A 144,179-nucleotide genomic window follows, 5' to 3' on the forward strand; every position below is an offset into this window, starting at 1 on the left:
AGTATACCGTCAGGTGAGCACTTCTTACACAGTGCGGGGACTTCAGTCTCTACAGATTTCCCAGAGGCCAATTTTTTTCAAGGAGTGAGTTCAACTGCTCAGGTTCATGCTGAGTATTATTGAGGATTTGGCACAGTTGGATTCACTGCAGGAGATAAAGATAGCTGAAATGAACACTTCATCTCAATGTCAGATAAAGTTTAGAGCTGAAGTGTCTGGATACTTGGAAAGGGTCAGGTTTACTGGAATCCTCAGAGTACAGTGCTCACACCAAAAGCTAATAAACTGGTTGCAAGTTAATTGTGTAAAATAAAAGGGTATGTTTAGTGAGGTTGATTGCAGGTGCACAGAAACAGAAATTTGACAGTATATTGGCAATAAATCAGCACAGGATCTCACTCACTGCAATTGATCCCCTTGATCTTCTGCACTGGTCAAAACTAGTCTTGGTTATTTTTCTATTGAGTACATCAGTATCAAATATTTCAGTTTTTAACAAACAATGAACACTCTCAGCAACAATTTGCTGAAGGAACTCAACAGGTTGAACAGCTTCTGTGGGGTGTGGTAAGAAATTTTCTGATTGCGTACACAGAGTTTTACTTTTGATTTCCAGCAGCTAGTTACATTTCATTGGAAAGTTCATATTATTCTTCACTTGCTCCTCTTCTTGACTGTCCTGCCCTTACTTTGCAGAATCATCCCTTTTGACATTTTTCCCTCTGTTTTTCAATTCCCTCTTCCTGGGCCTTTTCTGTAGATAAATCTTGATAGCTTTCTATAAGAACCATAAGTAAAGGTCAGATATGTTCATTGGGCTAGATGATTCCAAGATCTCAGGTTGCATCACTTCCAGCATTTTGCAGTCTACTGTTGGAAGGCCATCTCCAATTGGATCAGAGATGTCCAAAGTAGCTATTTGTTACCTCTCATTTCATATAGACCATTGTACTTTGGAACTTCATCAGAATAACGTGATCCAAATTTCACAGGATAAACTGCAGGTCTATATTTATTGGACTCCATGAACATCCACCAATGTAGTGAAAGTGTTCTGGGCCCGAGGGTGCTGCTTTTTCAACCGATGGGGGGGGGGTGTTCTCTACAAATTACCCCATTTACCGACCATTTGTGGCACTTTCCGTCTGTATTCCATGTACTAGAGTATTTAATGAAGGAAAAAAAAACATATAACCATATAAGAATTACAGCACCGAAACAGGCCATCTCAGCCCTTCTAGTCCATGCTGAACTCTTACTCTCACCTAGTCCCACCGACCTGCACTCAGCCCATAACCCTCCATTCCTTTCCTGTCCATATAGTATTCAATCTCAACATCGAACCTGCCTCAACCACTTCTGCTGAAGCTCGTTCCACACAGCTACCACTCTCTGAGTAAAGAAGTTCCCCCTCATGTTACCTCTAAACTTCTGCCCCTTAACTCTCAACTCAGGTCCTCGTCTTTAAATCTCCCCCACTCTCAATGGAAAAGGCCTATCCACGTCAACTCTATCTATCCCCCTCATAATTTTAAATACCTCTATCAAGTTCCCCCTCAACCTTCTACGCTCCAAGGAATAAAGACCCAACTTGTTCAACCTTTCTCTTTAACTTAGGTCATTGTTAAAGTGTAAGGAAATTAATCAAAAATATTTCTGTTCTATTTCCGGAAGAATAAGTTACGTGGATGAAAGTTGCAACAGCCAAAGTTTTTTTCTTAGTGCACTTTCCTCATCTCAACGTGCAGATAGGACCACCAAATGTTTGAGATAAGCATAAAGAGTGTGCAGTCACTCGCGCCAGAGCTCCACGTCTTGAATATTATGCATTGTGGGCGGGACCTTGACCGGTTCCCATCGAATCACGTCAGGACTTGCGAAGCGCTCCCTGCTTGTCCAATCAGAGCAAACCACGATTGATCCAGCGAAATTTCGCGTCGAAGTTAAGGTTCCGAGGCAGGTTCTTGCCTCACATTTGAGATCAGTAAGGGAATTATGTCAGGTGGATGTTGAAGCTCTGCTGAACGACTGGATGCATTAGGGGTACCGTGGGCACGAACCTGGCACCTGGCAGGAATTGGTAGCGGCGCTGCGGGAGGGAAGCTGCAGTACGAGCGAGCTGAGAGCAGGATTGGGTGGAGAGTCAAAGCTGGTCGTCGGAGGCTCTAGGCCGTCACTGTCGGGCAGGATGGTGGCACCGCGGGCGTGCTTGACTAAAGTGTTGTCCTATTTCCCCTTCCTGTTGGTGCTTCTTGATCTCCAGTGTGAAGGTAAGGAGGATGAGGAAATGTTATTTGTGCGGAGGGCGAAGGGTGGGCCTTTACCGAGCTCTCGAGATAATTTGCGTTATTTACTCAAACTTTGTCATTCGTGGTCGGTCTCACACTATTTGCTCTCCAGTTCACCAAGTTTATTGTACACTTGATCTAAAATTGAACGTGTGTCATAAATGTTGTACACCCGACATTACACGAAACGGGGGGAGGGCCATTTTGCTGAGAAGTATTAACATATTTTCATGCCTTCAGGCAACTATGTTCTAATATCGGGATTGTGGTAACTGAGTTTTAACTGGCCATTTACTGTCATACTCTTGCAACACGTAAATACTTACTGTCATACTCTTGCAACACGTAAATACGATTGTTAATTGTTTTGATCCTAATATGTAGATTCCACAGCTGAAAGCAGACAATTGATTTGTTCTCTTAACTGTCCCTCCTATTCTCGGATAAGTGCGTGGAGGAGTTTTTACACAGCTATGGGTATTACAGTGAAATGGGATGAATTGGAGAGTTCTGTGTTACCATTTGGTAATCATTCTATTGTATATTATTGCTCCCAACTTTGAGGTCTCTACTCAAAGTGTGAATAGTCATAGTGATAGCTATAGAACAATACACCATGACCTTTGGCCCAAGGAGTCCATATTGAACATGTTATGCACCCAGCTAGTCCCAATTTCCTGCTTTAAGCCTGTATCCTCAAGGGTCCACTCCTCTGGCAGAGCAAACTCGATAGGATGAATGGTCTAATTCTACTCCTGTGTCTTATGCCTGTAAAACGTTAGGATTTGAGAAGACTGGATGCTATGGAGAATGGGGTTGAGAGGGATAATAAATCATTCATAATGGAATGGTAGAGCAGACTTGATGGGCTGAATGGCCTAATTCTGCTCTTGTGATCCATGTGCCTATGCAAGTTATCCTTAAATGATACGTGTCTCAACCAGTTCCTCTGGCAGCTCATTCTGTATTCTTGACACTCTCTGCTTGCGGGGGAAAGTTGCCCTTCAAGTCTCTTTGAAATCTTTCCCTAAATCTCTGTGCCTTAGTTTTGGATTCCCCTACCCTAGGGAAAGGACTCTTGTTATTCACCTTTATGCCCCTCATAATTTTACAAGTTTCTATAAGGTCTCCCCTCATTGTATATTCCAAGAATTAAAGACTTAGCCTGGCCAGCTTAGCCCTATAACTTGGGCCCTTTGATCCTGGCAACAGTCTTGTAAATCTCTTCTGCACTCTTTCCAGTTTAACAGGCTGAGCTTGGTTGTCAGGGGCTATTTGAGATGCAGGTCAATAGGAGCATTTGAAGGGTGGAGGGAGGTTGTCCCCATTCCCCCCAACCCAGCATCAACTAGGACAAGCTTAAGGAATTTTAATGGAATCCAAAATGAAGACTGATGTGATTGAAATCTGCAGAAATATAATGTTTTAATGTGAAAATTGAAGCAATTGACTGCTATCTGTCAATGCACTAAAAATGAAGTTTGTGGTGCTGTGAAAACGAAGAATAATTCAAAATTTCAAGGTGGAACTATATCATGAAAAATGCTTGCAGATACCTTTTGAAATTAAAATGCATCTGTGGGTTTTTGTGCCTATCCTAACAGTTGAAGTGCCAACATACACAATCACCACATACACTGGAGCTGCAAAGCGTAGGTGCAAGTCTGGGTAGTGATCTCAGGAGCATTGTTGCTGCTGGAGAAGATTTCATGGCCAAAATATTGAAAAGAAGCTACATTTGTTCATATATTCAGTTAATAAATTAAATGCAGTGTGATTACTTTGCATGCTTTTTTTAAGACTGACCAGATTATCACCCAATAATTTACTCAGTTTCCCAAATTCTTGATTAAATGTTTATCAGCCTGAAACATTAAATGCTTCTCTCTTCATGATGCTGCCTGACATGATGTTTCTATTACTTTCAGTTTTAGTTTAACATTTGTATCGATTGCAGTTTTTTTTGGTTGCCTAGATTTTCTCTCAATCTTGATCACTCCTTAAACAAAATGGTCTTTTTTTTTTGTAGTTTTTTTTTATTGAAGTTCATCATCAAACAAAACTTTCCATAAGATGTATTTCAGATACTGTACATATACATCATATAATCATTTGTCACAAATCTCCACATAATATTTATCTGAGGTATACACTTATAGAAAGGAGAGGAAATAAAGAACAATCAAAAGAAGAAAACTATGTACAAAGTAGGGAGTGATTTTTTTTTACAACATATTTATCGACTTGTGAGAATAAAATCGGGCCTATGAGGTGTTATGTAGTTAAACTATTTTTCCCAGTATGAATCAAATTGTTCCAACTTATCATTAACTGATGTTATCTTCTCCATTTTGTAAATGTCCATTGTAATTTCCATCCATACATTTTAAAGTTGGGCTCTGCTGTGATAACCATTTCCTGGTAAGGGTCTTTTTACCAGCCACCAGCAGTATATTCATTGAATATTTATCTCTTTTCAACTATTCTTGAAGTATATACCCAAAATATATGGTCTTAACTTTCTAAGGGTATTTCACATTTAAAGATGTCTTGCAGGGCATTGTGTATCCCACTCCAATAGTCTTTGATAACGGGGCATTCCCAGAAAATATGATAATGGTTTGCATTTTGACTTCCACAATTTCTCCAGCAAACAGGGAGGTTACTATCATAATGGGATTTCTGAGAGGGTGTAATAAAATATCTTATCAAGTTTTTCCACCCGAACTCCCTCCATTTCTGTGAACTGGTACACTTCCATTAATACCTCTATATTATTGCCCATTCTTCCTCATATTATTGTCCCTCCTTTCTTCTCCCATTTTGTTTTAATGTATGAAGTCGAACGTGTTGTAAGATTTGACAAACCCTTATACACGCTTGAAATTATTCCACTACCGTTGCCTGAATTATATGCTTTTCTAAATAGCTCTATCAAACGTGTACTTGCCTTGGTTACATTTTTAACCGTCCTATTAACATACTGTTGTATCTGTAAATATCGATAAAAGTCTTGTTTTTCTAATAAGTGTTTCTCTTTGAGCATTTCAAAACTGAACAGTGTTCCTTCTTTCAATATATTGCAAATATCTGTTATTCCTTTAGCTGTCCGGCCCTTAAATCTAGCATCCAGTTTATTTGGTGTAAAATCTGAGTGATATGCACACCATTTAAGAATTGCAATGTCTCTCTCTAGTTTATATTCTTTTATAATAGTTTTCCGTATTTTAAGAGTCCATTTCACCTGTGGGTTATCAATAGTATTTATATAACTTTGTAGGCTGTTATCAGCCAAAATTGCCTGTATGGGGACAGAAAGTATCCTCTCCTCAATGTTTTTCCATTGAGCGGCATATGATGGGTTGCACCTGCATATCACAGCTCTCAACTGTGCTGCAAAATAGTAATCTCTAAGAGAAGGATGGCCCCATTCCCCGCCATTTCCTTGGCTAATTGCTAAGTTTTGAGACGAATTCTAGACCTTTTACCTTGCCATATATATCTTGATAGCATCTTGTTCCATTCATTGAATTGATTTTGGTTAATCTCTATTGGTAGGGTCTGAAAGAGATATAGTAGTCTGGGCAGTATATTCATTTGATTAGATTCAATCCTTGAACTGAGACCAGATTTCCTTCCATCCATCCATCCATCCATCCCATTTCTCGAGTTCGATCCAGTGACAAATCGCTCCTGAGCGCGCTCTCCATCCGTGCCGGGTTGATGTGGAGGATCAAAAACCCAAAGCCCAATAATTAAACCACTGCGTTGCTTAGTAATAATTGCAGCTTTAATCGGGCAGGGCCTTTCTCACTTTATCCTTTAAAATTGTTCCGATCGTTGACCGACTGTAGTCTAACGCTTTTCCAATGACCAATGGCATTTCACCTTTTTCTGATCGCTTTATTATTTCCACTTTATTTCCACAGTGTGGGTAGAAACTCTTCTAATCGTTTGGCCATGATGGAGGTAAATCTATAATCCATATTGGTCTAAATGACCCACATTCCATTTTATCCTTGCCGCCTTTTGGTATAGCTGAGATTATCGCCTCCTTCCAGCTGGGTGGCATTTGCAGCTTTCTTAGAGCCCAGTTCAGTGTGGGGAGCAAAACAGGAATTAACTCATTTCTAAATTCCTTGTACCACTCTGCCGTATATCCATCTGATCCTGGTGACTTGCTTAATTTAAGCCTACTAATTGTAGTTTTTAGTTCAGCTTCAGTTATATCAGCAGTCATCGTTCTATTTTGTTCTTTGCTTAAAGTGAGTAACTCCAAAGAATTCAGGAAGGTGTCAATCTGGGCTATGCTTCCTCCTGGAGCTTTGGAATATAGCGTTTTGTAAAACATTTCAAAAGCTTCTTGAATTTCACTTAGCTTTTTTTTTATCACTTTGTTCTTGAATCCCTAATTCTATGAATCGTATTTTCTGTTATCTTTTTTTCAGTTTCCACGCCAGCATTTTCATAGATTTAGATCCACTTTCATAGTGTCTCTGTTTCAGAAACATTACATTTTTTCAATTTCTTGTGTAGCCAAACTATTAATTTCATTCCTAATTTTTTAAATTTCCTGTAGTGTATCCTGTGCTAATCTCAATTTGTGTTTTTTTTTTCTAGTTCCTTCAGCTTATTTTGTAGTTCCTCTAATGTTTTATTCCTTTTTTTTTCTTATGAAGATGTCGCTATAATTTTGCCTCAAGACAGCCTTCATAGTATCCCATAGAATGGGAGGTGAAACCTCTCTATTATCATTGAAGTCTAAGTAAAGACCAATTTCTTTTTTAATTTGTTTCCTTAAAATAGGAATTATTGAGTAGACTTGAATTTAGTTTCCAAATAGTATTCTTTGGTTGTAAGTCAAAATCAACAGATAAATATATAGGTGCATGGTCACTTACATCTATTGTCCCAATTCCACAGGTGTTTATTTTGTCTTTATCTTTTCCAAATGTTATGAAATAGTCTATTCTTATATATACGGAATGGGGGGCAGAATAATGAGTGTAATCCCTTCTATTGGGGAAAAGATCCCTCCATATATCAATTAGACCAACATCCTCAAAAAGAATGTTAACTTTCTTATGTAAGGACTTGTTTCATAAATTTTCCTATTGGAAGAGTCTAACTTTGGTTGTAAATTTAAGTCTCCCCCACATATCAAGAGACCTTCTGTTTCCGTTACCATAATATTAATAACTTTCTGGAAGAAACTAATATCACTTCCTGGGGGTGCGTATATATTCGATAAAGTAACTGGATTTCCGTCTATATTCCCCCTTACCAGAATATATCTGCCCTCCTTATCTCCCATTTCGAATACTTTTTCAAAATTTAGTTTGCTTGAGATGAGAATAGCAACTCCTCTTCTATGCCCTGATTTATGAGGAGAAAAACAAATTAGTGAGGCCCATTCTCTAATTTTCCATGCTCATTATCACTTGTGAGTTTCCTGTAAATATACTACATGGGCTTGTTCTTTTTTCATTTTTGATAGAATTTTACTTCATTTGATTGGATTCAACAGCCCATTGACATTAAAAGAAATGAATTTTACTTTGTCCTTAACCATGTGCATTTATCAGTTAGTATATCATTGAAATTGCAGAATATAACTTAATCGATCTACTCCCTGAACAAATAAGAACCAAGAAATGTGAATAATTTTAAAAAAAGTTAACGAAGATGTGATTCCAAGGCTGGGGTCTCTAGATGACCCTGGGTTGAGCTAGAAGAAACGTCTAGCGGTGGGGGATAGCCCCTCCTACCTGTGAGTTGAGGGCCCTGCTGCAGTACCTATAAAAGTAAGTAAAAAAAAATCTATGCAACACACATCAAAGTTGCTGGTGAACGCAGCAGGCCAGGCAGCATCTATAGGAAGAGGCGCAGTCGACATTTCAGGCCGAGACCCTTCGTCAGGACTAACTGAAGGAAGAGTGAGTAAGGGATTTGAAAGCTGGAGGGGGAGGGGGAGATGCAAAATGATAGGAGAAGACAGGAGGGGGAGGGATGGAGCCGAGAGCTGGACAGGTGATAGGCAAAAGGGGATACGAGAGGATCATGGGACAGGAGGTCCGGGAAGAAAGACGGGGGGGGGGTGACTCAGAGGATGGGCAAGAGGTATATTCAGAGGGACAGAGGGAGAAAAAGGAGAGAGAGAAAGAATGTGTGCATAAAAATGAGTAACAGCTGGGGTACGAGGGGGAGGTGGGGCCTAGCGGAAGTTAGAGAAGTCAATGTTCATGCCAACAGGTTGGAGGCTACCCAGACGGAATATAAGGTGTTGTTCCTCCAACCTGAGTGTGGCTTCATCTTTACAGTAGAGGAGGCCGTGGATAGACATGTCAGAATGGGAATGGGAAGTGGAATTAAAATGTGTGGCCACTGGGAGATCCTGCTTTCTCTGGCGGACAGAGCGTAGATGTTCAGCAAAGCGGTCTCCCAGTCTGCGTCGGGTCTCACCAATATATAAAAGGCCACATCGGGAGCACCGGACGCAGTATATCACCCCAGTCGACTCACAGGTGAAGTGATGCCTCACCTGGGAGGACTGTTTGGGGCCCTGAATGGTGGTAAGGGAGGAAGTGTAAGGGCATGTGTAGCACTTGTTCCGCTTACATGGATAAGTGCCAGGAGGGAGATCAGTGGGGAGGGATGGGGGGGACGAATGGACAAGGGAGTTGTGTAGGGAGCGATCCCTGCGGAATGCAGAGAGAGGTGGGGAGGGAAAGATGTGCTTAGTGGTGGGATCCCGTTGGAGGTGGCGGAAGTTACGGAGAATAATATGTTGGACCTGGAGGCTGGTGGGGTTGTAGGTGAGGACCAGGGGAACCCTATTCCTAGTGGGGTGGTGGGAGGATGGAGTGAGAGCAGATGTATGTGAAATGGGGGAGATGCGTTTAAGAGCAGAGTTGATAGTGGAGGAAGGGAAGCCCCTTTCTTTAAAAAATGAAGACATCTCCCTCGTCCTAGAATGAAAAGCCTCATCCTGAGAGCAGATGCGGCGGAGACGGAGGAATTGCGAGAAGGGGATGGCATTTTTGCAAGAGACAGGGTGAGAAGAGGAATAGTCCAGATAGCTGTGAGAGTCAGTAGGCTTATAGTAGAAAGATGAAGCCACACTCAGGTTGGAGGAACAACACCTTATATTCCGTCTGGGTAGCCTCCAACCTGTTGGCATGAACATTGACTTCTCTAACTTCCGCTAGGCCCCACCTCCCCCTCGTACCCCAGCTGTTACTCATTTTTATGCACACATTCTTTCTCTCACTCTCCTTTTTCTCCCTCTGTCCCTCTGAATATACCTCTTGCCCATCCTCTGGGTCACCCCCCCCCCACCGTCTTTCTTCCCGGACCTCCTGTCCCATGATCCTCTCGTATCCCCTTTTGCCTATCACCTGTCCAGCTCTCGGCTCTATCCCTCCCCCTCCTGTCTTCTCCTATCATTTTGCATCTCCCCCTCCCCCTCCAGCTTTCAAATCCCTTACTCACTCTTCCTTCAGTTAGTCCTGACGAAGGGTCTCGGCCTCTTCCTATAGATGCTGCCTGGCCTGCTGCGTTCACCAGCAACTTTGATGTGTGTTGCTTGAATTTCCAGCATCTGCAGAATTCCTGTTGTTTGCGAAAAAAAAATCTATGTCCATTATACAGAAATGATTTCCCTGTGTATGCCTCCTATATATATTCATATTCTCATTTAGGTGGGGAAATAGGAGTGAGTGAATGAATAAAAAAAAATTGAGTAATGTAAAATCCACATTATAATATGTATTTCTTGAGATGGGTATATCACCGTCTATTTTTGTTTCCGTTTAGTTTATCAGCACTTTTAAAGTTAGCCAAACCGTATGGCTCTTCTGGAGGAGGTGATGGCTGTCTTCGGAGAACTCTGTCTCTTTCTAATATCCTTCACTCATCCTCCTCCCGTCCCCTGCTTTCTCGGTTCTCTTACCATTTCCCAAGCAGATCAGGATAACTGCTCAGCCAGACTTTCCCTTGGTTTGACCACACTAACGGGCAGTCCTCTGTTGTTCATGGCTGTAGTCACCTCTTCCACTGTCTGAAATAGCTGTATCTCTCCTTCGTAAAGTACTCTCAGTTTAGCAGGGTATGGAGTTTGGAATTTAATCTTTTCTTACTTTAATATTCATTTCGCTTTGGAATATTCCTTTCATTTCTGTAGGACCACCGGGTGGTAATCATGATCGAAGTATATTAACTTCCCGTTCCAAAACACCCTCCTCTTACCCCAGGCCCTTTGTAGAATCTCCGCTTTGCTCTTGAATTGAAGTACTATTGAGCGGGGCTTACTTCCTCTGTCTCCGGGAGGCCTTGGGACGAGCACACGATGCACCCTCTTAATTTAAATCTCCATAGTCGAGGGAATCTCTGGCACTTCCTGCAGCAACTTTTCTACAAACTCCGTCATCGACAATCCCTCCGCTCCTTCGGGAACATTATAAATCCTGATATTTTTCCATCGCGATCTTCCCTCCTGGTCAAGCAATTTACTTTCCTGTTGATATAATATTTGTATCATCTTACTTAGTATCTGTTCCACGTGTTGCATGCGATCTTCCACCTTCTCAGTTCGAATCTCTGCTGTCACTATTTTCTGATTGACGTTGGTGAGCTCGGACTTGATATCATTGAGTTGCTGTTTTATATCTTTTTGGACTTCCCTTATCTCTTCCAAAATCCTTGTATTTGCCACTTCGCCTGAACGAGGCCCCGCGTCAGCTTTGCCACCATGCGCACGTGTAGGAAAGCCGTGCGTTGCACCTCTCCCTTCCATAGGCTCCGCAGTGGTGCTTTTTTTTTAATCTCCATTCTTTTTCCCCTTTCTTGCCCCCCTTATCAATTCAGATATTTTCAGAAGATCTTATACTTGATGGATTAACGGGGCAAAATATACGTTTTTCCAGAGGAGCTGTTGACTTAAGTTGCCATTCTGGACGATGATGTCACTGGAACCTCAAATAAAATAGTCTTAACTATCTCTGTGGCAGTATATTTTGTTCCAGTATTAATTTTAGATTTTTCTCCATTAGTGGTGTGTTGAAATAATTTTAAATTAACAGGGAAATTTATGCACAAGCTGGTAGAAAATTGAACAGCTTGGATCATGCTTTTTACATTTGGTCAAGAAATTTTAAAAATTTGGATAAAGTGGACGGTTATTGCTCTTGAGGAAATGGTGAGCCACTCCTGGTGGCAGATGTGGGTTCAGTTATGCAACATTATCATTATCCTTAAAATTTGACCCTTTTAAAATTTGGAATAATTGATTTGTCAATATTTGCAGGAGATTTTCATACAAAATGAATTGGAAATGAGTGCAGGTCAACATGGTCTCTTCAACATGCCATTTAGATCATAATTGATTTTGTCCTCAACAATATGTTACTAACCGATCCCAAATCCCTTAATTTCATTGGAATCTAAACGGCCATTGCCTGGAGATTTGAGTAAACACAGCAGCAGGAATCCACAGCATTCTTCAAGAATTTCAAAGATTCACAATGCTCTGAATAAAGGAATTTCTCCATATTTCAGCCCTAAAAAGGACTACCTCATTAAATTAAGATTGTGTCTCCCATAATCAAGGAAAACTAAATGCGAGCATGAACCATGTTGTACTTTCCAATATTAAATATTTTATTGAGACAATAGTGGCAGGCTTATGTGATGAAATATCAACAACTAAAACCCAGATAAGAAGACATGATTTGAGTAAAAATTGAAATTTGCAGCAGCATGGTTGCTTATTTGTTCTTCAAAAAATATTCTTAAAACTGAATTAATACACCCACATCTGTGTTTAAGTTTTGTTGGAATGTGGATTTAATAATGATTAATTATGTTGTTATAGATTTCCCTAGGTAGTAAAGTAAAATAGGAAATCAAAGGGAATGATATGGGTGATTCAGAAACCTGTGACACTCAAGTGCAACGTAGATTTATTGTCAAAGTTCACGTACGTCACCAGATACAACCCTGAGATTCATTTTCCTGCCGGCATATTCAGTAAATCCAAGAACCAGCATAGAATCAATGAAAGACTGCACCCAACAGGATGGACAAACAACCAGTGTGCAAAAGACTGTGCAAATACAACAATAAATAATAATAAGTAAGCAACAAATACTGAGAGCATGAGATGAAGAGTCCTAGAAAGTGAGTCCATAGGTTGTGGGAACAGGTCACATTCCCTACCTAGCTGCCATTTTGAGTATTGACTTCTGTATTCCACATTACACTTTCTGGTGAGTGCATTTTCCCATATTACTTCCAATTGCATTTTATTTTCAACTAATGTTTAAATCTGTACCCTTTAACAATTGACTTCATTGTTGAGGGAAATGTTGATCTCAAATTGCTTAATTTAGACACCTACAATTAAATTTTCTTTGTTACAAGGAAAACAACATCAAATATTCAGCAATGTCTCAAGTTCTGCTTGGGGTAATTTCATATTTCCGGCAGTGTGCAGATAGATCAGCTGTAGTTTAACACAATATACAGTTTGATATGACCTCTCTGGTTTTGTGTATTGCATCCTGCCCAATAATAGGAAGCATTCTGTATGTTAACTTTGTATGTTACATTCAATATCCTATGTTCCTTCTTGCTCTTATGAATTCAGACTTGTCCAAGTGCCCATTAATATTTTACTTGATCAGCATTTCTAAACCTTTCTGAGATGCCTTACCTGAACAGCCCCCTTCAGGTCGTGCCACAGCATCTCAATTGTGTTAAGATCTGGACTCTGACTTGGCCATTCTAAAACACAAATTTTTTAAAAACATTCTGTTGTTGACTTACTCTTGTGTTTTGGGTCATTATCTTGTTGAATCATCCAACTTTTATTAAGCTTCAGGTGATGTATCGCTACCCTAACATTTTCCTGTAAAACTATCTTGACACAATTTTAAATTAATTGTTCCTTCAACGATTGCAAGCTCTCCAGGTACTGAGGCAGCTAATCAACCCCACAGTACAATGCTCTTCAACTATTTTTCACATTTGATTGAGGTTTTGGTGCTAGTGTGCAGTGCCACTTTTCCTCCAAAGATTGCAGTGTGCATTTCTGCCAAGAATTTCAACTTTTGTCTTCATCTGTCCACAGAACATTGTCCCAGAAGCATTGTGTGACAGCCAGGTGACCTTTTACAAATTTGAGACGTGTATCAATGTTTTTTTGGAGAGCAATGGTTTCCTCCCTGGTGTCCTTCCATGAACACCATTCTTGTTCAGTGTTTTTCTTATAGTGAATAGACGAACAGAGACTTTAGCAAATTGTAGAGATTTCTGCAGGTCTTTTGCAGTTATCTTTTGATTCTTTTTCACCTCTGTCAGCATTGCAGACATCCCACCCTGCAAAAACTCATTTCAGGGAGGTAGCACCATCAGTTTGCGGGAGACTCCCGGAACTTCCGGGAGAGGTGGGATGTCTGCAATAGAGTAGCTCCTTAGCAGCTGGCCAGCTAGTTTAAATAATGTTAGCTATGCTAATGAACAAATGACACCTGTTAAACTCACCTCAACATGTCTTTTATGGTCTTAACTCACCATGGGCAATAGAAAAGTCACTGTTGCAAACAGTGCAGCGAGCAACACTGTCATTATTTTGACCCCTATTAGGCAGGGGTACACTTTAGTGTAGTCTGGGGTGACGTATGTTTTATTTTTTTGGAACACTCTGCCATGGCTTGCTCGCGCGTGCTCTCTCTGGTCGCTCGCGCATGCTCTCTCGTGGTCGCTCTCACGCTCTCTCTTACTTTTCTCTCGCTTGCTCTCAAAAAAAATTGATTTCCGTGATATTGTATATAATTTGCGGGAATCAGGGAGCCACTATTAATATGCGGGAGACTCCCGGAAGTTCCGGGAGAGGTGGGATGTCTGGCATTGCACTTTGTGCTTTTGATGTGATATTTGCAGGACGCCTGCTCTTGGGGAGAGTAGCAACAGTACTGAATTTCTTCCGCTTGTAGACAATTTCTTTTTCTGTGGACTGATAAACATTCAGGCCTTTAGAAATACTTTCATAGCCCTTTCCAGCTTCATGCATCTACAATTCTTCTTCTAAGGTCCTCTGAAAGCTGTTTTGATTGAGGAATGGTGCACATGAACAGATCTTTCTTGAGAAGAGCAGGCTCTGTTTGTAACCTGACTTTGTGCATCTTTTTTTTTATATAGGGCAAGGCACCTCTGCAGTCTACACCTAAAACCTCATCTCATGGATTGTAACACCTGACTACAAATAGCTTTTGCAGAAGGCATTACCCCAGAGGTTCACATTTTTTTGAACCTAGACTGTGGTTGTTTAAATGGTTACTCAGTATAGACAAGAGATACAATTGTTTGTGTTAATAGTTTAAGCAGATTGTGTTTGTTTATTGTTGTGACTTGGATGAAAATCAGACCACATTTTATGAGTAATTAATGCAGAACACCAGGTAATTGGAAAGGGTTCACAAACTATTTTTTTCTTGCAACTCTACCTCCTGATTCAGGGAGCATCCTGGTAAAGCTTTTCTGCACCCTTTTCACAGGCTCCACACCCTCCCATAGTGGAGCAGAAATTTCCACAATACTCCAAGTATGGTCAGATTGAAGTTTTATATATATCTGCAGCATGACTTTCCTTATCAATGTATTCAGCATGCCTACCAATGACAATGAACATGCCAGGAGCCACCTTTATCATTTCATCAACCTGCGTAGCCACATTCTGCGAACTGTGGATTTGGACCACAAGATTCCTCTGCATTTCAATGCTGTTAAGGTGTTTATCATTCACTTCATCCTTTCTCCTTCATTTGAACTCCCAAAGAGCAACATCTGACAGTTGCCTGGATTAAACTCCCATCTGCCTTTTCTCTGCCCATAGCTACACTCAGTGACCACTTTATTAGGTATAGAGCAGAACCTGGTGTGGTCTTTTGCTGCTATAGCCCATCCACTTCAAGGTTCAACATGTGCATACAGAGGTTTTCTTCTGTATACCGTTGTTGTAATCCGTGGTTATTTGAGTTACTGTCTCCTTCCTGTCTGCTTGAACCAGTCTAGCCATATATGGGGTGTGCAAAATTGAGGAGTATAGACAGCAAATGAAGCAGGCTTTTCCCACTAGGGCTAGGTGAGACTAGAATTAGAGGTCAAAAATTGACCGTGTCATGTAGAGTATTTCAGGGGAACCTGAGGGAAAAACCTCTTCACTGAGGTGGTAAGATTGTGGAACAAGTTCCCACTGGAATGATAGATGCAGGTTCAATTTCAACATTAAATAGAAGTTTGGATAGCTACATGGATGGGAGGTATCTGGGGGGGTTGTGATCCAGGTGTGAGTCGAGACAGAACAATAGTTTGGCATGGACTAGGCGGGCGTTTCTGTGCTGTAGTACTGACTCTATCCTTCTTTGTCATTAGTACAACCCCTCCCCTCTTTTACTCCCCTCTCTTTCATGTTAACCCAGGAACATTGAGCCAGTCCAATTACACATATAATCAGGTCTCTGTAATGGCAACAACATTATAATTCCATGTACAGTTCCAGGCTCTAAATTGAGCATCCTTACCCAAGTTAATTTAAACTTGAAATAAATACATTTTTGACCATAGGATCCACCATGTTTACTAGCCTGTCCTTGCTATCCTTTCAGTTTTATTTATCATACCATCTTTCTTGCCCTCAACTTTATTACCATCTTTTCCCCTTGGTTGGTATTCGCATCCTCTTACCCCTCTAGTCAAAATGTCCTGAGGACAGAATTCTCAATATAATGAGTGCAAGGCAATTTGACAATGTCCACGTGGCAAATTAACCCTCCAAAAAAAAATCTGAAATCCATGTGATCATATGGAGTGTAGGAAATAGACCAAAAGTAATATAAAAGATTCAACAATATTGCAAATTTTCTACAATTCTATAACTGCTCTCTCAATTTCAACAGCAGACCATAGATTGTTATGTGGAGGAAGTAACCAACTAAATTGAACTAGGAGCATCTTCACTATTAACAAACTAGAGATCAGGATTGATTAAGGATGCAGATCTGAAATGTTGACCTCTATAGATACTGCTCAACTTGCTTGGTTCTTCCAGAATTTTTTTTCCGAGGTTGCAGCTACTGCAGTTGCTTGTGTCTCGTAACTAAGAATCAAACCCTGTCTGTGGGCCTGCTATCATGTAACCCAGACTATGATGGGTTACTTTCTTGAAGGGCATTAGTCAACCATGAAAATCTGATTCGGAATTCAGAAACTATCTATTCTGACTCAATTTAAGAAGCTCTAATACACAGAGACATTGAACATACCAAGAAACACCAGAGAATTTAAATCTGATATTTCTAAAATTACAGATTGTACATTGCATCAAATTTTTAAGGTAATTCTTTTACTGCTTTATAATCTTGTCTGCATTTTTTAAATTGGATGTGAAGTGTGGTGCTGTACACCAGCAGTCTAGATGATGATTCATCATTCCTCCCATACACTACAGTCCTAAACTGCAGCAGGGCTAATTTTGAGGAAATTAGGCAGGATCTGGCAGAGGTCGACTGGGAGAGAAAGGAATGAAGAGTACATGAAAAGCTATTGAAGTCCAGGAACAGCATGCCCCATTAAACTACAGACACAAGACAAAAGTATAATACCCAGTATTATACTTATCCAGTGGTTGCAACCCGGTGTATTATTGTGGTCCACCAGTTTTCCGGTGCCCCAAATGGCTACCAGCTTCACTCTGAAGTGTAATAGGTATGGAAATGATTCATAATTCATAATTTTATTCTATTTAATGTGGTCAGCCAAATGAGTGATGTTGCTCCACTCATCAGGAATGTAGGTGCAGTATTCTTGACCAATAACAGCATGAGCACCACCTTTCTCTGTGACCGTGTAATCTAAAACCATCCAGTTCTGTAAGGCAACCATTCGAATAGCTACTACTTCAGCCAAAACCCAGGTTAACATTTCCTCAGTATGGTAGTCTCATTAGCCAGCGTTTCCATTACAGAGGCCATATGTATAATTTCTCAGGACAACCTTGCAGTACCGTACATGGGAAAGGCTATCATCCAAAAACCGTTCTGTCTGCGTAATAGCCCTCTTATTACACCGGCCGTAAGCAGGGTACTCATTCAGACCATTGAGATGGTGTACGAACAACATGGCATATCCCGGATAGCAGCAACTGTACCACCCCATCGAAAGCCATGGGAAGGGCTGAGAGCCACATACCCAGTAAATGCCATGTAGCCTATAAGGAGCACCCACCTCTTACTGGACTATTCGGCATAGAGCTAGCCATCGCAGGGTACCTTTCCCGCTCACACTAGATGTATCTCACCAACCAGTTTGACCTGTGCTCATTATACAGTCTGGAGCAACATTCCTTCCCCTTCCCTGTTGGGTGGGAAATTACTTTCAGAGTTGAAACCTTGGAATTAAACAAATCCTATATAGGGAAGTACTAGCCACTAAAACATTTATTCCACCAGGGTTTAGGCTCATGTTCTTTAAAACCACGGTCATAATATGGGGTGAGGTTGGCTGGAATAGACCACTTCCAGCCTTCCCTAAAACAGGATGCCAAAACCCAAGAAGCTGGATAACCAGACTTGCTGTTTTTCTTCAGGGGTCAAATCATCATATGGCTTAACCCCACTGTGTGGGTGGGGGGTCAATTGTAGGGACCTCTTCGAGAGTTTAATGGTGATTATCGGGCTAAGTCATAACCTGTTCATGGAGCCGGCTCACCCCATCTGGACTTTCCTCAGCCCTGTCTGTGACATACCATTTCCATTTGACAATCGAAGACCGTTGGGCATGGCCCTCTGTGACTTGCATTGTTGGATTTTACCCACTGCATGATATGAAGATACGGTTGCAGCACAACTTCCTCGAAGGCTGCTTGATGTTCAGTGGCCTGCTGGCCAATAACTGCCTCTCAAAGGGGGTGTATTGGGTCAATAGACAATAGGTGCAGGAGTAGGCCATTTGCCCCTTCGAGCCAGTACCGCCATTCACTGTGATCATGGCTGATCATCTACAGTCAGTATCCAATTCCTGCCTTATCCCCATAACCTTTGATTCCGCTATCTTTAAGAGCTCTATCTATCTCTTTCTTGAAAACATCCAGAGACTTGGCCTCCACTGCCTTCAGGGGCAGAGCCACATATCCACCACTCTCTGGGTGAAAAAGTTGTTCCTCAACTCCGTTCTAAATGGGCTACCCCTTATTCTTAAACTGTGGCCTCTGGTTCTAGACTTACCCATCAGCGGGAACATGCTTCCTGCCTCCAGCGTGTCCAATCCCTTAATAATCTTACATGTTTCAATCAGATCCCCTCTCATCCTTCTAAATTCCAGTGTATACAAGCCCAGTCGCTCCAATCTTTCAAAATATGACAGTCCCGCCATCCCGGGAATTAACCTTGTGAACCTACGCTGCACTCCCTCCATAGCAAGAATGTCCTTCCTCAAATTTGGAGACTAAAACTGCACACAGTACTCCAGGTGTGGTCTCACCAGGGCCCTGTACAGCTGCAGAAGGACCTCTTTGCTCCTATACTCAATTCCCCTTGTTATGAAGGCCAGCATGCCATTAGCTTTCTTCACTGCCTGCTGTACCTGCATGCTTGCTTTCAGTGACTGATGTACGAGAACACCCAGATCTCGTTGTACTTCCCCTTTTCCTAACTTGGCTCCATTTAGATAATAGTCTGCCTTCCTGTTCTTACCACCAAAGTGGATAACCTCACATTTATCCACATTAAACTGCATCTGCCCACTCACCCAGCCTGTCCAAGTCACCCTGCATTCGTATAACATCCTCGTCATATTTCACACTGCCACCCAGCTTTGTGTCATCTGCAAATTTGCTAATGTTGCTTTTAATCCCTTCACCTAAATCATTAATGTATATTGTAAAGAGCTGCGGTCCCAGCACTGAACCCTGCGGTACCCCACTGGTCACTGCCTGCCATTCCGAAAGAGACCCATTAATCCCTACTCTGTTTCTTGTCAGCCAGCCAATTTTCAATCCATGTCAGTACTCTGCCCCCAATACTATGTGTCCTAATTTTGCCCACTAATCTCCTATGTGGGACTTTCTGAAAGTCCAGGTACACTACATGCACTGGCTCTCCCTTGTCCATTTTCATAGTTATATCCTTAAAAAATTCCAGAAGATTAGTCAAGCACGATTTCCCCTTCGTAAATCCATGCTGAGTTGGACCTATCCTGTTACTGCCATCCAAATGTGTCGTAATTTCATCTTTTATAATTGACTCCAGCATCTTTCCCACCACTGATGTCAGGCTAACTGGTCTATAATTCCTTGTTTTCTCTCTCCCTCCCTTCTTGAAAAGTGGGACAACATTAGCCACCCTCCAATCCACAGGAACTGATCCTGAATCTATAGAACATTGGAAAATGATTACCAATGCATCCACAGTTTCTAAAGCCACCTCCTTAAGTACCCTGAGATGCAGACCATCAGGTCCCAGGGACTTATCAGCCTTCAGACCCAACAGTCTATCCAACACCATTTCCTGCCTAATATAAATTTCCTTCAGTTCATCCATTACCCTAGGTCCTTTGGCCACTATTAGATCTGGGAGATCGTTGTGTCTTCCCTAGTGAAGACAGATCCAAAGTACCTGTTCAACTCATCTGCCATTTCCTTGTTCTCCATAATAAATTCACCATTTTCTGTCTTCAAAGGCCCAACTTTGGTCTTAACTTTTTTCCTTTTCACATACCTAAAGAAGCTTTTACTATACTCCTTTATATATTCTGGGCTAGTTTACCTTCGTACCTCATTTTTTTTCTCCGTGTATTACCTTTTTAGTTATCTTCTGTTGCTCTTTAAAAGTTTTCCAATCCTCTGGCTTCCCACTCATCTTTGCTATGTTATACTTCTCTTTTCTTGATACTGATCTTTACTTCCCTTGTCAGCCACGGCCTCCCCTTACTCCCCTTAGGATCTTTCTTCCTCTTTGGAATGAACTGACCATGCACCTTCTGCATTATTCCCAGAAATACCTGCCATTGTTGTTCCACCATCATCCCTGCTAGGGTGGGCTGGACATGTGGTCAGAATGCCAGACAGCCGATTGCCTAAGCAGCTGCTGTACGGAGAACTGTGTCAGGGCAAGCGCTCAGTCGGGGGGCAGAAGAAATGTTACAAAGACTGCCTGAAAGCGTCCCTCAAAGACCTGGGTGTCGACATCAAGACGTGGGAGACGCTTGCCCTCGACCGTCCAGCTTGGCGCAGCAAGATCACCACAGGAGCCCGTGCAGCTGAAGTCAGGCGCATCATCGAGGCGCAATGAAAGCGTGCTGTGCGCAAGGCCCGAGCAGCATCCACTGCCACGACAGCACCCACCCACTTGTGTCCCACATGTGGGCGAGCCTTCAGGGCCCGGATTGGCCTCATCAGTCACCTCCGGACCCACAGCCACCAATCTCCCATTTGACTTTGAAGCCATGGTCATCTTCGACTACGAAGGACGAACAGCAACAACATTGTTCCATTGAGCTTTGGCCAGCTCCTCCCTCATAGCTCCATAGTTCCCTTTGTTCAACTGTAATACTGACACTTCTGATTTTCCCTGCTCCTTCTCAATTTGTAGATTAAAACTTAACATATTATGGTCACTACCTCCTAATGGCTCCTTTACCTCAAGGTCCCTGATCAAATCCGGTTCATTGCACAACATTAAATCTAGAAATGCCTTCTCTCTGGTAGGCTCCAGTACAAGCTGTTCTAAGAATCCATCTCGTAGGCACTCCACAAACTCCCTTTCTTGGGGTCTAGTCCCATCCTGATTCTTCCAGTCTACCTGCATGTTGAAATCCCCCATAACAACTGTAGCATTACCCTTGCTGCATGCCAATTTTAGATAGATAGATAGATATACTTTATTAATCCCGAGGGAAATTTGGTTTCGTTACAGCCGCACCAACCAAGAACAGAGCGTAAGTATAGCAATACAAAAAACCCCAACAGTCAAACAACAAAATGCAAAACTATGCCAGATGGAAAATAAGTCCAGGACCAGTCTATTGGCTCAGGGTGTCTGACCCTCCATGGGAGGAGCTGCACGTTCGATGGCCACAGGCAGGAACGACCTCCCGTGCCGCCGAGTGTTGTATCACGGTGGAATGTGGCCGAAGTCCAACAGTAAAAAGTTCAATATCCAGTCTGCAAACATGGGGGGGTGGGCGGGGGGGGGGAGGGTTTGGTTCCTTCTTCTTGCCAAATGTAAGGATTATTGAGAGTGATTATATGCTTGACAACGGTATCTACCAGTGCCATCCATTACTACATATTCCCCTTTCCCCTGTGCATCGCAATAGATGTGTAAGGCCTCGGGTCACCCAGCGGGGCAAGGGCCACCAAGCATATTTGCCTGAAGCCCTGACCACTCTCCTATGGGAGCACACCACCCATTAGTGGACACCTGCTGCCTCTGGAGGTCAGCTTCTGTCCTTCGTAATGACTCCAATGCGGGATGGCTGGAATCCTGACCTTGAGATGTGGAAAATGGCGCGGGATCAAGCAAGCTTCTGTCCAAGGAGGGGTTTGAAGATAATGCCCCTCTCTTGGCTTTACCCTTGCCTGACTTCCCCTCACAGTGTTCCCTCCATATCTCATATGTGGTAGAAGTAGCAATGCCATTGATCCCCTCCTTCGGTATCCTGCCTTGAGTACTAAAACCACGATCATAAGGGATCCCGCATTTTCCACCTCCCCCCCCCCACCCACCGTCTGCCTGTCAATCTTCTGCACCTGACTACATACACTTTAGTCTATATACTCCAATCCTTGTAAAAGTTGTATTGCTATACTTATGGGACGACCCATTGCTGGCCCCATTAAAGACAGCTACTCCTACTCCTTTTGGATGGGTGGCCACTACCATAACCAGATGTTCCATCAGAGCAGAGGTTAATTCCACGTCCTCTAGTGGGTTTTCATACCGTTGTGTAATTCTGTATTGAGAACCCACTGGTGAAGGGCCTTGCTGCCTCCCTCTACAGTGCTCCACTCTACCTGAGGCTTTAAATTCCATTCAAGGAGGGAAGATACCTGACCCTAGCTGCCACTCTTTCCCATAGCATTAAATTAGCCTTCTAGGAAGTGGGTGATGACCTTAGAGCTCTATTAATCACATGCTGAGATGATGAGTCCCCTAAAGTACCTATCTCTGCTTTAGATAGGGTTACTCCAGTAAACACAAAATAATCTGCGGATGCTGGGGTCAAAGCAACACTCACAACACATTGGAGGAACTAAGCAGGTCGGGTAGCATCAAAGCAACGCTCTCTTCTGTTCCAATCTCACTCCCTGTCTTCAACCCTCCTCCTGGACATCCCGTCTGGCCTTCTACCTGCACTCGATCTTTTTATCTCCAGCTGTCGCTGAGACATCAACCATCTCAACTTCACCACTCCTCTCTCCTGTTCCAACCTCAATCGGTCCTGACGAAGGGTTCCGGCCCGAAACGTTGACCGATCTTTTCCATGGATGCTGCCCGACCTGCTGAGTTCCTCCAACATGTTGTGAGTGTCACTCCAGTACCTCCCTCATCCCATATCCTCAACAGTGATGTGTCAAAGATTCCCCAGACCTCTGTCTGTATCGATCTCCTCATTCTGTCCATTCCTTAGTGGAGAACTCCCTGGTCACTGTTGTCATATTTGTGACCAAACTTCCCTGCCTCTGGGATGAAAGAGTCTGCTTGCTCAATAAGGATCACCAGCATGGCTTGTAAGGTCTCAGGTATATAGGGGGTGGGTGATCTTTTTGAGAAGGAATCCAGAACTCCACTCTATCCCCCCTCCCCATCCTCACCTTCTAGCCGGACATCCCATTCCATATCCACACGTTGAGATCATTGCCCCTCCTCGTCATACCTCGAACCTTAACAGGATCTGGTTGTCAATTATCCCTTCGAACTGTATCTTAAATTCTGCACCTTCATTAGCTGATAGGCAAACTCTGTACCCTTATCTTCTAGCGCTGTGGCCCAGGTCTGTGCCGTTACGGCAGCTTCCTGCATGGCAATATAGCACTTGCTCAACTCTGTATTCTCATGCTTAAGACCTATGATCTGTTGTGTTGGTGCTTTACCACGGCTGCAAGCAGCCAGAAGGCATCCCTTCAGCTCCCCTTTCTTCTGGGACATCTGAACAGGTTTCAACCCCGGGAGAATCTAACTGACCTCATCAATCCACAGGTGGTCCGTAACCCTGCAGGAGATTAGCGAGGCTACCAAATCCTGCACTATTATCTACCCACCCAAGGACTCAGCATCTCTCGTGGGGGTATGCTGTCTTACCATCTGTCTTAAAAATACCCATCTTCTGTCCCAAACACTGGTTTGTGCCACAAATACACCAAATGTAATGCAGGAGAGCAGATTCAAGGAACCAATGAGTGAAACAGGAGACACAGATTTTAAAATGAGTATGTGAGTCATTTATTTAAGAAATGAACAGTGAATCATTAAATTGGGCATCTAACTAAAGAAGTATTCATCTAAACTACCCAAAACCACTACATTGTACATTCAGTTACCCTTTAAATGAACGGAGACTCTGCAGAAACTCCAATTCACAAAACCCAAGAAATAAGCATGCTACCAGTGGATATTTAACTAAACAAACATGGGTTGGTGGGGGGGATGGTGTCCGTCTATGTCTGCAATGCTCTTTCTCCGTGTCCTTCAGGACTGGTCACAAATTCAGCCTGAAGTTGGGCCCCTTGGGTGGCAGGAAAGAGAACGGTAAACCCTCTGCACGCAGTATCCTCCAAACAGAGCGGTGCGCATTTCTGCCGAAAAATTCAACTTTTGTCTCACCTATCCACTGAGCATTATCCCAGAAGCATTTTGGGACAGCCAGGTGGTCTTCTGCAAACTTGAAACATGTACTGATTTTTTTTTTGGAGAGCAGTGATTTCCTTCATGGTGTCCTTCCATGAACACCATTCTTGTTCAGTGTTTTTCTTATAGTGGACACAAACAGGGACTTTTAGCAAGTTCTAGAGATTTCTGCAGGTCTTTTGCTGTTACCAGTGGATTCTTTTTCACTTCCTTCAGCATTCATTGATTGAAACACTTGACTCCAAATAGCTTTTGTAGACAGCATTACCATAGAGCAGGGGTGTCAAACTACCGGCCCGTGAAGGGATCCAATCCAGCCCGCAGGGTGATTTGAGGGGGGAAAAAAAGTATATTCATGACCAGTTATTATGTATCTGCAGGGCAGCCACTCCCTCTCCCACTGCTGTCTGTGCCGCCTGCTGCGCCGACAGCTTGTTGTGTATACTCAGAAAACAATAGGCGGCAGTTAACTACCCGCTGTGCATAAGCACCTACCACCCTGCACTGAAGACCACTAGGGCCCCACTTACATCGTCACACACAGTATAAACACACAGAGTACTCGGGTAAGTAACACCTGTAGCAAGGCTGAGACCGTTTGCTACTGTGGTTCAAAATGCTTTACAAGAAAAGAAAAATTGACATCGAAGGTCGGATATTGAAAGATAATTAGAAAGATCATTTATTTTCTTCTGTGAGGTCAACGGCAAACTGTGTCAGATATGCTTGCAACAAGTGGCTGTGGCAAAAGAGTACAATATTAAACGACACTGAGACGTCACACGGAGAAAAATATGACAAGTATATAGGACGACTCAGAACGCAGAAGGTAAACAAGCTTGAAGCAGCTCTGAAAAAACAGCAATCAGTGTTCACCAAAAGTTGAGAGACTCATGATGGAGCTGTCAAGGCCAGCTATATTATTGCCAACAAAATAGCTACTGCGTCGAAGCCATACTCAGAGGGGGATTTCATCAAAGCATGCATGCTGATGGCAGCTGAGCTGGTGTGCCCTAGAAGTGACAGGCTTTTGATAATATTGGCTTGTCAAGAAATACTGTGGCAGAGAGAAACGGGGACCTTGCAGGAGATTTGAACAGTCAACTAAAAGACAAAGTGAAGTCATTTATTGCCTTCTCTATTGCAATTGATGACAGTACCGACGTGACTGATGTAGCTCAATTGGGAATATTTATTCATGGTGTTGATGCATCTTTGACCGTCACCGAGGAGTTTGTGGAGATGGTGCCCATGACAAACACCACAATGGCGAACGACGTTTTCTCCAGCTTCGTCGAGGCCTTGGACAGACTGGGGGTTGACTGGAGTCGCGCTGTCAGTGTGGCAACAGATGGTGCACCGTCCATGGTCGGGAAAAAGGCAGGTGTTGTTGTGAAACTCAGAGAGAAAGTTCAGACAGAGAATCCGGAGCAGGAATTCCGGAATTTTCATTGTATTGTACACCAAGGGGCGTTATATAGCAGGAGCCTGAAAATGGACAATGTCATGGATGTAGTAATCAAAATGGTTAATTTTATTAGAGCAGAGGGACTCAACCATCGGCAATTTGACACTCCTTTGTCGGAAAGTAATATTGGACATGACCTACCCTACCACACTGAAGTCCGCTGGTTGAGCAGAGGGGTTGTGCGCAAACGTTTTTTCAATTACACGTGGAAATTGGACTATTCATGAACGAGAAAGGGAAGCCAGTGGCAGAGTTGGATGACCCAGACTGGCTTCATGATCTTGCATTTTTGGTGGATATAACAGAGCAATTAAATGTGCTTAATGTTAACATGCAAGGCCGCAACAAACTTGTTACGGAATACTAGGACAGCATTCGTGCCTTTCACATTAAATTAGGCCTGTGGGAGATTCAACTATCCCGGAGCAACCCAGCTCATTTCCCCTCTTTGCAGTCTGTGTGTGTCGCTCATGGGAATAATGACAACATGGACAGGTACAAGGACAAAATATCATGGTTGAAATGTGAATATCAGAATCGTTTCCAAGTTTTCACTCAACTCGAGAAGGAATTCTCACTATTTTGCTTGCCATTTGCCGTCAACGCAGCATCAGAAGTGCTGGAGGAACTCCGAATGGACCTAATTGAAATTCTGTGTAACTCGGCTTTGAAATATAAATTTGAGACTATGGGCCTGGACTCATTCTATCAATACCTGGGACCGATGTACCGCAAGATGACAGACTTTGCCTAAAAGATCCTTTGCATGTTTGGGACAACATATCTCTGTGAGCAGGTGTTCTCCATAATGAACATTAACAAATCCAAACTGCGCTCACAGCGGACACACAGATGTCTAAATGACTTTATGAAAATCACAACTGCCCAGAAACTGGTCCCTGATGTTGACAGGCTGGTTAAAGCAAAGTGATGTCAGGTGTCTGGAAGCAGCAAGTGAAAAATGACTGACACTGTTCGATGCAATGTGACATGTAAGCAAAATGCATTATGAAATATTGAGTGTCACAATATTGTGATAAATTCATTTTCTGAGTATTATTGTAAATGTGATCACTTCAGTAAAAATTTTGAGGCTAGTGTTCATTGAGTTTGATTGCTGGAAGCAGGCTAATAAAAATTAGGTGCAGTTGTATAGCCTACATTTACAATTTGTTTCATTAGGTCTACATTTGTGTCTGCTAAGGTTCGATTTCAAATGGTTTATTAATGGAAAGGGTGTGGTTCCCAAAACAATCTTAGCCATAATAGCATCGTTTTTTCTCTCTCTCATCACAACTTTCTTGTAGCCTACGACTGTAAGTTAATACCAATCATAAAAATAATGCTTGCTAGGCAATCTTCTTCATAAGAAACGAAATTCATAAAGTGAAACACTTTGTAGTTATAGCAGAGACTGAGACACATGAGAACAGGTTGAAAAAACGAAGGCAATGAAAGCTGTGGGAGCACGCGCGTGTACAACGGATCTGGCCCGCATGAAGTTGCATTTTGCCCAATCCGGCCCGTGACCTAAAATGAGTTTGATACCCCTGCCCTAGAGGTTCAAATACTTTTTTTTAAAACCTACCTTTTTTAAGTGATGTGCTCAGTATTGACGAGAAGTACAATTGTTTGTGTTGTTAGTTTAAGCAGATTGTGTTTGTCTATTATTGTGATTTAGATCAAACTGCAATTTTTGTGTAATTAATGCAGAAAACAAGCTAATTGCAAATGGATTACATCTACATATTTTCTTGCAACTGTATGCATTTGATAATTTTGACTTTAATTTATGCAAATGTTGCCAGGGCTTGAAGTACTAAGTTAGAGGCAGCATAGGAGACTGAAGGAAACCGTTATCGAGATATACAAATCAAGAGGGACATAAATAGCGTCTCCCCAAGGAAAAGGGAATAGAGACCTTGGGGACATAAATTTAACACAAGGGAAAGATTTAAAAGTGAGCTGAGGGCAACCACAGTGGATGGTACTTATATGGAACAAACTGTTAGACAAAGTGGTTGAAGCGGGTACAATGACATTGAAAATATACTTGAACAGGTAGATAGGAAAGGTTCAGAGAGATATGGGCCAAATGGAGGCAAATGTCTAGTAATTTCCTACCTAGAAGGGCTGGTCTTTCAATGCTCCATAATAGCATCACCAACCAATCTGCTTTTAAGTTTTGCTTGTCTTCCTTCAAAATTTAGTTCCTTGCAATGCTTCCAAGTCTTAATTACCCTGGAAATATTCTTCTATAATGGTAATAGGATTATTTAGGATTACTTGCACCCTCAGCTGCAAATGTGGTATTTGTCTAGATAAAGTATATTCTAATTTGCCTTTTTTGTTTTTTAGTACACGATCCTATTTGCCCCTTGCCTTTTTTCCTCACTGTCAGTTCTATCAGCATGAGCAGAATTTTAGCTTGGTTTGACAAAATTATTGATATACAATTACTTGACTCCAAGAAAAATTTGATGATGACAATATCCATTGATTAGAAACTTAACTGGACTAACTGTAAATACTTACAGTGAGGCACTGTAATAATGGGAGTTAAAATCATTACTGAAACCTGAGGTCAAATGAGTGAAAAATCAATCTAGATGCACGTGTCTGTGAGTAAATTTTGGCTATTTGTTTATTGTGAGGTGAATCTTTGTTTCTCCAAAGGCTGCTTCGATCTTGGAAGTATAGACTAAGATACAATGGGAAAACTCTGCTGGGTGAATGCAGGTCTAACTATATTTGAGTAGCATGCCAGCTAGGAAAAAGCAGCTAGCATCTTGGTACCTTTAAAATTATAATTGCCCTAGCAGTAGTTTTTTTAAAGTATCGTGCTGTTGAGTGTTCTGCTCCTTGTTTCTTAAAGCCCATTTCTACTGTAAAGCTCAACTGCTTTGAAAATGAATGCTGAGTTTTAAATCCTCTTTTACTGTGTATTTTTTACAGGAATAGAAGGTGGTATAAATGCTGAAGTTGAAAAACACCTTGAAATGGGGAAGAAACTTCTAGCTGCAGGGCAGTTAGCGGATGCATTGTCACACTTCCATGCTGCTGTAGGTAAGTGTGTTTGTAGTTTAATTTTAAAATCTTTGGCACAGTATTTAGCAGTCCAAAAACAATGACTGTTTTAGTAATTTTATGGGCATTTTATTACTGCCAAGTTTAATTGTGGCACATTTGTTCAGTTCCTTACTGTAATAAGGCAATAGTATTAAAGATTTGTATGCACTTTATTCTACTTATTCAGTAAGTTCACTGGACCAAATAGTCTAATTCTTCTCCTATATCTTATGGTCTAAGTTAACTTATTGTGGTATAAAAATTGCCATTAAAAATCAGCTTTCCTCCATTAGCTTTGTAAGTGGTAATCTGACCATTGTAGTTGACTTAATACCATTTGTAATAAAATTGTGTGTTGACTTGAAACAAAGATGTGAATACTGGAATCTGGAGCAACAAACAAGGTGCGGAAGGGAGGAAAATGGATTGCCAGTGGATGGTTGTAATCCTTGACTGTCTGTTTGATTAACATGATAAAACCAAAGCTTGAAAGTAGTTTTGGATATTAACTAGTCAGGAAGTAACACAGCTAACCTTGTACATTGAAATGTAAACAGCTGAAGTAGTGCTACAGAATTGGCTGCGGGGGCAAAGTCAAAGGATGCCATGCTCTTTGATAAGCAACTTCAGGGTCATAGAGATGCAAAAAAGAAATGGCTCCTTCGGCCTAACTGACCATGCAAAATTCTGAGCTAGTCCCCTTTGCCTGTTTGGTCCATATCGTTCCAACACTCCATGGGGTATTAAAGCACCAACTCTCAATATAACTCAAGCCCTTCACTCCTGATAACTTCCACATGAAGATTTCCTGCACCCTCTTCAGCTTAATTATATCTTTCTGGGTGACCGGAATTGCCCACAATACTTGATGGTCTCTTTATTGACTTGCATAGTTACAAAAACTGGTTCCAATTCGTGTACAATGGACAAAACGAGCAGCAGCATGGCAAAGAATAAGGGGTGGCTGTTAGTTTAAATTGCATTTATTTCAAAACAAGAGGTCTAATGGGTAAGGCAGGTGTTCTCTGGGCATTGGATAGCTATGCTAGATTGGGGTATTGTAGCCTCAAAATAAGGTGTATGGGGTGTCAGGGAGGGGTAGCACCTCTGGTGGGGTAACATGTCGCGTCCTTTTCAAGGCGGTTAGTCCACCTTTGGTCCCCACCTGGCACTCAGCTCTCACCTGTGGCTCCCCGTAGCTGTTTGCATGCGACAGCGGCCACACCCCGGGCAACGGCTTCGACAAGCCGGCTAAATCAGGTGAGGGTAGCTGACGGGTCTCAAACCCTCGGTGAGATAGGGAGTTGTCTATCCCAGCATGTGAAGACAGACTCCGGTGGATTGAGCGGACGAGACCCATGGAAGGTCCAACGGTCAAGAAGGCGGTCTCTGCAAGCGTCATGGAACGTGTAGAGCAGGACAAGACACAGAAGACGTCCTGGTCATCCACTGCACCTAGTCCCATCTCCAGCCGTCTAGACTCTGTCTTGCCACTGGATCCAGATGGGAATTGAGAAGAGAGAGTGAGGCTGACGCTGTGCAACTCTCCCTCACTTAAATCCAAGTGACGCGCTAGTCTCGACACCATTAATAATGGTGTCGAGGTCCTCATCGACGTACGATGGACGAATAACAACAACAGCCTCAAAAGAAACATGGCTAAAGGAAGAATGGGACTGGCAGCCAAATGTGGGATAGAAGTAGAGGAAGGAAATTTGGATTTTTAGTCATCATGGTAGTAGTCAGGGATGAAATTACTGAGGGATTGTACAGAGAGACTATATGAGTGGAGCTGAGAAATAAGGGGATGATTACCTAGTTAGGACTTGCCTGTGGGCTCCTTAATAGTCGAAGGGAAGTAGAGGAGCAGATATGTAAGAAGATTGCAGAAAATTTCAAGAATAATAGGGTTGTCATAGAAGGAGATTTTAACTTTACAAATGTAAATGGGGCTACCATAGTACTAGGAGCTTAAATGGGGTGGAGTTTGTTCTGGAATGATTTCTCAAGCAATATGCGTCTACTAGGCAAAGGGCAATCTTGGCCTTTCTTGGGAAATGAGGTAGGGCAAGTGAGTGAGGTGTCAGCAGGGGAAGACTTTGGGATCAGAGACTATAGTTCTTTCAGTTTTAAAATTAGTTATGTAAAAGGAATGGCTGTGGTCCACATTCCAGTTCTAATATGGGACAAGGTATCACAGTCTGGTACGGAAACGCCAATGCCCTTGAATTGAAAATTCTGCAAAAAGTAACGGGTACAGCCCAGTGCATCATGGGTAAAACCTTCCCAACCATTGCGCACTTCTACATGAAATGTTGTCACAGGAATGCAGCATCTATCATCAGAGACCTCCACCACCCAGGACAATGTCCTCCTTGCCTTTTTCCCTGGTAAATACTGAAGCAAAATATTCATTAAGTACCTCACTCCATTCTCTGCATCTAAGCAAACGCTTCCCTCTTTATACATGAGTGGTCCTACCTGCTACCTATTTATCCTCTTGCTCTTGATTATATGTATAGAATGCCTTGAGATTCACCTTAATCCTACTAGCCAAGGACTTTTCATGGCCCCTCCTGGCTTTCCTAATGCCCTTCTTTAGTTATTTTATGGCTTCTTTATACGAGGGGTGATTAATAAGTTTGTGGCCTAAGGTAGAAGGAGATGAGTTATTAACTTCAAACTTTCTGCATAATCACTGAAAGAGTTGAACTGCATGTGCATGCAACGAGAGCTGTATAACGCATCTCCTTCTGCCTTAGGCCACGAACTTATCAATCACCTTTGCTGCGGATGCTTTCTGGAGGTCGAAGATCCGTATGCTCCACGACTGCTGGACTAAGTGCGTAAATGTAGGAAGGGACTATGTTGAAAAATAAATGTGCTAGGTTTTCTAAAATTGACTCCTTCTTTAGGCCACAAACTTATCAATCACCCCTCATAATCTTTGTGTTCTGTTTGATCCTAATTTCTGAAGCTTTACAGACTCTCCCTTTTTCATTAAATTCATCACCTCTCTGGACATCTAAGATTCTCTCTTTCCTTTCTTGACTTTCTTTCTGAGAGGAACTTACCTTTTCTGTAGTCTGTAAACACTCTGCACATTTCTGATGTAGACTTACCAGAAAAAGTTGTTCTAGATTAACTTTCTTCCTAGTTTCTGCGTAATGCCCTTGTGATTTGCCCTATTCCAATTTAAGATCCTCCCTCAAGGACCACACCTATCCTCATCTATAACTATCCTGAGAGTTAAGAAGCTGTGGTCACTACTCCCCACTGAGAGTTCAGTCACCTGGCTAGGCTCATTATCCAATACCAGGCCCAGTACAGCCTCTCCTCTCATTGGACTATCTGCATATTGATGTATTAAACCTTCCTGGTTAGACTTAACAAATTCTGCACCATCTAAGCTCCTTGCGCTGAGAGTTTCCAGTTTATATTCGGAAAGTAGAAATCCCCCATGACAACCTTTTTTATACCTTTCCTTAATCTGTTTATCTGTCTGTTTCTCAATGTCCCAGTGGCCAAGGGGAGCTGTAGTACAATCCCATCAGTATGATCACAGCCTTCCTGTTCCTGAGTTCTACCCAAATGGACTTGGTGTCTGAACCCTCCATTATGTCTCCCTAAGTGCAGGTGTGATATTGCCCTTGATTAGTAGTGTAACTTTGCCTCCTCTTTTATCTCCTCCTCTCTTTTCTAAAACTTTGAAAACACGGTATTTTAATCCCCATTCCTGCCCCTCTCAACCAAGGTTCTACAATGGTAACAACATAGTAGTTCCATGTACTGATCCATGCTCCAAGTTCATCACCTTTACCTGTCAACTCCTAGCAATAAAATGCACACATCTCAAACTATCCAACCCTTTGTTCAAGTTATTTCAATTTTACTTTCAATACTTTCCCTGATACCTACTTGCCTTTCTGATCCTTCACTTACTGACTAGGTGCTCTGGTTCCTGAGTAACTTTGTAAACCTCCCAGCCAGGATATTGGAACATAGAACAGTACAGCACAGGAACAGGCCATTTGCTCACTATGTTGTGTCGAACTAGCTAAAAGCAAACTAAAAACCCCCTAACACAATTCTACCTACCTGCACAATGTCCATATCCCTCCATCTTCTTTACATCTCTGTGCCTTTCCGAATGCCTCTAATGTATTTGCCTCTACCACCATACCAGGCAGTGCATTCCTGGCATCCACCAGTCTCTGAGTAAAAAAAAAAAAAAAAAAATCTTGCCCCTCACATGTACCCTAACCCTGGAATCAGATGCTTTCTGTCTACTCATTTATACCTTTCATAATATTGTAAACCTGTATCTGATGTCCTCCCAGCCTCTGCTGTTCCAGAGAAAACAATCCAAGTTTATCCAGCTTCACATGCTCTCTGAACCAGGCAGCTTCCTGTTAAATCTCTTCTGCACCCCCTTCAAAGCCTACTGGGGCGACCAGATATTGGTTCCCCTCTAATTCAGGTGAAACCTGTCCCTCTTGTACAGATTACCCCTTCCCCAGAACAGGTTTCAATGATCCAAGAACTTGAAACCCTGTCCTCTGCACCATCTCCTCAGCCACTCATTCATCTGTGTTATTTCATTCCTACCCATGCTAGCCTGTGGCACTGGGTGTAATCTGGAGATCACTACCTTGGAGGTCTTCCTCTTCAGCTTCTTTCCTAATTCTATATACTCACTGCATTGTACCTCTTCCCCTTTTCTGCCTATGTCATTGGTGCCAAAATGCACTGCAACCACTGGCTGTTTTTCCCCCTCCTCCTTCAATATCCTGCATCCACTATGATACATCCTGGACCCCAGCACACAGGAGGCAACACACCATCTTGGTGTCTTTTTTGTGGCTACAGAATCTCCTGTCTCCCTAACTATCGAAGCCCCTGTAACTACTGCACTGCCTGACTTTACCCTTCCTTCCTGAGCCCCAGAGCCAGTCATAGTGCCACCAGCCTGGCTGTTGGTGCTATCCCCTGATGAGTCATTCCACCCTACAGCAGTATCCAAAGAAGTATACTTGTTGCTGAGAGGAATGGCCACAGGAGAATCTTGCACTGACTTCTTAACCACTTTATTTCTGGGGATTGCTCATCTATTTAAGCCTGTAGTCTGGGTGTGGTCACCTTTTCAAAAGTCTCATCCATGTCTTCAGCCTCAATGATCCTGAGTACGTCCAACTCCAGCTCCAACTCCTTGACTTGGTCAGTCAGGATCTGAAGTTGGGTACACTTCCGGCAGATGCAGTCATCAGGGAAACCATCAGGTATCCTAAATTCCCACGCCTGACAGGAGAAGCCTGCCTTCTCTCTAATCTTTAATGCCCTTATTAATTAAGAACCTATCAACCACTTTAAATATACCCAATGGCTTGGCCTCCACAGCTGTCTGTGGCAATTAATTCCACAGATTCAACACCCTCTGGCTAAAGAAATGCCTTCCCGTTTCTGTTCTAAAGGGATGCCCTTCTATTCTGAGCTGTGCCTCCGATCCTAGACTCCCCCACTATAGGAAGCATCTCCATTTTATCTAGGCCTATCATTATTTATAGGTTTCATTGAGATCACCTATATTTTTCTAAGTCCAGTGAGTACAGCCCAAAACCATCAAATGCTTCTCGTGCATTAATCCTTTCATTCCTAGGATCATCTTCATGAACCATCTCTGGGCCCTCTCCAGTGCCACCATATCCTTTCTTAGATGAGGGCCCAGAACTGCTCAGAATACTCCAAATACAGTCTGATAAATATATTATAAATCCTCAGCATTTTGCACATTTTAATACTTTAATTTGTTTATTTTCTATCTATATTATTATGTTTTACATTGTACTGCTGCTGCTAAGTTAACAAATTTCATGACACATGCTAATGATAAATCTGATTCTGATTTTATTGTAATTTAGGTGTAACACTCACTGTAGGCTCGTAATGAGTTAGCTGTTACTGTAAATAAAAACTGACAGTAACATAACTCTACAATGCATGGCAATAACGTTGAAAAGACAGTAAATAAACAGGTACTCGTGGTACTGAAACAGTTCTGCACCGAAGAACCAGTGCAAGTAAAACATAAATGTCCAGGCAACATCTAAGGAAAAAGGCGTTGAACTTTCTCCAATGTTGTGTGCTAGCTAAAAGTTATCTGCATATTCTCCATGAGACTGTGGTCTGCACGAGGACTTTGTGACATCTGTGACTGTCCTTCCAAATGAGGTTCTGTGAGCATTTCATCATGTTCTTCTGCTATTTTCATTGTCCATTTCCATTCTCCATCTTTTTCTTTCTTTCTTCAAACTCCTTACTCTCTGGAAAATGAGTACCCGTTCTTTTCGCAGGCGTGTTATTGGCCAGAATGTTAATGAGAAAAATCCTATTGGCTAATTACAACAAGCCAAACTTATTAATGAACTGAATTTTTATTTTAAATAGTAAAAAAATTAAATATTCAGTTGTATAATGTAATTAAAGGAACACTTTTTAATAAAAACAACAGGAATTCTGCAGATGCTGGAAATTCTCGGCCTGAAACGTCGACTGCGCCTCTTCCTATAGATGCTGCTTGGCCTGCTGCGTTCACCAGCAACTTTGATGTGTGTTACTTTTTAATAAATTTGCATTTTGAGGAGATCTGCAGAAAATAAAATGGCCAACAGCATGACTATTAAGAAAATGAAACACAGACTTGAACCAGGGAATTATATATGTAAACATTTGCAAAAGGAATGCTTAGGTTTGTGAATAATACTAAAATGGCTGATTTATAGATGGTGACAAAAGTTATCAAAATTATAGGTGGATCCTCATCAGCTATAATGGCTTTCAGTTCATATAAGCATGAACTGCTGCAGTTTGGGAAGTCAAATTAGTGTAGGACCAGATCTTTTAAGCCTTCTGATGGTGAATTCAGTTGGTGATTTAGCAAATGTTCTTGGTGAAATTTATACTGGCTAAAATGTATAGAAATTTAAATAATGTGTATGTAACAGTTTTAAAGTCTGTAGAATTATACCTAGTATTGTTATTCCTAATTGATTGGATAATAACCATGATAATCTATATTTACAGATGGAGATCCTGATAACTATATTGCTTATTATAGACGTGCTACAGTCTATCTCGCTATGGGCAAATCAAAATCTGCTCTCCCAGACCTAAGTAAAGTCATTCAGCTGAAACCAGATTTCACATCTGTAAGTAACATTGATTGTGTAGATTTAATTTTTGTGTTTTTGATTGCATACCGGGGCGGGGGGGGGGCTTGCATTGGATTTTATCAATTTTTTTAAACTATTTGGTGTGTGATCAGTTAAAATGGTCATGATTATTTTCAGGCGAGATTACAGAGAGGAAACTTGCTACTAAAACAAGGGAAGTTGGGTGAAGCAGAGGAAGACTTTAAGAAAGTGGTAAGTGTGTAAGTTGTGAGATAAATATATTTTGGGTTTGTCCTTTATGTCACAGATATTTTCATAGTTTTATTTCAGTTTGGAAGTTTTTCTCAGTGGAGAATTTTCTTGCCTTTAAAGTATTTGGCTATTCTTGTAGCTTAGTTAAGAATTCACTTGTACAATTTTCAATAATTATTCTATCAGAAATGGGGAGGGGGGTGTAAAAGCAACATTCTGATATCAGACTAGTACCTGAAAGAAAAATTATGCAGATGTGTAAAAATTGTTTTGCTTAGCTGCTAATGTGGAGCATTGAAATTATGTGTGCACACTGCCCCTGTAATAAACAGGCTTTGTTGATCACCAGTACAATTTTGGACGGAAGTAATTGTACAATTGCATTTTAATATAGTGGCTTTACCTGGTAAGAAAAGGTCTTGATGCCTGCTTGTTGAATTTCTAGTAATAAGCAGTAATGGCAGAGCTGTGAACCTTGTTAGGACAATGGAGGATATAGAAGGGGGAAAGGTAGGAAAGGAAAAGCAACTCCTATTCATGAAACCTCTGAAACTTTATTTCTCATGTTGATTTCAAAAACTAGTTTACCACCGTACTTTGGTTTGGGAGGGAGTGTGACATGGTGTGGAAAATGCAGTAGACCTATGGGCAGCAACCTAAAGAGGACCACAAACATCCTGATTTCCTGGAATGACACTTGTAACAGCAATGCAGGGAAGATGTACTGCTTAATTTTTTTAAAAATGTATATCTCAATCTCATTGGGAGCTAAAGCACTTTATATTCCTCAAATACTGTCACATACGTGCTTGCAGTTGCCCACGTTCTCAAACCCTTGTGCAGCTATAATTTAGGAGTTTTTGTTAGTTGACTGGGGGAAGAAAAATGCTTTCTCTCTGTGTTTCAGGCATGGGTGACAAATAATTGGGCAGTGGTCAGCAGGGTGTGTTGGCAGACTATTGTAGGTCCTCCTCCCTCATGCCCAAACTGGGGCCAGAGCTGAGGAGGCAGTAATGCCATGGTAAGCACTGATGCCCGCTCTTTAATCCATCCTATTTTGAACTCTGCATGTGTACTGGTCCATTCCTTCAGATGTGCCATGAACATAACTCATTTGTGAATCTCTGTGACTATCCTTTGTGGCTCACAAGGGAGGAAATTCACACGTGGATGATGTTGCAGATGTATTCTAAAGTAGCTAGCTGTTGTTGAGCTGCCTGACAGATTGAAGGAGCTGCCAGGAATGGAAAACTAGTGCTGGATACAGCCCAGTCCATCACATTTGCAAGAAGTGCTGCCACAAAAAAGCAGCATCCATCATAAAGGACTCTACCATCCAGGCCATGCTCTCTTCTTGCTGTTGCCATTGGGCAGAAGGTACAGGACCCTTTGGTCCCACATCACCAGGTTAGGAACAGTTACTACCATCAGGCTCCTGAACCAGTGTGGATTACTTGCCTCAACTTGGAACCAATTCCACAACTTACAGATTTGCTTTTAAAGATGCTACAACTTGCGTTCTCAATTTTTTTTTTCTGGAGTAATTTGCTGTCCATGAATGATGTTTGTCAGTCTTTATTTTTGTATAATTTTTCATTCATTAATTTTATTGTATTTCTACTGTGAAGGCCTGCAAGAAAGTAAATCTCAAGATAGTAGTAGTAGATAGATCAATTTATTCTAGTAGAATGTTTTCCTAAGGGCTTGTCTATTGGTAAGTCTTCAGGTACCTGTAGAGGCCACATCTTTCTACCTTAGTCCAAGAGCCCAGTGATTGAATCAAACACCTGCCGTCCAGTGTGTGAACTAGGGGCTTTCAGACCTCAATCCTGCCCCCTTTGCCACGTGCTGATCACCACAGGACTTAATCTTGGATGTTCAGCTGGATTCCCTTAGTGGAGACTGCCTGTGTGTTGCTTTGTTTAACATGGGGAGGCTGATGCACGGGCAGCCAATACATGCTCCTTGACAGGTTGGGGTCAGGGTCCAGTGGCATGAAATGCAAGACGACTGCAAGCCTTTCTCTGTTTTCAATCCCATTGTGATGTGTCATCCACCAGCTCCACTGTTGAGATCTTGGTTGGAACCTCTTTGGAGGCTGTTTGGAATCTCCTTGATCGTACTGCCATAGTGGCCCCACCAGGAGCCGAGCGCCTCATGGCTAAACTCCAGATTGTATTGCTCTCAGGAACTCGGACTACTCTCCATGACAATAAGGTGACAATCATCAGTGAGGTTTATGGTAGTATATGGTGACATATATACTTTGACAAATTTACTTTGACTGATTTTTGAATAAGCATCTCTTCCACTTTGGATGTGGTGCATACTTTCTTTGCAGGATCCTGCTAGTGAAATGCAACTGTCCCAAAACCATGAAAGACCATCCTCATTGAAATTTTGGCCTCTGTGCTGACTTGGGCTGAGCCAGTTATAGTCTATGATGTCTGGGTGAAGGTGGTCTATGTTTTTGAGGAGGTGTTATACTTGAACTCTTCCACCTTGGAATAAAGGCAGCTAGGATCGAGTGAATTGCTCAAAGATTAAAAGGAGGAGAGTAATGAAATTATACTAAAGACTTGCATACTATGTTAATCTGGGTAATAAATTTGCTGATGACAAATATTGGTGTGCAGTAGACAGAGAAGCCTATGAGATTACAATAGAGTGCAGAGGAACTGGAGAAATAAGCCAAAGAATGGCATGTGAAATTTAACTTTGACAAATTTGAGGTGTTGCATTCTGGCAAGTTAATCCAGGGCAGGACTTAATAAATGGTACAGTCCTAGAGAATGCTATAGAACAGACTGAGCAGTATAGATGTATAGTTCTCTGAAAATATGCTGACACGGGCATTGAGAACAGGAATTGGCATATATTGCAACTGGACAACAAAGATTCTATTCCTGAATTCTTTTGGGTGTACCTTATGGATTTTGCATTGTTGAAAATCACCTTGGAATTTCCCTATCATGCACCTTTTTTTAAAATCACCTATATTTATTATTTCAATTCATAATTCATGTGAAAATAACTGATGCCAAGATTAAGGAAGGTATTTTTGTTGGTCCACAAACCAATCAGGTCATCAATGACAGGCAATTCAAAGAACTCCTAGTAGGACCAGAGAAAATCACAAGGAATGCATTCAAGGATGTTGTTGAAAATTTTCTTGGCAACTACAGTGCATACAGTGCACCAGACTACACGCAGTTGCTTGACAACATGCTTCAAGCATATGAAAACCATGAAGTGCAACGTGTCACTAAAGATTCATTTTCTGCATTCCCATTTAGACTTCTTCCCCGCAAGTCTTGGTGCTGCAGTGACAAGCATGGTGAAAGGTTTCACCAGGACATTGCAGTCATGGAGCACTGTATCAGGGCAACTGGAATCCATCAATGCTGGCTGATAATTGTTGGATACTTAAGCAAGAAGCCATAGGCACGGAGTGCAAATGAAAATAATCAACAAAACATTTTTAGCTTAGTTGAACTATTGCAAAGCATCACCACTGTTATGCAATTAAACACATTATATTAAATAAAAGTTAATTTCTTGTATCTCTGAATTTCTATGTGATACAAGAAGTCTGAAATTATATTTGTATTCGGGTTCAAGTGAACTATCATAAACAAAATTTCTGAGGAAGCAATGCTTTTGTTTATCTAAAAAAAATAAATAATTGTTGTCTAGTGTTATTGGTGAGACCACTTGGACCATTGTGTGCAGTTCTAGTTGCCCAACAATAGGAAGGATGTTACAAAGGTAGAAAGGGTGCAGAAAAGATTCCTGAGGAATTTGATTAATACTTGTTGAGTTAGATTTCAGCTGCCATTTTCTTTGCCCTCTTTCCATTGATCTAAATCCTGTTGTTACCTTGGATAATCCTTTTCACCACCCACTACACCACCAGTTTTGTCATCTATGACTTGGTACTCGTGCTTCATCAAAATCATTAAAATAGTGACAGTGCTTTGTAGTTTAAAAATAAGTGTTGGTAAGGCCTTAACTAGAGTGCAGTTTTAATCCCTTTACTGAAAAGTCAATGTATGTAGTAGCACTGGAGATAGTCCAAAAGAGATGCATCAAGCTAAATCCTGTGATGAAAAGGTTCAATCAACAGCTTGCACATGAATTCCTTTGGGGTTCAAAGAATGAGAAAGAACTTTGTTGAACCAAGATCCAGAGCATTCTTGACAGGACAGATTTTGAGATGTTTTCACGAATGGGAGAGTCTTGAAAGAAAGGACCAGTGAAGATAGATTTAGAAATTTCTTTTCAGGACGCAGTAAGTTTCTCGAATTCTCTACTGCAGAGGGTTATGAAGGTCAAATTGTTATAGGTATTGAAAATGGTCATCGATGCACTTATGAAAGAACTGGAAATTTGTTGACAGTGAATGGTATTAGATGAACGAAGACTGCAGCTTTGAGGTCAACATAGATGAGCTATGAGCATAATGGTGGGGGAGAGTTGGTTACTGTCATGGAGTCATATAGTAAGGAAATAGACTGTTCAGCTCAACTCACCAATGCTGACTAAGGTGCCCATCTTAGCTAGTCCTATTGGGCCATAGTCTTATAAACATTTCCTAAGCATCTTTTAAATGTTGCTATTAGACTGTTGCATCCACTTTCTTTAGCTTATTCCATGTGCACACCAGCTTTTGTATGAAGTTGCCCTCTGGTCCTTTTTAAGGTGGCTAACTCTTTATTTGTTTCTGTAAAATGAAGGGGAGACGATAAGACTTGGATAATTAAGGGAATTGTCTTAGTAAAAGACCTTTTGACTCTTTGACTGGTTTGTTTCTGTACCTCCATTGATCATTAGGCATCCATTACACATCCTACACTAATTGTCAAGATATGGAAGGAAATCGGTGTAGTCTGACAAATTTCTACAGTGGAATCTACAACCCTACTGGGACGCACGAGAAAACAGAATCAAAGATTCTGGATTGGGCAAGGTTTGAAGGGATATGGGGAGAAGGCAGGAGATTGGGGCTGAAGAAAATTGGATCAGCCATGATGAAATGGCGGAGCAGACGCGATGGGTCAAATGACCTAATTCTGCTCCTATATCTTATGGTCTGGTGGTCAAAGCTGGGTTACTGGAACGGACCTGCCCAATGCCACAGTACAGCTGTCTCTCACATCCAGAAATATCAGTTGATAGTTATGTACAGTTAATGAAATGTTTCTAGTCAATGGCTGTCTAAGACACCTGCAATTGTAGGTTTGCATGTTATTGATTTTATGTGATCTGAAAGCAAAGTATGAAGAATTTAGCTGCTGTATTGACTTGCTGATGTTTTATAGTACTGTTACCTTGGGAGAAGGAAGCCAGGGTTAATTTGGAAACTTCTAGGCATTACTGAGCATTTTTCCCTCTTAAAGTAAACATGTAGTACTTGAAATACATTTGGGAAATAGCAAGTTTTTTTACTGCCAGTTTGTGTTATAATGTACTACAGTACTTCTAATTCAGACTTTAACCAGTAATGCATATTTTCAATTCTAGGTATGATGTGTTGATTATGAGTCAGACAGAGACACTGGTAAAGAGTTCTGTTCTACTCCTCAATGTTTTATGCAAAGGAGTTTGGAAAGATTCGAGTTACCATGTTTGTTCTGAATCTACCCAGACATCCATGTTGGTCAGCCATTAGGATTCATGTCCGGTTGTCCTGTGACCACATTTAGACGTTCCTCTTGTTAAAGACAGGGCATGTAATAGAATGTGCCAAATAGAGGGCATATTTTTGCTCTATTATTAGTGGGAAGTTAGAGGATTGAGATGCTTTTAAAAACCAACAAAAGGTAACTTTGTTTTTTAAAAAAAAAGTAATCAGGAAGGTAAAGATGGAATAAGAAAGTAAGCTAACCAATAATATTAAAACAGAATACCAGAAGTTTCTTCAGATACATGAAGTGTAGAAGAGAGGTGAGAGTGGATATTGGACTGCTCTTAGAGGTAGTAATGGGAACAAGGTGAACAAACTGAATAAGTATTTTGAGTCAGTCTTCACTGTGGAGGACACTAGCAGTATGGTGGAAGTTCCAGGTCTCGGGGGTCATGGAGTGTGTGAACTTACCATGACTAGGGAGAAGGTTCCTAGGAAACTGAAAGAACAAGTCACCCGGACCAGCTGGTCTACACCCCAGTGTTCTGAAGGAGGTGGCTGAAGAGATTGCGGAGACATTAGTAATGACCTTTCAAGAATCACTAGATTCTGGAATGGTTCTGGAAGACCGGAAAATTACAAATATCACTTCACCCTTCAAGAAAGAAGACAGACAGAAACAGGAAATATAGGCCAGTTAGTCTGACCGCAGTGGTTAGGAAGATGTTGGTGTTGGCTATTAAGGATGAGGTCTCAGGGTTCTTGGAGACACATGATAAAATAGACTATAGTCAACTTTGCTTCTTTAAGGGAAATCTCGCCTGATAAATGCTACAGTGAAGTGACCACTTTTACCACTCTAAGCTACCTTATTATCCTCAGATTCCCAGTGACTCTTATTCTACCTACTCTGCCTCCAGAGTCTGTTTGTTCGTATGCAGTTCGTTTTGTACAAATATCGCTTCCTGTTCGTAAGCTGTCTTTTTACATTTCCTCTGCGAGTTAATTTGGATTTTGAGTTGAAGCACAAGTGGTAGAAAGGTACCCATCTCCATCCACTCTTTATTTGCCCTTGAAACAGCAATATCTGTGTCTTGTGCTTAATATTGGTAAATATTTAGTACTTTGAAGGAAGTATAATGTTTATTGTTCTTCACTATTAAGCTATTCTTGCACCATGAGTTCGCTTTAGTCCACGACATAGCCATAGAATGTTGCATGTGTAAACATTTGAGAATAATCAGTAATCGTATATTCAAGCATACAACAATTCTGTAGTGAATCTACAAACCCCATTTCCAGAAAAGTTGGGATATTTTCCAAAATGCAATAAAACCAAAGATCTGTTATATGTTAATTCACGTGAACCTTTATTTAACTGACAAAAGTACCAAGAAAAGATTTTCAATAGTTTTACTGACCAACTTAATTGTATTTTGTAAATATACACAAATTTAGAATTTGATGGCTGCAACACACTCAACAAAAATTGGGACAGAGTTAAAATAAGATTGAAAAATGCACAGAATATTCAAGTAACACCGGTTTGGAAGACTCCACATTAAGCAGGCTAATTGGTAGCAGGTGAGGTATCATGACTGGGTATAAAAGTAGCGTCCATCAAAGGCTCAGTCTTTGCAAGGAAGGATGGGTCGTTGCTCACTCCTTTGTGCCAAAATTCGTGAGAGAATTGTTAGTCAGTTCAAAAGGAACATTTCTCAACGCAAGATTGCAGAGAATTTAGGTCTTCAACATCCACAGTACATAATATTGTGAAAAGATTCAGAGAACTCAGAGACATCTCGGTGCGTAAAGGGCAAGGTCGGAAACCACTGTTGAATGCACGTGATCTTCGAGCCCTCAGGCGGCACTGCCAAAGAAACCGTCATGCTACTGTGACAATTATAGCCACCTGGGCTCCGGAGTACTTCGGAAAACCATTGTCACTCAACATAGTCCGTCGCTGCATCCAGAAATGCAATTTGAAACTGTATTACGCAAGGAGGAAGCCATACATCAACTCTGTGCAGAAACGCTGGCGAGTTCTCTGGACCTGAGCTCATCTCAGATGGACCGAAAGACTGTGGAACCGTGTACTGTGGTCAGATGAGTCCACATTTCAGCTAGTTTTCGGAAAAAATGGGCGTCGAGTTCTCCGTGCCAAAAATGAAAACGACCATCCAGATTGTTATCAGCATAAGGTGCAAAAAACAGCATCTGTGATGGTATGGGGGTGCATCAGTGCCCACAGCATGGGTGAGTTGCATGTATGTGAAGGTATCATTGACTCTGAGGCGTATATTAGGATTTTAGAGAGACATATGTTGCCATCAAGGCGACGTCTCTTCCCGGGACATCCATGCTTATTTCAGCAGGACAATGCCAGACCACATTCTGCACGGGCTACAACAGCATGGCTTTGTAGACACAGAATGTGTGTGCTTGACTGGCCTGCTGCCAGTCCAGATCTATCTCCTATTGAAAATGCATGGCGCGTCATGAAGAGGAGAATCAGACAACGGAGACCACGGACTGTTGAGCAGCTGAAGTCTTATATCAAGCAAGAATGGACAAAATTTCCAATTGCAAATCTACTACAATTAGTATCCTCAGTTCCAAAATGATTAAAAAGTGTTATTAAAAGGAAAGGTGATGTAACACAATGGTAAACATGCCTCTGTCCCAACTTTTGTTGAGTGTGTTGCAGCCATCAAATTCTAAATTTGTGTATGTTTACAAAATACAATTAAGTTGGTCAGTAAAACTATTGAAAATCTTTTCTTTGTACTTTTGTCAGTTAAATAAAGGCTCACGTGAATTAACATATCACAGATTTTTGTTTTTATTGCATTTTGGAAAATATCCCAACTTTTCTGGAAATGGGGTTTGTAACACGTGTTTTACTTTCTGCAGTTTCACCAAGTTTGCTCATTTAAAAAAAAAGCCCTTAAGAAAGCTTCGATGTTGGGTGATTTTTGATAAAATGTTTAATTTCCAGTCTAGCGAGGGCAGTAGACTGTCCTTTGCCACCAGTGAGGGCAGTTTGCACAGTAGTCATTTTAAATGGCCTGTACATTTTTTTTGGGGATGTGAGAGGAAACATGCAGCATCCACTTAGAGAAGATCCGTAGATGCTGGAGATCAAAGTAATACACACAAAATGCTGGAGGAACTCAGCAAGCCAGGCAGCTTCTGTGGAAAAGAGTAAGCAGTTGACATTTCAAGCCGAAACCCTTCAGTCCACGTTTTGAGTAATTAATGCAGAAGATCAGGTAATTGCAAAAGGTTCACAAATTTTTTCTTTTAGCTGTAGTTAGGGAAAAGAAAAAGACTGGTCCATACATTAAAGTACTAATTTGCAGTAAGTCCAATGGTATTAGAAACTTGCAAAGAGCCTCGTTTGATTAATTTTGAAATATGAGGTCATCTGGCATGTGGGAAGCTTTTAAAGTAAGAGAGCAAGAGTGTAGGGCGGCATGTTCCTGTGAGAATGGAGGGCAAGCCTGGTGTGAGCAAGAAACCCTGGGTGACAAGATGTTGAGGCTCTGATGAAGAGAAATAGAGGCCTTTATATCTGATATAGGCCGATGAGATCCAATAAATCCCTTGGGGTGTGCGAAACACTTGAGTGAAATCAGTAAGGCAAAAAGTGGACATGAGATGGCTTTGGCAGATAGGTAACAGAGAATCCAAAATATCTACAAATATATCAAGGACAAAATAAGGGAGACAATATAGCCCCTTAGATATTAACAAGGACATTTATATGTTGACTCGCAGGAGATGAATGAGGTCCTCAATGAATATTTCTCATTTATATTTACTGTGAAGGAGGACATGGATGCTAGGGAACTCAGAAGTTAATGTCTTGAAGAGTATTTGCATTGCAGAAGAGGTAACACTGAAGGTCTTAAAGAATAAAAGTAGATAGATTTGTGGGACTTGACTACGTGTATCCTAAAACAGTGGAAAGCTGCATTAGGTCCTCACAAGGAGAGGCTTTTTCCCTGGAATATAGGATGCTGAGTGATAATTGAGAATTTGTTAAATCAAGGGGCATAGACAGATAAGTTAACCATCTTTTTTCTCTAGGGGAGGAGACTCCAAAGCAAGGGGACATAATTTAAGCAACACACATCAAAGTTGCTGGTGAACGCAGCAGGCCAGGCAGCATCTCTAGGAAGAGGTACAGTTAACGTTTCGGGCGGAGACCCTTCATTAGTCCTGATGAAGGGTCTCGGCCTGAAACGTCAACTGTACCTCTTCCTAGAGATGCTGCCTGGCCTGCTGCGTTCACCAGCAACTTTTTGTGTGTTGCTTGAATTTCCAGCATCTGCAGAATTCCTCGTGTTTGCGGGCATAATTTAAAGTAGAGGACAAAAGGAACTCCTTCCTCACGAAGGGTGGTATTATTAGACTTGAGATTTTGCAGCAACAAACTCAAAAGTGCTGAAGGAATATTTTGGGCTGAGACCCTTCATTGGGAAAATAAAGCAAATTGTACATTAGTTTATTATTGGCACATGTTCTGGAGTACAGTGGCAAAAGTTTGTCATCCATACAGAGTATTTGATTGCATCAGTACATTGAAGTAGTACAGAGCAAAAGCAACAACAGAAAATAGTGTTACAGTTGCAGAGAACTTGCAGACAGACAATAAGGTGGCAGTGTTTGCTCAAGAGTCCATCTGATCACCTGAAATCCTTTCAATAGTCTTAATACAGTGGTCCTTGAGCCTGGTGTTATATTCTTTCAAGCTTTCGTGTCCTCGGCCCGATTGGGGCGAGTGGCAGAGAAGAGAGAATGTCCAGGGTGCACGGAATTTTTGATTTGTGCAGGCTGCTTACTGAGTCAGGGAGAAGAGTGAAGCACCTTCAATAACTCCAAAAGACTGAGGTTTGGTAAAATACTGAAAGCCTTTTATTCGCTGTACAATACGACCTCCATGGTGAGTGTCTGCCCCCGGACTGTGGGAGAGGGGTAAGGCGAAACACCTTTATACAGGATTCTGTGGGAGGAGCCACAGGGGGAGTCAGCAGAGGGGCGTGTCCAGACAGTTAACCCAGTTACAACATATTTTACCACATTCACCCCTCTTTTTTTTTAAAAAGAATCCCACGGGGTGAAGTGACTGACAATATTTACAACAAGTATATTTACAGGTTAAGTCTATCAGGCGGTCGAGTCCGTCACTGATCTACGTAGCACCAGTGGTGATTGCGTCGGCGATGGTTGTGCTGGCTCCGGCCTGACTTGAGGTGCCAGCACGTTATGCGTCGGTAATCCCTCGTGCGTGTGCGTCGTGCCCGGTATGGGAGAGTCGTGTGGTGTCTGTGTAGGGTTTGGGTCTGTGCGCGGTGTCTCGTGGGTACATACATTGGTGGGTACGGGATCAATCGTCACCATGGAGTGTTCAGGGTAGGGGCTCGGTGCTCCTGCGGGCGCCAGGTCGCGGATGGAGACTGTGTCCTCCTGCCCATCAGGTAAAACCACGTAGGCATACTGGGGGTTCGCATGAAGTAAGTGAACCTTCTCGACTATCGGGGAGTATTTATTGCTCCTCGCATGTTTCCGGAGCAGCACTGGCCCCGGGGACGTCAGCCAAGATGGTAGGGTGGTTCCAGTGGTTGATTTTCTGGGAAAAGAAAAGAGCCGCTCATGAGGGGTGGCATTGGTGGCTGTGCATAACAGGGAGCGGATGGAGTGGAGTGCCTCAGGAAGGACCTTCTGCCAGCGGGAGACCGGCAGTCCCTTTGACCTGAGGGCTAAGAGTGTGGCTTTCCACACTGTGCCATTCTCCTTCTCTACCTGTCCATTCCCCCAGGGATCACAGCGACGGACTCGACCGCCTGATAGACTTAACCTGTAAACATACTTGTAAATATTGTCAGTCACTTCACCCTGTGGGACTTTTTTTTTAAAAAAGGAGAGGTGGTAAACCATATATATATGTTGTAACTGGGTTACACCGTGGAGGTCGTATTGGACAGCGAATAAAATTGAAGCACCTTCAATAACTCCAAAAGTCTGAGGTTTGGTAAAATACTGAAAGGTTTTTATTCGCCGTACAATACGACCCCCACGGTGAGTGTCTGCCCCCGGACTGAGGGAGAGGGGCAAGGCGAAATCACCTTTATACAGGATTCTGTGGGAGGAGCCACAGGGGCAGTCAGCAGAGGGGCATGTCCAGACAGTTAACCCAGTTACAACATACATATTTCTCTGATATGCTGAGCTGTGTTCACCACTCTGATTTTTTTTTTTTTTTGCAGTCCCAGGCAGCACAGTTGGCATAGTAAATGGTTGCACTTGGATAGGATGCAGGTTATCATGCATCTATTGAAACTGTTCAGAGTGATCAGAGAGATGCTGATTTATTTTTTAAAAGCCTGCTGAAGAAATGAAGCTGGGTTCCAATGAGATTTTATGTTCTTTGCCATGAGCATCTACATCATCGGATCTGGACAGAAACTTTAAGTTCTAAGCCACCTGCTATTAGGGAATGAGACAGGCCAGAGAAAGAAATTTATGTTGGAGCACACTTTGCATCCATTGACCACAATGCCATTAGTTTCAAAGTAAATATGCAAAGAGATGCGTCTGGTTCACGGGTGGAGATTCTAAATTGGAGAAAGGCCAATTTTGATGGTATTAGAAATGATCTGACAAGTGTGGATTGGGATAGACTGTTTTCTGGCAAAGGTGTACTTGGTAGGTGGGAAGCCTTCAAAAATTGAATTTTGAGAGTACAAAACTTGTATGTGTCTGTGAGAAAAGGTAAAGATGAGTGCTGGGAACTTTGATTTTCAAGAGATATTGAGGCTCTGGTTAAGGTGGGGGGCGTGGGAGAGAAGAGCTGCATATCATGTGTAGGTAGGAACAAATGAGGTGCTTAATAATTACAAGGAATGCAAGAGAACACTTGAGAAAGAAATCAGGAAGGCTAGAAGAAGGCATGAAGTTGCTCCAGCGGACAAGGTGAAAGAGAATCCTAAGGGATTATACAGGTATGTTAAGAGCAAAACAATTGCGAGAGACAAAATTAGTCGTCTGGAAGACCAGAATGGGAATTCTTGTGTGGAGCCGAAACAGATGGGGAAATCTTAAATGCATTTTTTTTGCATCTGTATTTACTCAGGAGATGGATACAGAGTCAGTCGAAGTGAGGCAAAGTGACATCAACTTCGTGGACCCTGTTCAGATTACAGAGGAAGAGGTGTTTGCTATCCTGAGGCAAATCAGAGTGCATAAATCGCTTATCAAGCAAGGTGTTCCCTCAGACCCTAAGGGAGTCAAGTGCAGAAATTGCCGGAGCCGTAGCAGGGATATTTAAAACATCCTCAGTGACAGGAGAGGTACCACAGGATTGGAGGAGAGCCAATGTTGTTCTGTTTTTTTTAAATTTGCAGATGGCACCAAGATTGGGGGTGTAGTCAGTGGTGAGGAAGGCTACCATGGCTTGCAGGGGGATCTGCATAAGCTGGAGAAATATGTTGTAAGATGGCAGATGGAATTTTAATGCAGACAAGTGTGAGCTTTTACACTTTGGTAGGACCACCCAGGGTAGGTATTACAGTGAATAGTATGACACTGAAGAGTGTGGTAGAACAAAGGGATCTGGGAATACAGATACATAGCTTGTTGAAAGTGGCAGGGTTGTAATGAAACTTCTGGCACATTAGCCTTCATAAATTAATGTATTGAGTATAGAAGATAGGATGTTATGTTGAAGTTATACAAGATGTTGGTAAGGCCTAATTTGGAATAGTTCTGATCATCTGTCTGCAGGAAAGATGTAAACAAAGTTGAAGAGTGCAGAGAAAATTTACAAGGATGTTGCTGGTCTTGGAGAACCCGAGTTATAAGGGAAGGGTGACTAGCTTAGGACTGTTTTCTTAAGAATGTAGAAATTGAGAGGAAATTTGATAGAGGTATACAAAATTGAAGGTTATAGATAGGGTAAATGCAAGCAGGCTTTTTCTATTGAGGTTGGTGGGATAACAACCGGAGGTCATGTCTTGAGGGTGAAAGGTGAGAAGTTTAAGGAGAACATGAGGGCAAACCTTTTCAGTCAGAGGGTAGTGAGAATGTAGAATAAGCTTCCAGCACAAGCTTGATTTCAATGTTTAAGAGAAGTTTGGATAGGTACATGGATAGTAAAGATATGGAGGGCTGTGGTCTGGGTTCATGTCATTGGGATTGGGCAGTTTTCATAGTTTTGGCATGGACTAGATGGGCTGAAGGGCCTGTTTCTGTGCTGTACTTCTCTATGATCTTCACCTCAGGGCCGTTGATGTAAACTGGAGCGTGTGCACCACCCTGCTTCCTAAAGTCAATGACTGGCTCTTTTGTTTTGCTGTCATTGAGGGAAAGATCGCTGTCATTACACTCTCTATCTCCTCCTTGTACTCATCTGCAAACTCGTAAATGAAGAGTTGGAACAGAGTATTTAGAATAAAGGTGGCAGAGGTGTTGCTGCCTTAATGATTGGTCAGAAAATCTAGAATCTATTTGTGAAGGCAGGTGTCTAGGTCTAGGGATTTGGTGAGGTGTTTGGTTGGAATTATGACATTGAAGGCATAGCTGCAGTCAGTAACTAGTAGTTTATTGTAGATTTCTTTATTAATACAGATGCTCCAAAGGTGAATGTACAAACATTTGTAGGTATGAGTAGGTGAAACGAGCTGCCAGAAAGAATGGTAGAGGTAGGTACAATTGTGACATTTAACAGTATTTGGACAGTTACTGATTAAGGGGGATTATGGCTAAAATGCACACAAATGAGACTGACTGAATCAGGCACCTGATGAATTGGGATGAAGATGCTCCTTTCTATGCTGTATGACTCGATGGCCCACATTTCTGTATACTTACGAGGGAACTAGTGTGAAGGAAATATTTGATAAGCCATTGTTTTACACCAAATGTTGCCTCTGTGTTGGATTCAATCCTCTTTATTAATTTCTTAAGACAAATGCCATTCATCAGGCACATTCAACACTTACTATGTCAAAATTATTTTACTTGTTTTTTTCATCAGAACTAGCATCTGTTCCAGTGTGGGGAATTGAATGGTAGTTGAAGCAGGCTGATGCTGGGGACTCATCACCTGCTTTCGGTTTGCATTTCTTACTCTTGAAAAGTTTCAAGTGAATGCCAGATTCAGTGACAATAATTGATGGGCATTGATCTGTTCTTATTAACTCCAAAATGAGATTCATTTAATTACATGCTTCCTCTTCTGTTCATGGGGATATAATCCAAAATTTGAAAAACCTCTTCAGTAGTTCGTTTCTAACTCCAATAATTTCATAAACCATATGTGGTGATATTCAGCAATAATGTTTACCAAACTTAAAAGCTATTGAGTATCATCCATCTGGACTGGTCAATTTTATTGTACCTGAAATGCTGAACTGTACAGTATTTGCTAGCTAAATTCATAAACACTTGAAATGTTCAGAAGTATAGGCAGTATCCTGATGTGAGTATTTCCAGTGTTTTATCAGAAAAATTGCATCTGCAGTGTTTTGTGTACCAATCAATATTTTATAATCTTGCTTTGAATTGTGATTTTGGAAATAAAATATTTTTACCCACTGCTTTTAGTAACACCATGCATAAAAGTTTTTAATTAGACAGTAATTCATACATGGAGTCAATATTAATAACCTTTCATTCATTTCTCAGGTACAGTCTAACCCCAGTGAGAAAGAGGAAAATGAAGCCAAGACCCAGTTAACTAAAGCAGATGAAATACAAAGGATAATTGTGCAAGCACGAGCTGCTTTTGAAAACCAGGATTACACAACTGCTATTGATTTACTAAATATTATTCTGGAGGCAAGTCTTAACTGTAGTTTTTCATGGGGAGCAATGGCAATGTTAAAGTGAATGGTCTCTTCTGTAGTAATTTCCTGTACAGTAAGAATGTTTAAAAGTTCATAAGTGTACATTCTATTCCTATTCTTGACTATGGACAGAAATGCCATTTCATTTGCTTTTGAAATTTAGATAGAAAACGTTTTTGGATTTGACTTCTGTTCTGCTGCGAGGGTGCAGAAGTGCACCATGTTTGCATTGAATATTTTTGCCTTCTCACTCCCTAATTAGCTCAGTTTTACACCTTTGACAAACCACAGCAGGATGCTGTTTCAGTTAATATTGTCAACCCAATGCTCAAAGTCAACAGATATTTGTATTTGGTTCATGAACATGCTCCAGATTGCATCATTGTTACATAATTGAGTAAAGTTTAAAACCAAGTTAAGAACAGATCTGGCAGATATGAAACAGCACCTTGAAATTGGTGGAGAACTTTGGTTCAGGGAACCAATTTATAATTTAGGATAAAAGCAACTGAAGACATGGCTTAACAAAAGGCAGGGCTAGCAGTTTAATATTCCAGAGTGTACTAGTTTCAGATGTGATTTGGTGGTGATGTAAAAAAAGTGGTGTGTTATTGGTCAATGTGACCATCACTGCACTGATGAGGGAGGAAATATGAGGAAGCTCTTCAAATAAGGCTAGGTGATCGCTTTGCTCAGATTACATTGCCTCCTGACAGTCAGCAGGAGATAAAGCAGATATTTGGGCGAATCTCGAAAGTGGAAGAGGGATACAGTTATAGCAGTAGCATATTTCAATTTCTCAAATATTAAGTGGGATCACCTTAGTATAAAAGGATTAGATTAGGTGGAACTTTTAAAGTGCATTGAGAGCTTTTAATGTCTGTAGAGTTGTACTAAGGGTTGTACAGTGCTAGACCTATGCATAATCCTGAGGAATGAAGTCAGCTACGTAGTGAATGAGTACTTTAGGGACAGTAACCTGAACCTATTAAGTTTCATAGTAATTATTTAAAGGGTTAAAGATAGTCTAGGCACTAAATATCTGAATTGAAGGTAAACCATCTCCCTGTCTTTAAACAGGACCCTGTAAGCTGATTGGGAGTACTGAAGTACAGAATTGACATTTGAGAAATGGAAGTCTTTAAAAGTGGAAATAATTAGAAATTGGTGCCAATGTTTTCTTGTAAGGATGAATCATAAGGACAGCAAGTATAGGGAACACAGAATTTCAAGGGATGTTGTCCTTTTGATAAGGAAAAGGGAATGGTAGGTTTATTGAAAATGGAGGAAGCCCTACAGAAATAGTGTTGAGGGGTACGTAGAAAAGAAATTTGACGGGCAAAGAAAGACTACAAAATATCCTTGCCATACAAGTTTAAGGAAAATCCCAGTTATTTTACAAGCATTGTGTAAAAAGGTAATCAGGGAAAGAATGAACTCAACAGCAATAAAGAGACACTCCAAATGGAGCAAGAAGATGTGGGTAACCTGTTAATAGACATTTGCATAGAATGTAGAACAGCACAGGAACAGGTTCTTTAGCCCACGATGTCTGCGCTGAACGCAATACTGAATAAACCATTGCAAATCTTTTCTCCCTCTGTGCAATCTGTATCCTCCCCGTGCCCTGCCTATTCTTGTTTCTATCTAAAACCCTTTTAAATACACTATTGTATCGGCTTCCACCATTACCTCTGACAGTCTGTTCCAGGCACCTACCAAAAATTAAAAAAATTATCTTGTTACAATATGACATCCCAACTTGTGCTAAATGTCTCAGCCTACAAAGCAATTATACTAATTCCATCTTCACCACCCTATCCACTTGTGTCACCATTTTCAGGGCCATGAACTTGCACCCCATGTTGACTTCAAATTAGTCCCTTGCATTCTAGAGGAACATACTATTAATAGTAAGAAGATTAAGAACTTAAATAATTAAGCAAAGAAATGGTACAAGACTTTCGTCACGGCAGAACCTTTGTAAGAAAAGACACAGGTTTGAGTTGAGGAATAATGGGTTTTGAGAAGACTTGAGGAAGAAATTATTGTTCTCACCCGAAAGGTTGGTTGAAGTCAGAAACATGGTGGAACTGCTCAAGCACCCAAATCATCAATTTAAAAATAGGTAAGATTTGTAAAACCAGAGTAAGATGTAATACTGAAGCTGAAACCAGGGAAGAGTTTTTAAATTGGCTCTAGCTTAAGCAATAGCACAGTAAAAATACAGGAGAATAGATGTGACTTAATACAGATCAGAATCTGGACGATGAAGTTTCAGAAAACCTCAGGTTTATTGAGGGTGGGGAAAAATTGCAGACAGGAGGGCTGGAAATGGTTAAAGCAATCAGGAAAAGTGTGGGTATGTTGGTTCAACTCTAACATTCAAATTCAGCCCCCTTCATGGCACACCTATTTCATTACCATAGACATGCTTGTGTTCCAGAAGCTTAACCAAAGTGTCACCCTGTGGGTTTTCCATATGAGATCTGTGGTTCTTACGATGGCTGGAGGTTGAGAATTGTGGAAATGGTGGCATGCAATGTGTTGACATTAGATTAGAGAGCTGAGGAGGTAATTTGGGAATTTGATCTGGCTGTGGAAGGAATGATAGCTGTTTGTGAGTGTGTGAGAGAGGGTGTGGGTGGGGGGAGAGAGACTATGTGGGATGTCGAACTGTAAGAATTACAGGTTGTTTACTGTATACATTCTCTGATATGAAATGGAACAATTGAACCATTGAAAAATCAATTGACATCCTGTTTCTCTTTTGGAATACCCTTTTGTTGTCACTTTTACTCAGCCAGAAACATTAACTCTTCTCGTGCTCACTCCCTCGCAGGCAATCTACTCTTATTAACCCAAACTCAAATCTTACTTAGCATTTACTTTAAAATTCCAACCTCTTGTCCTTGTTATTACATCTCTTTTTAAAGCTTTTCCGCATAATATCTTTGAGATATAATCCAGTCTTTTAACTGTAATATCCAGTTCAAAGTTCCTATAATTCTCATCTCATGTAATTGTATAAGGGCTAAGAGAGTTGTAAAAGAGTGCCTGAAGGCTTTGTGTGTCAATGCAAGGAGCATTCGTAATAAGGTGGATGAATTGAAAGTGCAGATTGTTATTAATGATTATGATATAGTTGGGATCACAGAGACATGGCTCCAGGGTGACCAGGGATGGGAGCTCAACGTTCAGGGATATTCAATATTCAGGAGGGATAGACATGAAGGAAGGGGAGGTGGGGTGGCGTTGCTGGTTAAAGAAGAGATTAACGCAATAGAAAGGAAGGACATAAGCCGGGAAGATGTGGAATCGGTATGGGTAGAGCTGCGTAACACTAAGGGGCAGAAGACGCTGGTGGGAGTTGTGTACAGACCACCTAACAGTAGTAGTGAGGTCGGAGATGGTATTAAACAGGAAATTAGAAATGTGTGCAATAGAGGAACAGCAGTTATAATGGGTGACTTCAATCTACATGTCGATTGGGTGAACCAAATTGGTAAAGGTGCTGAGGAAGAGGATTTCTTGGAATGTATGCGGGATGGTTTTTTGAATCAACATGTCGAGGAACCAACTAGAGAGCAGGCTATTCCAGACTGGGTATTAAGCAATGAGGAAGGGTTAATTAGCGATCTTGTCGTGAGAGGCCCCTTGGGTAATAGTGACCATAATATGGTGGAATTCTTCATTAAGATGGAGAGTGACATAGTTAATTCAGAAACAAAGGTTCTGAACTTAAAGAGGGGTAACTTTGAAGGTATGAGACGTGAATTAGCTAAGATAGACTGGCAAATGACACTTAAAGGATTGACGGTGGATATGCAATGGCAAGCATTTAAAGGTTGCATGGATGAACTACAACAATTGTTCATCCCAGTTTGGCAAAAGAATAAATCAAGGAAGGTAGTGCACCCGTGGCTGACAAGAGAAATTGGGGATAGTATCAATTCCAAAGAAGAAGCATACAAATTAGCCAGAGAAAGTGGCTCACCTGAGGACTGGGAGAAATTCAGAGTTCAGCAGAGGAGGACAAAGGGCTTAATTAGGAAGGGGAAAAAAGATTGAGAGAAAACTGGCAGGGAACATAAAAACGGACTGTAAAAGCTTTTATAGATATGTAAAAAGTAAAAGACTGGTAAAGACAAATGTAGTTCCCCTGCAGACAGAAACAGGTGAATTGATTATGGGGAGCAAGGACATGGCAGACCAATTGAATAATTACTTTGGTTCTGTCTTCACTAAGGAGGACATAACTAATCTTCCAGAAATAGTAGGGGACAGAGGGTCCAGTGAGATGGAGGAACTGAGCGAAATACATGTTAGTAGGGAAGTGGTGTTAGGTAAATTGAAGGGATTGAAGGCAGATAAATCCCCAGGGCCAGATGGTCTGCATCCTAGAGTGCTTAAGGAAGTAGCCCAAGAAATAGTGGATGCATTAGTGATAATTTTTCAAAACTCATTAGATTCTGGACTAGTTCCTGAGGATTGGAGGGTAGCTAATGTAACCCCACTTTTTAAAAAAGGAGGGAGAGAGAAACCAGGGAATTATAGACCGGTTAGCCTAATGTTGGTGGTGGGGAAACTGCTGGAGTCAGTTATCAAGGATGTGATAACAGCACATTTGGAAAGCGGTGAAATCATTGGACAAAGTCAGCATGGATTTGTGAAAGGAAAATCATGTCTGACGAATCTCATAGAATTTTTTGAGGATGTAACTAGTAGAGTGGATAGGGGAGAACCAGTGGATGTGGTATATTTGGATTTTCAAAAGGCTTTTGACAAGGTCCCACACAGGAGATTAGTGTGCAAACTTAAAGCACACGGTATTGGGGGTAAGGTATTGGTGTGGGTGGAGAATTGGTTAGCAGACAGGAAGCAAAGAGTGGGAATAAATGGGACCTTTTCAGAATGACAGGCGGTGACTAGTGGGACCCCAGTTGTTTACAATATATATTAATGACTTGGATGAGGGAATTAAATGCAGCATCTCCAAGTTTGCGGATGACACGAAGCTGGGTGGCAGTGCTAGCTTTGAGGAGGATGCTAAGAGGATGCAGGGTGACTTGGATAGGTTGGATGAGTGGGCAAATTCATGGCAGATGCAATTTAGTGTGGATAAATGTGAAGTTGTCCACTTTGGTGCAAAAATAGGAAAACAGATTATTATCTGAATGGTGGCCGATTAGGAAAAAGGGAGGTGCAGCGAGACCTGGGTGTCATTATGCACCAGTCATTGAAAGTGGGCATGCAGGTACAGCAGGTGGTGAAAAAGGCGAATGGCATGCTGGCATTTATAGCGAGAGGATTCGAGTACAGGAGCAGGGAGGTACTACTGCAGTTGTACAAGGCCTTGGTGAGACCACACCTGGAGTATTGTGTGCAGTTTTGGTCCCCTAATCTGAGGAAAGACATCCTTGCCATAGAGGGAGTACAAAGAAGGTTCACCAGATTGATTCCTGGGATGGCAGGACTTTCATATGAAGAAAGACTGGATGAACTGGGCTTGTACTTGTTGGAATTTAGAAGATTGAGGGGGGATCTGATTGAAATGTATAAAGTCCTAAAGGGATTGGACAGGCTAGATGCAGGAAGATTGTTCCCGATGTTGGGGAAGTCCAGAATGAGGGGCCACGGATAGAGGGGAAGCCTTTTAGGACCGAGATTAGGAAAAACTTCTTCACACAGAGAGTGGTGAATCTGTGGAATTCTCTGCCACAGGAAACAGTTGAGGCCAGTTCATTGGCTGTGTTTAAGAGGGAGTTAGATATGGCCCTTGTGGCTACGGGGGTCGGGGGTGTGGAGGGAAGGCTGGGGCGGGGTTCTGAGTTGGATGATTAGCCATGATCATAATAAATGGCGGTGCAGGATCGAAGGGCCGAATGGCCTACTCCTGCACCTATTTTCTATGTTTCTATGTATTTCACCACTCCATGAGTAGAAATTCCTTCTGGAATCTGCTTTAGCACACTCATACTCACCATCTGTCTCCACAGATGGTTGTGGAGGTCAATTCATAGAGTATATTTGAAGCAGAGGTTGTTAGGTTCTTAATTAGATAGGGCATCAAAGATTAGGGGGAGATGGCAGGAAAATGGGGTGGAGAGGGATAACAGCCATGATGGAATGGCAGAACAGACTTAATGGGCCAAATGGCCTGATTCTGCTCCTATTTATGGTCTTGTGGTTTTACTTTTCACTGGCACGTACTGTATTTGCAAGTTGTCAGAAGTTTTCTATTTAGTACTGAAAGTTTATTTGTCTCTACATCAGACTTGTGTTTGGGATTCCGACTTAAGGGAACTCCGGGCAGAGTGCTACATACAGATTGATGAAAGTGGAAAAGCAATAAGTGATTTGAAAGCTACATCAAAACTTAAAAATGACAACACTGAAGCTTTTTATAAAATTAGTATTATCTATTATAAGCTTGGAGATCATGAAATGTCTCTTGGGTAAGTATCCTCTTATTTTTATCAAATTATACTATCTATTAATTTGGTCAGTGTTGTACCTTTTGTTAGCTGTTATATTTTTGGTGGCATTTTATTGATGCAAAGGATTGTAGGATTAATTTTTATCCATTTAAAAACCTAGAATTTTAGTTACTACCATTTTGATATGGCATAAATAACTTCTAATATATACCTTTGCCCAAATTTGAGCTGTTAATTTGACACTACCTTGCAAAGCAGAATATTGTTAAGAATATGATTTAGTTCTTGCTGTCACTGAATTTGGCCTAAAATTTAAAAAAAATACATCACAGCAATGAAGTTGCACTCAAATTTCTTTTTTAAAAGATGCTGGAAATCTGAAACAGAGCAGCACCAATTGAAAGAGTAAAGATCATGTTTCTTAGTAAAGGCTGATTTATACTTGTGTGTCAAATGCATGCCGTAGCCTATGCAAGTGGCCTACGTGCTTTGTGAGCATTTATACTTGTGCGTTGGTGTGTCTGCGTCGCTCTGCAATCCGGGCGCGTCATGCATGCGCACACACCTGCCCGTGCAAGGCTTCATGGTCTTGGTAGTCTTTCTCAGGGTAAACAAGTTTAAAGCGAGTGTCTTTTTTCGTAAAAGCGAAATGTGTCCTCCATAATTCCAGAGGCCTGTAAAGCTTTATGGAAAGCATTGCAGCCAGAGCTCCTTCCCTGCCCTTCATTCGCCCAATGGAAAGCTATTGCAGCATTGGAGGAAATGGGATTCTGCCAAGCGGACCAGTCACAGTTGTTCGGTCTCTGCTGCCGCGACGCGTAGTTACATTTTGGGAGGGGTGCGCGTAGGCTCTGCGTAGGGTTTGCGGCAACACCGTACTTATGGCATCGAAATGATGCAGAAGTATATATCAGCCTTTAGTCCCTTCTCAGTAGAAGAGAAGGTGTGGCAGAGGTGTATAGTACAAAGTGAGTGTCCTTGATGGAATGAATTAAAATGGCTTAAGGTACAAAGGGTGTATCATTTATTGCTGATGTACTTCACCAGTGTTGTATTTTTAATATGAATCCCTATTTTTTTCCAATTCAATATTTTTCATGTATTGAAGTTAAAAATGCTGTCACAAGACAAGAAATCAACCATAAACATTTCATTTGAACCTATTCCCATTTCATGTTCGTCCATTTCATTTGTCAGCCCAGTTGCTTCAGAGAAGTAGTTTAGTATTAAGGATTCACAGCATATGTAACATTTTGTTATGATTTGCACACAGTGAAATTCGGGAATGCCTTAAATTGGACCCGGATCACAAACACTGTTTTGCCCATTATAAGCAAGTGAAAAAGCTTAACAAGCAGTTAGCAACAGGAGAAGATCTTATAAGACAAGAAAAGTAAGTGCATCTTACAATCTTTCCAGGATTGATAATTCAACTAGAAATGTATCCATTGGATGTTTTAGCCATTAATCAAAGTAACTTCATGGTGATGCTCTTTAATCCCAGAAAATGAGCCACTGTGTTTATTACACACAAAAAAAATTTCTTACGATGTATTATTATTTTTTTCTGATTTATAGATACTCTGATGCTATTAATAAATATGAGTCTGCGATGAAAACAGAGCCAAATGTTTTTCAATACACTTTGTATGCAAAGGAGCGTATTTGCCATTGTTTATCAAAGGTAAGTTTAATAAATTAACTATTTGCTGTTTTATTTTCTGTAAATATGCTCAAAACAAATCCAGTTAGATGATTAGAATAATTTTGGCAGAGGTCAATAACCAGTGGAAAAATGTGGGAAGAGGGGCAGAACTTTGCATTCAGCCAAATGTAGTCTGAAAGGCAGAAACCATATCACTTTTTAAAAAAAAACAAACTCTGTCCTGCAAAAATATCCATTTTCCTATGTTTTATAACGATAGTTTCAGCTATCCATCCACAATGTTTTATTTCTGAGATTTTTTAACATTGTTATTCCGGATGTAACGTAGAGGTATTTTGTAGACCTGAAATAGCTGGCAGTCTTTAAGAATGATATAAAATTTACATAGAGCATGAAACTCTCCAGCACAGGAACAGGCCGTTCAGCCCATGATGCTGTCAGAGTTGATTATATTGTCATATACGGAAGTATATGTATGGGTACAATGAAAAACATGCTTTCAGCAGTATCATATGCACATATCATACAAGCAACATTCAAAGAAAAAACTAAATTAAGCATAAATTATACACATTTTTACAAGATAGAATATGATCGTAACAAACCGAAGTCCATTTTAGTGCAAAGTGTTCAGTGTTTCTAACTGCGGGATTAGGGTTTTGCTGGTTGTTTCTAGACCCAGTTGGGGAACCAATATCTTGGCTGGGTGGTTTGCTAATGCTACTCGGGAGGTTTTAAACTAGTTTGGCAGGGGAGGCGAACTGGAGCATCAGGTCAGAAAGTGAAAAGATGGTGAAGAAGGTAGATGTCAGGACACTGAAAACAGGTAGGAGCAAAGTAATAGAAACAATGAGATGGATAGTTTGAAGGGTGTGTATTTTAATGCTAGGAGTATTCTGGGTGAGGGTGGTGAGGTTAGGGCATGGATCAATACATGGAATTATGATGTTGTGGCCATTACAGAGACTCGGTTGAGAGAAGGTCAGGAATATCTGCTGTATATCTAGGGGTTCTATGTTTTAGAACAAATTAAGGGGGGGTAAGTGGTGGGGAAGATGCACAACTAATCAGAGCTGCACTTGGAGAGAACATAATGGAGGGTTTCCACTGAGTCTGTATGGGTAGAACTCAAAGCAGGAAGGGTGCAAACACTTTGAGATTGTACTACAGACCAACCTTAATAGCCACTGAGAAATTGAGGAATGGGTATGCAGGCAGATTAAATAAAGGTGTGAAAACAACAGGGTTGTTGTCATGGGAGACTAACTTCCCTAATATAAAATGGAACCTTCTGAGTACAAGAGGTTTACATAGGGCAGAGTTTGTAAGGTGCCTCCAGGAGGGTTTCTTAAATCAATATGGAGATGGTCCAACAAATGGAGGGGCTGTACTGAACCAAGGGGTTGGGTACTGAGCCTGGCCAGGTGACTAAATTAGTGCAGGGGGAATGATGAGAAAATTAGGCAGGAACTAGGCGGAGTTAATTGGAAAAAGCTGTTTTTGGACAAGTCCACATCTGAGATGTGGAAAGTCTTTAAAGACTAATTACACTGAATACAGTACAGTTCAGGTATATTCTGGTCAGAAGGAAAGACAAGGTGGCAAAGTAAAAGAACTTTGATGTCAACAGTGGATTAGTCTAGAAGAAAAATGAAAAGTATTCAAAGCTTCGGAATCTACAATTATATAAAGCCTTTTAGGATTATAAATAAGCCAGGAAAAGAAAATTTATGAAGGGAATTATGAAAGCTAGGAGTGGCCATGAAAAGTCTTTGGCAAGTAGGATTAAAGAGAATTCCAAGGCATTCTAAACATGCATCAAGAAGAAGAGGATAACTAGGGAGAGGGTAGGACCACTCAAGGATAAAGGGAGGAACATTTGCTTGGATGCAGAGGATGTGGGTGAGGTCCTTAATGAGTACTTCACAACAGTATTTACCAAGGAGAAGGATAAAGAGATCAGGTGCTGAGCATATTGATATGCTTAGGATATTTCGAAGTGAAGGAGGAGGTAGTGTTAAATCTCCTTACGAACATTAAGGTGGGTAAGTCCCCAGGGCCTGATGAAATGTACCCCAGGCAAGAAAAGAGCTTGCTGGGGCCTTGACCAATATCTTTGTGTCCCATCTGGCCACAACCAAAATACTGGAGGACTGCAATTAGCTAGTGTTGTTCAAGAAGGTGAGTCTCACGTCAGCAGTAGGAATGTTACTGGACAGAGATGTTGAGGATGGGTTTATGAGCATTTGGAAAGCCAAATTAGGGAGAGCCAGCATAGCTTTGTCTTACTGGCTTGATTGAATTTTTTGATGAGGTAATGAGGAGGTAATGAGGGTGATTGATGAAGGTAGAGCTGTGGATGTTGATTACGTGAATTTTAGTCAGGCATTTGACGAAGTTCCTCATGGGAGGCTCATCCTGAAGATTAAGACACATGGGCTTCCTGATAAATTGGCCATTTTAGATACAGAACTGGCTTGCCCATACAAGACAAAGGGATGTATTCTAGCTGGAGATCTGTGATTAGTGATGTTCTGCAGGGATTTGTAATGAGACCTCTGCTGTTTGTGATGTATATAAATGACCTGAATGAATATGTAGATGGGTGGGTTAGTAAGTTTGCAGATGATAATGAAGATTGATGGTGTTGTGACTAGCATAGGTGACTAGCAAAGAATTCAGTGGGGTACAGAGCAATTATGACAGATGAAATTTAACCCAGTGAAATGTGAAGTATTGTACCTTAGTGGTCAAACGTGAAGAGACAGCAAGACTGTCAACAGTGTTGATGAGAGGGGGATCGTGAAGTCCCAGTCCATAGCTGCCTGAAGGTGTCTACACAGGTTGATAAGGTGGTTAAGAAAGCATATGGTGCTTGCCTTTACTAGTCAAGGCATTGAGTTTAAAAGTCAGTAAGTTGTGTTGCAGCTTTATAAAACTCATTACTCCACATCTGGAGTATTGTATATCGTTCTGGTTGCCTTATTATAAGCTTGGCAAGGGTGCAGAAGAGGTTTACCAGGATGTTACTCGGATTAGAGGGCACGTGCTATAATGAAAGGTTGGACAAACTTGGCTTATTTTTCTGTAATGGCAGAGGCTGAGGGGAGATCTGATAGAGGTTTTAAAGATTGAGAGGCATAGACAGTATCTTTTACCCAAGGTTGAAATGTCTGATATAAAGGACATGTATTTAACGTGGAGTTAATGTCAAAGGAGTGAGGGGGGAGTTTTATTACACTGATTGGTGAGTGCTTGGAATGCACTACCTGGGGTGATGATAGAGGCAGAAACATTAGAGGTGTTAAAGAGACTTTTATATAGACACCTGAATGTGAGGAATATGGGATGATTTGGACATTGTGTAGGCAAAAGAAGTTAGTTTGGTTGACCATTTGATTACTAATTTAATTGGTTTGGCACAACATTGTGGGCCGAAGGGCGTATTCCTGTGCTGTACTGTTCTATGTTCCAAATGCTTGAAGAGAAGTAGCTGCTGTTCAATCTGGTGATGTGGGACTTGAGGCTTCTGTACCTTCTGCCCAATGGTAGTTGTAAGAAAATGGCATGGCATGGGTGGTGGAAATCTTTGAATGTTGCCTCCTTGAGCTAGCACTTTCTGAAAATACTAATGGTGAGGAATTGTGCTGTACTAATTAAGCTCATAACTAAATACCTAATTAGACTGATAACTTCTGCATACCAATGTGTACATTCTTTCATTCTCCGCCCATGATATGTCCATTTAAAAATCTCTTGCACATCTCTATTGTATTTGTCTCCAACTACCACCCCTGACAGCGTATTCCAGGAACCCACCAATCTGTTTTTAAATAAAACTTGCTTCGCATATTTCCTTTTAAACTTGCCCCCTCTCACTTTAAATGCATGCCTTTTCAAGTGAGACATTTTGATCCTGGGAAATGTACCAGTTGCAACATTCAAAATGCTGGAGGAACTCAAAATCAGACAGCACTTATAGAGGGGAATAAACTGTTGAAGTTTTGAGCTCAGACCCTTCATCAGGACTAGTAAACCTCTTCTGCAACCCTCAGCCATTTACATTCCCCCTATAATGCGGTGATCAGAGCTCAACACAATATTTCAGATGCAGCTTTATGAAGCCACAACATAGCTATCTGACTCTTGAACTTAATCCCTCAACTAATAAAGTCAATATGCCTTTAACATCATTTCACCTGCTTCAGCCACTATGGATCTATGGATTTGGACTCCGAGATCCCTCTGTACTTTAACGTTGTTAAAGATCTTGCCATTAACAATATACTGTACCTTCATTTTAGGTCTCTTGTTTGGCCAAATTAAACTCCATGTGCCATTTCTCCACATATCTGCAGCTGATCTGTATCCCACTGTATCCTTTAGCAATCATCTATGCTGTTCACAGCACTGCCAATCTTTGTATCATCTGCAAGCTTGCTAACCTACCCATTCATGATTTTATCCTGATCATTTATAAATACAGTAGATTCTGGTGAATTGGTACACATGAGGGCCAGTACATTTGGTCCAATTGAGCAGCTGCCCAATTAGCCAAAGTTTCATAGAAATGGTTTTAAAAGGTATTAAAAAAAAGACAAACTATTGTTTCACTGAGTATCAAAATGTCTATTTAAATTTAATACAGAATGAACTAGAACACTACCAATATTACTACAGTACCATAAAACTATTAGTTCCTAATAGTTACCAATGGAGGAATTCATCGCATGTACAGTGCTTGATTGTCTCTGAAAGTCAGTGCAGTTACTTACTGCAGATAATAGACTACCTTCATTGCCTTCCTGCATGAAGTTGTGTTGGAATCCAAGATCCAAGTTATCAAAAATTTGACTGCTTTTTGAATTGGCATCCTGAATCCACTGTGTATCACAAACAGCATGGGTGCCAGTATGGATCCTTGCAGAGCATCATTAGTCACAGAATTCCAACCAGAATAAATCCTGCCAACCACTGCCGCCTTTGGGCCAGCTCATTCTGAGCCCAAATGATCAGATACCATGTATTGCATGCATCTTTATCTTGAATGAGCATGCCATGAGGGTTTTTGTTAAAACACCGTGCTAAAATTCATGCAGGCAACATCCATTACAGTACCTTCATCACTTCCCCAAAACTCAGGTTAGTAAAATGTGACTTGCCCTGCACAAAACCATGCTGACTGAATGTAATTAGGCTTTGGTTTTCCAAATTCTCCTAAGTTCCATCCCCAAGTACCTTCACCAATAGCTTCTTAAACTCTGGTTTAAGACTGCTCTACAATTTCTGGGATTGTCTATATCTCCTTTCTTGGATAGCAGGACAAAATTAGCTTCATGCATGTCCTCTGGGACCTTGACTGTCAAGGACCCAGCAATCTCATCTCCTGCCTCTCCCGATAATCTACGGAAAATACCATCAGGCCCTGGGGGCTTATTCACCTTAGTGTTCTGTAAGAGAGTGAACACTACATCTTTCTTTATATCTATGTCCAGCACATTAGCACACTCCAAACTGATCCTCTACACCCTTCTGCAGATGCAAAATACTGTCTCCCTCTACTGATTGAGCAGGATCTCTTTTTCCCCTTTCTACATATGTTATTGGTACCAATCTTCATCATGACCTCTGGCTATGCACCCTCCACCTTGAGAACGTTCTGCAGCTGCTCCTTGACATCCCTGACACTGGCAGCTGTCTGTCCACTTAACTATTGACTCCAATTATGTTGCATATGTTAATCAAAAAATGAGTATTTCACCTGACTCCACAGTCTAATCTTGAAGATCAATAATCTTCATATACATCTCAAAGTTCTTTTAAAATGTGGTCATGGTTATGACTTCTACAGTCCATGCAGGTAATGATTTCTAGCTCCCTATGAGCCTCTGGATCAAGTACTTTCAGGCACTAAATCTGTAATCTGTATATAGTTCTAGCATGATCTCCCTACTATAATATTTAATGTTTCAGCAAATAAAAGAAAAAAGCCAGTCTCTTACAACTTTGTTGAGCAAGTAGTCACTGTGTAACTCAAATGCTTAACAGCTGTGCAGTCATACAAACATCAGTTAAATATACCCATTGCTTACAACCATTGTTCCTCTCAGTTTCAATTTGTCACTCTTCCTGGATTCCCAGTGTTTTCCTTTTTTGACGAGTCTCAATCGTCAAAATTATTATCTCAATTATTATCTATTATTATCTCAAATCATTGGAGAAAAAGAAAACAAAATGCTGGTCAGACTGCATTTGAGGAAAGAGAAATAGATTTAATGTTTCCAGTGTGGGACATCAGAACTGGCCAGAGCATTTTGATGGAAGGGGGTTGGGAGCATATGGGACAATTATGTAGCACTTTTTTTTCAGGAGATCGAGTAATTCTTGAATAAAGTGTTCATTTAAAGTTTTTTTTTAATATTGTAATATCTTACATAGAACCAACAAGCAAAAGAAGCCATCAGAACTTGTACGCAAGTATTGGAACAAGATGCAAGCAATGTCAATGCATTGAAAGACAGGGCAGAAGCTTATATTTTAGAGGAACAGTATGAAGAAGGTACGGTCTGCTAGTGTTACACTCTATAGCATAATGTATATAGTTTAGGTAAATGCATTTTAGCTGCAGAGCTCAGTTTTCTAAGCCTCTGTTTTGGTTAAATTGAGCATTTAGCAGCTCAGCATTAACTTGGGATAGTCTAAGATGCTTAGTAGATGCAGGAAAGAATTGTCTCCTACATTGCTTTTTTGTGAAACAACATGGTGTCGTGTCAGACACAGTTGATTTTAGATGAATTGTATCATCTGCAAAATCTACATTATTTGCAACTAAGCATTAGTAGTTAAGTGAGACTATATGACAGCATTCATTGTTTGAGAGTTTCACCTACTCATGCTAACTTGCACTGCACCAAACCCATTGTAATGTGAGAGTAGACAGCAATTTGTGAGCGTGGTATTCTAATGGGTGGTCTAATCAGTACAACAGTCAGTGCTGCCTTGTCTCCATTTCTAGACATGCACCCAGAGGCAGAAGTTCACAATTTACTTCCATTTCCTCTGTCATACTTTTCAACGAATAAGGCCAGTAATTACAATTGTGCTATCACCTTAACTGATGTTAGACTTTAACTCCAGACTGGTGCAGTGCTTGCATGCGTGAATTGCATTTACAAACTAAGCTCTTGGCAACAGCAGTGAAAATTCCTAATAAACATTAGAGGTGGAGAAGCTTAGCGTGGTCATCTACGCATGAGCTGAAAGAGATAGGGGAGATCTTAAATCAGTTTTTGCATCTGTATTTACTCAGGAGACAGGGTAGAGTCTATAGAACTGAAGCAAAACAACGTTGAGGTCGTGAACTGCATAAAAGAGAATGTGCTTGCTGTCTTAAGGCAAATTAGGGTGGATAACTCCCTAGGATTTAACAAAATGTTCACTTGGACCTCGTGGGAGGCTAGTGCAGAAATTTCAGGAGCCTAAGCAGAGGTACTTAAAGCATCCTTAGCCACAGGTGAGGTGCTGGAGGATGGGAAGGAAAATTAATGTTCCATTGCTTAAGAAGGGCCCTGAGAATAATCCAGGAAATTATAGCACGACGAGCCTAGCATCAGTAGTGGGTAAGTTATTGGAATGTATTCAAAGGGTCTAGGCATACAAATGTTTGCATGGATGGGGACTGATTAGGGACAATAAACATTGCTTTGTACGTAGTAGGTCATATCTAACCAATCTTAGAGATTTTTGAGGCAGTTACCAGGAAAGTTTTTTAAGGAAAGACTATGGACTTCAGCAAACCCTTTGACAAAGTCCCACATGGGAGGTTGGTCAAGAAAATTCAGTCCCTTGACATTCAGGATAAGATAGTAAATTGGATTTGACATTGCTTTGCAAAAGAAGCCAGAAACTGGTAGCGAATGGTTGCCTCTGTGACTGGTGGCCTGTGACTAGTGGTGTGCTGCGGGGATCAGTGCTGGGTCCATTATTGTTTGTCATCTTTATCAACGATGTGGATGATAATGTGATAAACTGGATCAGCAAATTTGTGGAAGACACCAAGATTAGGACATAGTGGACAGCACAAAAAACCTGTCAAAACTTGCAGTGAGATCTGGACCATCTGGAAAAATGGGCTGAAAGTGTCAGTTTGAATTTAATGTGGACAAGTGTGAGGTGTTGCACTTTGGGAGGACAAACCAAAATGGGACTTGCATGGTGAATGGTAGGAGTCTAGTAGAACAAAGAGATCTGGGAATACTAATCCATAATTCCTTGAAAGTGGCATCACCTGCTGACAGGGTTGTGAAGAGAACTTTTGACACATTGGCCTTCATATATCTAAGTATAGGAGTTGGGATGTTATGTGAAGTTGTATAAGATGTTTGTGAGGCCTAACTTGGTGTATTGTGTATAGTTCTGGTCACTTATTTACAGGAAAGATGTAAAAAAAATTGAAAGAGTACAGAGAAACTTCACTACAAGAATGTTGCTGGGTCTTGAGGACTTAAGTTATAGGGAAAGATTAAATAGGTCAGGACTTTATTCCCTGGAGTGTAGGAGAATAGTGCTACAGTAGCACAGTGGTTAGGACAATGCTTTTGTAGCTCGGTGAGTCACAGTTTGGAGTTCCATTCCAATGTCGTCTATAAGTGGTCTGTCCGTCCTCCCCATGAAATGCGTCACTTTTCTCTGGGTGCTCCAGTTTCCTCCCCCAGTCCAAAGATGTAGGCTGGTAGGTTAATTGGTCATTGTAAGTTGTCCCTTGATGAGGCTAGGGTTGAATCAGGTTGCTGGGGCAGTGCAGTTTTGAAAGGTCGGAAGGGCCTACTTTACATTGTATCTAAATAAATAACAATTAATGAAGGGAGATTTGAAAGTTATACAAATTACGAGGGGTATAGATAGGGTATGTGCATACAGGCTTTTTCCACTGAGGTTGGGTGGGACTAGAACAAGATGTTAAGGGCGAACAATGAAATATTTAAAGGGAATATAAGGGAGAATTTCTTCACTCAGAAGGTGACGAAAATGTAGAATGAGCTACCAGCAGAAGTGGAAATTGAACAGCATTCACAGCATTTAAAAGAAATTGGACAACTACATGGATAGGAAGGGTTTGAAGGATCCAGGTGCGGACTAGATGGGTTAAAGAGTCTGTGTCTGTGCTGTACTACTCTGACTAAGTGGGGATATGTGAAGACATGAAGACTTGAAACTTGAGATAGTTAATGTCTTGGGGATAATACACATCACAGCATAGGCGTACTGGTTGTCTTACAACGAATCAAGGTAGATAAATTTCCAGGCCTTGGTCAGGAATGTCGGAGAGCACTGGTAAAGCTAGAGAAGAAATTGCAGGTGGTTTGGCTGTGACATCATTGATTGCAAAGGGCGAGGTGCCAACAGACCTAGGATGGCTAATATTGTGCCTTTATTTAAGAAGGACTGCAAAGAAAAACCTGGGAATTATGGACTAATAGTTGAATATCTGTGGCAGCTAAGTTGCTGGAGAAGATTCTGAGGGATGTACAAGCCCTCTGATTAGGGAGAGTCAGAACAATTGTGTACAGGAGAAATTGTATCTCTTGAATTTGATTGAGTTTGTTGAAAAAATGAACTAAGGTCAATGAGGATAGGGTGTTACACATGGTCTGTATGGACTTTAAGGTTTTTTCAGGTTCTACATGGTAGGCTATAAAAAGTTAGATTGCATGGGATCCAGGGTGAGCTAGCTAATTGGATACATAATTGACTTGATTGTAGGAAGCAGAGGATTATGGTAGATAGTTGTGTTTTGCTCTGGAGGCCTGTGATTAGTGGTGTTCCCAGGATTTGTGCTAGACACATTGCTATTTGTCATTTATATCAGTAGATTGGATGAGAATGTAAAAGGCATGGTTAGCAAGCTTGCAGATGGTACTAAAATACATGGTGTTGACAATGAAGATAGTTTTCAGGATAATCAGGTGACTGAGCCAAGGAGTGGCAAATGGAGTTTGATTCAGATAAGTGTCATGTGTTATATTGGAAAGCAAATCAGTGTAAGGCATTCACAGTCAATGGGAGGGTCCTGAATGTTGTACATGGTTCCCTGAAAGTGGTATTGCAGATTGATGGGATGGTAACAAAGGCTTTTGGTATGCTACCCTTCATCAGTCGAGGCATTATTATAGAAGTTGGGAAGTTATGTTGCAGTTGTACAAGACATTAGCGGGGCCACATTTGGAATATTGTGTTGAGCTCTGGTTAACCTGCTACAGGAAAATGCCATTAAACCGGAAAGCGTACAGAAGATATTTGAGGATGCTGCTAGGACTCTTAAGACTAAATCTTCATCCGCCAGTCGTACCAGAATAATTCCCTTTTATTGAGAAATTTATGAATTAGTGATTTACAAGTTAGTTTTAATAATCAAACTCATTCAGTCTAGTCATTAACCAAGTATCGTGCAACATGCACACACAAACAAGGGGACATTATACAAGGTAAGAACAGTTATTTTAAGGTCTGTTGGAATTTCTTATGGTTGATGGTAAACCTCTGAAATTCACGAGTTATGGAACACTGTAAGACACAAGCAGAACTGAGGCCATTCAGCCCATTGAGTCTGCTACACTATTCATCATGGCTGATTCATTTTCCCTCTCAACCCCTTTCTCCAGCCTTCTTCCTGTAACTTTTGGCACACTTACAAATCAAAAACCTATCAAGCTCCACTTTAAATATGCTCAATATCTTGGCCTCCACAGCTGACTGTGGCAATGAACTCCACAGATTCACCACTCTCTGGCTAAAGAAATCCTCCTCATCTCTATTCTAAAAGGACACCTCTCTATTCTGAGGCTATGGCCCCTGGTCTAAGACTTCCCCACTATAGGAAATATCCTCTCCACTCCACTCTATCTCAGCCTTGCAATATTTGATAGGTTTCATTGAGGTCCCCCTTCGTTCTTTAAAACTCCAGTGAGTACAGGCCCAGAGACATTAAAAACTCTCATGCATTAACCCTTTCATTCCAGGGGTCATTGCACTGAATCTCCTAGACCTTCTCAAATGCCAGCACATCCTTTGGAAGATAGGGAACCCAAGATTGCTCATAATACTCCAAGTGAGGCCTCACAAGTGCCTTTATAAAGCCTCAGCATTAAATCCTTGCTTTTATATTCTCACCTTCTTGAAATGTATGGTAATATTGAATTTGCCTTCCTTAGCACCAACTCAACCTGCAAGTTAATCTTGGGGAATATTGCACAAGGGCTCCCAGGATTCTTTGCACTTCTGATTTCTGAATTTTTCTCAACATTTAGTAAATAGTCTAACTTTTATTTCTTTTTCCAAAGTGCATGACCATATGCATCCCCACACTATATTTAATCTGCCACTTCTTTTTCAATTCTTCCAATATGTCTGCAGACTTCCTGTTTCCTCAGTAACTATCTTCCTCCCCACCTACCTTCGTATCGGCCACAAAGCCATCAATTCTGTCATTCAAATCATTGATGTATAACATGAAAATAAGCGATCCCAACACCAACTCCTACGGAACACCACTTGTCACCAGGTGCCAACCAGAAAAGGTCCCCTCTTTTTCCCCAATCTTTGCCTTCTGCCAGTTAGCCAATCTTCTGTCTATGCTTGTATCTTTCCTGTAATACGATGGGCTTGTGCCTAGTTTAGCAGTCTCGTGTGTGGTGTCTAGTCAAAAGCCTTCTGAAAACCCAAGTAAACAACATTGACTGACTCTTCTTTGTCTGTTTCATTCTATTTTCTCAAAGAATTCCAACAAATTTGTCAGGCAAGATTAACCGTGCAGGCTTTGGATTATTTTATCATGTGCCTCCAAGTATCCTGAAACCTCTTCCTTAATAATGGGCTCCCAACAGCTTACCAACCATTGAATTCAAACTAACGGTGTATAAATTCCTCCCTTTTGCCTTGCTTCCTCCCTTCGTAAAGAGTGGAGTGATATTTGTCATTTTTCAGTCATAGAAGTACAGCACAGAAACAGACCCTTTGGCTTATCTAGTCCATGCCAAAACCATTTAAACTGCCTACTCCCATTAACCTGCACTGGGACCATAGCCCTCCATACCCCTACCATTCATGTACTTATCCACACTTCTCTTAAACGTTGAAATTGGGCTTGCATGCACCACTTAAGCTGACAGCTCGTTCCACACTCTCATGACCCTCTGAGTGAAGAAATTTCCTCTCGTGTTCCCCTTAAACTTTCCACCTTTAACCCATGACCTCTGGTTGTAGTTTCACCCAACCTCAGTGGAAAAAGTCTGCTTGCATATACCCTGACTATACCTCTCAAAATTTGGTATACCTTTATCAAATCTCCTCTTAGTCTTCTACATTCTAAGGAATACAGTCCTATCCTATTCAATCTTCCCTTATAACCCAGGGCCTCCTGACCTGGCAACATCCTTATAATTTTCTTTGTACCCTCTCAACCTTGTTTACATCTTTCCTGTACATCAGTGACTAAGACTGCACACAACTCTCCAAATTAGGTCTCACCAATGTCGTACACAACTTTAACATAACATCCCATCTCCTGTACTCAGTACATTGATTTATGAAGTCCAATGTGCCAAAACCTTATGGCCCTATCTACCTATGACACCACTTTTGAGGAATTATGTACCTGTATTCCCAGATCCCATTTGTTCTACCACGCTCCTCAGTGCACTACCGTTCACTGTGTTAGACCTACCCTGTTTGGTGGTCCTACTGGTGCAAAACCTCACGCTTGTCTGCATTAAATTCCATATGCCATTTTTTTCAGCTGATGCAGATCCCTCTGCAAGCCACGACAGCTTTCGTCGCTGTCCATTGCACCCCCAATCTTGGTGTCATCCACAAATTTTCTGATCCAGTTGACCATATTATCATCCAGATCATTGATATAGATGACGAACAAAAAAAGACCTAGCACCAATACTTGCAGCACACCACTAGTCACAGGCCTCCAGGCAACCCTCTACTACCACTCTCTAGCTGCTCCCACAAGCCAATATCTAATCCAATTTACTACCTAATCTTGAATGGCAAGTGACTAAAATTTCTTGATCCGCCTCCCATGTGGGACCTTGTCAAGTACCTTGCTAAAGTCCATGTAGACATCCACTGCCTTGCTTTCAACCACTTTACTGGTAACTTCCTCAAAACTCTGTAAGATTAGTTAGACATGACCTACCGTTCACGAAGCCATGCTGACTATTCTTAATCAGTCCATGTTTATCTAAATACATCCAGTGCCTTAGAACATCATCCAATAGCTCCCACAACTGATGACAGACTCATTGGCCTGTAATTTGCTGGTGTATGTTTAGAGCAGTTCTTAAACAATGGAGTGACACTGCCTGTCTACCAACCCTTTGGTATCTGTCCTGTCACTAAGGATAATTTAAATGGCTGCTAGGGCCTTGGCAACTTCTGCACTTGCCTGCCTCCCATAGGGTTCAAGGGAACACCTTGTCAAACCCTGAGGATTTATCCACCCTAATTTGCCTCGGGATAGCAAACCTCTCATCCTCTGTAATCTGTACAGGGTCCATGAAGTTGATGCAGCTTTGCCTTACTTCTATAGACTGTGTCCGTCTCCTGAGTAAATACATATGCAAAAGATATATTTAGGATCCCTGCCCCCACCCCCCCATCTGTTTTGGCTCCACATAAGGATTACCATTCTGGTCTTTCTGAGGATCAATTTTGTCCCTTACAATCCTTTTGTTCTTAACTGTAGAATCCCTTGGGATTCTCCTTCACGTTATCTGCTTGAGCAACTTCCTCCCTTTTTAGCCTTCCTGATTTCTTTCTTTAGTGTTCTCTCGCATTTCTTGTATTCCATAAGCACCTCCTTTGTTCCAACCTACCTATACTACTCTCAAAGCTGTTCCAGAACCCGTCCTTCAGAACCATTCTAGAATCTATTGATTCTTGAAAGATTGCTACGAATGCCTCCACAACAGCTGCCGCCTTCAGTATGCTGGGGTCTAGTCCATCTGGTTCAGATTACTTGTCTACCTTCAGACCTTCCACTTTTCCACATACTTTCTCCTTGGTAATATCAATTACACTCACTTCTGCTCCCCCACCCCCTCCCAGCACTCTTGAATTTGTGGTATAGTGCTGGTGTCTTCCACAGTGAAAACTAACGCAAAATACTGAGTTCATCTGCCATTTCTTTGTTCCTCATTACTACCACTCAAATGATATTTTCCATGAATTCCAAGGCATGAAAAACTGAAATGTCAGCAGCTCAAAAGTATTCATCCCCTCTGTTCATACTTAGTTGACCACCTCTCGCAGCGATTAGTCTTTTTGGATACGTTTCAAAAAAGCTTTGCACAACATGATGAAGCAAAATTTTCCTATTCCTCCTTGCAAAATTGCTTAAGCTGTGTCAGGTTAGTTGGGGAGCGGTGGTAGATGGTACTCTTGATGTCTTAACAGAGATGTTCAATTGGATTAAGGTCAGGACTCCAGCTGGGACATGCAAGGACACTGAAGCTACTCCATGGTTTCTCTGGTAGTGTGCTTTGTGTCATTGTCTTTCTGAAAGACAAACTTCATCCCCAGTTTGTTTTCTGGCAGAGGCTAACAGGTTTTTATCCAGGATCTCTGTTTTTAGTAGCATTAATCCTCCCACCATTGCTGACCAGATTTCCAGTCCCTTTTGCTCAAAAGCATCCGCATAGCATGATGCTCCTCTATACTTCGCAGTAGGGATGATGCTATCTGGCTGATGTGCAGTATTAGATTAATGCCATATGTACTCATTAGTATTGAGACCAACGATTTCCACTTTAGTCTCATCAGACCACAAGATTCTTTTTCCATACCTTTACAGTATCTTCTAAGTGAAGCTTTGCAAAGTCTTTACAGCCAAGGATGTGCTTTTTTTTTTAAAGCCAGGGTTTCGTCCTTACCGCTCTTCCATAAATATCCTTTTTCTGCAAAGCCTTAGGGATTGTGAATCCATGAACTTAATCCCATTTGCAGCCACTGGCTTCTGCAGCTCACTCAGTGAGAGTTGGTGTCACAGTAGTCTCTGTTACAAGTGTCATTCTTCTCTGGCAACTAAGTTTAGAGAGGTAGCCTGACCTAGGCAGTATGGCTGCGGTTTCCTTTTTTTTTCACATTTTCAAGATGGACTGCACTGAGCTCCAACGTATGTTTAGTACCTTTGAGATGGTCTTGTACCTTTCCCCAGATTTGTGCTTCTCTTATTTCCCTGACTTGCCTCAGGTGTTCTTTTGTCTTTATTTTGGTTTGGTCTGTTGAAAATCTACCATACTGTTGGGCCTAACAGAGAGAGGGGGGTATTTATTCTTATGAATTCATTAAAAAAACAGGTGATCTTCCAATTTTCTGTATCAGCAAATTGGATGAGCTGGTAAGGTAATATACAGTATTGTAACTGGAGGGAAGTTCACATAGTAATTACAGTACAAAGGGGTTGAGTACTTTTTCAGCCTCAAATTTGGTTTTTAATTTTTAGTAAGTTGTTAACAGCTTTTGGGATTTTTTTTCTTTTGATATGTACAATGTTTTGTAGATTAAGGTAATCCTACTTCTATATATTTTAAATTTCGAACATGAGACAGTAAAATGTGAAAGTAGTTGGGCTGAATACTTTTCGAGGCACTATTATTAACTAGCTTACCTTTATATATTACATCTTTTCTCTGGCTTTTTAGTTGCCTTCTCTTGGCTTTTAAAAGCTTCCCACTGAATCCTGCTGTATTATATGCTCCCTTTTGCTTTTATGGTGTCTTTGACTTCCCTTGTCACCAATGGTTGCTGCATTCTCCCTTTAGAATACCACTACTTCAGGATGTATCTATCCTGCGCCTTCTAAATTGCACTCAGAAACTCCAGCCATTGCTGTTCTGCTACCACCCCTACTAGTGCCCCCTTCCAATCAGCTTTGGCCAGCTCCTATCTCATGCCTCTGTAGTTCCCTTTATTCCTGAGTGCAGGGTGAATTCTATCATATTATGATTGCTTCCTCCTAAGAGCACCTGGGAGGCACCATGCCATCCAGTGTCTCTTTCACATCGACCTAATCTCCTATCTGCTCCTGTAACAGTGTAACCCCTTGTCACTACTCCCCCCTCCCAAAAGGGTTGGGGTATGGAGTGCTATGCTCCTGGTGCAGGCCGAAGGGAGTAGGCAGTTTAAATGGTTTGCCGTGGACTAGATAGGCTGAAGGGCCTGTTTCTCTGTTGTACTTTTCTATGACTCTGAGTATTCTCTCATCCCTGACTTCCTAAACCCAGTATATCCTTTCTTTTTCTGATCAAAGCCTCTATTTCTCATCAGCAGGGTTCCCTAAACTTGCCAGCTTTACCTATTACTGTAACAGGACATACTGTCCCTGGATTTTTGATATTACACTTGCCTTTTGTTCCTTTCTCTTCAAACTGGCTTACTCAATTGACCTGTTCTATCCAAAGTTTTCCCCAAAATTAGCCCTACTTCAGTTTAGGACCCTAATTGGTGGACCTGCCGTATCCTTATCCACCACTACCTTAAACTAATAGAATCATGTTCACTAGAGCCCAAGTGCCCCTGACTGACACTTCGGTTACTTGCCCTGCCTTGTTCCCAAAGAGATAGAGTATTGCGCCCTCCCAAGCAAGGCCCTCAATGTATCAACACAGGAATCTTTCCTGGACACACACATTCCACCTAGTTCATGTCCTTAATGCTCTGGGTGGCACAGGAAATTGAAATCTCCTACTAATACAACTCTTATTCTTACATCTATGAACAGTTTCTCCACGCACCTGCTTCTCAAGTTCTTGCTAACTACAGGGGGTGAGGGGGTGGTGGGGGTTGGATCTATAATACAGCCCAACTAGACTGAACCCTTGATTCCAAGTTCTACCCATATGGCCTCTTTGGATGATGCCCCAACAATATCATCTGAGTGCTGCTATGTCCTCCCTTATCAGACGGCAACACTCCCTCCTTGCTTACCTGTACCCTTATCCACCTACAGCATCAGTTTCCTGGAATGCTGACTGGGTCATCCTGCTCTTCTCTCAGCCATGATTCTGTTATGGCTATAACATTTCAGTCCCCAAAGCAAATCCAAATTCCTCTGCCTTACCTATAAAACTTTGTGCATTAATGTAAAGTACATTTTAACTTACCCTCCCTCTACTGATCCCCTGACTATCCTGATTACTGAACTTGTTCTCACTGGCTATTGCTTATACCATGATCCGCTCCTGCTGAGAGTTCAACTCCTTGCCAATCTAACTTAAACCCTCTCCTGTAGCAATACCAAATTTCCCTGCAAGTATTATTGGTTTCTTCTCTGGTCCAAGTGCAGACTGTCCCTCTTCGTCCAGGTCACCCGTATCCTAGAAGATACCCCAATGATCTAGGAGTCTTATTTTATGCCCATTCTACCAGCCCCTTGGCCTGCATTCACCTGTCTTTATTTTTCCAACCTCGCCAGCACATGGCACCAGGAGTAATTTGAAGATCACTATCTTCAAGGTCTTGCTTCTTAACTGCTTTGTATCGTTCCACCCAACTTTCTAGTAGATCTGTGCTCTGCACTCTCAACTACCTTCTTATACCATCAATTTTCCTTTGTTCCTTGATTAATGATTCGATTGACAAGTTGAAGGCTTAATCTTGAGGAATATGACTAAAATCAACGAGCTCTAAAGAATAAAGTCATTGCATTTTTTTTTACAGCAATCAAAGATTATGAAATTGCTAGAGACCACAGTGAGCATGATCAAGCAGTAAAAGAAGGACTAGAAAAGGCACAGAAACTTCTAAAACAATCACAAAAGAAAGACTACTATAAAATACTAGGAGTAAAAAGGTACATATCAATTTGTTAAATATTGTTAATGTGTAAAATGATTCATTGGTTTGAGTTCCTTCTGTACTGAAAAAATCTACTTGATATTTAATAGACTTTGCATAGTATTTGCAAATATAGTTTGAAAAGATGGCAAACTTATGCAGTATCACTTGCATTGTCTAGATTCTAAATAGCAAAATAATTCTGCTCATTGGCAAGTATTATGCCTTTAACTATACTGTTGGTCTTTCATCAATGAATCATTTGCAAAAGGGCCTTTTAATGAAAAATAAACTATTTCAGTGTTCTCAATGAAAAGAAAACAATATTAAATGTGTACTAGTGCAATTTATTTTTTTTGTTGTTGTTTCAAATGTTTTATTGTGTCCTAAAGTACAATGCTTTTTAATGAAAATCAAATGAATGTATGTATAGTAAACAAGCAAAAAGCAAAAGAAACCCTACCACCCCATCTCCTTTCCCCTTCCCAGCCCTACCCTCCCCTCACTAGTGCAATTTATTAAACAGATTAATGGTTGTTCAGTTTCTTTGACTTGCTCTCTTTACAGAAGTGCAAAAAAACGGGAGATAATAAAAGCATACAGGAAGCTAGCAATGCAGTGGCATCCTGATAACTTCCAAGAAGAAAATGAGAAAAAACAAGCAGAAAAGAAATTTATAGACATAGCAGCTGCTAAAGAAGTACTCACAGATCCAGGTGTGGAATGGCTTTTCTTAAACCTTTTTTCCCAAATGGTTCAAATAGTTTAATTTCATATCAGAGAATGTGTATCATATACAACCTGAAATTCTTATTCTTGGCGGACATCCATGAAACAAGAAACCCCAAAGAATGAATGATGGAAACACCAGAACCCCAAAGTTCTTTCCCTGAACCCTTCTTTCTATATATTTTGCATGTCTATTAAATTTTCAGTAAGTTATTGAAAAAAACAAGAGTTGAATATGTAATCTGGTATCTGTGGAGAAAGCAGTTAATGTTTCAGGTCAAGGTCCTTCAATCTTGCCTGGGAAAGAAATAGTTTTGTGTAAGGCTCCAGATTTCAGCATCTGCAGTCTCTTTTGGCCCTGAGAGAGAAAACAAGTTTCAGAGAAGGTGTTGAATTATTGAACTATTGAGAAATAAGCAGGGCAACAGAGGTGGTTGGAAGTCCTGTTTCTTTTTCTGAATGTTTCCAACATCTGTTGTAATTTCAAATTGCTGGCATCTACAAACTTTGTACTAGAAAAATGGGCTGAAAATGGCAAATGGAATTTAATGCAGACAGGTACAAGTCATTGCACTTTTAGAGGATGAATCAGAGTAATATTTACAGAGTCAATAGGAGAGCTGTGAGATTTCTGGTAGAACAGATGAACCTATGAGTCTCTATTCTTAATTCCTTGAAAGTGGCATCATAGGTAGATGGGATGCAAAAGAGCTTTTGGCACATCAGCCTTCATAAATCAGGTCACTGAGCACAGTTCAAGGTAAATTTATTATTCAAGTACATATATATCACCACATACCACCATGAGATTCATTTTTTCTTGCAGCCATACAGTAAATTCAAGAAATATAATAGAATCAATGAAAGCCCACATCCAATAGAATGAACAACTAAGGTGCAAAATACAACAAACTATGTAAATACAAAAGAAAAGGATAAATAAAAATAAATGAATAATAAATATCAGAAACTGAGATGAGAAGTCCTTGAGAGTCAGTCCATAGGTTGTGGGAACAGTTCAGTGATGGGGCAAGTGAAGTTACCCCTCTGGTTCAAGACCCTGATGGTTGAGGAGTAATAACTTTTCCTGAATTTAGTGCTGTGGGTCCTGAGGCTGCTATGCTACCTTCCTGATGGCAGCAATGAAAAGAGAGCATAGCCTGGACGGTGGGGGTCCTTGATGATGGATGCTCTTTCCTGCAACTCTGCTCCATGTAGATGTGTTCAATGGTGGACAGATTTTTTTTTACCCACAATGGACACAATTTACTATTTTTGTTGTAGGCTTTCTGTTTAAGGGTGTTGTTGTTTCCATACCAGGCCATGATGCAACCAGTCAGTACAGTGGCACCCGGTCAAAATTTCTGTTACTGTGAATAGCGAAGCGAGCAAAAGATGAACGGATTTCCAAAAGGCATAAAGTTAAAGATGACATACTTCTTTAATATTTTTAAGGAAGAAAACTTTTTTATTTCCATCTTTTACAGTTTCAAAATAACAGAAAAGGAAAAGGGCCAGAAGCAAAAGTTTGGGCTCCCTGCATGGCAGTACTTAGTAACACCCCCTTTGGCAAGTATCACAGCTTGTAAACGCTTTTTGTAGCAAGCTAAGAGTCTTTCAATTCTTGTTTGGGGGATTTTAACCCATTCTTCCTTGCAAAAGGCTTCTAGTTCTGTGAGATTCTTGGGCCGTCTTGCATGCACTGCTGTTTTGAGGTCTATCGACAGATTCTCGATGTTTAGGTCAGGGGGACTGTGAGGGCCATGGCAAAACCTTCAGCTTGTGCCTCTTGAGGTAGTCCATTGTAAATTTTGAGGTGTGCTTAGGTTCATTATCCTGTTGTGGAAGCCATCCTCTTTTTATCTTTGGCATTTTTACAGATGGTGTGATGTTTGCTTCCAGAATTTGGTGGTATTTAATTGAATTCATTCTTCCCTCTACCAGTAAATGTTCCCCGTGCCACTGGCTGCAACACAAGCCCAAAGCATGATCAATTCACCCCCATGCTTAACAGTTGGAGAGGGGTTCTTTTCAAGAAATTCTGCACCTTTTTTTCTCCAAACATACCTTTGCTCATTGCGGCCAAGAAGTTCTATTTTAACTTCATCAGGCCACAGGACTTGTTTCCAAAATGCATCAGGCTTGTTTAGATGTTCCTTTGAACCTTTTGAATAGAACTTTTTGGCCGCAATGAATTGAATTAAATACCAGCAAGTTCTGGAAGCAAACATCACACAATCTGTTTAAAAAAAAAAAGCCGAAGATGGAAAAAGGATGGCTTCTACAACAAGGTAATGAACGTAGGCACACCTCAAAATCCACAATGGACTACCTGAAGAGGCGCAAGCTGAAGGTTTTGCCATGGCCCTCACAGTCCCCTGACCTAAACATCATCAAAAATCTGTGGATAGACCTCAAAAGAGCAGTGCGTGCAAGACGGCCCAAGAATCTCACAGAACTAGAAGCCTTTTGTAAGGAAGAATGGGCGAAAATCCCCCAAACAAGAAGTGAAAGACTCTTGGCTGGCTACAAAAAGCATTTACAAGCTGTGATACTTGCCAAAGGGGGCCTTGCAGGGTCCCCAAACTTTTGCTTCAGGCCCTTTTCCTTTTTTATTATTTTAAAACTGTAAAAGATAGAAATAAAGTTTTCTTAAAATATTAAAAAGAAATGTGTCATCTTTAACTTTGGAAATCAGTTCATCTATTACTTGCTTAGCTATTCACAGTAACAGAAATTTTGACCAGGGGTGCCCAAACTTTTGCATGCCACTGTATACTCCACTGCACGTCTATAGAAGTTTGTCAAAATTTTTAGATGACTTGCCAAATCTTCGTAAACTTCTAAGAAAGTGGAGCCACTGCCATGAGTTGGATGTTATGTTAACTTGTACAAGATGTTGATGAGGCTGACTTTGGCGTTCTATGCACAGTTCTGGCCTCCTACGTACAGGACATATATCAATAAGCTTTAAAGAATGCAGAGAAAATTTACGAGAATGTTTCCAGGACATGATCTAAAATCACAGGGAAAGATTGAATAGGATTTTATTACTAGAGCACAAGAGAATGAAGAGGGATCTTGCAGAGGTATACAAAATTGAGGGGTATAGATAGGGCAAATACATGCAGGCTTTTTCCCCTCAGCTTGGGCTCAAATAGAAATAGAGGTCCTAGGTTTAGGGTGAAAGGTGAAATATTCAAGGGAAATCTGAGGGGAAACTTCACAGGGTAGTGCAAGTGTGGAACAGGTTGCCAGTGGAAGTGGTAAATGCAATTTCAGTTGTAACATTAGGAAGTTTGAATAGGTACATTAATGGGAGAGTTCTGGAGGGATGTCATCCAGAGAGATAGAAGGGATCAGATTAGCATGGACTAGATGGGTTTAAGGTCTGTTCCTGTCCTGTGGTGCTCTATCACTGACTCCTGGGAATCCCAGGCTCCAAGGTTGGGAAGGTGCATTTGTGATGAATCTGTAAGTGGGACCACATGAAAGCCCAGCAAATACAGGTAGATTCAATGCACAGCATCCACTCTGTTATGTACTTTGAAGTGTACCTAACAAAGTGGCCACGAGTGGAACCTGATATGGTCTTCTGCTGATGTAACCCATCCACTGCAAGGTTCAATGTGTTGTGTGTTCAGAGATCTTCTGCACACTACTGTTGTAACGTTATTTGAGTTACTGGCACCCTCTTATCAGCTTGAACCTATCTGGCCATTCTCCTCTGACCACCCTGATTAAAAGGTGTTTCGCACACAGAACAGCAGCTCACTTGATTATTATTTTTTTTTTGTTTTTCACACCATTCTTTGTAAACCATAGAGACTGAAGTTCATAAAAATCCCAGGAGATCAATAATTCTGAGATACTCAAGCCACCCTGTCGGGCACCATTGATAGTTCCACAGTCATGAAGGTTACATTTCTTCCACATTCTGATATTTGGTCTGAACAACTGAATCTCTTGACCATGTCTGCATGCATTGAGTTGCTGCCACATGATTGGCTGATTAGATATTGCATTAACAATCAGATGTACAGGTGTACCTAATAGAGTGGCCACTTAGTGTATCGTCAAACTGCATAGAAATGGGCCCTGTGACCCAACTTGTCTGCCAACCAAGATGTGAGCTAGTTTTATTTGCTGCCTTTGGCTCATATCCCTCTAGGCCTTTTTATGTCCATGGTCCTGTTTTTTTTAAATATTGTAATTTACCCACCTGTACAACTTTCTGTGGCAACTCATTGCATCTATATGATATACCATTTGGGTGGAAAAACTTGTCCCTTTTGGACCCTTTTAAATCTTCCCCCCTCATAAATCTATTCCCTCTAATTTTATGTTCTTCTATCTTGGGAAAAGTCCTGTTTAATTTATCAACTCTCTTCTCCCCCCCCCCCCCTTTATGTAGGGTCAACTTTCAACCTTTTAGCCCCCAGGGGGAAAGTATCATGGTCTGTCTAGCTTCTCCCTATAATTTAAGCCCTTAAGTCCCAGTAACATACTTGTAAATCTTTTCTGATCCTTTCCAGCTTAATGTAACTGATCAGATCTGCCTGGGTAGACTCGTCAGCAACTTGTGTATTTGTAATATGATGCCCCAACCCTGTACTCAGTGCCTTGACTAATGAAGGCAAGCATGCCAAATGCTACCCTCACCAGCAAGTTCACCTGTGTCACCACTTTCAAGGAACTGTGTACTTCCAAGCCTTTGTCCCTCTCCAGGTCCCTGCAATTTACTATGCAAATCCTGCTGTGGCTTAACTGACCAAAATGCAATACCTTGTACTCATTAGTTAGATTCCATCCACCATTCCTTGACCACTTTCCCAATTCATCCAGATCCTGTTATGATCTTGGATAATGTTCTTTTACAATCGTCTGTTCTGCAAGTTTGGGTGTCATATGCAATCATGCCACCATTTTATCCAAACTATTAATTTAGGTGACAAATAACAGTGGATCCAGCACTAGTCAAGTTGCATACCACCGGTCACAGGCCTGAATAAGAACCCTCCTTTGTCGTTCTGACTCCTTCCACTAAGCCATTTGGTTAGGTCACCCTATATTCTCTGTAATCTAAACTCCCACAGATGCCTACTCTGCAGGTCAGGCCTACTGCACCTGATGACCCTGTGAACTCTGTCTCAGCAAATGTTAGGCTGTCTTTAAAGAGGGTGAACTCTTGCAAGGCGGGGTGTCCCAACAGAGTACCTGGTAAGGCTCCGAAAACCTGTGCCAACCAACTGGCGGGAATATTCAAGGACATTTTCAACCTCTCGCTGCTATGGGTGGAAGTTCCCACACTTCAAAAAGGCCTAAAAAGAATAATGTGAGCTGCCTTAATGACTGTTACCTGGTAGCACTCACATCTACAGTGATGAAATGCTTTGAGAAGTTGGTCATGACTAGATTGAACTCCTGCCTCAGTAAGGACTTGGACCCATTGCAGTTTGTCTATCACCACAGTATGTCAACAGCAGATGCAATCTCAATGGCTCTTCACACAGCTTTAGACCACCTGGACAATACGAACACCTATGTCAGGATGCTCTTCATCGACTATAGCTCAGCATTTAATGCCATCGTTCCCACAATCCTGATTGAGAAGTTGCAGAACCTGGGCCTCTGTACCTCCCTCTGTGTTTGGATCCTTGACTTCCTAATCGGAAGACCATAATCTGTGCAGATTTGTGATAACATATCCTCGCTGACTATCAACACTGGTGCACCTCGGGTGTGTGTATATCCCACTGCTCTACTCTCTATATACAAATGACTATGACTATGTGGCTCAGCATAGCTCAAATACCAAATAACAATTACAGCACAGAAACAGGCCATCTCGGCCCTTCTAGTCCATGCCGAATGCTTACTCTCACCTAGTCCCACCGACCGGCACTTAGCCCATAACCCTCCGTTCCTTTTCTGTCCATATAGCTATCCAATTTTACTTTAAATGACAATATCGAACCTGCCTCAACCACTTCAGCTGGAAGCTTGTTCCACACAGCTACCACTCTCTGAGTAAAGAAGTTCCCCCTCATGTTACCCCTAAACTTTTACCCTTTAACTCTCAACTCATGTCCTTTTGTTTGAATCTCCCCCACTCTCAATGGAAAAAGTTTATCCACGTCAACTCTATCTATCCCCCTCATAATTTTAAATACCTCTATCAAGTCCCCCCTCAACCTTCTACGCTCCAAAGAATAAAGACCCAACTCGTTCAACCTTTCTCTGTAACTTAGGTGATGAAACCCAGGTAACATTCCAGTAAACCTTCTCTGTACTCTCTCTATTTTGTTGACATCTTTCCTATAATTCGGTGACTAGAACTGTACACATTACTCCAAATTTGGCCTCACCCAATGCCTTGTACAATTTCAACATTCCATCCCAACTCCTATACTCAATGCTCTTGATTTATAAAGGCCAGCATACCAAAAGCTTTCTTCACCACCCTATCCACATGAGATTCCACCTTCAGGGAACTATGCACCATTATTCCTAAATCCCTCTGTTCTACTGCCACCTTCAATGCCCTACCATTTACCATGTAAGTCCTATTTTGATTAGACCTACCAAAATGTAGCACCTCATATTTATCAGCATTAAACTCCATCTGCCATCTTTCAACCCACTCTTCTAACTGGCCTAAATCTCTCTGCAAGCTTTGAAAACCTACTTCATTACCCACAACTCCACCTATCTTAGTATCATCTGCATACTTACTCATCCAATTTATGATCCCATCATCCAGATCATTAATGTATATGACAAACAGCATTGGACCCAGTACAGATTCTTGAGACACACCACTAGTCACCGGCCTCCAATCTGACAAACAGTTATCCACCACTACTCTCTGGCGTCTCCCATCCAGCCACTGTTGAATCCATTTTACTACTTCAATATTAATACCTAATGATTGAACCTTCTTAACTAACCCTCCATGTGGAACCTTGTCAAAGGCCTTACTGAAGTCCATATAGACAACATCCACCTCTTTACCCTCGTCAACATTCCTACTAACCTCTTCAAAAAAAGTTCAGTAAGATTTGTCAAACATGACTTTCTACGCACAAACCACGCTGACGGCTCCTAATCAGACCCTGTCTATCCAGATAATTATATATACCATCTCTAAGAATACTTTCCATCAATTTACCCACCACTGACATCAAAGTCACAGACCGATAATTGCTAGGTTTACTCTGAGAACCCTTTTTAAACAATGGAAGAGCATGAGCAATACACCAATCTTCCGGCACCATTCCTGTTTCTAATGACATTTAAAATATTTCTGTCAGAGCCCCTGCTATTTCCATACTAACATCCCTCAAGGTCCTAGGGAATATCCTGTCAGGACCCGGAGACTTACCCACTTTTATATTCCTTAAAAGCGCCAGTACTTGCTCTTCTTTAGTCACCATAGTTTCCATAACTTCCTTATCTGTTTCCCTTACCTTGCACAATTCAATATCCTTCTCCTTAGTGAATACCGAAGAAAAGAAATTGTTTAAAATCTCCCTCATCTCTTTTGGCTCTACACATAGCTGTCCACTCTGATTCTGTAAGGGACCAATTTTATCCCTCACTATCCTTTTGCTATTAATATGACTGTAGAAATCCTTTGGATTTATTTTCACCTTACTTGCCAAAGGAACCTCGTATCTTTTAGCTTTTCTAATTTCTTTCTTAAGATTCTTTTTACATTCTTTATATTCCTCGAGCACCTCATTTCGTCAACGCTGCCTATATTTATTGTAGATATCTCTCTTTTTCCAAACCAAGTTTCCAATATCCCTTGAAAACCATGGCTCTCTCAAACTTTTAACCTTTCCTTTCAACCTAACAGGAACATAAAGATTCTGTACCCTCAAAATTTCACCTTTAAATGACCTCCATTTCTCTATTACATCCTTCCCATAAAACAAATTGTCCCAATCCACTCCTAAATCCTTTTGCATCTCCTTAAATTTAGCCTTTCTCCAATCAAAAATCTCAACCCTGGATCCAGACCTATCCTTCTCCATAATTATATTGAAACTAATGACATTGTGATCACTCGACCCGAAGTGCTCCCCAACACAAACCTCCGTCACCTGACCTATCTCATTCCCTAACAGGAGATCCAACACTACCCCTTCTCTAGTTGGTACCTCTATGTATTGCTGCAAAAAACTATCCTGCACACATTTTACAAACTCTAAACCATCCAGCCCTTTTACAGTATGGGCTTCCCAGTATATGTGTGGAAAATTAAAATCTCCCACAATCACAACCTTGTACTTACTACAAATAGCTTACTGCTATTTCCTTACAAATTTGCTCTCTGATTCTCGCTCCCCATTTGGTGGTCTATAATACACCCCTATAAGTGTTAGTACACCTTCCCCATTCCTCAATTCTACCCAAATAGCCTCCCCAGACAAGCCCTCTAATCTATCCTGCCAGAGCACCGCTGTAATATTTTCTCTGACAAGCAATGCAACACCTCCCCCTCTTGTCCTTCTGATTCTATCGCACCTGAAGCAATGAAATCCAGGAATATTTAGTATAATCACACCCCTCCTGCAACCATGTTTCACTAATAGCTACAACAACATACTTCCAGGTATCAATCCATGCTCTAAGCTCTTTCACCTTTCTTCCAATGCTCCTAGTGTTAAAATAAATGCATTAAGAAATTTTCCACCTCTTGCTCTGTTTATCACTAATGGTGCAAACAACTTTACTATCTCCTTTTCCTTCCTTCTCCCCTACATCTGTTCCTACACTCTGGTTCCCCTCCCCCCTTGTATCTGGTTTAAATCCACTGGAGCCTCTCTAGCAAACCGACCTGCAAGAATATTTGTCCCCTTCAGTTCAGGTGTAAACTGTCCTGCCGGAACAGGTCCCATCTTCCCTGGAAAACTGCCCAATTATCTATAAATCTGAAGCCCTCCCTCCTGCACCATGTCTTCAGCCATGTGTTGATCTGCGCTATCTTACTATTTCTAAACCTGCCTGCACATAGCACTGGTAGCAATCCTGAGATTGCTATCCTGGAGGTCCTGTCCTTTAACTTGGTGCCTAACTCCCTAAACTCGCCTCTCAGGACCTCATCACTCTTCCTACCCACGTCATTGGTCCCTACATGGACCACGACATCCAGCTGCTCACCCTCTGTCTTGAGAATACTGAGAACTCGATCCAAGATATCGCGGACCTTGGCACCAGGGAGGCAACAGACCATCCGGGATACTCGATCTCTTCCACGGAACCTCTTATCTGTCCCCCTAACTAGTGAATCCCCTATCACTACTGCTCTCCTCTTTTCCCTCCTTCCCTTCTGAGCTGAGGGTCCCGTCTTGGTGCCAGAGATGCAACCACTGCAACTTATCCCTGGTAGGTCGTCCCCATCAACAGTATCCAAAATGATATACTTATTATCGGTAGGAATGGCCACAGGGGTGCTCTGCTCATTCTGTCTGTTCACCTTCCCTCTCCTGATAGTCACCCATCTACTTGTCTCTTGACTCTTAGGGGTGACTATCTCCCTGTAACTCCTGTGTATTTCTGCCTCTTCCTCCCGAATGATCTGAAGTTCATCCATCTCCAACTCCAGTTCCCTAACTCGCTTTGTTAGGAGCTGCAGCTGGATGCACCTTTCACAGGTGTAGTCATCAGGGACAATTGTACTCACCTGACTTCCCACATACTGCAAATGGAGCACTCAACTGCCCTAACTGCTGCCTCCATTACCTACTCTTAAGGTAATTAAATTAATTTAAGGAACTTATCCGGCCTTACCTCACTTGGAGTGAAGCTGGTCCTCAGCCTCTGCTCACCGAAGCCTCTCGAGCCAAAGCTTTCCTACTCTGTCTCCCTTTACTACGTCGCCCGCTTCGTTAATCTTCTCACTTTTAAACACTCCCACTGCCTCACGGTCTGATTTACACCATCTATAAATTTGCTGACAATACAACCATTGGTAGAATCTCAGGTGCTGACGAGAGGGTGGACAGGAGTGAGATATGACAACTAGTGGTGTGGTACCACAGCAACAACCTGGCACTCAACATTAGTACGACGATAGAGCTGATTGTGGACTTCAGGAAGGGTAAGACGAAGGAACAGACGAAGGACAGATCCCCTCTTCAATTTCAGTTTGTGATGGCAATCCAGAGAGTTCAACTGAATCAAGGAATTCTGTTGGAAAATGAGTGGTGTTAGCTCCTTCTCTTATGGCATTGAAGGAACAGTATTCTTTCATGATTCCAGGGAAGCGTCTAATGCATGTAAGTTTTATTTTTCACATCATTTCATTGAGAGGAACCAAGATAGAATTCCTTGAGAACAGTTCTGCAGGAATGTCGAATGTTGGGTAGATGAAATCAATACATTTTTCCATAGTTTTTCTGGCAGAATCATATCTTCAGGTAATTCAATTTCATTGTTTTCATTGTTCTCAATCTTGTCTTCTCCAACATCCAGTAAGAACTCAGAATATCATCCTTCTCCCTCACTCAATCGCATGTTTCTCTTCAATTGAAACTTGATGAAGCTTCTCCATAAGTAGGATTTTTTTTTTATGCATGAATTCTCCACATCGGCATCATTTCCTTGTTTCACAACTGCTCGAAGCTGACGGAAATCGCCACAGCAAATGGTTAAAGTATCCCTCAAGGCCTCATTCTTGCCACATACATCACGAAGGGTCTGGTCCACAGCTTCAAAGCTCTCCCTCCTAATCATGGGGCATTCATCCCAGACAATAAACCTCGCATTTTGGAGTAAATTTGAAGTATTGATGTTTTTATCGATGTTACAAAGGGCATCTTCATTGACTTTGAGGGGTATCTTGAATGTGCTGTCCTACCACCAGGCATCAATGTTGCTGCAATACCGGATGATGCTACAGCAATAGCAACACCTCCATCTCCCGTAACTTTAGTGAGGATGAAGTTGATGATAAATGTCTTGCCCGTTCCTCCTGGTGCATCACTGAAAATCATTGAAGATAGATTCCTTTCTGAGCTGTTGCACACATATTTATATACTTCTCTTTGCTCATTATTCAATAGGGGCTCCTTCTGTGAAACAAATCCCTGCTGTTCGTCTCTGTTGTATTGCAGTTCACACAATAATTTTGGATTGCCGGCACTTCGAGTAATTGTACTGTTTCTTGGTGTCCGCAAGTTATATTCTTCACGTGTTTTGCCCAAGTTCTCAAGTTTCTCTTGGGAATACAGAAGAGCTTGTCCACGATGCCTCTCATCGATCATGATGTTAGGATCATTGATAGTTCTCCTCTCCATTGGAGAGAAATCTTCAGACATTGCATTCTTAAACCGGTTCCATAATTGCTGTGGATTGTTGATTTCAGTGTTTGTTAGCAAGATGACAAACAGATCTCTCATTGCTCTGGACATACTTGTTCTCTTTGCCTCTTCCATAGTTTGCTGTCAATGATTGTCAACTTGCAACAATCCTCTCTCTCTGCAGACTCTTTGAGTGATGGAAGGATATCTCCATCATGTGCTTTCAATGATTTGAAAGATACTGGCCCCTTTATATGAGGAAGAAGTCGTCTCAAATAGTAGAGGTCACCACTTCGTGGAGAAACGGTATACACTCGACCCAGAACATTTGCTTCAGAAATCCCGGAGTAGTCCTCCACTCTTTTCCCCATTCTTCTCCTTTCCTCTCCTTTCCCTTCTCTTATTAGTCCAACTGTAGAATCTGGAAATAGGGTGTTTCGAAGTACTGTACTTCATTACAATAAGATTTAAATATCTCTTATTGATGGGTCGCAGTTTGATCTGTCCCAATCCTGCGCATGCTGATGGTGATTAGCAGAATGTGACCGCTCAAAACAGAGCTGCCCTGCTGTTTTGCTGAGGTTGGTGTCGCTGCTGAGGCTGGCCGTGCGCATGCGTCGTGGTGTTGCGGCGCGGTTTCCATGAAAGCTAGAATCAGATGTGGAAAGCGGGGCCTATTGACGAGTGAGCAATTTTAAACGAATATAAACCTGACCTTTGCATGCATTCTGTAAGTTAGTGCATTTTTAAGTCCATTTAGTCAAAAAAAAAGCGCCACTTTAATGCACCATTTGGGCTAATTTGAGGGCACAAAGAGAAAGAGAATTTTAGTTATGTATAGATACAGTTTGGCTATTTTCATAAAATCTATTTCAAATTTGCTGATTGAGAATTTTGTTTTTGGATATGATAATTGAGCTGTACTTCATTACTAAATAGGTGCATTTGTCTTGTAATGAAAGCTATAATGACTGCAATTAAATATAAAATTAGTCAGAATTTAGTTGCTGTTAGATAATTTAGAATTTATTTACATATAACATTCTTCATTCTGAAGAGCAGTAAAGTTGGATATGTTGCAGTCTTTTGACACTTACGATTTTTGAAGTGTGTTGAATATACTAAACCTAAAACATTGATTAAAGTCAATTTTACTTGTAGAGATAGATGACTCAATTACCTTTTTATTCATTCTTCTTTCTAGAGATGAGGAAGAAGTTTGATTCGGGGGAGGATCCTCTGGATCCAGAAAATCAACAGGGTGGAGGTGGTCATCACTTTCATAGATCATGGAATCAATGGCAAGGATTCAATCCTTTTGGCTCAGGAGGACCTTTTAATTTCAAATTTCATTTTAACTAAGTCTTGAATATTGGCTGCTCACTTCGAGAAAAAAGACTTTAAGAAAAAAGAATGTTGAACATGATGCCAGAAACTCTTCAAGTTTAAACAGTGTAATCTTTTTGTTCAGCCAAAAGTGTCCAGCATATAGTATTTTACAGATACTTGCACTCTTTAAAAGTTTTGAAATATTTTCCTGAAAAATAATGAAAAGCGAAGTACACATTTAATAAAGTGAATTGCCTTACAAATCTGATCTAATTGAAAACAATTTATTCTCTCATGAGTTTTTATGTATAGGTGGTGTGAAAATTTTGGTTTCTTATGCATCATAACAATTGGACTAAGGACTATTTTTGATTGAATGAAGGTGGATATTAACGTACATTGTTATCTGTTTGACCTCAATACTTTGCATACTGAGGAAATTCTTGAAAATCACAGAAATAAAACTTGCACTTTTTAAATCAGAATAGTATGCATTCTATTTAAAGATCTAAAATTCTTCCTTTGTACATACATTTAAGATGTTTCATTCATTATTTGACCTAATGGATCCACTGAAATGTGGATATTGTAATGTTTTTACTCTTAGCCAAAAAAAGGATCATTCACCATGTAGTCAACCTTGTTTGGTAGGAGCTTCATAACAATTTTGGTAGATACCTGGGGATTTTGGGGAATTTTAATATTTCAAGCGTTGCTTGTGTCATATACATCCCAACTAAAATGTACTTGCTACAGATAATGCCATCATCTATAGATGGCTCAAAATAGAGCAAAGATTTTCAAAATTGAACTTATCTACAATTTATTAGTTTGTAATGCTAGAATGGTTGGGAAATTATTTGCATGCCTTAATTATGACTTCGATTCTTTACACAAATTCTCAATTCCATACTGTGCATCAGGGGTTTGCAACCTGGGGTATGGACCCCTTACTTAATAATATTGCTCAATGGCATAAAGTTGGGTCCCCCTGCTGTTAGTTGATGGAATTATGATTTCTCTTTAAACTAGTCACCTTCAGTTTCAACATTTGGAGAAGTGCAGCACTTTATTTTAATGATCTAATATATTATTTTTAAATTTCTGGCAGTTAATACGAACATAATCTTTCTGAAGGGTGATTTGTAGGTTTCTATCCATGTTTACTTCTGCAATCTGGATTTCGAATTACATTTTGCATCCTTTGATCACCAGAGTGTTGAGTTTGGAAAATAATTGTAATGTGTTCTTATATTGAGGATATATTTGCTAGATTCTGAGTCAGATCTGCAAGAAAAACATCTTGTGTACATTATTTGGGACAGAAAGTCTGTGCTATCAGAATCTTGTAGGCATTTTATCTGGAAAGTGCCTCCTAAGCAATCTTGGAACATCAAACATGTAACAACTTTGATTCCAGTACTTGAAAAAAAAATTCCATACATCCTTCATATACTGCAGAAAGCAATTTTGGGATTTTCTTGTTTCTACCCATTTCAAAAGACAACTTTTAAGGCTTCTTTTGACACCTTGCAATCAGATATGAAATTAGTTTAAAATGTATTGAAAGTCACAAAGAACTAGTTGCAACGAAAATGCAAAATTAGCTCAGCAGGTGTTGGGATGATTTCCATCCCTCTTCTCCCCCCCACCCCCCCCCCCACCTTCCCAGGATTTTGAGTTATTTGGATGCTATCAGAACTGAAAGTTCTGGATGGATTGTCAGATCTTTCAGTTCGTGTTCGTAGTGAATGAGTTTACTCATTGCCAATGCATAAAGTGGTTATTATGTAATATAACTCATTGAAAAGTTTGATTAAAGATTAATGTATATTTTTATTCCTCCTAATGTATTCATGTGGTTTTTTTTGCCTTCTAAGATACACTCCTGATAACTTAATAAAAGATGTAGTTGTCGTTGTAGTTTTTTGGATTATAAATAGCCACATAGGTCACACGAGCGTCAAGATTCAAAATTGTTTAATATGATTTGCAGTGCCAAGTGTAAAGGATATGAAGTACCTGTTACTCCCCATCCAAGGCAGCACAAAAACACAGTTAAGACAACACAATAATAAAAACACAATAAATCTACCAACCCCATTTCCAGAAAAGTTGGGATATTTTCCAAAATGCAATAAAAACAAAAATCTGATACGTTAATTCACGTGAGCCTTTATTTAACTGACAAAAGTACAAAGAAAAGATTTTCATTAGTTTTACTGACCAACTTAATTGTACTTTGTAAACATACACAAATTTAGAATTTGATGGCTGCAACACACTCAACAAAAGTTGGGACAGAGGCATGTTTACTATTGTGTTACATCACCTTTCCTTTTAATAACACTCAATCATTTTGGAACAGAGGATACTAATTGTAGTAGATTTGCAATTGGAAATTTTGTCCATTCTTGCTTGAGATAAGACTTCAGCTGCTCAACAGTCCGTGGTCTCCGTTGTCTGATTCTCCTCTTCATGATGTGTCATGCATTTTCAATAGGAGATAGATCTGGACTGGCAGAGGGCCAGTCAAGCACACATATTCTGTGTCTACAAAGTCATGCTGTTGTAGCCCGTGCAGAATGTGGTCTGGCATTGTCCTGCTGAAATAAGCATGAAAGTCCCGGGAAGAGACATTGCCTTGATGGCAACATATGTCTCTCTGAAATCCTAATATACACCTCAGAGTCAATGGTACCTTCACATACATGCAACTCACCCATGCCGTGGACACTGATGCACCCCCATACCATCACAGATGCTGGCTTTTGCACCTTATGCTGATAACAATCTGGATGGTCGTTTTCATCTTTGGCACGGAGAATTGGACGCCAGTTTTTTCCGAGAACTAGCTGAAATGTGGACTTATCTGACCACAGCACACGGTTCCACAGTCTTTCGGTCCATCTGAGATAAGGTCAGGCCCAGAGAACTCGCCAGCGTTTCTGTATAGAGTTGATGTATGGCTTCCTCCTTGCGTAATACAGTTTCAAGTTGCATTTCTGGATGCAGCGACGGACTGTGTTGAGTGACAATAGTTTTCCGAAGTACTCCGGTGCCCAGGTGGCTATAATTGTCACAGTAGCATGATGGTTTCTTAGGCAGTGCCGCCTGAGGGCTCGAAGATCACGCGCACTCAACAGTGGTTTCCGACCTTGCCCTTTACGCACTGAGATGTCTCTGAATTCTCTGAATCTTTTCACAATATTATGCACTGTAGATGTTGAAAGACCTAAATTCTCTGCAATTTTGCGTTGAGGGATGTTCCTTTTGAACTGACTAACAATTCTCTCACGAATTTTGGCACAAAGGGGTGAGCCACGACCCATTCTTGCTTGCAAAGACTGAGCCTTTGATGGGCGCTACTTTTATACCCAGTCATGATACCTCACCTGCTACCAATTAGCCTGCTTAATGTGGAGTCTTCCAAACCAGTGTTATTTGAATATTCTGTGCACTTTTCAACCTTATTTTAACTCTCTCCCAACTTTTGTTGGGTGTGTTGCAGCCATTTAATTCTAAATTTGTGTATGTTTACAAAATACAATTAAGTTGGTCAGTAAAACTATTGAAAATCTTTTCTTTGTAGTTTTGTCAGTTAAATAAAGGTTCACGTGAATTAACATATCACAGACTTTTGTTCTCACTGCACTTTGGAAAATATCCCAACTTTTCTGGAAATGGGGTTTGTAACTATGTAAAATGGCTTATATACATAGATTAATTGTATATCCATAAAGTGACACTAGGCACAGGGGTGCCTGTACATAAGGTGACTGACAGGGAATAATAATGTCGTGGTTGTTGAGGGTGTGGAGAGGTGGGGTAGAGGTAGCTTTGCTGCTTGGAAAAAGTAAGATTTTGAGTCTGAAGATCCTGAGTTGAATGCTAGTTTTCATACTGATGGGAGTGGGACAAACAAACAGTTCATGAGCAGGGTTGGTGGGATCCTTAATGATGTTACTGGCCCTTTTCCAGCACCTTTTCTGTATACATGACCTTGATGGCAGGCAAGCTGGTGTCAGTGATGTGTTGAGTTGTTTTGACTTCCCATGGTAGAGCTTCCTGTCTGCTGCTGCAGTGCAGTTTCCATATCGTGTAGTGATGGAACTAGAACACGAAACACAATCTGAGGGGATGATGGGGTATGAGAAACAAACAGAAATGATAAAATGTGTTTTCTGTTAGGGGTACAGAAAACAGAACAAGAACCCCGGATGCCTCCTGGGTGCCAGGGTATGGGATATCTTGGATAGAGTCCTCAGCATTTTTAAGAGAGAGGGTGAACAGCCAGGAGTCTTGTCTTATGGTCTAAGTCATCAACTATGTAGATACCAATGACATGGGTAGGATGAGTGATGAGGTTCTGAAAAGGGAGTTATGTGCTAAGTTAAAGGACAGGACCTCAAGGATTGTGATCTCCGGTTTGCCACACTAGTGAGGCCAGAAATTGGAAGATTATACAGTTTAACACACACTAAAGAGTAGGTGTGTGAGGGACAGCATATGATTTTTGGATTATTGGACTCTCTTCCAAAAGAGATAGTTTGCACCTGAACTGGAGGAGGACTGATATCCCAGCAGGAAGGTTTGCTAGTGCTGCACAGTGAGATTTAAAGTAGAGTCGCAGGGGGATGGGAACCAGAGTACCAAAACAGTCAGTGGAGAGATTGTGGAGACAGATGGTGGTAAGACCTCAGACAAAATCAGGAGTCAAAAGTTCGAGCATGTTGCGACTAGTGTCCTGAGCTGCGTATATTTCATTGCAAGAAGTATAGGAAAGGCGGTTGAGCTCAGAGTATGGACCAACACCTAGAATTGTGATACTGTATTGTAGCCATGAATGAGCCTTGTTTGCAGGAGGTGCAGGACTGTGACCAATCGCTGAGTTATTAGTATTGGTATTAGTACATGAGATGAGCTACCGTTTCAATCGGGTCCGCACTCAAGATTTAAAAGGCAGAATTTGGCAGGAGTTTTTCCAGAGATGGACTGCAGCCAATCGCTGAGTGGCATTCATTAGAAAGAGCGAATACAAACAAAACAGCAAGCGTAATTGGAGCTGCCGTTCTTGGAATGGCCATTGTGAACGCGCCAGTGTTTGGAGGGGCTTTGGCTTATCGGGCTTCGGCAAGATCGGGCTTGGGCGAGGTAAAGTATGGGGTAGGTTACTCTTTTTGTTCCTAATTCTTCATTCCTCTTCTGTTGGGACATAGTAGTGAGAATGGCTCCAGGGGCAGTGTGTTGTACTGTGCGTGAGATGTGGGACTTCTGGGAGACCTTCAGTCTCGGGGAGAAGCACGTCTGCACCAGAGGCAGCGAGCTGCAGTGTATTAAGAACGTATTCAGGAACTGAAGCTGCGGATCGGCGACCTTCGGCCCATACGGGAGAATGAGGAAGTGATAGATAGGATCTACAGAGAGGTAGTCACCAGGAGACAGGTAACAGGGTGACTGTCAGGAAGAATGCAAAGTCAGTGCAGAGTACGCCGTGGCCGTTCCCCTCAATAATAAGTACATCACTGCATATACTGTTGAGGGGGATGACCTACGGGGGGTGGGGGTGCAACCACAGTGACTGGATCTCTGGTGCTGTGGCTCAGAAGACAAAAGATGTGAAGAAGACTGCAATGGTGATAGGAGTTTCCTTAGTCAGAGGAATAGAGATGAGATTCTTTCGGCGCAATATACACCCGGATAATATGTTAACTCCAGGGTCAGACATGTCTCAGATCGGGTCCACGGCACTCAAAAGGGGGAGGGTGAGCAGCCAGAAGGCTTGGTACATTTTGGCACCAAAGACGTAGGTAGAAAAAGTGAGGAAGTCCTGAAGAGAGATTTTAGGGAGCTGGCCAGAAAGCTGAGAAACAGGACTTCCAGGGCAGTATTCTCTCCGTTGTTGCCCGAGCTACGCACTAATGAGGGTAAGAACAGGATGATTTGGCAGGTGAATGCGTAACTGAGAAACTGGGATTACTTCGGGAAGATAGACGTGTACAAAAGAGTTGGGTTACGCCTGAACCCCAGGGATCCAACATCCTTGCGGGCACGTTTGCCACAGTTGTTCAGGAGGGATTAAACCAGTGATTCCCAACAGGGACAGCACCAAAGACCCCAACCCCGGGGCCGTTAAGGGAAACAGAAGTCGTCAGGGGGCGTTCAAGCTTCTTGGGGGGCGGTAAGTGGCACCCTAACTTGAGGGACGAGAATTGACCGATGAGGCACAGGAACATAGGAAGAACCGCAGCTCTGCAGGCGGTGAGCACTCGTCGTCACAACGCGTCTGAACTCGGCAATCTCATCCGTCCATACCAACCAGACAAACATTACTGGGGATCCATAAATTAGCGACCAGGGTGTCCAACAGTTCCCTTTGACTAATGGCACGAACCAAGTTCATGCAATTTAACAGTTGGAAGTCAAGTACGTCCTCCCAACTTTCTTTACAGATCTGCGGAAAAAAACGTCGCGCAACGATACAGTGCTGGCTGGAACCACACGGTGAAATAGAGTCAATCAGGGAACCTGCCAGCCACGGAGGATCACTCTTGAGGTGTCCACGGCGACCTCGGCTTCATAAGTGGGGTCAAGAACCATTTTGGGGGATTCTGAGACTGAGACCTTACGTGATTGGTCAACCGCGCTAACTGGAATAGTGTAAAAATAGCCTCCCGAACACCAGCTCTATACTCACTAACGTTCAGCTTCCAATCTGAATCCTTGTCGGCGTAATTTTCGCTGTTGTGATCGTCTTCATCTTCACTCCGCCGTTCCTTTGCGTGGCCCCAACCATCGTTCCATTCGAGTCAATTCGTTGCCATCGTCAACATCCGATAGGTATTCCCAGTTTCTGTTAATTTTTAATCTTAATTTAACCCCGTTAATGATGGATAAATACGTATGGCGCGACCTCTGTGAGTCTGAAGGCGCTGAAGCCTTGAATTCTAATCCTGCCAAGAAACAGAAACTACAGAAAGTGCATCAACACAATGTTACATATCTGGAGTATGGTTTTATTCCATTCCTGTCAGATCAGCGACGTCCCATGTGTCTTATTTGTAATACTGTTCTGTCTAATGAAGCCATGAAACCATCAAGATTGCAGGAGCATTCTGTAAAAGACACCCTGAAAAAGGCTCCTTGTGGTAGTACTCAGTTCCAGAAGATGAAAGAAGCATCTGAAGAAAGTTGCGCGCTCGAATCATTTGCCAAGAAAGTTAAAAATTACCTTGACAGTGGTCTTATTGCTTCTTATAAGATTTCCAAAATGATAGCAAAGTGAGGAAAAACTCATAAAACTGGTGAAAGATTAATACTGTCTGCTGTATCAGAAGTACTCACCACTGTTCTCAAAATGGATGCCAGTGTTTTAAAATCAATTCCCCTGAGTAATAACACTTTAGTTCATAGTACTGATGAAATGAGTGAAGACATTGAGCATCAACTATGCACAGGGCTACAAAAAGCAGAATTTTGGATACAGCTGAATGAGTTAACTGTATAAGGCATTGTTAATGGCATATGTAACGGTTTATCAAAATGGTCAAGTTTATGAAGAGATTCTCTCATAAAAAGTTAAAAACAGATATCAACAGGGAATCAATCTATGACGAGCTCAAAGTGTGTATTGAGGATAAAAGTATTCAGATTAGGAACATGTTTCCATATATGACAGGTGGCATTTATGAAAAATGAAATTCCATGTCTGTTTGCAGTCCATTGTATAATTCATTGTCAAAAAGCCTCAGACAGCAACTTTTTTCAAGCATGATTCTTGTAATATCTGCTATCAACAAAATTAAAGCTCATTCATTAAATAGCAGAATATTTTACCAGTTGCCAAGATAACAATGAAGAGTTTCAACACTTGCTTCTTCACACTGAAGTGCGTTGGCTGTCAAAAGGCTGCTGCTTAAAATGCTTCTTTGATCTTTTTGACACTGTGGTTGAATTTTTGATCAAGATCAACAGAGCTTAAGAAACAAGGTTGAAATATTACATGGAGATGTGGCATAGCTGTCCAATCATGTATGACAAAATGAACATTCTACATATGAAACTGATGGGTGAGAATTTCAATATAATTCAGTCAAAAAGTGCAGTGTTCACTTTTATTAGAAAATTGGAAATATATAAACAAAACATTGGGATAAGAATGTTCTCACAGTTTCCCAGCATGTAAAGTGTGGCACTCTCTTTCACAGATGGTGATTTGCCTGCAGTCACTGAAGAAGGATTTTCAGAATCAATTCAAGGATTTGAACAATCTGGAAATACTGGACTGGGTAAGTAACCCATTTCTTTACAAGGTGGAAGAACAGGAAGAGAAGAAATTATCAAAATTCAGAATGATGAAGAAGCAAAAATGCTTTTCAAAAATGTTGGCTTTTGTGGTATGTGGCTACACTGTCATATGAAGTTTTCTGGTCTTTGGAGAAGAGCCAAACTGGTCTTCATTGCACTTCCATCCTCCTACCTTGTTGAAAGAGGCTTCAGTGCAGTGAACCATATACACACAAAAAACAAAAACCACATGGACATTGTTACACATGGGGAATTATGTCTTTTGCTGCCACAACTTGAACCAAATATTTCAACACTTCCTAAAAACCATCAAACTCAAGGATCACATTCATATCAAAGCTGCTGTACAACATATAGGTACTGTGTAAGGTAGGTTTAATAACAAATACAAATTGAAAGCATGTTATCATACGGGTGACTTTTTTTTACACTATGGGGGCTCTGGAAAGTATTTTGTGCTTAAGAGGGGCATTGGCAAGTATGAAGGTGCTTTAGGAGGTGATGGCAAGTATAAACATCCTTTAGGGGAAGTTGGGCTAAATAAGGTTGGGAAACACTGATTGAAACTAATTTGGCAGGGGGCTGGGAACAGGAGTGATAGTGCTGAGGATGACATAGTTGGTTTACAAACAGAGACAGTGTGTAGTGAGACTACTAGTAAGGAGAGGCTGATGATAGGGCAAAATTGTAGTCAACGGGATGAGTTGCAATATAAAAGGCAGACAAAATTGAAAAGGGTGAATATGGTACAGGACATTTTAGATTTGAATGCACATAGTATACAGAATAAAGTAGATGAGCTTGTAGCACAGTTACAAATTGGCATGTATGATATGGGCAGTACTGAATCATGGCTGAATAAAGATTATAGCTAGGAGTTTAACATCTAAGGATACATATTGTATCAAAAGGACAGGCAGGTAGGCAGAACAGGTGGCAAGGCTCCACTGGTAAAAAAAAATGAAATCAAATCATTGGAAAGATGTGGCATAGGGACGGCAGGTGTTGAATCATTGTGGTAGAGCTAAGGAAGTGCAAGGGTAAAAAGGCCCTGATGGGAATTATATACAGACCCCCTAACAGTAGTAAAGATGTGGTCTACCAATTAAAATGGGAGATAGAAAACGCATGCCAACACGTCAATGTTACAATAGTCATGGGGGATTTTAATAAACAGGTAGATTGGAAAATTAAGGTTAGTGCAGGATCCCTAGAGGGGGAGTTTCTAGAACACCTATGAGTTGGCTTTTTAAATCAACTCGTGGTTGAACCCATGAAGGGATGAGCTATTCTGGATTGGCTGTTGTGCAATGAACCGGAATTGATCAGAGAGTTTAATGTAAAGGAACCCTTAGGGTCCAGTGATCATAATATGATAGAATTCACCCTGATGTTTAAGAAAGAGAAACTGAAGTCAGATGTATCAGTATTACAATGGAGTAAAGGGAATTACAGAGGCATGAGAGAGGAGCTGGTCAAAATTAGTTGGAAAAGAACACTGGCCGGAATGACAGCAGAGCAGCAATGGATGGAGTTTCTGGAAGCAATTCGGAAAGCACAGGATATATACATTCCAAAGAGGGAAGATGTTCTACAGGCAAGATGTCACAATCATGGCTAACAAGGAGAGTCAAAGCAAACATAAAAGCCAAAGAGGGGGCATGCGCCGGTCGTGCATGCAGCTTGTTACAGCCGTTCCAACGAGTATTCTTACTTTTTTCTTCTTACTTTTTTAACACGTTATTTTTTGTATTTTTTTTCACGGTAACACGTTGAAGCTGCACCCTCTCTAACATGCTGGTAGAGAGAGTTTTATTTGGTTTTTAGTGCTGGAAATAGCTACATTCCGACACGTCTCATTAGCGGGGCAGAAGCATGGTCGCATTGTTTATTCCAGGGACCAGCTGACTGCGCTTATGCCGGCCGGTTTAGCGAGCAGAGTGGCGGACACCCTTGCTGAAATCTGGAGGAAAACACACAGAGGATGCAGAGGGGAATCACAAAGGCGAGGAAAGAGGACCGGGTCGAGACAACAGAGACTTATGGAGAAGAGGAGTTTGGTGGGTAATAAAATGGACGAGTTCATTGCGCTAGCCAGGCATCAGAGAACATTTTGAGAGCGCAGTGTTATGTGTTTTACTGGAACGGGGCTGCACGAGGACATACCTGATCAAATCTTTTCCATGGACGGCTTCCAGACCGTTTGGGCTGACTGGAAGTGCATTGAGAGCGGTAAGCGTAAAGGAGTTGGGTGCTTACTGTTCTGGTTAACAACGGATGGTGAAATCCGGGTCATATTACGATCGAAGAACGTGTTTGTAGACCGGATATTGAACTTTTTGCTGTTGGACTCTGGCCATATTCCACTGAGATACAACACTGGGCATCATGAGAGGTTATTCCTGCCTGTGGCCATCGAATTTTGCAGCTCCTCCCATGGAGGGTCAGACAACCTGAGCCAATAAGCTGGTCCTGGACTTATTTTCATCTGGCATAGTTTGCATTTTGTTGTCTGATTATTTGTGGTTTTTGTATTGCTATATTTATGCTCTATTCTTGGTTGGTGCGGCTATAACGAAACCCAATTTCCCTTGGGATCAATAAGGTATATCTATATATCTATCTATCTATAACAGAGCAAAAATTAGTGGGAAGTTTAAGGACTTGGAAACTTTTAAGAACCAACAGAAGGCAACTTAAAAAAGACATTAAGAAGGCAAGGATAGAATATGAAAGTAAGCTAGCCAATAATATTCAAGAGGATAGCAAAGATTCTTCAGATACATAAAGTGTAAAAGAGAGGTGAGAGTGGATATCAACCATGGAAAATGATGCTGCAAAGGTAGTAATGGGGGACAAGGAAATGGTGGTGGAACGGAATAAGTATTTTGTATCAGTCTTCACTGTGGAAGACACTAGCAATATGACGGCGGTTCAAGAGTGTCAGGGGCCTAAGTGTGTGAAGCTGCCATTAATGGGGAGAGAGTGACAGGCTGTATCACTGTCTGGTATGGAGGGGCTACTGCACAGGACCAAAAGAAGCTGCAGAAGGTTGTAAATCTAGTCAGCTCCATCTTGGGTACTAGCCTACAAAGTACCCAGGACATCTTCAGGGAACGGTGTCTCAGAAAGGCAGCATCCATTATTACGGACTTCCAGCACCCAGGGCATGCCCTTTTCTCACTGTTACCATCAGGTAGGAGATACAGAAGCCTGAAGGCACACACTCAATGATTCAGGAACAGCTTCTTCCCCTCTGCCATCCAATTCCTAAATGGACACTACCTCACTTTTTTTAAATATACAGTATTTCTGTTTTTGCACATTTTAAAAATCTATTCAATATACGTAATTGATTCATTTATTTATTTATTATTATTATTATTATTTTTATTTTACTTATTAATATTATCATTTTCTCTGCTAGATTATGTATTGCTTTGAACCGCTGCTGCTGAGTTAATAAATTTCACGTCACATGCCGGTGATAATAAACCTGATTCTGATATTTGTGAAACAGATAGGTCTGAATGTAGGTAAGACCCCTGGAACAGATAGTATATACCCTAGGGTTCTAAAAGAGTTGGCTGAAGAGATTGTGGAGTCACTAGTAATGATTTTTCAAGAATCAATTGATTCTGGCATGGCTCCAGAGGAATGGAAAATTGCAAATGTCACTCTACTCTTCAAGAAGGGAGAGAGGCAGAATAAAAGAAATTATAGGCCAGTTAGTCTGACTTCAATGGTTGGGAAGATGTTGGAGTAAGTTGTTAAGGATATTGTTTTAGAGAATTTGGAGGCACAGGATAAAATAGGCCATAGTTTCCTTGAGGATATTCTAGCCTGACAAATCTGTTGGAATTCTTTGAAGAAATAACAAGCAGGATAGACAAAGGAGAACTGGTGAATGATGTGTACTTGAACATTCAGAAGGCCTTTGACAAGTTAAGAGCCAATGGTGTTACAGGAAAAGTACCAGTATAGACAAAGCAAAGGCTGAGTTAGCAAAAGGCAAAGAGTGGGAATAAAGAGAGTCTACTCTGGTTGATTGCCGGTGACTAGTAGTGTTCCACAGGCGTCTGTGTTGGGACAACTTCTTTTTGCATTATATGTCAATGATTTGGATGACAAAATTGATGGCTTTGTTGTCAAGATGATACAGAAATAGGTGGTGGGGCACATAGTTTTGAAGAAGTAGAGAGGCCTCAGAAGGACTTTGGAAGGTTAGTAGAATGTGCAAAAATTTGGCAGATGTACAGTGTCGGGAAGTGTATGGTCATACACTTTGGTAGAAGAAACAGAAAGGCAGACTATTTTCTAAGTAGAGAGAAAATTCAAAAATCTGAGGTCAGATGGAGTTGGGAGTCCTTGTGCAGGATTCCTTAAAGGTTAATTTGCATGTTGAGTCAGAGGTAAGGAAGGCAACTGGGATGTTAGCATTCATTTCAAGAGGACTAAAATATAAAACCAAGGATGTAAAGTTGGGGGCTTAAAAGACATTGGTGAAGCTTCACTTGGAATATTGTGAGCAGTTTTGGGCCCCTTATCTAAGAAAGGATATGCAGACATTGGAGAGGGTTCAAAGGAGGTTCATGAAAATGATCCTGGGTTACGAAGAGCATTTGATAGCTCTGGGCCTATACTCACTGGAATTCAGAAGAATGAGGGTTGGCCTCATTGAAACCTATCGAAAGTTGAAAAACTTCTATAGAGTGGATGCAGAGGGGATATTTCCTATGGTGCTGGAGTCTAAGACCAGAGGGCACAGCCTCAAAATAAAGGGGTGTCCTTTTAGAATGGTGGTGAGGAAGAATTTCTTCAGCCACTGAGTGGGGAATCTGTGGAGTTCATTGCCACAGGTGGTTGTGGAGGCCAGTGCATTGGGTATACTTAAGATCGAGGTTGATAGATTCTTAATTAGTAAGTGCATGATGGGATACAGAGAGATTGTGGCTGAGAGGGAAAATGGATCAGCCACGATGAAACGGCAGAGAAGACTCGACGGGCCAAATGGCCTAATTATGCTCTTATATCATAAGGTCATGGCCTGGCAGGTAAATTTTCCAAGGTTCCTTTGTTTTAGTTGGACAGAGTGTGATGGATTGAAGGAGGGGGTGGCATTACTAACCAGGAAAAATATCATGGCAGTTCTCAGTCAGGACTGGCAGGAGAACTCATTTACTGAGGCATTGTATGTGGAACTGAGAAATGAGAACGTATTACCACATTAGTGGGGCTATATTGCAGGCCACTAAACAGTCCGTGGTAATTAGAGGACCAAATTTATGGCTAGATCACAGACTGTTGGAAGAAATCTACAGATGTTGTAGTAGGTGATTTTAACTTTCTACACATTAGCTTAGGAGGACGATGGCATCTAACAGGGACTCCTTTGCTTGCCATCTTGGGAAACAGCTCTTTTTCTATCTTTGATATCTCTTTTTTTTCCTTTTCAAGTTATTCTTGAAGACCCTGACTTGGGATTACACACTGACTTCGGTTCTTTGCGGAAATGGGACCCGCTCTCGGGGCCCCACACCGGCTGCTTTTCGATATGCCAAGGATGCGGCCTGGAAGACTAGTGCGTCTTCAGGGTGGCGGATTTTCGTGGCTCTGGAGGTGGGCGGATTCAAGGCCGGTGACGCCGCTGCCTTATGCATCGTGGGAGACAGAAGATCATAAGCAGTGAGCTGGCTGCTGACTGTGTGCCCAGAGACCTGAGTTCTTTGGGTACGGAGCTTGGAAAAAGCAATGGAACAGACTTTTAACACCAGAATAAATCAGCGAGTTGCTTTGTTATGTCTCCCCTCTTGCTGTGAAATGGGGACACCTCTTTTTCCCTTATTAGGGAGAGAGCCTGTGGTATGTCGAATACCAGGTGAACGAGTAGTCTTTGGGGTACTGCAAGTCTGTGTCTTTATTGATGCATTGCTGCACGCTTGAGTGCTCGCTGGCGGATTCATTGCTTTGCTGCTGCTTATGCTTGGGAGCGGTGAGTTGGGGGGACTTTGGGGTTCTAGCATTTAACTGTCATTCAATCTTTGGGGCTCTCCTCTGTTTTCATGGATGTTTGCAAAGAGGAAGAATTTCAGGATGTATATAATTTCTCTGACATTAAATGCATCTATTGACCTACTGAAATCTATTGACTGGGAATCCCATACTGTAAACGGACTAGATGGAATAGAGTATATCAAATGTGTTCAGGGAAATTTCCTTAATCAGTATGTAGAAGTCCCAGTGAGAGATTGTGCAATACTTGATCTGCTATTAGCAATGACTCAGGGCAGGTGACAGAAGTTTGTGTAGGGGAACACTTTGTATCTAGTGATCACAATGTGATTAGTTTCAAAGTAAATGTGCAAGTAAGTCTGGTCTGTGGGCTGAGATTCTAAGTTGGAGAAAGACCTGTTTTGATGGTATCAGAAATGATCTGGCAAGTGTAGATTGAAACAGGCTGTTTTCTGACAAAGGCGTGCTTGGTAAGTGCGAGGCCTTCAAAAGTGAAATTTTCAAAGTACAAAGCTTGCACATGCCTGTCCAAATAAAAGATAAAGATAGCAAGTGTAGGGAACCTTGTCTTTAAGAGATATTGAAGTCCTGGTTAAGAGAAAAAAGGAGATGCATATCAGGTTTAAGAAAAAATAGGAACTTATGGAGGTGCTTATGGAGCAAGAGGACACTTAAGAAAGAAATCAGGAGGGCTGAAAGAAGGCATGAGATTGCCTTGGCAAACAAAGTGAAGGAGAATCCTAAGGGATTCTACAGATACAGTATGCTGAAAGCAAACGGATTGCAAGGGACAAATTAGGTCCTTTGCATGATCAGAATGGTAATCCATGGTGGAGCCGAAGAACAAGGGGGAAATATTCAGTGGGGTTTTTGCACCTTTATTTACTCACGATATGGATACAGAATCTGTAGAAGTGAGGCAAAACAGCATCAATGTCATAGACTATATTGATGTAAAATCTGATAATGATGAGAGTGACATAGGACCGGGTAGCCTTAAGAATTATAACGTCAAAACTAACGCGAGATGGGCAATATGGCTTACACCAGAAGTGAACGTCAAATTAATTAAAATTGATTTGGACACTGGCTTGGCTGCTCCCATCATTCCACAAAATGAGTTTGAACGGCATTTCAAAGATACTGTACTGAAATGCCAGGCTGTGGTGCAGTCTGTAGTCAGGTATTAGTCTGATCTTAACATTTACTAAGTCAGCAGTCAACACAGAGGTAAGATGTGATAGGGTAAGGGTTTAAACACTCGGGTGAGATCTCAGAATGTGTGTGGTCAAGGGTCATGCACTGGCGTCATATTTTAAGCTGCAGTGGGCTCAGTGTCACTACTCTGGGTGCTGGGGTCAGGGATCACACACTGGTGTCAGATCTCAGGGTGTACTGAGGCTATAGGTCACATAGTGGGGTTATATGAAGCATGGTTAGATTCTAAAGTTACACAACTGATTCAGGTCACAGGCTGGTAGTCTCAGGGGCTCAAACCTCGAACCTCAGAGTTTCCACGCACCAGATTAACTTTCAGGTTATGGCTGAGTCGGGAGTCACACAATTAGGTCAGATATCAGGGTGCGTTCGGGTCAACCTTCAAGTGCCAGAGCCGGATATCATGGTGCAGTGGATTGAGAGGTCAGACAACGAGGTCAGATCTAAGGTCTGGTGAGGCCACGGCTTTCACACTGGGGTCAAAGCTCAAACTGCAATAGGCTCAGACGTTGCACCCTGGGAATACCCCTCTGGCTGTCTTTGAGCAACGTTATCACTCAGCGGCAACACGCATCGGGGTGTGATACGATCAGTTTCCCTGGATCTGAGGCTAGTCGCCGAGGTCCCAAACTGAGGCCAGGTCACAAGGTCAGCTGACAAACACTGGTTTAGATTTCTGGAAGTGAAGGGTCAGGGATGAAACACTTATGTCAGTTCTTGGAGAGTAGTGGGGTCAGGAGTCACACACCAAGCTCAGATCTGAGGAAGTGTGGCGTCATGTATGGGGTTGGACATACAGTATTTGGCTATGGTGGTGTCGGGGCTTATATATCTGCAGTCCGGTTTCAGAATCCAGTAGACTAGAAGTAGCCACTGGTAAGCAAATTTATTGTGCGCTGGGGTCCGCGATCTCATACACATGTCAGAACTCAGAACTCAGCGTGGTCTAGGTCAGAAGCCACACAATGTGTTCAGTAGCAAGCTATGGTGAGTTTAGCAGTTACACATTGATTTCATATCTCTGGGTGTAGTGGGGAGAGGGCTGCGCAAAATTTGCCTAATATCAGATTGTGATGGAGTCAGTAATCATACAACGGTGTCATAACAAGTGTGTGGTTGGTGTCAACGTTCAATGCAATCAGTCTGATATCTGTGCTTGTAGATATTTGGCCCTGAACCGCGACATGGTGGATACTTCGCCCATTAGTGCACTACTTTATCAGGGCCCTATTGGGTCAAAGTACTTTGTCAGGACAGTTCTGGTTTAGGACGATAGTGCTCAAGTTATACTTGTTCAGGCACTACTGGTCAAGTATCTACAGGGTTACTTAGCTCCTCGAAGAGGATGCCACGGGGTCAAATACCAACTGCATCAATGCACAATTTGTATTCTGACCCCACATTTTCAGCAGTGTTACTGTTTTCTCTTGTTCCACTTCAATGCACCATATAATGATTGGACAACGTGCAAGCCAACCTTTTCATTGTATATTGGTACGTATGACAATAATAACCAAATACTACTTCAACACCAATATTTACTTGGAGAGGGCGCTACTGGGTCAGATAATTATGTTATCAACAGGCAACTGGCCTAAACAACTACCAGGTCTTGGCGCTATTGTGTGGAAGAGCTACACGGCTAGAGTTCTTCTGTGTCCAGTAGGCAAGTTGTGTAGTGATGGGTAAAATTAACACCAAGATTTTGACGGTAATCGGTCAGATAAGGGTCAGAGAGTTATTGATTAGTTGCGCTCTTGGGTAGGGCAGTATAAATTCAAACAGCCATTTGTTATGGCGCTGGTGGGTCAAACAGGTACTTGGCCAGGGCTCTACTGTGTTAAATATCCCATTGGACCGGAGCTACTGGGAAAAATATAGACCTGATGGGTGCTAATGTGACAGGGTGATATTGGTGGAACACCCCATCACATTATCAGATCCGATTCAGTATGACCCATGATGGCACAAAATACTTCTGAGATTTGAACCCGGTAACTGACCAAAGGCCCTATTGCACGCTTGATCTGACAGTGCTGTGTGACAAGTACCTCACCGTACCCTGAGATCAGATACTTTTTGTGACCACTGACCTCGGAACACCTGATGTCACTCACATGTATGACCCCTATGATGTGATGTGACTACAGATCACTGAGATTCCTGATATGAACCACATCCTGAGATCTGACCCACAGTATATGAAACTTGATCCCACCCTAGAGTACACAAGCAGTATCAGTTTCTCCCTTTCGAGTTTCTCTTGTTTTAGGTGAGATAGTTTAATTTTAAATGAGATGTGAGGCGCAATTTTATTATATTTTTTACACAGAATGTTGGGTACCTGGAATGCACTGCCAGGCGCATGAATGTGAAGGGAGAGGAAGGATATCTACATTATGAAGACAGAAGAAAGTAGTTTAGTTGGCCATTTGATTACTGACTTAATTGGTCTGGCACAATATTGTTCGAATCCAGCCGGCTCCCTTGCACGCTCTCCATCCGTGCTTGGGTTGAGTGTCGAGCTAGCAACACGACCTCGTAAAAAAGAAACCTGGAGAGGGATGGGCTCCGCCAGGTTTCAGATGCTCAAGACATGCCGTACGATGAGCAATCACCAAAAGGATCGGTGCAAAAAGCTTGTCATGACGGCACCCCAACAACTCCCACTAGGGGTTGGGGGGGGCGCACACAATATTGTGGGTTGAATTGTCTGTTCATTTGCTGTACTATTCGATGTTCTTACCCTCAGATATTACCCTGGTGTATGGCCTTTAACACCACAAAATCCTGAGCTCGGATCTGGGGCAATTTAACTCTGACCCAAACACACTGAGACTACATAGCACTGTGTGATGCTGACCCTACCTCATCCTGAGATTGGACCAAGGGTTTATTCCATCTGATACACAGCTGACACCAGATGCCTGTTTATGACCCTGAGCGGACTACGTCCAGTGAAACGTCCCAAGTGTGGCACCCAAATCACATCAAACACTGAGATCGGATACCCATGTGTGACCACTGACCACATGACACAATGGTATCTTACCATGTTGTGGAACCAGACCACATTTGGGTGGGGCCGGGATCGATGTCCGAGGGAGACTGTATGCTAGTGTTGTTGGGGTGGTTTTAAAGCAATATAGCAGGGGTGGGTGGGAATCAAGACGGGAAGCACTGCAGAGAAAGAAGCAAATGTAAGGAAAACAAAAAGTCACAGTGCATACAGTCAATGTGTATAAGTGTCCTTTATCTGACTGCCTGTAGCATTAGAAACAAAGTTGGTGAAATTCTGGCAGAAATTACCGTTACCGTTCAGTTACCATTACAGAAAAGTGGTTGCAAGGTGGAGATGACTGGAAATAAAACTTCCAAGTGTAGCTGTCACCCGGTGCGGACATAGCCTGTGCAGAGTGAGAGACACAGAAGTAGGTCAATTGTTCACAGACTTTAATGCAAACAGTGTTAAAGGGAAAAGGAAATAATAAATGCTGGGCCAAACAGGGCTGTTAACTAAAACTCTCAAATGGAAAACGAAGCCTACACTGCGGCTGAAAAGAACAACTAAGAATAAAATGAATACCGCGAGTCTTCAGTCAGTTGACTCGACAGTCCAATTTCTCAGGCAAGGCCGAATGCAAACAGGCAGCGAAGTGTTACTGTGCTGTGTCCAAGCCTCGACAGATACTATGACGGAATGAATGAAGTTAAATACTATCACAATGAAATAATAATTAACTGACATGTGCATATTCACGAGCGCAATTACCGTATCTACTGCGCTGCCGAATCTGTGGTTATGATAGTAGCAGGTAATAGGAAAGGTTAGGCTGGAAGGGAAGTGATGTAGGATAGTGCTCTTAATTAAGGATGAGATCAGGGTGATAGGGAAAAAACATATAAGGTCCAAGCAGCACAATTTTGAGTCCAACGACGTATAGCTCAGGGATAATAAAATAAATAAAATCACTAATGGTAATTGCCTTTACACTACGGAGTAACGGTGTCACTGTGGAACAGGCAACAAATCAAGAAATACTTCTTGTAAGTAAAAACAGATGGCAGTTGCTAGGACTACTTTATTTTACACATAGATTGAGCTTATCAAATTGGTTGAGTCAGTCTTGAGGAGAACTTCATAGAATACATCCACAATAACTTTCTTAAACAGTACATTAGTGCACCTACAAGGGAAGATGTTATCTTAAATCTGATCCTGTGAAATGAGACAGGTAATATTTGCGATCTTGTGGTTAGGGATACTCTTGGAAAGACTAATCGCAAATTGATTTAATTTTGGACAGAAATAGAGGGTGCAATCAGACCATAAGCCCATAAGATAAAGGAGCAGAATTTGGCCACAGCCTATCGAGTCTGCTCTGCCACTTGATATGGCTGATCCATGCTCTCTCTAAGCCCCAATCTCCCAACTTCTCCCTATATCTCTTCATGTCTTGACTAAACAAGAATCTATCAACCTCTGCCTTAAATATACGCAATGATATAGCCTCCACAGCTGCCTGTGGCATCGAATTCTAAAGATTTACCACCTTCTGGCTAAAAAAATTCCTCCTCATCTCTCTTCTAAAAGGATGCCCCTCTATTCCGAGGCCGTGTCATCTGATCTTAGACTCCCACACGCATAGGAAACATACTCTCTGCATCCACGTGATTGAGGCCTTTCAAGACTCAGTACATTTCAATAAATTCACCACTGTTTCTTCTGAATTCGAGTGAGTAGAGGCCAAAAGCCATCAAACGCTTCTCAATTGACAAGCCTTTCAATCCTGGCATTATTTTCGTGTACCTCCTTTGAATCATATGCAATGCTGGATCACCTTTTCTTAGAAAAGGGGCCTGAAATTTCTCACGATACTCCAAGTGAGACCTCACCCAGTGCCTTATAAAGCCTCAACATTACATCCTTGATTTTATATTCTAGTCCTCCTGAAGTAAATATGACATCACGTTTCCCTTCTCACCACTGACTCAACCTACCACTTAGCCTTTAGGGAATCCTGCACAAGGACTCTCAAGTCCCCTTACACCTCAGATTTTTGAAATATCTCTCTATATACAAAACAGTCGACCCTCTTATTCCTTCTACCAAAGAGTACATGACCATACACTTCCCTACACTGTATTCCATCTGCCACAACATGGCCACTCTCCTAATCTGTCTAAGTCCTTCTATAGTCTCTGAACATCCTCAAAACTACCTGCCCCTCCACCAATGTTCATATCATCTGTAAACCTCGCTACAAAGATTTCAATTCTGTCATCCAAGTAATCGTCATATAACATAAAAGGGAAGCAGTCCCAACACAAACCCTTGTGGAACACCATTAGTCACTGGCAGCCAACTAGAAAAGGCTGTCTTTATTCCCACTCTTTGCCTCCTGTCAATCAGCCAATGCTTTATTCATGCTGGTAAACTTCCTTTATACCATGGGCTCTTTAGGTTCATTAGCAGCCTCATGTGTGCCACCTTGTCAAAGGTCTTCTGAAAATCCAGTACACAACATCCACCGATTCTCATTTGTCTATGTCTTCAAAGAATTCCAACTGATTTGTTGGGCAAAGTTTTCTCTTGAGGAAACAATGCTGATTACGGCTCATTCTATCATATGCCTCCACCTACCCGGAGACCATATCCTTAACAATCGACTGCAACATTTTCCCAACCACTGAGGTCAGACTAACTGGCCTATCATTTCCTTTCTTCAGCTTCTCCCACTTCTTGAAGAGTGGAGTGGTATTTGCAATTTTCATTCCTCTGGAACCATGCCAGAGTCAAATGATTTCTGAAAGATTACTAATACCTCCACAATCTCTTCAGCCACCTCTTTCAGAACCCTAGGGTGTACACTATCTGGTCCATGTGACTTACCTACCTTCAAACCTTTCTGTTTCTCAAGCGCTTTCTCAATGGTAATAGCAACTCCTGCACACTGACCCTCTTTGGCATACTGCTAGTGTCTTCCAGTGAAGACTGATGCAAAGTATTTATTCACTTCATCCACTATTTCCTTGACCCCCATTACTACCTTTCAAGCATCATCTTCCAGCAATCTGATATCTACTCTCGCCTCTCTGTTACACCTCATGTATCTGAAGAAACTTTTGATATCCTCATTAATATAGTTGGCTACCTTACCTTCATATTCCATCTTTTACTTCTTTATGACTTTTTAGTTGCCTTTTGTTGGTATTTAAAAGCCTCCCAATCCTCTAAATTTCCACTAACTGCCCTCTCCTTCACTTTTAATGTATGTTGGATTTGAATTAACTTGTCAACCACAGTTGTGCCATCTTGCCTTTAGAATGCTTCTTTCTGTTTGGGATGTATATATCCTGAACATTCTGAATTGCTCTCAGAAAATCCAGACATTGCTGCTCTGCTGTCATCACTGCCAGTGTTCTTTTCCAATCAATTTTGTCCAGCTTTTCTCTCAACCCTCTGTAATTCCTTTTACCCCACTGCAAGTCTGATACATGTGACTTTAGATTATCCTTCTCAAATTTTAAGGTGAATACTATCATATTATGATGACACCACTCTCCTAGGGGTTCCTTTACCTTAAGCTCTCTAATCAATTCTGGTTCAATCTAAGACCAGTGTGTAATGCCTAAAAAATGGTGAGTACAATGGGATGAGTGAGGAGCTGGTTACTGTACATTTTTAACACAGGCTATAAGATGGGACAGTTGGTGTACAGTGCAAGAGATTTTTCGCAGTGCGAAACAAACGTATATTCCAGTAAAAAGCAAGAAAAGTAAGAGTAGGTAGAGCCAGCCTTGTATAGTTTATGAAAGATTGCAACAAAAGAAAAACTCATGCATAAAATGTCTGCAAGAGAAGTGGGAAACTGCAAGGTTGGGAAATCTTTTAACTACTAAGCAATAATTAGGAAATGGAAGATAAGTTACTCTGGACATCAAAGATTTGCTTCCTGAATACTTTTAGGTATTTCTTATAGAATTTGGACTGCTGATCCTGAAATTCACTATGAAATTTCCCTTTCACACACCATTGTTTTTTGTCAATCGTCTATACTTGTTGTTTCAATTTATAATTCTAATCAATTAAATAGTGCTCAAAATGTAAGCTGAAATGTTTTCTATCTTGTATAGACATGTTTGGGCATGCTTAGGCAGGGCAGATGCTGCAGAGTAGAATAGGTTTGAGAAAGACTGTATAAGCATCATGCACACACCATTCCGTGCATTGTGTTTAAATGTATATTGGTTTGCAATCACATTAATGCGCATGCTCCACGCGCATAGCATATTGTGTGTTCTCATTACAATAATGTAATTGTATTTTCAGGAGTGTTTGTGATAGCAAAATCTCTCACCAATTGTTGCGAGGGCTGCCGTACTTTCTGTTATATTTGCGGCAATTTATCACTTAAAACTCAAAGACTGACCTTGACTCCTCTTATTAAGAAAGCCTATGAGCTCTACTTTGGGTGTAAAATTGGTGACTAAGACAACGCCTGGGCTCCTCACATTTGTTGCACAACATGCACTTTTGATCTTAGAGCTTGGCTCGGAGGTACTCAGCAGCCAACGCTGTTCACTGTCCCGATGACATGACAAGAGCAGAAGGATCAGGTGGCAGACTGCTACTTCTGTCTAACCAGTGCACTGGGTTTTTCTGCTAAAACCAAGAAATCCATTGTATACCCCAATCTCCTTTTAGCCATGACCTGTGCTGCATGACGATAGTCTTCAAGTTCCAAAGCCACATGGAGTCTAGAGGAGGCAGGCGAAGATGCCATGATGCATGACCCAGGAATGGAAAACAACGCTGACCTGATATAGACTCTAAACTCTTTGTGTCGAGTGAGCCTCATCCGATAACTCAATCTGAGTTAAATAACCTGGTCAAAGACTTGGATTTGTCAAAGGCAAAAGCAGAATTTCTGTGTTCAAGGCTGCAAGGATGGAAGCTATTATGACCAGGCTCAACAATTTCCGTAAGGAATTTCGACATTTGAGACAGATGTTTCCCAGAATAATTGATGCCAAGATTAAGGAAGGAATTTTTGCTGATCCACAACTCAAACAGGTCATCAATGACAGGCAATTCGAAGAACGTGTAGTGAGACCAGAGAAAATTGTATGGAAGGCATTTAAGGGTGTTGTTGAAGTTTTTTGGCAACTACAGAGCACTAAACTGGTTGACAAACATGCCTCAGGCATATGAAACCATAAAGCTCAACATGTCACAAAAAATTCATTTTCTACATTCCCATTTAGACTTCTTCCCTGTAAATCTTGGCACTGTCAGTAAAGAGCATGGTGAAAGGTTTCACCAGGACATTGCGGTCATGGAGAAACGGTATTAGTGCAACTGGAATCCATCAATGCTCTCTGATTATTGTTGGACGCTTAAGCAAAAATCCTCATAAACTGAGTACAAACATAAATCATCAACAGAACATTTTAAGTTAAGTTGAACTATTGCAAAGCATCACCACTGTTATGAAATTAAAACATTATAGTCTATATAAGTTAATTTCTTGTTTCTCCAAAGTCCTATGTGAAGCAAGTAGTCTGAAATTATATTTGTGTTCAGATGCAAGCAGTCTATCACAATCACAAAACAACCTGAGGAAGCAACCCGTTCAAAAATCATTACTGTCCAATGTTATTAATGTTCAATGGCAATATTCATAAATATATAATAAAAGTTTTCATAATTACATAAAGCTGAAAATGGTGGCTAACTGGCCCCCAAGTCGCTTGGAAGATGAGAAGAGGTTATTAACCTTGGATAATTTGGAGATGGCAGAAGCCTTTAACGACTATTATCTGTTCAGTTTCACCCTGGAATACACCAATAACATGATGAAGCAAGATGTTATCAATACAACAAGAGCTGACAATCTGGATAAAGTCACTATCACTTAAACGGTAGCGATGAACAAACTAGCATTTCTAAAGGTGAGCAAGTCCCGTGGACCTGATGGGATGCATCCCCGGGTACTGAGTGTAATGGCGGAAATTTTGGCAGATGCATTTCTGACAATTTATCAAAGTTCTCTGGACTCCGAGCTGGTCCTGGTGGATCAAAGACAGCAAATGTCACATTAACTTTTAAGAAAGAATGTAGGGAAAAGGCAATAACAATAGACCAGAAATCTTAACTTCTGTAGTCGAAAGAAATGCTTGAGAGTATAATTAAGGAAGAAAAAGCAAGATTTCTGGATAGAAGTGTCCTGTTGAGAGGACAGTATGGCACATTGAAGGGAATGACGTGTTTGATCATCTTACTGGAATTATTTGAGAATATGATGAGTGAACGGATAGAGAAGAGCAGGTCAAGTTTGCATTCTTTGATTTCCAGAAAGCGTTCGAAAAGATGCCGCAACAAAGACTTATTCATTAAAAAAATGATGCACGGAGTTGCAGTTAATACATTGTCATGGATATAAGATTGGTTAACGAATAGAAGGCAGAGAGTTCGGACAAATAAGTGTTTCTCTGGCTGACATTCAGTGGAGAACGGAGTGCTGCAGGTGTCAGCACTAGACCCCCAATTCTTCATGATAGGCATTATTGTTTTGGAAGAAGGGTCGGAGTATGGATTATCTATTTTTGTTCATAGCACTAAACTGATTTGAAAAGCAAAATGTGCATAGGATGTGGAGATGTATATAGGATTAGGTAAATGTACAAGTGTCTGGCAGATGAGTACAGCTTTGGACTATGTGACGTCACCCACTTGGAAGTAAAATTAGAAGATCACATTATTACCTAAATAGTGAAAGACTGCAGGATGGTTTTGTGCAGAGTGACTTGGGGTGCTTGTGCATGAATTGCAAAATGTTGGTTTGAGGCTACGATAGGTTATGAAGAAGGCACATGGAATTTGGGATTGAGTTTAAGAGCCGGGAAGTTATGTTGCAGCTGTGGTTATGTTGGTACTAATGATGCCGCACCTGTAGAACTCCATGCAGTTCTGGTCTCCTTACTTCACGGTTAGGAGAATGTGGATATCGTGAAGAGGAGATTCACCAGATTTATTCCGCAGATGACGGGAGTTAATTTATAAGGAGAGAGTGAGTCACTTGAGACTATAGTTGATGGAATTCAGTAGCATGATAGTACATAAAACTATAAAATTATGAAAGAGATAGCTATGATAAAGGGAGGAAAGTTGTTTTCACTGGTAAGTGAGTCTACAACAACAGGGCATTGTCTGAAGATTCGGGACAATACATTTAGGATAGAAATGAGGATAAAATACTTTTTCAAAGGATTAGTGAATCTGTGGAACTCTGTGCTCTGGGTAGCACTAGAGAGTAGCTTGCTAAATGCATTTAAGACACAATCGGATTGAATTTTTGTAGCAGTGGAAGCAAAGATCATAAGGATAAGGCAAGATGGAGCTGAGTCCACGGCCAGATCAGCCTGGAACTTATTTTAAGGCAGATCAGGTTCAATGGACCGTATAGCCTAATCCTGCTTCTATTTCTTATGTTCTCATGTCGTTTTATATATATACAACTCACTAGAAAAAAAGACGTAGTTAATAATATAATTTGAAGGTCCCCGACAAAGTGTAAGCATAATTTGATGGTTCACTTGTGAAAGCGATGCATTCAACAAAAGAGCTGATTCTGTTCGGTATTAACAAAGAGAACTATGAGAGTATAAGGCATAAATCGCAGGTCCAGAAATACATGGCTGTGAGTGTTGGTATTTGTGAAATATAAAGTAACAGATATACAGTACAACAGGTGGTTCAATGTTCAATGTTGAACATTCAAAGTAAGGGTATGAAAGGATGTAGGGATCAAATGATAATAGATTCCCTACTCCTAAATCAAGCCCAGTGGAAAGGCAGAAATCTTTCATATTGTCATATTGACTATGAAAAAGCATTTGATTCAGTCCCACACTCATGGTTATACAAATTTACACACACACACACACACACACACACACGTATGTATATTACACCCAATACCTGTGAAATTTCTTGAACATCTGATGAAGCATTAGTGTACTATAGTAACAACTAAAAGAAGAACAACTACCATTATGAAAATAAACTGAGGCATTTCCAGGGTGACTCTCTAGGCTCACAATACTTTTCTATAGCTTTAAACCCACTCCCTAATTTACTGAATCGGGCGAAAATTGGGTATCAAATCAGAAACATCGGTATTTCGGTACACTTTCTATACATGAAGATTTGAAATTATACTTTCCTTCATCAGTAAAGCTAAAGCAGCAAGAAAATAGATCAGACCAGATAAAGGAAATTGTTGAGAGAATTTATTTCAAGGCTCAAGAAATTCTGCCAAATAGAGTTCAATAGTAAAAATTTAACAAAGGCAATAAACACTTTTGCTATGCTCATATTAGCGAATTCTTTTGGCATAATATCTTGGTCTGAAACCGATCTGGGAGATCCTACTGGCTGTTGATAGAGTAGCAGCGCTTTTATAGGTGCTCCTACTCTTTTTAATTTACTGCTTCCAACTTGTTTTGAAAACTTACTTTTAAACGCAATGTTGCTTTATGGTGAGTGGTGCTAAGCTACTAAAAAAGAAGAAGACCCTCTGGTAACTTTGGAATCTATTATGGTGACACTTCGGAAACATAAAAATGAACTTTTGGAGGAATTACAGCAACTCAGTGCTGAATTTAAACAGATGGATGGAAAATTGGATTCTATTCAAAAAACTTTAAGTGAACACGATAAAAGAGAACGAAGACATTTTGACGACGTTCGACACGAAGATTGACAACCTGGAACAGATCTGTGATAAACAGTTAAAGATTAATGAAACATTAAGACAGAAGATTATCAATTTAGAAAATAGAAACAGAAAAAATAATCTATGTATTCTGGGTTTTAAAGAGTCATTGGAAGGCAATCAGCCTTCGGAATTTTTTGCAAACCTATTGGCTAATTTATTTCTGAGTATTTTAAAATCTCCACCTAAAATAGACTGAGCTCACAGATTGCCTGTACCAAGACCTCCTCTGGGAGGATGACCCCGCTCAGTGATAATTTGTCTTCATGACTTTCAAACAAAGGAACTTTTAATTCGTGAATCTCGTCAGAAAGGTATGATTGATTATGAAGACCAAAAATTCAGAATTGTGGAAGATTTTTCACCTGAGGTGTTGAATGAACATCTTCAAGAGCGCTTCAAGTTTAAAAAAGTCATGTCTGAGCTGTATAATAAAGGTTTTAAACCCTCTTTGTTTCCCCACTCATCTTAGAATCATTTTGAAAAATGGCTCTCAGAGATGGTTTCGTTCGACTGAAGAGGTGCAGGATTTCTTGAGTGCCGAATCAATTTCAGAAGTTTAGAATCAGCAGTCTAACTGTTCATTACTTTCTTTTATGAACAATTTTTTTTACTTTTAGTATACCTTCGTATCTAATTTTTTTGTGCTTTTAATTCCTTGTTTAGAAAATTAAGGATTTAATATTAGTAAGTTTTCTTTGAGTTAAGACTTTCTAAGTTAATATGTTTTGAACTTTCATATTTCTTTCTAATATTTTTATACTATAATTTTTATGAGGCTTTTTTAAATATGCTTAATTTTGCTCTGTTTTTTTGTTGTGTCTTGTTGGAACGCAGTTTTATCTTGAAAATTTTTTTTGAAGCTCAGCCAGTAGATTGTTTTGGGAAGGATGGTAGGTTTAGCTGTCGACTGCCCTTTGGTCGACTTTCTCTCTTTGGGTGGGGGGTGGTTTTCTTTTTCTCTATCAGCTGTTTGGTTCTCTTAGCTTCATTTGTTGCTTGGTTGCTTTTTCTTAAAGCTCATTGTTTGGATATAAAATATATTCCAGCAGTTTTTATTCAAACATCTCCTTTAAGCAATATTTAAAATGGACCATATTTTTAATTTATTTAGTTTTAATGTGAAAGGGGTAAACCATCCTGTGAAACGTAATAAGATATTTAATTATATTAAGAAATTGAATATCTCAGTTTTTTTTTTTACAAGAAACACATGTTTGTAAATGTGATAATTTATGCCTTTTCAGCCGTTGGAAGGGTTTATCTTTCCATTCCTCCTTTCAGGCTAAGGCAAGAGGAGTTTCAATTCTTATAGACAATTCAGTTTCTTTCGTTCAACATAATATAGTGTCTGATACCAATGGGCATTTTGTTATAGTCGTAGGGAAATTAGATAATAAATTAATGGTTTTTGCTAATTTGTATGCCCCGAATATAGATGATCCAGGCCTTTCTGAAAGTTTTTTTCCCCTTTTACCAGATTTAAGTTTATATTCTTTGGTTTTAGGAGGAGACTTCCAACTGTTGTTTAGATCCTGTTTTAGATCCTTCTTCTTCTAAACGATTGACTTGTAGTAGATCTGCCTCCTTTATCCAATCTTTTCTAATGAAATGTGATATTGTTGATGTTTGGTGTTTTTTGCATCCAACAGATGAAGAGAACTCATTTTTTTTCTTATGTTCATCATACGTATTCCAGGATTGATTGTTTATTTGTTGATAGCCAATTGATTCCATTAGTTCGATCCTGTGAATATAAAGAAATTGCTGTTTTAGATCATGCTCCTGTGTTTTTATCTTTAAATCTTCCGGGTATCTCCCAAATAAAAAGATTCTGGTGTTTTAATCCAACTTTGTTATCAGATAAAGATTTAAAAAAATTTTTGGAGAGATAAATTATTCTTTTTTTTTTGAAGAGAATATGTTAGAAGAGACTTCTAGTCTTATTTTATGGGAGGCTTTTAAGGCTTATATTAGAGGTCAAATTATTTCTTTTACCGTAAGTGTTAAGAATAAAACTAATAAGGAGAGAATTGAATTAGCCAGTCAGTTGAAACAATTAGACCAAAAATATGCTTTGGCTCCAGATGCTGTTTTATATAAAAGACGTGTTGAAGTTGAAACTAATTACAATCTGCTCCTAGCTTATCCAATTGAAATGCAACTTATAAAAGATAAAAGTCAGTTTTATGTTCATGGAGATGAAACAGGTAAACTATTAGCTAACCAGTTAAAGACTTTTATAGTTAAATGTCAAATTAAAGACATTTGTAAAGCTAATGGTGATAACACATCTGATCATTTAGAAATAAACGATGCTTTTAGAGAATTCTACTCTAAACTTCATAGTTCTGATCCTTCTAAAGATAATACTCTAATGAATAATTTTTTAGATTGATTAAACGTTCCTACACTTTCTGATGATATTCGAAAATCGTTGGATCAACCTATTTCCTATGAGGAAATTGCTCAGGTTGTTCACTCTTTGCACTTGGGGAAGGCTCCGGGTCCTGATAGATTTTCTGGAGAGTTTTATAAGGCTTTTTCCTCTTTGCCTATACCTCATTTATAGTTAGTCCTTTCCGACTCTTAAATTAGGTAAGTTGCCACAATCTTTTCATGGAGCCTCTATTTCGCTTATTCTTAAAAAGAGTAAGGACCCAACTGAATGCTCTTCTTATAGACCTATTTCTTTACTTAATGTTGATACTAAAATTTTATCTAAACTTTTGGCTCGTAGGATTGAAAATAGTTTGCCATTTATTATCTCTGATGATCAGACTGGATTTATCAAAAATCGATACTCCCACTTTAATATTCGTCGTTTATTGGATGTTATTTATTCTCCTTCTAAAGAGATTTCGAAATGTGTGATATCCTTAGATGCCGAGAAAACCTTTGATCGGGTTGAATAGAATTATTTATTTAAAACTTTAGAAAAATTTAACTTTGGGCCCGATTTTATTCAATGGTTTAAATTACTTTACTTATCTCCATCCGCTCAAGTTCTTACTAGCTCTCAGTACTCTAAACCGTTTAAACTTTATCATGGAACTAGACAAGGTTGTCCTTTGAGTCCTTTGCTTTTTGATTTGGTCTTAAAACCTTTAGCTATTGCTTTCCGGGAATCTAATGATATCACTGGTATTTTAAGGAGGGGTATTACCCACAAAGTTTTGCTTTATGCTGATGACCTTTTGCTCTATATTTCTAATGTGAAGTCTCCTTTACCTTCTCTACTTTCTTTACTTTCCTGCTTTAGTCAGTTTTCTGAATATAAACTTAACTTCTGTAAGAGTGAACTTTTTCCTTTGAATAATATGGTATTAGTTAATACTAACCTTCCTTTTAAAATCGTAAGAAATCAATTTACTTATTTGGGCGTAACAATTACTAGGAATTATAAATTCCTTTTTAAAGAAAATTTTTTTACACTTCTGAATTATGTTAAGAAGGCACTTTCAAATTGGTTACCTCTCTCTTTATTGTTGATTGGCCGAATCAATTCCATTAAAATGAATATTTTGCCTAAATTTTTATATTTATTTCAGGCCATACCTGTTTTTATTCCTAAATCCTTTTTTGATTCTTTGGATTCTATTATATCTTCTTATATATGGAAAAATAAAATTTCTCGATTAAATAAAGTTCATCTTCAAAAAGCTAAAAAAGAATGGAGGTTTAGCCTTACCCAATTTTAGGTTTTATTACTGGGCAGTCAATATATGGAATCTTATGTTTTAGTTACATTATGTTAATCGAGAGGACTGTCTGGTCTGGGTTTCTTTAGAACTAACTCTGTTAATAAATTCTCTATCATTTCTCTTCTCCAATCTTCAATTCCTTTACCTTTAAGTAATTTAACTGATAATTTTGTAGTTAAACACACTTTGAGGATTTGGGTACAATTTAGAAAATATTTTGGTTTATTGAGTTTTTCACTTTCCAGTCCTATTTTTTCTAACTATTTTTTAAACCTTCTATGTCTGATGTAGTTTTTAAAGAGTGGAATAGATTAGGTATTAAATGTTTTCATGATTTTGTTTGTTGTAGATAGTCTCTCCTCATTTGAACAACTGTCAGTTAAGTATAGCCTACCGAGAACTCACTTTTTTTGATATTTACAAATTAGAGATTTTTTTTGCGTTCTCAAGTACATACGTTTCCTAAAGGTCCAGATAAAAAATTTACTTGATATAATTTTTAATTTGAAACCCTTTCATAATGCATCTATATCTAATATTTATGGTATGCTGTTGGGAATGAGAAATATTCCTTTAGATAAAATTAAAAATCTTTGGGAACAACATTTACAGATTTCAATTCCTGAGGACACTTGGAATGAAATTTTCAAATTGGTTAATACCTCATCGTTATGTGCCCGTCATTCCCTTCTACAATTTAAAGTGGTTCATAGGCCCCATATGTCTAAAGATAAGCTATCTCGTTCTTATTCGGATATATCTCCCCTTTGTGATAGATGTAATAATAGAGAAGCTTCATTAATCCATATGTTTTGGACTTGTTCAAGTCTTGAAAAATATTGGAAGGAAGTATTTCAAACTTTTTCGGTGCTTTTTAAAGTAAATTTTAAACCCAATCCTTTGACTGCCTTATTTGATATTTGTTGGAGGAAATGATATTATTTTGGAGACACATGATTTGCATACTTTGTCCTTTATTTCTCTCATAATCAGGAGGACATTGTTGCTGAAGTGGAAGGATGCCACTCAGCCTATTCATACTCATTGGTTACATGATGTTATGTCTTGCTTAAATTTAGAGAAGATTCGCTGTTCAATTTCTGAACCCAGACAAGATTTTTTAATGTTGTGGGGACCTTTTTTGAATTATTTTCAAAATCTTTGATTTGATATTAAGCACAGATGTTGGCTAATAATATGTTTTACTATATGTTAAAGATTTCTTCCTTTTCTTTATTTTTAACCTAACAGCTGTTTTTTTTTTCTGGTAGTGGGTTTAGATTTTTCTGTATAATAAAATCATCTCTTTTCAATATTATGTTTAAATTTAATGTTATATGGATATGGGTAATTACACTTTATCTGTGATTTCAATATATTAGACAATAGACAATAGACAATAGGTGCAGAAGTAGACCATTCGGCCCTTCGAGCCTGCACCGCCATTCGGAGATCATGGCTGATCATCTACTATCAATACCCGGTTCCTGCCTTGTCCCCATAACCCTTGATTCCCCTATCCATAAGATACCTATCTAGCTCCTTCTTGAAAGCATCCAGAGAATTGGCCTCCACTGCCTTCTGAGGCAGCGCGTTCCACACCTCCACAACTCTCTGGGAGAAGAAGTTCCTCCATAACTCTGTCCTAAATGACCTACCCCTTATTCTTAAACCATGCCCTCTGGTACTGGACTCTCCCAGCATCTGGAACATATTTCCTGCCTCTATCTTGTCCAATCCCTTAATAATCTTATATGTCTCAATCAGATCCCCCCTCAATCTCCTTAATTCCAGCATGTACAAGCCCAGTCTCTCTAACCTCTCTGCGTGAGACAGTCCGGACATCCCAGGAATTAACCTAGTGAACCTACGCTGCACCTCCTCCACAGCCAGGATGTTCTTCCTTAACCCTGGAGACCAAAACTGTATACAATACTCCAGGTGTGGTCTCAATATATACAATATATACAATATATTGTAATGGATATATATTGTATATCCTACTGTATTCTGTATTCTCTTATGTAAGAAATTAAAAATATTGAAAAGAAAGAAACCGATCTGAAAATCTTACAAATCAAAATAAGAACTGAAACGACAAATTAGAAAAAACCCACCATGTACATTCCCACACGTATAGATTAATACCACCTGAGACAGAAGGAGGAAGATAAATAACAGACATAAAAATTTACACAGCACTCAGATAAAACTTCTAAGGATATATTTTCATCAATGAAAATAGAATTCAGCACTGCAGGTGAGCATATGCAATCCTGGTAAGGAGTATACACCACTAAACTTAAATGAAATCACAACGCAGAAAAATGAAGAAATAATCACTGTAGAAGAAACAGTTATTCAATGGAAGAATAGGGCCCTTGTTTGAAGACATCCTGATGTTTTTAGCATGCTAGATGTTGACAAGGAAGCGTCAAACACCTGCCTCAGAGTTGGAGACCTCTTCCCACAAATATAATGATTCCTTGTGGTGATAGAAGACCAGGTGGTTAACACAAAAAATATAAAATATACATAATAAAAGACGAACAAATTCAAGACGATAAATGCAGAAAATGCCAGGAGAAACCAGAAACAACCCAATACATTATAGGATCCTGCAGCGGTTTAACTCAATCTGATTGAGTACACAGGCACAATTAAGTGGCAAACATCATTCAGCAAAGTCTTGCTTTCTAATACGAACTCATAAAAGACACCGTGCCGTGCTATAAATACAATCCTGATCCAGTTTTAGCATCAGAGCCCGACAGATCATATTATGACTGATCCGTTATTACAGATTACTGAGTGAGTCCCTTCCCACAATCTGCGCAGGTAAATGGCCTTTCCCCAGTGTGAGCTCTCTGTGTGCCTTCAGAGTACAAAGTAAATTTATTACTGAAGTAACTATATGTCACATATACAATCCTTTTCTTGTGAACATATATAGTAAACACAAGAAACACTGTAGAACCAATGAAAGACCAAACACAACAGGACGGGCAAACCACCAATATGCAAAAGACAACAAGCTGTGCAAATACTAAAGGAAAAAAAAAACCATAAGTATTGAGAACATGAGATGAAAGGTCCTTGAAAGTAAGGACATAAGTTTGGTGGGAGCAGTTCAGTGATGGGGCAAGTTATGCTGTCCCCACTGGTTCATGAGCCTATTGGTTGAGGGTGACTGAAGAAATACTCTCACACATAAAGAGCAGGTGAATGGCTTTTCCTCTGTGTGAACTCTCTGATGTGTCAGTAGCTCAGATGACTGAATGAACTCCATCCCACACACGGAGCCTTTGCTCAGTGTGAACTTGCTGCTGTGTCTGCAGGCTAGATGAATGACTAAATCCCTTCCCACACTCAGAGCAGATGAATGATTTTCCCTGCTATGAACTTACCGATATCTCAGCAGGTCAGATGACACAGTGATATCACAGTGATTCCCTCCCACACTTTAAGCAGTTGAGCATCTGATCTCTAGTGAAGATGAGCTGGAGTGTTCTCAGGGCCCTGGTTCCATTGGGTTTCAATAAGAAGTTAAAGTTGAAAACCTCATTTCAGGCACAAAGCAGACATCCATTTCACATTGGGATGAGATTTGCCTTCTTTTCCAAGGATCAACAACTGATGTACTGGTGTTACAAAGGAAATATCTGTTCACACCTTCAGTAACTTGAAGATAATTTAAAAAATATTTTCACATTGTTTCATCCAAATCTCACCCCTGCACTGGTACTTTTCCAGATTCTCCTTGCTACAAATGGTGTGGTACCTATCTTGATGCTATCTAGCATCTCCAATGCCACAAAGATTGATTATACTCTACAGCTGGTGTAGTGACATTTACAGCAGAACTGATGAGTTGTTGTGTTTGAGATTGCTGTACACAAAGCTCTTCTGCCTTTTCCAGTTTACAAAATACATCAATGGGTGAAGGGCAGCATTTCTAAGGAGATGATTTTAGTCTCTAAGATGAGCTCTGTCATCATGCTGTTAGAGTGAGTCTCCACACAGGTTAAGAGAAAAAATCCTCAATTCCATCTGGTCACGGGTCAGGCATCTGGACTCAGCATCAAATCCCCTGACTGTCCACCTGTTAGTATCATAATGGGACAATGCGGCCCATCATCTATCTCTGATTTGGCTCAGTGTGCCCCCATCCATTGCTGTAACTTCACAGTTCTGGGTGTGGACACAATATTTACGTGGATGCTCCTGGAGACTTTCTGACCACTGTGATCCTCAGGTGACTGACAGTGGTGGACTCAGCAACAGCACTGTAAATGGATGTCAAGAGTAGGTGATTCCAATTTCTCATTTGAGATTGTTAATGCGTGGCACTTTTGAGGTGTAAATACTACAGATCACTTGTTACCCAAAACGGAGCTGTGCATTATCATTACGCACCCAGACAGAAGAGAATAAATAACGGTCACACTTGGTGGAAGGATCTAGAACCAGATGACGGCTAACAAAGATAATCTGCTAAAGGACCAAAAGTGATACAAGGAGTTTCTTTATCCTGAGCAGCTGTAATTGACATTTTAATTCACTGGAAGTTGGACCCAGTTCTTCGTTTTAGGCCTTGGTCTCAACTATTCCATTTTCCGAGGTATGGACATTAGCTGATTCTGGACATCAGACTCTATGTTCCAATTCAATTGGTAGGAAATAGTGTTATCTACTTATCTGACAGATACGTTATAAGTTATTCATGCAAAATAAACTCAGAACTATATTTTTCTTCGGAGCCCCAAATCCTTCGGTTTAGAGAGCAAGATCTCTGCTGTGCCTGGTAGTTCCAGTGCACCCATTCCGAGCCTTTTGTGCACTGAACGCATGCACACCCTTCAGCACAACTTCAGATGTTCGGCACTCAATTCACAGTGAAAGTACATTCTGAACCTCAGGTTTCTGGGTAACAGTGCTATTGAAAGTACTTACAAGCATTGCCACCCCTCTGCCAAACAGCACGAATCCAGTCAATATTTTTATGAGAACTCAGAAGCCTGTCTTTCATTACTACGCCCCCCCTGCTGTTCATCATATGTTTTTACCCCTACCACTGTCCAGACCCCCAAACCCTGCCCTGTGCTGACCTGTCTCTGGTTTCTGACCCTGCTTCACTGAACATCAAATTAATGGCTCTCCATTCTGCTTTCAGAATTTAGACTACCGTGATGTATTCTAACAACACAGACGTGTAAAATGCAGCCCTTTAGAAGCAGTGAAAATAACCCATAATGTTGAAAAGAGCAGGGGAGGAGGAGGTTAACTACCAATGTCATTCTTTCACAGCTCACAGATTAGCAGGACAAAGAACAGGTCAGACATAACTGCAGTTAGCTTGTCTTCTTTTTCAGCCTGCAGAATGTCATGCAGGAAATTGAAGGAATACCAATATTTTCACAGGCAGGTTTGTGAGAGCTGTTGGGGAGGGTTTAAGCTAATTTGGAAGGGGACTGGGAACAACCAGAGTGAAGGGACTAGACTAGGACAGATGGTAAAAAAACTGTTGAATCCTTGTGGGTTAAATTAAGAAAATGCAAGGATAAAAGGACCCTAATGGCAGTAATATACAGGCCTCCCAACTGTAACAGGAACGTGGACCACAGATTGCAACAGGAAATAGAAAAGGCATGTCAAAAGGGCAATGTTATGACAGTCATGGGAGATTTCAATATGCCGGTCTATTGGGAAGATCAGGTTGGAAATGGATCTCAAGAGAGTGGAGTTTGGGGAGAAAATCCAAAAATCTGAGATGCAAAGGGACTTGGGAATCCTTGTGCAGAACATCCTAAAAGCTAACTTGCAGGTAGAGTCAATGGTGAGGAAGGCAAATGCAATGTTAGCATTCATTTGTAGAGGTCTAGAATACAAGAGCAAGGATGTGAGGGCTTTATAAGGCACTGGTAAGGCCTCACCTTGAGTATTGTGAACAGTTTCAGGCTCCTCATCTAAGAAAGTTTATGCTGGCATTGGAGAGGATTCAGAGGAGGTTCACAAAGATGATTCCAGGAATGAAAGGGTTATCATACGAGGAATATTGATAGCTCTGGGTCTGTATTCACTGGAATTTAGAAGGATGAGGGGAAATCTCATTGAAACTTTTCAAACGTTGAAAGGCCTAGACAGAGTAAATGTTTAAAGGATGTTTCCCATAGGGGTGAAGATAGGACAAGAGGGCACAGCCTCAGGATAGATGGGCCTCCATTTAAAACAGAGATGCAGAGAAATTTCTTCAGCCAGAGGGTGGTGAATTTGTGGAATTTATTACCACAGGCAGCTGTGGAGGCTAGGTCATTGGGTGTATTTAAGACAGAGCTTGATAGGTTCTTGATTGGACACGGTTATGGGGAGAAGGCTGAGGAGGGAAAAGAGGATCCGCCATGATTGAATAGCGGAGCAGACTGAATGGGCCAGATGGCCTAATTCTTTTCCTGTGTCCTATCTTTACGTCTTCACCCACAGAGTGGTGGCTGTTTGGAAGCCATCAGCTCAGGGAGAATGAATAGTGAACAGCAGGGATGGATTTAAAATGACTGTCACAGAACAGAAACACAGGCAGGTCCCAGATGGGCTGAGTTAACTCTCTAATGTACTCTGGGTGTTTTGTAGATTCACTAAGTAGCTGAGACAGAGTTTAAGATAACTGATTTATTTATCACAGATTCAGGATATTAAACTCCAGTCCCATTAAAGGTGAACATCAGCAGAAGAAACTCCTTCCATGTCTAGTGAGCAGGGTGCAGAACTGGGTGTGATGAGCAGTTCGACACCAACAGTCACTTTGGAACTTGCCTCTGGAGTCAGCAACTGTGATGGTGAAATATCCATCGTGCAGCCTATTTAAACCTTTCCCCCCAGTGTGAACTTGGTAGTGAGCCACAAGGTTGGACAATTGAGTGAATGTGTTCCCACATGTAGAGCAGGTGGTCTCTCCCCATTGTGAACTGACTGGTGTGCCAGTAGGCAGGATGACCAAGTGAATCCCTCCCCACATTCAGTGCCTGTGAATGACCTCTCCCCAGTGTGAATTGACTGAAGTACCTCCTGTTGAGACAACTGAGTGAATCACTTCCCATAGTCTGAGCAGGTGAATGGCCTCTCCCCAGTATGAACTGACTGGTGAGTTTGAAGGTGGTATGACCGAATGTATCCCATCCCTCACGGATCAAGTGAATGGCCTCTTTCCTGAGTGAACTCTCTGGTGCCTCTGTAGGTCGGATGACTGAGTGAATCCCTTCCCACACTCTGAGCAGGTGGACAGCTTCTCCCCAGTGTGAACTCGCTGATGTATCTTCAGTTGAAATGACTGAAGATACCTTCCCACAATCAGAACATGTGAATGACATCTCTCCATTGTAAACTGACTGGTGTGCCAGTAGTTCAGATGACTGGGTGAATCCCTTCCAAGTCCAAGCAATTGAATGGCCTTCCCCAGTGTGAACTCACTGATGTTCCCTCAGTTGAGATGACTCAGTGAATCCCTTCCCACAATCTGAGCAATTGAATGGCCTCTCCCTAGTCTGCACCCACTTGTGTGTCTGCAGGTGGGATCAGTGAGTGAAACCCTTCCCACAGTTCTCCTTCAATTCCATGGCAATTCATCAAGTCAGGTGTCAGACGTGGCAAATCCCTCACACAATCATTGCAGTGCAGAACTGACCTCTAGTGAAGAAAAGCTGCTCTAATCTCAGCACAAACACGAGGAAATCTGCAGATGCTGGAATTTCAACCAACACACATCAAAGTTGCTGGTGACCGCAGCAGGCCAGGCCAGGCAACATCTCTAGGAAGAGGTACAGTCGACGTTTCGGGCCGAGACCCTTCGTCAGGACTAACTGAAAGAAGAACTAGTAAGAGATGAAGGGTCTCAGCCCAAAACGTCGACTGTACCTCTTCCTAGAGATGCTGCCTGGCCTGCCACGTTCACCAGCAACTTTTATGTGCGTTGATTGAAATTCCAGCATCTGCAGAATTCCTCATGTTTGCGTTTTTAAATTCACTACTGCGAAGTCTCTTCCAGTGATGCCTACACTGAAGAAGTTTAAATCTTCTCTTCGACGGGAGTTCAGTGAAACCATCTCTCACTGCTCCCCATCTGTAATTTCTTCGGCTCTTCAACTTTTCGATCACATTTTGACTCAGACTCGCTATCACAGCCATATATCCTTTCCAGCTCTTGGCTCCATCCCTCCCCCTCCTGTCTTCTCCTATCATTTCGGATCTCCCCCGCCCCCTCCCACTCTCAAATCTCTTACTAGCTCTTCTTTCAGTTAGTCCTGACGAAGGGTCTCGGCCCGAAACGTCGACTGTACCTCTTCCTAGAGATGCTGCCTAATCTCAGCACCTTGTTCCAGTCAATTTCACTGACTTACAACAGAAAATTTAATTTCAGATTCAAAGCACATTTTCAACTGGAATAAGATACTTCTTCATCTTCAAGGAACAACAACAGATATATTGGTGTTACAAAGGAAATATCTGGTCACTCCTTCAATATCTGGATGGAGACATCAAAACTGACGTGTTGTATTTGAGATTCCCATTCACAAATTCTTTGCCATTTCTAACCTGTAAAAAGATTTACAAAATACATCCACGGGTGAAGGATAGCATTTCAAAGGAAATTATTTTACTTTCTATGGTGCTATAGCAAGGTTCAACCCATTGGAGTAGGACCCATCTTCTAATTGGGCACGTATCAGACATCCTGACTGACCATGAAATTCTCTGAATGTCTTTCTGTCTGTATAAGAAAGGGACATTTCTGCCTGTCTTCAGTGTGTGACTTGGTTTAGAAACATAGAAAACCTACAGCACAATACAGGCCCTTCAGCCCACAAAGCTATGCCGAACATGTCCTTACCTTAGAAATTACCTAGGGTTACCCATAGCCCTTATTTTTCTAAGCTCCATGTACCTGTCCAGGAATCTCTTAAAAGACCCTATCTTATCTGCCTCCACCACCGTTGCCGGCAGCCCATTCCACGCTTTCACCACTCTCTGAGTAAAAAAACTTTCCCCTTACATCACCTCTGTACCTACTCCCAAGCACCTTAAACCTGTGCCCTCTTGTGGCAACCATTTCAGCCCTGGGAAAAAGCCTCTGACTATCCACATGATAAATGCCTCTCATCATCTTATACACCTCTATCAGGTCACCTCTCATCCTCCGTTGCTCCAAGGAGAAAAGGCCGAGTTCACTCAACCTGTTTTCATAAGGCATGCTCCCAAATCCAGGCAACATCCAGGTTTATTTAATCTCTCTCAGTTAGTATTATGTCATGTTCTGGTCACATCCGACAGCACTACAAGGAGCACAAGGTATTACATGGCTGCTCCTGGAGACCTTCCAATTACAGGTTTCCCCCGCCAACCAAAGGTCCCAGGGCCAGATGGTCTGCATCCCAGAGTGCTTAAGGAAGTGGCCCAAGAAATAGTGGATGCATTAGTGATAATTTTTCAAAACTCGTTAGATTCTGGACTAGTTCCTGAGGATTGGAGGGTGGCTAATGTAACCCCACTTTTTAAAAAAGGAGGGAGAGAGAAACCGGGGAATTATAGGCCGGTTAGCCTAACGTCGGTGGTGGGGAAACTGCTGGAGTCAGTTATCAAGGATGTGATAACAGCACATTTGGAAAGCGGTGAAATGATCGGACAAAGTCAGCATGGATTTGTGAAAGGAAAATCATGTCTGACGAATCTCATAGAATTTTTTGAGGATGTAACTAGTAGAGTGGATAGGGGAGAACCAGTGGATGTGGTATATTTGGATTTTCAAAAGGCTTTTGACAAGGTCCCACACAGGAGATTAGTGTGCAAACTTAAAGCACATGGTATTGGGGGTAAGGTATTGGTGTGGGTGGAGAATTGGTTAGCAGACAGGAAGCAAAGAGTGGGAATAAACGGGACCTTTTCAGAATGGCAGGCGGTGACTAGTGGGGTACCGCAAGGCTCAGTGCTGGGACCCCAGTTGTTTACAATATATATTAATGACTTGGATGAGGGAATTAAATGCAGCATCTCCAAGTTGCGGATGACACGAAGCTGGGTGGCAGTGTTAGCAGTGAGGAGGATGCTAAGAGGATGCAGGGTGACTTGGATAGGTTGGGTGAGTGGGCAAACTCATGGCAGATGCAATTTAATGTGGATAAATGTGAAGTTATCCACTTTGGTGGCAAAAATAGGAAAACAGATTATTATCTGAATGGTGGCCGATTAGGAAAAGGGGAGGTGCAACGAGACCTGGGTGTCATTATACACCAGTCATTGAAAGTGGGCATGCAGGTACAGCAGGCGGTGAAAAAGGCGAACGGTATGCTGGCATTTATAGCGAGAGGATTCGAGTACAGGAGCAGGGAGGTACTACTGCAGTTGTACAAGGCCTTGGTGAGACCACACCTGGAGTATTGTGTGCAGTTTTGGTCCCCTAATCTGAGGAAAGACATCCTTGCCATAGAGGGAGTACAAAGAAGGTTCACCAGATTGATTCCTGGGATGGCAGGTCTTTCATATGAAGAAAGACTGGATGAACTGGGCTTGTACTCGTTGGAATTTAGAAGATTGAGGGGGGATCTGATTGAAACGTATAAGATCCTAAAGGGATTGGACAGGCTAGATGCGGGAAGATTGTTCCCGATGTTGGGGAGGTCTAGAACGAGGGGTCACAGTTTGAGGATAGAGGGGAAGCCTTTTAGGACCGAGGTTAGGAAAAACTTCTTCACACAGAGAGTGGTGAATCTGTGGAATTCTCTGCCACAGCAAACTGTTGAGGCCAGTTCATTAGCTATGTTTAAAAGGAAGTTAGATATGGCCCTTGTGGCTACAGGGGTCACGGGGTATGGAGGGAAGGCTGGGTTCTGAGTTGGATGATCAGCCATGATCATAATAAATGGCGGTGCAGGCTCGAAGGGCCGAATGGCCTACTCCTGCACCTATTTTCTATGTTTCTATGTTTCTATGTTCCTTTGAAACAGTTCGTAAGCCGGAATGTCGTAAAGTGAAGAAGCAATTACAATTTATTTATATGGGAAAATTTTGTGAGCGTTCGCAAACCCAAAAATAACCTACCAAATCATGCCAAGTAACACATAAAACCTAAAATAACAGTAACATATAGTAAAAGCAGGAATGATATGATAAATACACAGTGTATATAAAGTAGCAATACTTTTCCACAATCATTGCTGCACTGCTGTCCGTAGTGAAAATCTCACACAAGCGCCGTCGACGAAAACACGGCGCAAGCGCTCTCGGCAGAAAATCTCACGCAAGCGCTGTTGGCAAAAGCACTCTCTCCAGTAACCTTTAAGCCATGAAGCTGCCAAATCATACCAAATAACACGTAAAAATACACAGCTGATATAAAGTAGAAATAATGTATGTACAGTGTAGTATCACTTATGGGAATTGGGAAAGCACGGAGCACACTGATGGTGGTGTGTTAGGCTGAGTCGTCGCAGGTTGGGGTGGTGCAGTAGCCCCCACCCTCCAGGCTGCCGACCGATACATTGCCGCGGATCAAGCAGCGGTGCAGCGGTAGCCAGGAGGCACACAGCACATCTCAAAGAAAAAAGCCGAAATAAACATGCTAATTAATTAGGTGCCACCCAACACGTAATTGTCGGCCCCGATCAGAGGCGACGCAATCGGCAATCGCCTCTGATCTGGGCCGACAATTACGTGCCGGGCGGCACCTAGTTAATTAGCATGTTTATTTCGGATTTTTCCTTAAAGATGTGCTGTGTGCCTCCCAGCTACCGCTGCATTCTCCACTGATCGGTATCTGTCCGCGGCCTGGGGGTTGGGGTGGTGGGACACTGCGGTGTCATCTCATCGTCGTCTGTTTCCATTAGAGCAGGCAGCTCATCTTCTCCTATGACTGCCCGCCTCAATGTCGAAGGTCGAGGTTCGTTGTCTGCTGTGGCTGATGTGGAAGGCTTGCTTGACTGCTGAGCCTCGTGCATTTTTCTATCATACAGTTCTTTGTAAGCACTCAAACCATCCTGCAAATATCCCCTAAACCGACGTACCCTTTCAAAATTAAAGTCGTACTTTATCATTGCAGTGAAAATCTCACGCAGTTGATTCACATTCAGTTCGCTACTGCATTCGGTTTCGATTGTTATCCTTTCCTCTTCCAATTGCATCAGCTCTTCATCTATCAGTTCTTGGTCATGAGATGCCAAACCTCTTCAACATCATCTTCGTCAACTTCCACAAGTCAAACTCACTTTGTCCTTATTTCGTTCACCACAATCGAAACGCTTAATTATGTCTAGTTTTACGCTAAGTGCAACACCCTTACGAGCTCTTTTAGGCTTTTCCGATACCTTAGGACTCAAGAACTCATCTTGCAAATGGCTGCTCACAGGCACGTGTTTAAGCAATGCCGGCAAGAATGCCCTTCTGAATCCGGGGGAGAGCGGCTGCTTTGGGCGCGTGCTGATTTTTTCGCGCTGATTTTTTATCGCGCGCTGCTTTTCTTCGTAACAGTGAAAACACCTTCTGTTAGCGAAAACAGGGAACTAATGTAGGTCTTTCGTAACAGTGAGGTTTCGTAAAGCGAACGTTTGAAAAGCGGGGGACACCTGTATACGATTGAAATGGCGGCAATCCTTTTTGCATTGCAGTGTGCAGAGGATGTACAGTCAAACTGGGTTGTAGTCTGCTCTGATTCCTCTCTGTATTGTATAGTCTTATGGTGGGTGTGTCCAATAGTCATCCAGATGTAGGAATGTGCTTGTGCTGGGCTGGAAGGAGATTAAGTAGTTGATAGGTTGGTTAAACAATCTGTGAGGGTCAGTGGTATTGATATTAACATTCCACTAAATAAGGGGGAGACAAAGGCTTTAATTAAGGACCACGTTCTCTCACTCTGACCGGGGCGGGCGGGGGTGTTGGTGGTGGGGGCTATGGGACACACAATTGAAAGGGAGACATTTATATGAAATTTTGAAAAAGGTGACTTCACTTTGGAGGAGAGGAATGCTCAGAAGGGAGGAAGTTATGATGACTCAGAGACCTGGCCATACTAGTTTAAAAGCCATCACATTGTTTAGACTTGATAAACGTACTTCAGGTGAATGTAGACAGCATCAACTTCCAAAGACAGTCTCACATGTACTATTGAAATGTAGGCACATGAGTGGAGAGAAAGCAGATCCTGGGAAGCAGTATCATTGCTTTGGATAGTTTGGTGGTGTGTGGTCAAGAAGCATGAGCAAATATTTAAATTCTCCAAACTTGTTGGGTTGTTTAATACAGTTTAAGTCAATATCATTGGGTGTTATATTTATTAACTTATAATTAGTATGATTTCTTCTTGGGGGTGGTGATGGTAGGTGTTAGGTTGACTGTCTTGAATCCTTGAATCCTCTTCACACTCAAGTTCAGTAGGTGGCAGTAATGCACCTTTTTAGTTGGTCTGCCAACTGCCAATAAGAAACAATAGAAGAAGAAAACACCCTCTGCTTCATTCCTCAAATCCAGTCAATGTTTTCATGTAAGATCTCAACTGCTAATTTAACACAGGAGCTCCCACAAGCAATATAGAACACAGAACATTATAGCACAACACAAGTCCTTCGGTCTCCAATGATGTACTGAATTTTTACCCTGCTCTAAGACCAATCTAATCCTTCCCTCCCACATATCCCTCCCTCTTATATGCCCCAAATATATATGCCTCTACCACCACTCTGTGTAAATACCACTGACATCCCCCCACCCTATAATTTCCTCCAACCACCTTAAAATTATACCCTTTCATATTAGCCCTTTTCCACCATGAAAGGGTCTCTGGCTGTCCACTCAATCTATACATCTTATTATCACGTACACCTCTATCAAGTCACCTCACATACTCCTTTGCTCTAAAGAGAAAAGGCCGAGTTCACTCAATCATTAGTCATTTTCTCCTATCTAGGCAGCATCCTGGTAAATTTCCTCTGCACTCTCTCTAGAGCTTCCATAATGAAGTGAGCAGAACTAAACACAATATTCCAAGTGTGATCTGACCAGGGTTTTATAGAGCTGCAGCATCATCTTGCAGCTCTTGAACTCAGTCTCACGACTAACAATACACCATCTTAATCACCCTATCAACTTTCACGGCAGCTTAAAGGATCTGTGGTTTTGGACCCCAAAATCCCTCAGCTCCTCTCCATTACTAAAAGTTCTGTCATTACCTTTGTACTCTGCCATCAAGTTCAAATCAAATAGTATCACTTCACATTTCTTGTGCATTGAACTGAACCTGCCACTTCTCAGCCCAGCTCTGCACCTCGTTAATGTCCTGTCATAATCTACAATTTTCTACACAACGATAACTTCATCAACCTTTATGCCAAACTTCAGAGTTGCTGCAATTCTGTCCTCTCAACACTCTACAAGTTTCCTGGCTTCACAATTTGAAATTGTGATTGAGTACTTGTGCCCTCAGCTGCCTAGGCTCCCGTTCTCTCTTCACTAGTTCTGTAGCACTGACACCGACGTGCAAAGTTGACAGTTTTCAGGAGGATAATGTGAAGTGTAAACACATCATCTCCATCTCACAACCAGATCTCTCCCCACCCACAACCCACTGCCTGGATCTCAACCACCTCACACCCAGACTTACTAACTGACCCTTTCATTTCCACATCTAAATAATTTATAAAATAGTTAGAGCACGGGTTGCAGATCAGATCCTCTGGACTTCCACTAGTTATGGATCTCCAGGCTGAATACACTTCATGCATTACCACCTCCCCACTCCAAGCCATTTCCCACCCCACACACCCAACTTTCCTTGGATCCGATGCCTCCTGACTTTCTAAATTGTTATTTTTGCACCTTTCCAAAATCTGCCTACTGATCTGCTCCACAGTGTCCTACTGCTATTGGGGTGATAAGCACACTCACAACAGAGTGATTGCCCCTCTCCATCCACAATCTATCAGGACGTACTCCCTTTCTGCAGCAGTAATACTACCTCTGATTAGCATCGCTATTCCCCACCTTGTTTACCTTCCTCCCCGTCCCTTTTGACACATCTAAACCCCAGAGCAACAGGAACCATTCCTGCCCCTGTGACAGCCCAGTCGCTGTAGTGGCCATAACATTGTAGTTCCAAGGACTGATCCATGCTCTAGGTTCATCACTCTTGTTCCTGATGCTTCTCAGATTAAAATAAACAAATTTTAACTCCTCCATCTGACTACTCTTATGCAAGATCCACTGCCCGTCCTTCCTCACAGTCTTTCTGCACATTTCACCTTCCACTACACCAACTGTTCCATTATTAGATGGATACCTATCCCCCGCCAACCTAGTTTAAACCCTCTGCAACAGGCTTAGCAAGCCTGCCCATAAGGACATTGGTCCCTCTCGATTTCAGGTATAACGCATACCTTTTGACCAGGTCATGCCTTCCCCTGAAGAAACCACAATGATCCACAAATCTGACACCCTGCATCCTTTACTAATTCTACAGTCACACTTTCTTCTGCCCTATCATCCTATTTTTACCCTCACTGGTGCATGGCAGAGGCAGTAATACCAAGGTTACTACTAACGAAGTTCTGTTTTTCAGCTTCCGCCCTAGCTCCCTATATTCACTCTTCAGGACCTCATCTTTTTCCACCTATTTCGATGTTACCAATATGTACCAAGACATCGTGGCTACATCTGGCCCCTCCCTCTTAAGCTTGCTTTGGTGTCCATCTGAGATGTCTCTGGACAGGGCACATCAGAGGCAATATACCATCTGAGAGGCTCTTTCCTGTCTGTTCCCATAACAATTGAATCCCCTGTCAGCACCGCTCTCCCTATCTTCCTCTTTTGAACAGTAAGAGCTTATTGATATCTTTCCTATGGTCAGTGAATTCCAGGATTGCCCAATTCTTGATCTTTTCCAGTCAAAGTGTTTACTCAGTGGCCCATGAGTTCCATGACACCCAAGCAATTTCATGATGGAAGGCGTAAATTCTCAGGGCAGTTATAGGTTTTCCGACATGGCAGTTGCCGAGGATTTCACCCCATTCCAGTATTCCATTCTACTCCCTCCATCCTAAGGGAAATCATCAACGTTAGCCCCAGTCGGGAAAATACTTATCCCTCCATCATCATCTCAAGATACCTTCTCATGACCACTGGCTTTTAGTGAGGTTGTACTGCTCCATTGCCTCCTTTCTAAGAGCCTCTAACCCACCATATGCTCCTCCCTGCCTGTTATGTGCAGAAGGCTGGAGAGGAGCTCTGTTTGGAAAGAGTGAGGACCATCCACACCGTCCTATCACACACTCCCAGAGACAGGGTCAGACGTTAGGTGAGGCTCCCTGCACATTGTCCCACCACACACGCTTAAAGACTGGGTAAGCCCCCTGCACCGTCCCATCGCCCATCGCACAGCCCCAGGGACAGAGTCAGATGCTGGGTGAAGGTCCCCGCACGCGGTCCCACCACACACTCCTAGTGACATGGTCAAGCACATGGTGAGGCTCCTTCCACACCATCCCGTCACATACTCTCAGGGACAGAGTCAGACACAGGGTGACGATCTCTCCATACCGTCCCATCGCACACTCTCAGGGACAGAGTCAGACACAGGGTGAGGCTCGTTCCACACTGTCCTGTCACACACTCCCCAGAACAGCATAGTTTAGATGTCCCGAGGACAGCATTGTTTAAATGTGATGGAAACATCGCTTCAGGTTGGGCTACCTTGCTGGACGAGTTTTAGGCATCGGTCAGGCATGTTTGCTCACGGTTGGGGCACAGTGGAATCAACCCTCTGGATCTGGATGGTTGTGTCAATAAATTGCAGCCTTTACTGCTTGTATCTCGGGGTCACTGGTGGGAGCTCATAGATTTCAGGTAACATCAGTTGGAGCAGGTGACAGGAGAAGTTAGGCCATTGGCAGTTCTGTGCATGTGTGTGTATGTCCGCTTTTCTGTCTGTGAGTGTGTCTATATCCCAATCTGCTGTCAGAGTGTGTGCATATGTGCCTCTCTCCATGTGTACATGTGTGTGTGAACCAGATTTGATTAGGGAGATTAAGGTAAAGGGACCCTGAGGGTAAGAGGTCATATTATGATAGAATTCACCCTGCAGTTGAGAAGGAGAACATAAAGTCAGATGATTCGGTATTACAGAGTAAAGGGAATTACAGAGCTATGAGAGAAGAGCTGGCCAAATTTGATTGGAAGGGGACACTAATATGGATGACTGCAGAGCAACAAGGGTTGGAGTTTCTGGTGGCAATTCAGGAGGCACAGGATAGATATATCCCAAAGAAGAAAAGTATTCTTATGGGAGAGTGAGGCAAAATTAAATATGAAGGTAAACTAGCCAATAATATACAAGAGGATATCAAAGGCTTTTTCAGACATATGAAGAGTAAAAGAGAGGTGAAAGTGGAAAATTATGCTGCTCAGGTAGTAATGGTGGACAATGTAATGGCAGATGAACTTAGCAAGTATCTTGTGTCAGTTTTTACCATGGAAGACCTCAGTAGAATGCTAGAAATTCGGGAGAGTCAGGGGATAGAAGTGAGTGTACTTGCTATTACTAAGGAGAAGGTGCTTGGGAAGCTGAAAGGTCTGAAGGTAGATAAGTCACCTGGACCAGATGGACTACACCTCAGGGTTCTGAAAGAGGTAGCTGAAGAGGTTGTGAAAGCTTTAGTAATTCAATAATCACTAGATTCTGATATGGTTTCGGTGAACTGGAAAATTGTGAATGTCACCGCACTCTTTAAGAAGGGAGGGAGGGAGGCAGAAGAAAGGAAATCATTGGTCAGTTAGCCTGATTTCAGTGGCTGGGTAAAAGATGCAGTGCATTATTGAGGATGAGGTTCCTCAGTGCCCTACTGTACACTGTGTAAGACCTACCCTGGTTGGTCCTACCAAAGTGCATCCCTTGTACTTGTCTCATGGCTTTTGCTGTAGGTGATCCGATCAGCTGTATCTGAATACCAAGTGCAGCGAATGAATTTGCCCAGAGACAGACAATCTTCCAGCCTCCCTGCCACCCACTCAGTGTCACCCACATCCCCTGTAACAGAGGAACAACCCATTCAAACCAACTGCACCCATCCCACACCTGTGATCTGCAGTAGCTAAGCCCTCCCCTCTACAATTACCACAATAACTATTCCTGCTCCTCTCATGTAGTTACCCACCTGATTATGAATATGTACTGAGGATAGGGTGGAACGAGTATCTACACAAGATTAATTTCCTCACTGCAGTACTGTGTTTGACGGTGAAGTCAGAGCTTTCCCAGTGACCCACTTTAGAATAAAAGAAAGTCACTGGAAGAACTCAGTGGATTGAGAAGATTTTGGAGAAGAAATGGTGTGAGGGTGAGGGAGGGGTACACGGAAGGATATGTGGGTTGAGTTTGATGCTGGGTGTGTGGAAAAATGGTCCAAGAAGGAGGGGGATGGATATCTGGGTGTGAGGTGGTTGAGATCCAGGCAGTGGGTTGTGGGTGGGGAGAGATCTGGTTGTGAGATGGGGATGATGTGTTTACACTTCACATTATCCTCCTGAAAACTGTCAACTTTGCACGTCGGTGTCAGTGCTACAGAACTAGTGAAGAGAGAACGGGAGCCTAGGCAGCTGAGGGCACAAGTACTCAATCACAATTTCAAATTGTGAAGCCAGGAAACTTGTAGAGTGTTGAGAGGACAGAATTGCAGCAACTCAGACATTTCAGAGGATTGCAGAGGCAGAAAGAGGCAAGACTAGAAAGGGAACTGAAAACAATATATTGTAAACACAAAATAATCTGCAGATGCTGGGATCAAAGCAACACTCACAACATGCTGGAGGAAGTCAGCAGGTCGGGCAGCATCCGTGGAAACGATGAGTCGACGTTTCGGGCCAGAACCCTTTGTCAGGACTGAACAGGGAAGGGGCAGAGGCCCTATAAGGAAGGTGGAGGAGGGTTGGAAGTAGAATATATTGTGTCTGATCCCTCAAGGTACCGGAATATTTTATCTTTCCAGCAGTATCTATTCCCACAAGTTCTCCCACTAAATCTTGCGTGCTAATATCCATCATGTGGTATTTGTGTATCCATACAAAAAATCTGTTCTCATGATGCAAGCTGTATCTAAGAAACATACTACCTGAATCGGGCAGAACTGGTCAGAAGAGTTAGTACAGAAGCACAGAGACAACAGATGCTGGAAATCTCAAGCAACACATCCGATCTTGAAAGATCTCGGTGGCTCAGGTATCAACTCTGGAGGAAAAATGGACAGTTGGTGGATTCTTCTTCTCAACTGAAAGTTGAAGGGAGGAAGCCAGTATGAAAAGGTGAAGAGAAGAGGTGGAGCAAGAACAGGCAGGTGATACGTGAATCCAGGTACGATAAAGGTCCATAAGTGATGTCATCCAAAAGGGCAGGTAGAGGAAGCACAGAATTAAGGGAGGAAGTGGGGTGGACAGAGAAGTGTCCAGGTTTCCCCCGCCATCCGAAAGTAGAGCGTTCCTATGAAACGGTTCGTAAGTCGAAATGTCGTAAAGCGAAGAAGCAATTACCATTTATTTATATGGGAAAAATTTGTGAGCATTCGCAGACCCAAAAATAACCTACCAAGTCATGCCAAATAACACATAAAACCTAAAATAACAGTAACATATAGTAAAAGCAGGAATGATATGATAAATACACAGCCTATATAAAGTAGAAATACTTTTCCACAATCATTACTGCACTGTTCTCCGGAGCGAAAATCTCGCGCAAGCGCCGTCAGCAGAAAATCTCACGCAAGCGCCATCGGCAAAAGCACGGCGCAAGCGCTCTCCAGTAACCTTTAAGCTATGAAGCTGCCAAATCATACCAAATAACACGTAAAAATACACAGCCTATATAAAGTAGAAATAATGTATGTACAGTGTAGTATCACTTACCAGAATTGGTTCAGTGCCAAGCACACTGATGATGGTGTGTTAGAATGAGTCGTTGCAGTTTGGGTGGTGCAGTGGCCCCCACCCTCCAGGCCACTGACCGATACCGAACCGCGAAGCATGCAGGGGTGCAGCAGTAGCCGGGAGGCATCCAGCACATCTTTAAGAAAAAAGCCGAAATAAACATGCTAATTAATTACGTGTCGGGTGGCACCTAATTAATTAGCATGTTTATTTCAGCTTTTTTCTTAAAGATGTGCTGTGTACCTCCTGGCTACCACTGCATTCTCCGCGAATCGCGGGGTGGTGGGACACTGGGGCGTCATCTGGTCGTCTGTTTCCATTAGAGCAGGCAGCTCATCTTCTCCTATGACTGCCTGCCTCGATGTCGAAGGTCGAAGTTCGTCATCTGCTGTGGCTGATGCGGAAGGCTTGCTTGACTGCTGAGCCTCGCTCAGTTTTCTATCATACAGTTCTTTGTAAGGACTCAAAGCATCCTGCAAATATCCCCTAAACCTACGTACCCTTTCAAAATTAAAGTCGTGCTTTATCATTGCAGCAAAAATCTCACACAGTTGCTTCACGTTCAGTTCCTGGACAACTTCACTTTCGGTCCGTTCGCTACTGTATTCAGTTTCAATTGTTATCCTTTCCTCTTCCAACTGCATCAGCTCTTCATCTATCAGTTCTTGGTCATGGGATGCTAAAACCTCTTCAACATCATGTTCGTCAGCTTCCACAAGCCAAACTCACTTAGTCCTTACTTCGTTCACCACGATCGAAACACTTAATTATGTCTAGCTAAGTGTAACACCTTTACGAGCTCTTTCAGGCTTTTCCAATACCTTAGAACTCATCTTGCAAACGGCTGCTCACAGGCACGTGTTTAAGCAATGCCGGCTAGAATGCAGTTCCAAATCCGGGGGAGAGCGGCTGCTCGGGGTGCGCGCTGCCTTCTATCGTGTGCTGATTTTCCCCAAGCGCTGCCTTTTTTTCGTAACAGTGAAAACACCTTCTGAAAGCGAAAACAGGGTATCAATGTAGGTCTTTCATAACAGTGAGGTTTAGTAAAGCAAACGTTCGAAAAGTGGGGGACACCTGTAGTGAGAAAGGAGAACCAGTGGGAGGAGTGTGCGGTTGATGGGTAGATGGAAGGTGAGGAAGCAAGGGAAAGGGGCATGGAGATAGGAGGCAGGTAGATTTGGAGGGAAGAGGAAAAGGAATAGGGACAGAATTGGTTGGGGGGGGCAGTGTTACTGGACGTTGGAGAATTCAATGTCCAGATTCTTGGCTGCGCATACAGCATATGAGTTGCTGTTTCTCTAGTTTGTGTTTAACCTCAACTTGGCAGTAGAGGAGGCTGACGACAGACTTGCTAGTGTGGGAACGTGAAGAAATAAAATAGCTAGCAATGGAAAGATCTGGATTGCCGAGTGGATGGTGCTCAGTGAAGTGGTTGCCTAGTCGGTGTGCAATCTCATGAATGTAGAAGGGGCCACACAGGATATTCAATGTAACTGTGAGTCAGAAAGATTTATTTAGAATTTGAAACACAGGAATCCCCATTTCAGACCACATTCAGGGCCACCCTGTATATCCATCTCTTACAGCAGCAATCACTCTTCCTGTCCAAATTGCAGAGAGCCAGTTTTGAATGTTGGGTTGTGTATACAAGAAATTAAAGGACAGAGAGGATTAAGGAAGGGCCACCCACAGGATAAATCCACCCACATCGGCACTTTTGTCAATGTTTGATACTGTACTGACAACTATAGCTCTATCAATGACCCAGCTCAGAATAGAAAACAGACAGGAAGAGTGAACGGGTTGAGCGGTATCTGGGATGGAAAAGGGTCAGTGCAGAGTTAGGAGTCAACTCATGGCATCAGGGTGGATAGGAAGTTCATTGGGAATGGAGGAGAAGGGTCGTGTGGAGGTCCACAGGGAATTGGAGAGTAAATACTGATCCTGTTGGTTTCTGAGATCTCATCCTGTCCTCATTTCATCCTCCCCAATGGGCCTACAATCCACTGCCCTGTCACCGTAGCTGGCGTTTCCTCAATGCCAGTCACTTTCTCACTCTCCAGTTGTTACACCACTTTCCTCACTGTCAGATGCATGATGTAAGCTTGGAGCTCACCGGGTGAATGGGACACCTGGTGCCTGATATATGGCAAAGGTCATGGTGGGAGGTATAAAAGCAGAGACTGCTTGCTGATTCGAGTGCAGTGAACAGCAAGTTTAGGTGGGGTTTTATTTTAGAGCTTTTATTTTAGGTTTTATTTGAGACTCGGAAAGA

At 41.4% G+C, this 144,179-nt stretch overlaps 1 protein-coding gene across 1 annotated transcript; it reads left to right on the top strand.

Annotated features, from left to right (window-relative positions):
• The first annotated feature begins 1,912 nt into the window (after nt 1–1,912).
• On the top strand, nt 1,913–92,379 carry dnajc3a (DnaJ (Hsp40) homolog, subfamily C, member 3a). The gene is made up of 12 exons (XM_063048528.1): nt 1,913–2,270; nt 28,614–28,724; nt 35,808–35,932; nt 36,074–36,148; nt 51,465–51,617; nt 57,902–58,083; nt 59,339–59,458; nt 59,644–59,749; nt 66,170–66,290; nt 77,459–77,591; nt 78,143–78,291; nt 90,818–92,379. Exons 1-12 carry the CDS (start codon nt 2,189–2,191, stop codon nt 90,973–90,975), a joined length of 1,515 nt encoding a protein of 504 aa, XP_062904598.1. The 5' UTR covers nt 1,913–2,188; the 3' UTR covers nt 90,976–92,379.
• The last annotated feature ends 51,800 nt before the right edge of the window (nt 92,380–144,179 follow it).

This window comes from Mobula hypostoma, chromosome 5 (assembly GCF_963921235.1).
Source record: "Mobula hypostoma chromosome 5, sMobHyp1.1, whole genome shotgun sequence".
NCBI classification, from domain to species: domain Eukaryota; kingdom Metazoa; phylum Chordata; class Chondrichthyes; order Myliobatiformes; family Myliobatidae; genus Mobula; species Mobula hypostoma.

Bases quoted from the DNA above. Each gene is read 5' to 3' on its own strand.
- dnajc3a (XM_063048528.1), top strand. From the start codon at position 2,189: ATGGTGGCACCGCGGGCGTGCTTGACTAAAGTGTTGTCCTATTTCCCC. The intron at 35,933-36,073 runs GTAAGTAACATT...GATTATTTTCAG, and splicing joins TGAAACCAGATTTCACATCT to GCGAGATTACAGAGAGGAAA. The intron at 51,618-57,901 runs GCAAGTCTTAAC...TCTCTACATCAG, and splicing joins TACTAAATATTATTCTGGAG to ACTTGTGTTTGGGATTCCGA.